The sequence below is a fragment of the Stenella coeruleoalba genome, assembly GCF_951394435.1.
Source record: "Stenella coeruleoalba genome assembly, chromosome: 14".
Taxonomy (NCBI): Eukaryota; Metazoa; Chordata; class Mammalia; order Artiodactyla; family Delphinidae; genus Stenella; species Stenella coeruleoalba.
In genome coordinates, this window is record NC_137160.1 from 4793175 (window position 1) to 4937353 (window position 144179).

At 42.7% G+C, this 144179-nt stretch overlaps 3 protein-coding genes across 8 annotated transcripts; 1 reads left to right on the forward strand and 2 right to left on the reverse strand.

Annotated features, from left to right (window-relative positions):
- Nucleotides 1-26985: 26985 nt before the first annotated feature.
- LOC307197488 (uncharacterized protein C18orf63-like) lies at nucleotides 26986-37722 on the reverse strand. Its single transcript, XM_079943409.1, has 4 exons — nucleotides 37510-37722; nucleotides 28827-29825; nucleotides 28547-28636; nucleotides 26986-27104 (listed from the first exon to the last, which is right to left on the reverse strand). The coding sequence occupies exons 1-3, from the start codon at nucleotides 37699-37701 to the stop codon at nucleotides 28580-28582; spliced, it is 1248 nt and encodes a 415-aa protein (XP_079799535.1). The 5' UTR covers nucleotides 37702-37722; the 3' UTR covers nucleotides 26986-27104; nucleotides 28547-28579.
- Nucleotides 37723-38797: 1075 nt separating this feature from the next.
- On the reverse strand, nucleotides 38798-62044 carry LOC307197489 (uncharacterized protein C18orf63-like; the record flags this gene model as incomplete). Its single annotated transcript, XM_079943410.1, has 11 exons — nucleotides 61989-62044; nucleotides 60964-61077; nucleotides 58240-58408; nucleotides 55710-55788; nucleotides 53714-53770; nucleotides 51832-51943; nucleotides 50886-50927; nucleotides 49351-49427; nucleotides 41797-41906; nucleotides 39077-39173; nucleotides 38798-38965 (listed from the first exon to the last, which is right to left on the reverse strand). Exons 3-11 carry the CDS (start codon nucleotides 58371-58373, stop codon nucleotides 38798-38800), a joined length of 876 nt encoding a protein of 291 aa, XP_079799536.1. The 5' UTR covers nucleotides 58374-58408; nucleotides 60964-61077; nucleotides 61989-62044.
- An 11250-nt stretch (nucleotides 62045-73294) lies between these two features.
- CYB5A (cytochrome b5 type A) lies at nucleotides 73295-118708 on the forward strand. 6 transcript variants are annotated; one of them, XR_013831416.1, is made up of 7 exons: nucleotides 73295-73563; nucleotides 91988-92116; nucleotides 93930-93959; nucleotides 97654-97688; nucleotides 114091-114340; nucleotides 116677-116806; nucleotides 118400-118708. XR_013831416.1 is itself a non-coding variant. In XM_079943411.1 (5 exons), exons 1-5 carry the CDS (start codon nucleotides 73435-73437, stop codon nucleotides 114233-114235), a joined length of 468 nt encoding a protein of 155 aa, XP_079799537.1. In that variant the 5' UTR covers nucleotides 73295-73434; the 3' UTR covers nucleotides 114236-114472. The 6 variants fall into 6 exon arrangements, 2 of the variants coding, with proteins under 2 accessions (XP_079799537.1, XP_079799538.1); XR_013831419.1 differs by lacking the exon at nucleotides 73295-73563 and adding an exon at nucleotides 83386-83731; XR_013831417.1 differs by lacking the exons at nucleotides 116677-116806; nucleotides 118400-118708 and adding an exon at nucleotides 109965-110147 and having other exon boundaries at nucleotides 114091-114193.
- Nucleotides 118709-144179: the final 25471 nt, after the last annotated feature.

Below are 144179 nucleotides of genomic sequence, written 5' to 3' on the forward strand. Positions count from 1 at the left end.
TTAGCTGAGTGAGATGAAGAGTTTCCATGCCGCGCCCATTACCAGCCTCTGGAACTGATGGTGAAATCCTGCCTCAGGAGGCAATCAAGTCTCTGGAGGGTGTGACTGAACACGCATTTCCTGAGTGCTAGAAGTGTGGGGTGTTCAGCGTGACTAAACGGTTTCTTAAGTATTATCTGATCTGGGGAAGCAGTAGATGCGCAGTTAGCTATAAAAATAGAGTGAGGCAATGCTCTCAGAAGAAGGAATATTGGTGCACGCACAGCAGTGTTTCCCCAAGCTGGCTGAGCGTGAAGACTCTCCAACACAGCAAAGGTACAGGCTCCATCCCACACCTTCTAAACCAGAGTCTCTGGGAGCGACTCTGGAATCCTCCCCCCCGACCTTTTACAAAAGCTTCCCCGTGTGATTCTGATGATCAGCTAGGTTGGTTTGCCAAACGTTGGTACAGAAAAACAATCAAGTGGGACGTCTTTAAAAACTGGCGCGCGCTGGCCTGTTCAAAGTGATCTTGGTGCAGTCCTTTGTGGAGGCCAGGGGGCCAGCCTTATGCTAGTGAGCTGAGGCAGGGTCTGCTGGCTGAAGGACGCGCCTCACCAATCTGCCCTTCTTCTGCCGAACACTCCACCACCTGTAGATGAATCCCCCATTGCAAGGACTCGCTTCTACAGAGCAAATACGGCATTTCCGGGAGTGTAAACTATCATATCATACACCTGCATTTGTTTCCTGCAGCTGCTGTAACAAATTTCCATGAATCTAGTGGCTTAAAACAACAAAAGTTTATTCCCTTAAGTTCTGGAGGCCAGAAGTCCAAAATCAGTCTCCCTGGGCTGGAGTCAAGGTGTCGGCAGGGCTGGCTCCTCCTGAGCCCCCAGGGAGAATCCCTTTCCTCACCTCCTCCAGCTTCTGGTGGCTGCCAATTCCCCTCGGCTTGTGGCCGCATACCTCCCCTTATCACCTCGCCTCCCTCTCTGCCATAGTCTGATCTCCTTCTGCCTCCCTCTTTTTTTTTTTTTTTTTTTTTGGCGGTACGCGGGCCTCTCACTGCTGTGGCCTCTCCCGTTGCGGAGCACAGGCTCCGGACGCGCAGGCTCAGCGGCCATGGCTCACGGGCCCAGCCGCTCCGCGGCATGTGGAATCTTCCCAGACTGGGTCACAGACCCGTGTCCCCTGCATCGGCAGGCGGGCTCTCAACCACTGCGCCACCAGGGAAGCCCCTGCCTCCCTCTTTTAAGGACATCTATGATTATTTAGGGCCACCAGGTAATCCAGGATAATCTCTCCATTGCAAGGTCCTTAATTTGATCACATCTGCCTTTTGTCACATCAGGAAGCGTTCGCAGGTTCCAGGAATTAGGATGTGGGCCTCTGGGGGGGTGGTCACTAGTCAGCACACCCCAACACTGGTCTGAGTGAAGGACCAAATGCAGGCATTTAGCAAATTCACTGACTTCCTAAATATAAGCCAAACCAGCTGCACGGAGTGATGAGCATTTTGTTTGATGAGGAGGAGAACTGTAGAGCTGAGAGGAGGCCTGGGCTGTGCAAACAAAGGCAGAGGATGCTGGGTTCCCCAGGAGTTTAGTGGACTCCGGACTGCCGGCCTAGAAAGCAAAGCTCAGGGCTGGGAGTGGGAGGGGAAGGGCAGGAAAGCCCCAGGGACAAAGGCCCCCCAGCTTCTGCAGGGATGTGCCTGAGGGTCCTGCTCTGCTTACCTCCGCGTGTGACAGTGAGGCTCGCGGGAAAGGACGGTCGTGAACGTCTTGGGCCACATGGTAGTTATTATCATCATTGCTTCAACCTGTTCCGAAGATCGTTTCTGGGCTGAGCTATCAAGTTCCCAAAGGAGCTACTCAATTTTCACTTGTTTTCTTTTGTCCTTTTAACCTAAAACCACACTGCTCTGAGAAACTTTATTCTTCTGTGAAGCAAGAGTTCACTAACGCAAACGATGGGGGGAGTTGCTAAGCGTCGCAGCTGCAAATACTGAAATGGAGACCAGCAGGTTACAAATCATCAAGAGCCTGTCCACAAGTCTTTCTGATGAGGTCGGACAGAAGGGAGTATTTTTAAAAAGTGCCTCAAGACTATGAATAGAAGGTCACGGAACTTAAATAACTGTATTTTAAAAAGAGACATTCTTTTCCTTAAAGCAATACTTGAATAATAATGTTTTTGTCTTTGACACCAAATAAAGTCATTTAAGATGAGAAGCTCCTTCGAGCTGAGCTGCTAATGCTTGGAACTGACTTAGACGTGAGCGCCCGTGCCCCCGACCCTGAGTGTGTGGGAATGTGTTCTTCTCTTGAGAGTGTCCCAAAGGGCACATGTGCTGTGAGACCAGCACAAAGCCAAGAGGAGAACCCGGGTAGGTTATCGCCAGCAGGGCCCCTGGGGAGCGGGGTGGAGTCTCTCAAAGAACCCTCTCAAGTCTGTGTCCTTAAGGAGGATGCCGGGATGATTCGTGGGGACTGGCCCTGGTTCCTGCGTACCCATCGCGGGAGCGGCCTGGGTTAGCACCGCGTGCTGGTCTGATGGCCGCGGGGAGCCGCCTAGGGCGCTGAAGACCCGCACCCAGATTGCTGTTGGCCCGGGGGTCAGGCCACTCAAGATGGCTGTTCCCTTGCTCTCTGTACATCCCCTGCCCAACCACTCCCTGCCTCACCGACACTACTCACAGGAACCACTTGTCCCCTGCCCCAGCTAGTGACTGTTCTAATCCCCAGGCCAGAACGACTCCAACCAGCTAGTTTATTAAAGGAAAACATCTGCCCTGATGGTCATTAACCTGCGGGGCTGTGTGGGACGTGCCCCAGCTGCTGGTTTCCCTGGTAACTGATGAGCCCACCTGACATCAATTCCCCTGTAAACTGTAGCCTCCTCCCAGAGTAGCGAAGATTGCTGCCATGTCCTGCCTGCCGTCTACTGTACACGGTGGGGCGTCGCTCCAGGACCCTTTGTTTTGGGTGTGTTAGGTCCCCTGTCCACTAAGCCATTGATGTCTCTGCTGTTGTCTCCCGGCTCTTTCTTCGGTCTCAAGGCTGGGCAACTAAAAGCCTTGCAGTTCTGCAGGGTGCGGTCCAACACCTTGAATGAACACTGCCTCTTTTTGAGCTGTTTTTCTTGATTGGTTTGTTTTTGTTTTATAAGGTAGAATCCAGTGCCCCCAAACTTCATAGGGGTCTGAAGTCAATAAGGTATCGTGCTGAAGTGTGCATGTCACCACTCGTGGATGTGCGCCTCAGTTTCCTGGTCTGGGATTGGAAGCTGTGACCTCTGAAGGGCACTGGGCACAGTGCCTGCCAAGCTGCCAGGGCCTGAGCGAGTGGCTGTCTGCTCCCCAGTGCTACACAGTGCCTGGCACAGGGGTGGTGCTGAAACGACTGTGACAGTGTTTTCCAAACCAGAGCACTCCATGGACGGCTGTTCCCGTCCCAGGACTCGGTTTTCCTACTTAGGAACGGCCCCTCTAACTTGTCTCTCGGCTGTATGGACGACTCTCTTCACACAACATGGTAACACAAGGACTGTTACCCAAACCGAGCAACGCAGTCATGGTGGGGGACACACCCCCATTGACACTGGCTCTGAAGCTGGGGAGCGGGGCTCCGGGGCCCCTTCTCTAGCTGCCACTCCCGCCTATTGTCCTGGTTCAGGTCTGGCCTGCAGAGTCGCTTGAAGGGGCTGTGGCTCCTGGGCTAAAGTAGCCAGGGGACTCGTGCCTCCATGTGCAGTGACTTGATCTGGGGCCTTCCATGTCCTGGCTTGGTGCTCTGGAGGTTTTAGCCAGAAAGTGGCCCTGTGGCTGGACACCAACAACATCGGAGAGAGGCCCAGGGGCCTGGCTCTTGTCCAAGTCAAACGACAGAAGTCAGGGAAAAGCCGAGGCCAGGCTGCAGGGTCAAGACGAACAATGCTACAGGGCCATTAGGAGCCGATTGAGAAACCGACTGGGGCCCACCTGCATCATTAAGGAGTTCGGTCAGTACCAGCCCTTTAGCTGCTGCCTGGAGAGCTTATCGGATTACAAATGAATCTCACCCACAAAAACACAGGGATTCACTCCTAAATGGTTGTGAGTGGGTCACAAGACCATGTCTACCTGAAAGGAATAAAAGTGTACTTTGCAAGGGACAAACCCAGCAGGCCCCCGGGGCGGGGAGCGCTGCAGGGGAATGGGAATCTCCATCCCTGGAACTGTGTGGGTCTACTTCTCTCTAGGGCTCTTCCTTCCTGGTCTGTCCCAGCACTTGGATCAGGATGACACGGAAAAGCCGATTTTCAGTGCAGAGATCTTAGGCTCCATGAGCAGAAGGAGATGTTCGCTATTTAAGTAGCTGTAGGCAGTCGTCTAGAGTAGAGCCCGGATCTGAAGATGAGCACTGATCAGGATAAAGTCGTCAGCACTTTATAGCCGTCTGCATCCGTTCAGGCTGCTGTAGAGAACAGGTTCCACTGACTGGGGTGGGGGCTCATAAAACAACAGACAGTCACTGCTCACAGCTCTGGAGGCAGGAAGTCCAAGAGCCAGGCAGATTCGGTGTCTGGTGAGGACCCACCTCCGGGTTCTTAGACAGCCGTCTTCTCACTGTGTCCTCACAAGGCGGAAGGGGCAAGGCAGCTCTCTGGAGTCTATAAGGATGCTAATCTCATCCATGCGGGCTCCACCCTCACGACCTATCACCTCCCAAAGCCCCCACCTCCTCATCACCTTAAAGGGTAGGTTTCAACCTGTGAATTTTGGGGGGACACAAACATTCAGACCATAGCAATATCCTCTTTAAAATGTTAATTCTGGAATGTCAGTCCATGTGCAGGTTTCAGGAAGGACAGCCTTCCTAAGACTTCCTAAGAGCCATGGCAACATTTATGGCCCTCCTCTTGAACTCCCAAGGTCAACGACCCTGGGGGGAGGGGAGGGATGGAGGCCAGGGCCCCCGGAGGCCTACGGTGAAGGTGCTACATGGAGCCACATTGAGGCTGAGCCAGCATAAGAGGACACGGTGGAGGAACCATAACTGCTCCCACTAAGGCCCTGTCCCGCGGGGCTCAGATACAGGGCACTGAGCTCTGTGTGTGGCTGAGAGAAAGTGCTGGGGCTGGATCTAGCAACCCTGCTCATAAACAAGTCTGCTGGACAGTTACGCTCGCTCGGGGCTTCACCCCCTCAACCTGGGTGATAGGCACGTCCTGCCTTGTGGACCCCAGAGCAGGGAGCTAATCTCTCTCGTTGGACTGGGGGCTAACTGGGCATCAATGCTGTCACCTGAGCCCCTGAGTCAGCACAAGCAAAGTGAGCTTCCTTCCGCAGGGGTGAAGGTGGAAGGTAATCAAAATCAGTTGCTGGGAAACACTTTCAAAAGGCTCTCCCTCCCTACCCCCTTCTCTCTTTTCTTCTTTTTCTCCTTCTCAGTTCTACTCCCCTCTGCTCCCTGGTGAGGTCGTGAACCGTCACGTGGGGACAGGCTGGGGCCCTACCAGCCAAAGATCTCCTTTAGCCTGACACTGGGGGGCTGCCAAGCCGTGCCCACGGTAGAGAGAAAACACTCCCAGTGTCTGCAGCTCCCTGAACTGGATACCCTGCACAATGGCTGGGCCACCTGCTGAGAGCTGCTTAAAGCTATTTGGGTCATCAATTACATCAAAGAGGCATTATAGTCCAGTGAATGGCCGGCTCTGAATAGATGTGAAAACAGCTTTCGCTAGAGTCCCAGAGTCCCACAATCCAGGGATTGCAGAGGACCTAAAACCTTCCAGTCTAATCACTCAGCTCAGCTGATGGCTGGAATTCCCTTTGGCAGTATCTCTGCAGGTTATCCAGTCAATATCTGAGCTCTTCTAATGACCGGGAGCTCATTACCATCCAAGGAGGCCCATTTGGACATGTTAACTGGTATAAAAATTTCTAATGTGAATCGAAGTAAGTTTCCATTTAGCTTCTTCTGCCCATTAACCTCATTTTATCACTGAGGCTGTGCAGAGTAGGTCCCCTTCCTCTTCTACACTCATTTGTTCAGCAAACATTTGGAAGATTCCAGAGAGCAGGAGAGGTCAAAAACATGGACTTGGGGCTCAGACAAGCCTCAGATAGAATTCCCAGCTTTGCTGTTTTCTGGCTGAATGACCTTGGGCAAGTGACTTAATCTCACTGGGTCATAGTCTCTGCATTTTTAAGTGGGGTTTATAAACACACGGACTTCAGAAAGTTAGGAGCAACAGAGGAGACATCCGTGAAGCATAAGCAGACAGCAGCTGCTGCTGTCTGAGTACGTAGGCTGGGCACAGAGTGTTGGACCCCGGAACTCAAGGGAGATGCACAGACTGCCCCTTCCTCACAGCCCAGGGGAGCAGAGCAGTTTTCAGGCTTAAAGAGTGAACTGCTGGCACTAGGACAGCATCCTTGGATTTTCGTATCAAGCTGGACTTGGTTATTTTATTAACTGAAAATTCCAACTCTGCCCCCTGATCTCAGACTTCTGGTCAACACACACATGGTGGATGGAGCTGACATGGGAGACCCCACCCCCCTCCATGATGGCCCCGCTCCAAAAACACACAAAAGTGCTTGATAAAACAACGACACATTTGGAAACTCAGATCCAGGCTGAAAATTCCGCAGTGCCAGAAAGAAGGGAACTCAAAGCCATAGCTGAGCACCAGGATGGAAACTTGGTGAGGCTCTCAGACCTCTGCTTCCACCTGCAAGAAGGAAGGAGAGGAGACACAGGTGCCCTTCTTCCACTCTCGGCACAGAGCTGGGATTTGACATTCACGGGGGAGCCAGGGAAGGACCCTACAGTAGGGAGCTAATCACCTTGAAGGTTGGGGGTGAGCAGGGGTAAGAAACTTCTGTTCATCTGACTGAGGACATGGCTCAGAGACACACCACTCACTCTGGGTCATGTGTGCAAAAAGAGTCAGCAGAGTTCTGGGCTGCTTGCAGGTGTAGAGTCTGAATCACACCACCTATGAGGTGCAGAAACCCTCAGCTGAGAAATTAACATGTGAATCTGGTCCAGAAACGATGAAATCCAGGGAGTCCCAAGGGATGTTCCCACATCCCAGGGTAGATGCAGGGCTGCATGTGGAGAGAGCTCATACTGAAGCTGATTTCACAGCCAAATAGTACACATGATGTGAAGAAACAAACTACCACTTGAGAGTAATCAGATGTAGCAACTGGGATAAAGAACCTCCCAGGAAGCACCAATGACAGAGCAATCTGGAAGAGACGTCATCATAAATATGCTTGAAATCTCAAAAGGGAGGGGAGGCAATGAAACAAGTGCAGGAAGATTTAGAAAGGAATGAGTAGAAACTCTAGGAATAAGAAATACAATTATCATAATGGAAACTCAATAGTGGGCAACATAACAAGGTAGATGTCACTGAAGAGATCATTAATGAATTGGAAAATAGATCTGAAGAAGTCACCTTACAGAACAGAGAGTTAAAGAGAATGAAGATATGAGAAGCAACATGGAAGACAGAATGAAAACTTTCAACGTATCTACAGAATATATCAACTGGCTCAGAAAGGAAGGATCCCACAAGGTTTCCTTCAGAAGAAAGAAATGCAGAGAACAGGGAAGATAAACTATTTGAAGAAATAAAGACTGAGGATTTTTAGAATTTAAGAGAGACCTAAGTCTTCAAGTTGAAGAAGCACACAATGTCCTGAACAGGAAAAATAAAAACAACTACACATTAGACTCATCATAAACAAACTATGGTATATTAAAGATAAACAACCTTCAGAGAAAAGTCACACATCCCTTATAAAGGAATGACAATTGGACTAAAAACAGACTTTTAATCAGTAATTATAAATGCCAGTAAATAATGTTCAGAGAAAATGATTGTCAGCCTAGAATTCCATATTCAGCTACCTTATCATTCAAGAATGAGGGTAAAATAACATTTTCAGTCTAAGACATTTGCCAGGCCAAACCCTCTCTGAGAGAATTACTAAGGGGTAGTGAGAAGAAAGTGGAACCCCTAAAATACAATGGGCAATGCAAGACCCAGTTTGTTAAAAATGATGAATTTTGAGAAACTTAAAAACAAGGTGGAACTAAAATAACTGACAAAAAATAATGTGGAAATGGAGAGGACTTGGGAATGAAAACATTCTGAGGGAGTGGTTTTGTTCCAGAAAATGACAGAAATTTTAACTAAATTTAAGTCTGAGTGGGAAGAATTAATTGCAGAAGATTTAATTGATGGAGAAACCTACTGTGCAAAGGGAGAGAAAGGAATTTAGCTTAGCTACTAAAATTTAAAGGAGTTAAATTAGGAAATTCAAGTCAGCCAGACCTTGAGGGGAGAAAAGTCAAGCTGTCGTCCTATTATTAAATTGGAATTCCAGTCTCCTGTTTTGATAATAAATATTGAAATGGATTCTGACCACCTGGATGCAACTCTAGGAAAATGTGAGTTGTGTTTGTTTAGTTTAGCTAAGGAGAATGGCAACCTTGATGATTACACTCCCCAGTATTTTAGCGAAAGATTGGGGGGTGTATCATGGACTTTTAGATAGAAGCCATTTGAAACTGGGAGTCTAGTGGCAACTCGTCAGAGGTCAATCTCTGCTAACCACTTTTCTGAAAATACTGTGACCCTTAAGTAGGAAACGGAGAGGCAATCGCCAGGTACTGCTGATCAATGATTTGAGTGGAATCAGCATTAGATAATAAATCAATATACAACACCTCCCCATCATCTTGTCTTCCCTAGCATTACTGATTGGAAAGAGCTCCAGAAACCAGAATCTCCTAGACTGGAAAAGGCTGAAGCTATTCCTGATGCCTTGTCCTTCAGAGCAGTTTGATTCAGAGTGAGCCAGGAAGACTATTCCAGGGTGTTGGGCCTGCCCAGAGGGGCATATAGATCAGGGGTTATCATTTAGAGTGTTTAAAAGAAATTGCTTTTTAAGAATGCACGTTAAAATAGATGAGAAATACAAACTGTAACTTCCCGATCGGGAGAAAAAAAGGAGGGGAACTAAAGAAAATTTGATAAATCCAATAGAAAATAGAAATGGTGAAGGAGACAAATAAAAAGGAAGGCAGACAGAAAACAAAATGACACGGCAGAAATAAATCCACTGTACTAAGTGCAGGAGTGAGCCAATGCAACATTACAAGGAAAGGAATAAAAGTTATAAAAATCAGAAGAAAGAAATAAAAATGTCAGTATTTTTAGATTGCATGATTGCATATGTAAAATACTGGAAAGAATTTATTATTTAGAAAACTCAAATGAATTAAGGAATAAAACATACCAATCAATTAAGAGTTAAATATAATTAATATGAAATTTAGTCTTTTTGCTAGAAGCAAACAATGGTTAGAAAATGTACTTGGTAGAGATGTTATTTATAATAGCAAAAGCAAGAACAAAAGTCTTTAGTGATAAATCTAATAAAAGATGTGTACACCCTTTATGAAGAAAAGACATAATTTTAAGAAGGGACATAAATGAGACTTAAATAAGTGCAAAGACCTACAAAGATCTACATATATTCAGGGACATACTATAAATATGTTTATTTTCCCTCCTGGTTGCTACTGCTGTGGTAGTATAAAAACCAAACTTTTTTTATGCTCACAGATTCTGTGGGTTAGAGTTTAGAAAGCCAAACTCGAAACAGCAGGAACAGGCAGGAAGGCCCACTTGCAAGACGGCGCCTTCCCTCACGAGTCAGGCCCTGGTATGAGTGTAGCCCTGAGCACCTGCATGTGGTCTTGTCAGGGGCCTGGGCTTTGCATGGATAGTGCTGGGCTCTGAGCAGGAGCTTGCAGATGACATCTGATCCCAAGTTAGAAAGGTCTTGGATTTTCCTGTTATATGCAGCCTAAATTTAATGTTAAGTGATACACTGGCATATCTTTGCACCCCAAAATTCCCTCACAAACTCCAGCAGCATGGATGAGTAATGTTGATTTTACTTATGCTGGAGGGGGATATTATATCGCAAATCACATGAATTCCTAAAATCCTCTTTAAAACGTTCTTTCTCGGGACTTCCCTGGTGGCACAGTGGTTAGGAATCCACCTGCCAATGCAGGGGACACGGGTTCGAGCCCTGGCCCGGGAAGATCCCACATGCTGCGGAGCAACTAAGCCCCGTGTGCCACAACTACTGAGCCTGCGCTCTAGAGGCCATGAGCACAACTACTGAGCCCACATGCCACAACTACTGAACCCCACGTGCCTAGAGCCTGTTCTCTGCAACAAGAGAAGCCACCACAATGAGAAGACCACTCACTGCAACGAAGAGTAGCCCCCGCTCGCCGCAACTAGAGAAAGCCCACGCGCAGCAACGAAGACCCAATGCAGCCAAAAATAAATAATGTAATTTAAAAAAAATTCTTTCTCCAAGATTCTTTTTCCCTACAGCAGCTGTTTCATTCCTAGTTTTTCTCTCCCATCCCTTATCTCCTCTTATCTCCCTCATATCTCCTCTTAAGCTTAGCCAACCATTCTTTTCTCCCACTCTCTCCCTCAAAGTTTTGTCAACCTGCACACTCTGGCCTGGCTGTCTGCGGAGTAAGACAAGACCACCAATTGCTCACCAGGTATGTCCCTCTGGGGCTGCATGTCATTCCTCCACATTTCAGATCATAATTCATGGCCTACACCTTCCCAGCCACTCCACTCCCACCCGCTATATCACATGGTAGGGTGTGGAATGCACAGAACTGCCACCTGCATCTGTGTGTCCCCATGGCCAGCACAGTGTTCAGCAGCTTGGGGAACGAATGATGGGTAGAGTTCAGTAACACCTGGTCCACTTTCCTGTCGCCACACTTCCTATTGCAGCCTCCAAAGCAAATAAGTCTGATCTCTTTGCCACATAAAGAAACTGGCTGAAGCAAGGTTATGCTCAGAGCCACTGGGAGTTCTTCACTCCTCCTGACCTGTACTTGGGGGCCATGTATTTCCTCCTTTTGGTCTCCTTCTAAATAGGGAGCAGGAAAGGGAGGACCAACTGCAATTGTTTGGTAAGCTACAAATTTTGAAGCAAATGTATGTCAGGGCTTCATGTATTTCTGTGGGCTTTGCTCTGTGCTTTTCTTGGCTTTTATCCCAAGCCTCTTGGGCAATTATTTTTGGCTCATTCAGTGAATGGCTTTAAATCAAGTTCTTCTATCCCGAATGCTTAATATAGGGCTTGTCCACATGTAGTATTCATAGTACTATTGGAGAGTGTCCCTTGTTAATAAATCTTTCTGTCCCTAAGACAGATCCTTCCTCAGGGGTGCTGTGCAGTCTGTTTTCCTGGGCTGATGGAGAATTCTAAGTGGGTTCTCCCCTGGAGGAGCTGTTTCTCAGACTCCATTTCTATGGGGTGGTAGGGAAAGGTCTGAAAAATACTGCACTGGAATTTCCACAATCTCTAATCTACCCAGATTAGCATAAGGCCTTTTAAGTCTCTAAAGATTTTTGGTCAACAGTGGAGGTGAAGGGGCCAGCTATATGTTTTGTGGGTGAAGAAAACCCTTGGGCAGGGTGCTTCCACTACAAATGGAAACCCAGGTCAGTGTCCAACCCCCCAGTCCCCAGGTGGGAACAAATTATCGTGCCCAGGCCCTGATCAGGGCTGGGGGTGCAGGACTCAGGCTAGTGCTCCAATCTGGGCTGGGAGTGTGGGCCTCAGGCTGCTTGATGTTTTCTAATTCCCTGTCCCTCTGTATCAGTTTCCTACTGCCACTGGAGCAAATTACCACCAACTTTACCTGTGAAACAACACATATTAATCACCTTAGGGTTCTGGAGAAGTCTGGAATGGGTCCTATGGGCTAAATCAAGGTGTCGGTGGGATCGTGTTCCTTTTAGAGGCTCTGGGGATCCTGGGTCTTTCCAGCCTCTGGAGGTCACCTCATTCCTGGGCTCACAGCTCCTTCCTCATCTTCAAAGCCAGAAACATGCCATCTTCAAATCTCTCTCTCTCTCACCTCTGCTCCATCCTCACATCTCCTTCTCTGACTCCCCTGCCTCCCTCTTTCCCTTAGAAGGGCCCTTGTGCTTACAATGGACCCACACGAATATTCCATGATAATCACATCTGCAAAGTACTTTATGCCGCATAAGGTGACATACTCAGAATTTCTGGGAATTAGGTCGGTGCGTGTTAGTGGGGCCATCATTCTGGCCCCTCCCCGTGTACTGTGAGACCCTGAAGGTAAGGCCTGTGTTGGTCCTTCTAGTTTCCATCCTTCTCACCCCCAAGTCCAACACAGGCAGCACTACCTCCAATGGCTGGATGGCTGGTAAGTGTAATATGACTGAGTCTGATAAATGGCTTCCCTTGAACATTTATTTCCCTGCACAGAATGATGGCCGCGCTGTCTTCGGAGGGCCCATGGCCCTCCCTCCGCCTCCTTTGTTTTTTATCTTCATTTCTCTATTATCAACTTCCACCTCATTTTCACATTTTTTGATTGCATGAGGAACTTCCAGAACTTAACCAGCGGAAAGGGAGGAGAAGGACCACTCACTGAGGGATGATGTTTCTTCTGACTCTGTTCCCCAAACGCAGCTGTGGGTAGAGTCAGGGGGTCACTGTGTGGCAAATGGGCCAGCCTGGAACTGGCTTTTTAAAGCACAGAAATGTGCCAGAACTTCAAATCACTTCTGTATCTGCTGTCATTTTCCTCTATTAGACGGGGCTCTTTAACATTTCTCTGCTCTTCCTTTAAAAAAAAAAAATCAGTAACAGCCCTTAAATAATTCAGTGGCTGGAAAGACAAGCTAAGCTCAGCAGTTGTCTAGGAAGTGTGAGTTTTAAGATTAGGCAGCAGAAAAAGAACACACTGCTTGGGGAGCTCGAGATTCTCAACAGGAATAGATGGACATGATTCCAGCTTAAAGGTGACAGTTCCAGAGCCCAGGAATTTTCTTTAAAGACAAAACCCAAAGCAGTTCATAGTCTCTCTTTTTCACCTTAAACGCTTTTTCCCCCCTTAAATTATTTGGCCTAAATCACTTTAAATACAGAAAATATGGGGGTGGGATGCCTTTTGGGTTCCCAGACCCAATTCCAGCACACGTGTGGAGGCTCCCTCACACCAACAGGCAATTCTTGGACTCCAGCTGACAAATTCAACTCAATTCTGATGCCGTCTACCAGGAGAGAGAATCAAATTCCACAGGCTAAGGTCTGAGTTCCATAAGGCCGCCCTCCACTTCAGACGCCAATCCCAAGTCCAGGTTGTTACCTGTGCTTCTGACCGACTGGCCATAAATCAGAGGTCCCCATGAGCCCCTCCTCAGGTTCAATTAACTTGCTAGAATGGCTCACAGAACTCGGGAAACCTGTTTTTTCACTAGATCGATTTATTACAAAAGGATATTAAAGGATAAGAATCAACCGCCAATGAAAAGATACATTGCGGAAGGTACTGGGAGGGGTTGTGGAGCTCCCATGCCCACTCCAGGCGCCACTCTCCCCAGATCGCCACGTGTTCTCCAACCCGGTGCTCTCCGAACCCTGTCCTCTTGGGTTAATTACACAGGCACGACTGGTTACATCATTGGCCACTGGTGATTGATTCGACCTCCAGCCCCCTCCCCTCCCAGGAAATCAGGGGGTGGGACTGAAAGTTCCATTCTCTAATCACACGGTTCACATGGCAACCAGCCCCCACGCTTGCGTGGGATCCAGAAGTCACCTTCCCTGAAGTGTTTTCAGGAACTGAGGACGAGAGACCGGATATCCTCTCACTGCCCTTATCGCTCACGGAATTCCAAGGGTTTTGGGGCCTATGAGCCAGGAACTGTGGATGAATGACCAAATATATATTTCTCATACTGTTTCTCATCCGAATGGCCACATATACATTTTTGCTGTAAATCCCTCTATTGCGGGTGGGCATTGCAGCACACACCATGGTTCAAATCCGATGCTTGTCAACACAGCGAGTAAAGAGAGAAGGCAGGTTTAGATGCTCTTACAAGCACATGAGATTACCTGAGAAAGGTGCTTGCAGCCCAGTGGTTCTCAGGGCAGCATCACCTGGGAACGCGTAAGAAATGCGGGTCCTAGCCCAGCCTGACACGTTTGAGCACCATCCTCCTCCGGTACAGTCAAGGAATCTAGCCTGTAGGAGCCGTTGTCATCTTCAGGGCCAGCTTGCACTGTCTGAGTTGAGATGTTCAAGGACAGGATCCCTCTTCCAGCCTCCCCAAGCCCTGTAGATACATGGAATTCCACAATTAGCAATGCATTCCTTTTATGTTAGACATTACGTCCCCCTTTTAAAATAAGGGACATTGAGAAACACACTTATGCTGTGCTCCTTCTGGGACCGCCAGGGTACCCTCAGACCCACAGCTGTTTTGATTGTACAGCCGAAGAGAGAGAGCACGGCTCCTGCAAGGACATTCGTGTCATTTGAAAGACTATGGCCCTCTAAACTATTTTAATGTTATAGAGTGACATGAAAAAGTATGAGGAAGTTAGGATTTACCATGTCAGAGAAAAATAATACAACTGATCTGCGCATTCTGCATATGAAAGTCTACCAGGGTGAGGGGTTTCCTTCTTCTATTGCTAATGGGGTGAGTTGCAGAGGGTGACCCCTTGATTCTGGGTTTATGCCCAGCTCTGTGCTGAGGAAGTGCCCCTCTAAATTTTACACAAGGTGAACCTGGACTGTAAATCTGGAGAGTTCTAAACTCCCTCTCCCGTACAATACTTTGTGGAAATTACCCAGTTTTACTTTTCTGGAGAAGAGCTACCTTCTCATGGGAGAGGTGCTGAGAAATGCATTTTTTAAACATTTATTTACTTATTTTTGGCTGCTTTGGGTCTTCGTTGCTGCGTGCAGGCTTTCTCTAATTGCGACGAGCAGGGACTACTCTTCGTTGCGGTGCGCGGGCTTCTGATTGCGGTGGCTTCTCTTGTTGCGGAGCACGGGGTCTAGGCACATGGGCTTCAGTAGCTGTGGTACACGGGCCCAGTAGTTGTGGTGCATGGGCTCAGCAGTTGTGGCTCGCGGGGTCTAGAGCGCAGGCTCAGTAGTTGTGGCGCACGGGCTTAGTTGCTCCGCGGCATGTGGGATCTTCTCAGACCAGGGCTCGAACCCGTGTACCCTGCACTGGCAGGTGGATTCTTAACCACTGTACCACCAGGGAAGTCCGCATATTTTAAAAAGCATTTAAAAATGCTTTTTGCGATTGCAGGGCCCTCTAAAACTTGAGTGGTTGCTAGTTACTCTTTTCTCCAGGCTCCTAATTTCTCCAGGTGCCAGAGATGTGTAAGATTAAATTAAACATTAGTAAATACCTTGAGTACTGCGTTTTTTTTTCTTTTTTTCTTTTTAGAGTACTGCATTTTTAATGTTGATACATTAACTGTGGTTTTTCAAGTTGGGAAACATGAGACCGTAAATACATAAACTGGAACCCTAAGTACTCAACCACGCTCTCCCTGCGAACTCTTTTAATAGATGTAAGTAGCAGTGTTCCTTGAGAATGTGCCCAGAGATCTGGGGCTGGGCAAACATTTGCAAGTCTAAGAGATAAGAAAACGTTGTGTGTTACAGGCCTGAAGCTCTTCTTTTTCCTCTGTTTCTGACGTGTTGGGATCCACCCCTCCTTCTCCCTGGCATATGCCTGATGCGCCGCAGCTGGCCTAGAAGCGAATGCACGGTGCTCCTGGCAGTTAACTGTGTGCCTGAGCAGGATGGTGGGGTGGGAGGACCTGGGCCCATGGCTTGGGGGTCTGCTTCCTAGTCCTAGCTTTCCTGGTACCCCTCTGAGCGGTCTTGGGCAAATCCAGCTTGCGATGTTGACCTCCAGGCTCCGGCTTCCCCCTCTGGACACTGTGGACTGATCTTTCTGGGCTCAGCTGTATCATCCATGACTCTACTCCCTGGTGACCCGCCAGGTACGAGGTGCCCACCTACCCTGGGGGTGATGCCACCTGTGCACAGATCAGGGGCTGCCAGGCCCTAGGCTCTGATGGGAGGACCCTCATGAGCCTCGTTTCACTGTGTCCCAGAGCTTGTCACACAACGAGATGCCCAAATCAATATCCTGGATGCATGACCCTGTGTGTGGCCAAGTGTGTGGGAATGCGCAGAGAGGGGCACGAAGCCCGAGGGGAGCGGGTGAGAGCACAGGCTGTGCATGCAGCGAGGGGCTGCTCAGAGTTCCCGCCGCCCCACTGCGCAGTCCTCCCGGCCAGTCCCAGCGCACGGAGAACCCGAGCACTGTCTGCTGTCTTCTGGGTCTCAATAATGCATGAGGAGTAATAGCCTGAAAGCACACGATGGTACAGTTTCAAGGTGAATTAAATCGAGTAAGAACTGTACCTTGTAAAAAAGTCCATAAAATGTGGGTGTTTCATCAATATGCCCAGTCCTGTTTTCTCCTCTTATTTTAGCTCGGCGCCTTTGGGATGGCCATGCCCAAGTTCAAGGGGAAAAACAAAACAAAACAAAAACGGCTGTTCTTTGCCGACACTTATGAAATGTTAATGATTGGGAGAGCCCTGATGCAGGGAACACGGGTTTGTGATCCGGTCCGGGAAGTTCCCACATGCCGCGGAGCGGCTGGGCCCGTGAGCCATGGCCGCTGAGCCTACGCGTCCAGAGCCTGTGCTCCGCAACGGGAGAGGCCACAACAGTGAGAGGCCCGCGTACCGCAAAAAAAAAAAAAAAAAAAAAAAGATTAATTGCTGGCTTTGGGGGATCAGAGTGGGAGGGTGAAAAATAAGGGGAGAGAATTTGTTGGTGGGTGTCAGATGATAAATGAAGGGAGGACGAACTAAGTTTCCTTACAAGAAGCTGAGCAAATACTTCTTGAAAACAGCCTATTTTACTACAGGAACAGACTTTGACACCAATTAAATCCTAAGAAATTGTGAAAATCATAGGTCTGTCATTTCTTCCCAGGTTTCAGACTCTGTCACAATAGAGGGCAGGAAGGCCCAGTAAGCACCGTTTGTCTGAATGGCAGGCCTGTGCTCTGCTTGGGAACAGAATTGGAAAGTCTAAGTCTTGCTGCCATTGGGGAAGGCAGCTTCCACGTGTACCCCCATTACATTAAACAGGTGCCCCTCGTTAGAGAGCTCAGCTGTATCATCTCGATTGTGTCGCTGGCTGAGAAATAGTTGTGCTCCCCAAACTCTGTGCTACAAGCTCCAACCCCAAACTGGCATCCTCAGACTGAACCTCAGAGTCAGTGATTCTATCTGTTGGGGATTCCCAAACTCCATTTGATAAAAGAAGACCAAAGGCACTGGTTTGGGGAACCACTGTTATGAAGACTGTACCAGTCCTTTAACAACCCTTATCCAGGCTGATACAAATAACCAGTAGCAATTGAAAGGCATTTTGAGGCCTCGTCTGTCTGGACCCACAGTAGGTCCATACAGATTGAGTTTTGTGCATTTATTTGAGGTGCTATCCAGCCTCTCTGCCACCTGAGATGGAGTTGTACAGTATAAACGCACCTCAATTCACACAACAGATGTGTTGTGCTCCGATAAGTTGTGTGTGAATCCAACCAATTCCCTAAACACGTTTGGATTTTCCAGTTTCAGAATCTTCTATTGCGTCTGCATTTGTTTATCAAAACCCACTGCATTCTCCAAGGCACGCCTGTAGCCCCACTGGCTCTGTGGCAGTTTCCAGGCCAGCTCAGCCCAGCCCGAGTGTTCAAAATGGTCCCAGGCAGGCCCAAAAGCTGGTGCATTTGATGGTTCTCTGAGCCCAGAATCTGAACGCATTCCCAACCTCTTTGAATTTGGTCGTTGATTAACATTTTACTGGCATTGCCTTGTGCGTGCCTACATCCTCATCTCTAACATCTTATTTGCAATTCCAATTAAAAGGAAAGATATTTCTACAGGACACAGACGGCACAAAGAGAGTAGCGTATGTAGGACGCGGGACTTCATAGCTTGTTGATCCTATCACACCTCTAAGCCCTTGTCACAAACTGCCAGTCGACAGTGTTTTCCTGGCAGCTACGGGCAGGAAAACACCAGACTTCAACTTGTTGTCTTCATCTTTGTCATCCCTGGTGGTGGCTTTTGGAGCTCACTCAAGTCACAGGTTTATCTGTACTCAAGATTACTGAGGGCCTTTGTTAAGGCCCTGGATTACATTTCAGGTTAATTCTCACCTAGGATTATGACTCCATAATGAACTAATATTCTGCTGATAACTATTTACACTGGTTTCTCAAATAGTTCTCAGAGCAGTAAACTGGGAAGACTTCTGGGTGCTGGCCCAAACCAATGAAGAGTGATTTTCAAGGGAAAGAGAGAAGGGGGAAGGAGCTCCCCTCCTACACACTTTAGATCTTGAAGGGCTTTTTCAAACTTATAAGTTCCATGCATCACCTCTAAACCCTCACCCTCCACCTTGAGATGCACTGAGTGAAATGAGAAATGTTCCTAAAGGGGGTGAGTTTACATGGGAGCAGTGAAGGAGAGAAAAGACTGAGAATGACTAGTTGAAGAAAGGTTTGTATCTCGGGCAAATGAGCGTGCAAGTGCTTGTAAGACTCAAGAGCAGTGTGTACCTTAAAGGACTATTGTGAAGGAAAATGAATTATTATTGTAAAGCATTTAGAATATTGCCTGATACACAAAGAGTGTTCAGTGTATGTTACGAGTCTTCTAACTGCAGTCTGTTACCATCCAAAAACAAACTCATCAAGCACCTCCAAAGGAAGAAAATGCTAAGTGAACTGCTGCATCCTAGCAGGTCTAATGAAAACTAGTTCCATGAAATCCTTTTTACAGGTGGCGGCATCACTTATACTGCATTCAATGACAATAAAACATATTTTTTATTCCAAAATAAAAAACTTTTCATTATAAAACACCTATTTAAAAATTCAAACAATTCAGACATGTATAAAATAGAAAGCAAAAATCACCCGTATTCTACCCTTTCTCCAAAGAAAACTATTTTTAATAGTTAAGCATGTATTTCTCCATTTTCTATGACTACACACACTTAACAAAATAAAAATCAGTTCATATCACATACAGTTTTGCAACTTGCATTTCCACTTATCATGGGCATAGTTTTTAATAGTGTGTAGGGATCCATTATAAGGACATAATACTGTTTTGATGGGTATCTGTAGTGTTTCCAAATTTTTTACCATCTAAAACAATGTTAGCAACCAACATAGTTGATTTCTTATCCAGTGATTCTGTCAGCATAAACCTCTAGAAATTGAATTGCTGGATGGAAAACCATGAAGAAACATCCTAACCCCACATTGTTCTAGGCAGGAAAAGGTGAGCCTCATAGGACTAAACAACCTTGTGACCCCACAATTCATGCTGCATTCCTGTTGCCCTTTGCCCTCACTGCGCATCTCCACAACCCCCCATAAAGCCCCTCATTCTGCTTTCAAGCCACTGTTACATTCTGAGAGCCCTGGGCGACCACCATCCTTCAGAGAACTGTCAGAATGCAATTGTTGTGAACTACAGCCCCATTTTACTACCTTACAGCCCCAAAGGTAAGACCCTTCAGGCTTCTACACTGTGTGAGGGTATTTTTTTGGTATTATTTTTCTCAAAATAAAACATACACACACACCACATGAAATATAACCCACACATTGAAAAGTGCATAAACATACAGGTACAGTTTAATGAATAATTATAAAGTCAATGCTTATATAAATAGCACCCAGGACAGGAAGTAAAATGAATACTACCACTGTTCCAGAAGGACCTCCCTACCATCCCTATCATCTACCTGCCCCAGTCATAATTCCTTTCCTCCCTCATGAGGCACTACTATACTGGATTTTTAAACAATTTCTTGCCTTTCTTTATAATTTTTACACTTATATATGCATCCTTAAACAGGATGGCTGAATTTGTCCTGTTTTTGGACTACGCATGAATGGAAGCTCATTCATGTCTTGCTTCTTTATGTTTGGAAGATTCATAATGGCCACTTAGAGTGTGTCTGAGCTATTATAAACAGTGATAGTATGAAATCGTATATGTATCGGCCCATTTCTGGACTCTGTTCCAGTGGTTTGTTAATCTGCATACCAATATCATATTGGCTATTTTTTCAAAAATTAATTATTTTTTGCTGTGTTGGGTCTTCGTTGCTGCATGTGGGCTTTCTCTAGTTGCAGTGAGCGGGGGCTGCTTTCGTTGCGGTGTGCGAGCTCCTCATTGCGGTGGCTTCTCTGGTTGTGGAACATGGGCTCTAGGGGCGCATGGGCTCAGCTGCTCCGCCGCATGTGGGATCTTCCTGGACCAGGGCTCGAACCCGTGTCCCCTGCATTCGCAGGCAGATTCTTAACCACTGTGCCACCAGGGAGGTCCCCCATTTTAATTATTACAACTTTGTATAAATCTTGCTATCTGGAGAGCAAGTTCTCCCTTCTTGTTTTTCTCTAAGAGCCTTTGTTTATTCTTGCCTTTGCATTCCCGTATCAATTTTACAATAAGTTTATCAAGTTTTAAACAAACATGTTGAAATTTGGAACAAAATCACATTCAATCTTTCCAGTATTGAGTTCCAATCTATGAACGTGACATAGTTCTCCATTTACTTGGATATTCTTTAATATAATTCAATAAAGTTTAGTTTTCTCCCTAAAGGTTTTGGTATTTCTGATAATTTTATATTTCTGATATTATTTTAAACTAAATTCTTGGTTTGAGGTTTCTTGGATCACCTTGGTGATATAAATTTGGGCAGAAATCCACTGGGGGCCCCTTTACAGGGATGTTTTTCTGCCTACTCCTCTCCCACTGAGGCGGTACACCCTGGTGGCCTGCTGGGGGTGAAGAGAATGGAGCTAGTTACTGGCGGCTCACCTTTGCCATGGGCACAGGCTTCGGGATCCCGGCAAAGTGTGTGTGCTGCAGGGTGTGGTGGGCACTCCAGTTAGGCTTTGCATCTTTGCAGGCTCTGGACTTTTACATTTCTGTGCCCCTCACTCCTCAACGGCATCAAAACAGCTTAGTTTCAGCTCTGGATTATCATATATCTTATAAGCAAAAGTGCTTTCGAATTCTGTTTACCTTCCTGTTTTTTTCTTAGTGTTTAGACTGTAATTCCTTATGTCATTTTGGTTCTTGGATGTTTTCATGAACTTTAAAAAATTCATCCAGCATTATTAGTTGCTTTCCATGAGAGGGTTAGTTTGAATAACCTAGCTTGCCATTATCAAAAACAGGAACTCCAGAAAGGAAGCTAGTTTTCAAATTCTGATTCTGACTAAAACAAGAATTTACCAAGTTGAGAACCAAAGGGAAATGAGGGTAGTGAGGCTGTCTTTGCTTCATAAAAGTCCCATATTTATTTCTTTTTTTCAGTATGGCAGTATTGGTAAGGGGCAGAGCTAGAAATGAATTTGAAAAAGACAATTTATATAAAATTTTTACTCTTAGCAATAAAACCTTATAATGGTTGAAACAGCATGTTTATAAGATTCCATTATGTCATTCATCTTAGCTAAATGATTATACTGACATATGTTCCCTCTACATGCAGACCCAGGATTTTATTTTAAAGCAGCTTAACTCCTGTTCTTCAGAGATTTAAATATTTTATTCCAAAATGATGAGATAAGTAGATATATAATAAACCACAGAGCCAATCATGTTTTGCCAGATTTCTCCTTGAATATGACTGCAGATTTCCGCTTTTTATACAGGAATGTAGGCTACCAAATGTAAATAATTCCTAACGATCCTCTGGATAAAAGCTAGGGGAACAAAATATTAAAATATTACTTGCATACTATATATAATTTCTTTCATCTTTGAATGTTAACAGTAAAATATTCCTTGAATATTTAAATTCAGAAATTTAATAATATAAAGTAGCAAGGATGATCTCTGTGGAATGCAATAAAACATTAATGCATTTTATTTTTTGTAGAAACTAGGAAAAGTTTCACTGGCAGAAAACATATGAAAGATACATGTAATATTAAAAAAAATCAATCATGAGCATTCTTAAAAACACAAGCTGATAAACTAAGATGATCAACTGTTTATGAGTGTTTCTGTTAAATTTAGTGGTAGCAGTTTTCAGAAATTTTACAAATCATAGACGAAAAGCTTAAAATTGAAAAATCCTATTAATTTGTTATATTCTCAGCGTTTCTTTTTTTTCTGGTTATTTTGAAGTGTTTGCACTTTTGTTTCAGATCACAAATGTTCCTTTGATCTTGCCATCTCTTCCAATGACCGTCCTCCCTTCACAGCCGAACTTCTCACAGAAAACTCCAGCACTTGCTTCCTGCACACCTGACCATCTTCTGTACTTCACCTTTGAACCACAGCAGCCACTTGGGACCTCTGAGACCGAAGCCTTCTGCCTCTCAGGCCTCCTTCTCCTGGGCTTTTACTGACACCAATGTTGCCACCACACACCCTCCTTTTCCTTGGCTCTGGAACTCCACACCTCTGCTTTCTGACCTTATCCTGACTGCTTTTCTCTGCACCTTCTCCCTCTCCCCCATTCCTTATGCATTGATATCCTGTCCTCAGAATTGTCATTTGTGTTCTTCTCTTTGCTGCTTACATGCTCACACATGCCTTCAACTAACATTTCTATGTGGACGACTCCCCAAACGATACCATGTCCTGAATTTTAATCTAGTTGTCTACTGATTCAGTCCAACCCAGTTTATGATGGACGGAATCAGTCATCTTCCTGTTACATCTTCCCTACCACTCCTTCATTTCTGTATTTTTAAAGGGGAATACTCTTCTCGCACTGGTCAAGTTTGAAAATCCAGCTTCATCTCTGAGCCTACCTCTCCAGCATGTGCCATCCACAGCCAGTTTCCCTGACCAGCTATTTCTAGGTCTGTTAGTACTGTCTTATTCTCTATTCTCTGCTCCTTGGATTAGGTTTCTGGAATAGTCTCCAGATGATTTCGACATGCCTAAAACTCTCCTTGATCACCGTGGCCCAGTCTGCACTCATTCTGGTCCCTGCATGAAGCACATGCTGACCACACCAGAATCAGTATTCACTGTTCCTTAAACACACGTAACCTCATCGGGCCTTTGTTCGTTTTAGTTCTTCTCTTTGGAATATCCTTCTTACTGTTCCTCCTGTGTCCCAAATGTGTCAGGCATAACCACTGTTTATCCTTCAAGGTCTTTGGGATATTTAATGCCAGTGAGTAAAGGAAACAGAAAAATTGTGTCCAGAGATGTAAGATTACAGACGTCATGGGAGAACAGTGTTTCAAGAAAGGGGTAATCACAGGATAATATTGTTAAGGAGTAAATGAAAATGAGTTAGAAAAGTCCACCGGTGACTGTTCTCAAGTGAGCAGTCTACATTCCTGATTTCCAATCCCCCCCTGTGCCCCCCTTCTCTCTTAAACTCACCCAGTCAGGCTTTCACCTCCATCATGACACAGAAATTGCTTGTCAGAGTCATCAATGACCTCCATGCTATGAAATGGTCAATCCTCAGTCCTCCTCTTACTCCAAAGCCTGCTCCTTTTCATCTCAGTTGATAACAGTTCCATCCTCCCAAGTGATCAAGCCAAAAGCCCTGGGGCCCTCCTCAGCACCTCTTTCTCTCACATCCCTAATCCTGTGGACCTCAACCTTCACAACATATCCAGAGTCAGCCACTTCTCACCTCCTCCTCTGCTACCAGCCACTTTCATCTTTGCCTGGATTCCTGCAACAGCCTCTCAGCGGGTCTCCCTATTTCTTCTCCTGAACTCTGCTCTACCCCAGTCTAGTCTAAACACAGCAGTCAGAATGATGCTGCTGAAATCTACGCCAGATGTGTCACCCCTCTGGTCCCAACTCCATTTCACTCAGGGTCAAAGTATGTGTTCTTGATCAGGTCATATCTCCTGGCTTCTCCTCTCCAGCCCATTTAACTCTAGCCACTCTGGGCTCCCTGATGTCTCCCTGAACATATAGCCTGTTCCTTAGACCTGGAGAGCTCATCCTTCAGATATCCATGTGGCTAACTCCCTCTCCTCCTGCATGTCTTTGCCCAAGGAAGCCTACCTAAACCATGTCTCTTACTTTGCTCTATTTTTCTTTGTTCCTACACTTGTCACTTTCTAATACATTATATAATTTATTTATTTGTTATGTTTATTGTCTGTCTTTCCCTGCCAGTGTTCACTGATATATCCCAAGCATCTACAATAGCTCTTGGCACATGCCAAATACTAAATAAATGTCTGTTGTATGAAAGAATGAAAGACTTCGAGAATAAAGGTTCTGTAAAGTGGTGAGAACCTAAAATAGTTTACGTGGGTCCAGCAGCAAATGCATGTTAAGAAATGGAACCACAGAGGTAAAAGAATGTGTAATTTATCTAAGCCTTTCCATTCCTATATAGTCACTCTGACACAGAAAAATACATCTATTTGAAATCGTTTTTTTAATTAAAAATAAAACACTATGACACTATGTAGGATACAGCATAAATATTTTAAGCATCAATAGATAATAACCATGACATCTTTAAGCATTTATTAATACTGACCATTCTTAAGTATCAATAAATGCCCAATATATTGTCAGTTCCAGCATAACAGCAGATGATGAGCAATTTGAAAAAGAAAGCAAGAACTGGTTAGTGAACTGGTTAGTCAGATAAAAGCGAATCATTGACTAACCCGTATTTTTTACTTATTTGTTATGTAAGCAACAACTAAAATATAAATAATATAATGTATAATATAGTAATATCTAATAAAATATCACTAAAATAGTAACATAGTAAGCAACAAATACTGTGAAATTTAAAATATGAAAGGTATAAAAAAAGCTTTTTTACATTTCTATGAAGGTGATTTTTAGCATTAATTTCAGCATACTCGGTTTTTAAATGCCATGGCTGACCTATACATAGGCAAACAAAATCATTTGTTTATGGTTTCAAAATTGTAATGGTTCTAAAACTGACATACAATTGGAATGTGAAGAATGATTTGGGGCAGGGTAAGGGGTATTCCACAATGCATATAAATTAAAACAAGGAACCAAAATCTTCTTTATAATGAACCAAAATCTTCACTGATTTCTCCAGTGAATTTGAGCACAACAGTTTGGTCTGGACTCTCGTCTCTGAACATGGAGTAGTAAATAATTAATCAATCAATCAATTTATCTTTACAGTAAATTAAATATATATATATACATATATACACACACACATATATGTATATGTCTTTATATGTTATATGTGTATACATATTTTCTGGTAAATTTTCATTAGGATAAATATTGTAAGATGAAAAATAAACCTACTTTATACCAGAAAATAGACTGATTCTAACATAAGCAGGCTTTGCCATATAAGTTAATATTTATCTAAAGAAGTACTTTCCTATAAATTCTAAATTTTAGACACTAACGGAGTGGACGAGGGGCTATCAAGATTATTTACATAAAGAATTGGAAGATACTACACACTACTTAAGCATTGGATTTGCTAAGTCTAATAGTAAAATAAGTTTGTATTACCTGAGACATGATAAATGGACAGTAGCAGGAAGGCAGCCTAAAGCTCCACGGAGCAGGAGGAAGACTGGTTTCAAGAATGAGTACAGGTTGTGGTCGACTGACCAAGTGACCAAATATATATCCTTATTAACAGCACCTTCACAAACAAATATTTTCACGACGTCCTCACAAAGTGACATACTGTTTTTTACTGCAGTCTACTAGTTATCTATCATACTAGTTTTAGAATGAGAAAGGCACACTCAAAATAGGCTTTAAACCAGATGTATTTCCCTATGAAAATGGTAAAATAATTATAAAATAGAGATAATTCTGGAAAACAGAAACTTTTTCAGTAAAGCTATACAGTAAATTAATAGGGCACAATTTCAAGAACAAGAATTATATTTACAATTTTGAAGTAAAGTTTGTATTCATTTTTGCCTTTAATTGCAGTGGTTTAGTAAAGTAGCAAAAGCAGTGAGTCACACTAAAAAAATCTAAGTTCAACTTATACTTGACTCTCTGCTGGCTCTTTTTTAATGAAGGATTATTTCAGTGGAATATTAATGAGGATTTTGGTTTCTTTAAATATCTTACCACAACAATTATATCACATTTTGTAAATTAAATTTCTAAAATGTTTGAAAGCCAGAATACTAGTTAGGAGAGAAGCTCCATTTCTGTTTCCCTCTTTTTATATATTAGATAATTTATTTGTAATATGGACCAAATATCATTGTTGACATTTGTTTCAATACATTTATACTCCTATGTCTTTGCCAGGCACCCAGAATGGGTTTGCTGGAAAAGAGACCACATGGCCGATTGCAGTCTTATTTCAGTAACCCAGTGTATAACCTACTACCTGGCACATAGCATAGGCTTAATAAATAAGGCTGAACAAATAAATCTCCCTCCAATATTTTGATTATATGATTGAAGGCTCTAGTTCTTCTGTGAAATAGATTTTATTTTTATTGAGGGCTTCCTGTTAGTTTGCATACTTACACTAAAATGAAAGTTAGTGAATCAATGAAGATATGGTAGAACCCCCCAAATTTAATATATATATACACATTCTTTTTTTTTCTTTAAAAATATGCTATACCTTATCTGTAAGAAATATACACTAAAGTATTTATGGGTAAAACTATATGACATATTGAATTTGCTTTAAAATAGTATAGGAAAAAAAGTGTATCTGTGAGAAATAGATGAAACAGAGTGGCAAAATATTAATAATTGTTGAAGCAGGGTGATAGGTACTGAGAGGTTTTTTATACTATGTATATTGTGTGGTTTGTAAATTTCAACAGTAAAAATAATGAATTCAAATACATTTCAATAATAAAAACACAAAATAAAGATATTTCCAACTAACAAAACTACTATATAACTGGCATTTTGCAAAGAACTGTACTAGACTAATTACATGACGTTGTTATAGTGAAAGGTTGCAAACAACTTAAATGTCAATCAGTAGGGATAGTTAAATATAGGATATCCACATTGCAATGGAACACTATCCAACCAACTATGAAGAAACCTGCTGAGTGATAAAAGAGTTTCCACGGCAGCGTATGGAGCCTCATTCCATGTTCACAGGAGTGCATGTGTGTCCATCCACTGTTCAGAGTGGTTATCTCTGCAAAGAGGAATTGCAGGTGGTTTTTTGTTTTTTTACTTTTTTCCTGAAACTGTTTTGTATTATTTAACAATTTTACAGGGGTATATATTAATTTTATATTTTGGGGAAATTCTTTTCTATTATGATATCCTATGATTTTTCTCATTATGTTATTCTTTCTAGCTGATGGACAGATGTTTTAATTGTTAAAAACTGTGTTAGGTCTTAAGTAATTCAAAGTGGGAAAGTGCTATACTTCTAAAACAATATGAGATCTAGAGTAGATTTCATTTATTTTTAAAAATGAAAATAAAAAATTTTAAGGCATTCTAGCTAGCACATACATTTTTTCCTCAACCACCTACTGACTGCATATAGTAAGCCATCAAAAACTACATGAAACTTAACATTATACAATATATGAAAATAGATTTAAGTATCTTTTGGTAATTCAAATCAGGCTGAAAACTCTTTTAATTATAGAAAGAAACAGCATTTGGAAAACAAAATAAGAAAATGCTTTGTAGTTTGTTCATAATAAATTTGAATTGAAAATATTCCAACAGTTCTATGCAAAAAAGTATTTGTGGGTATTTTAGTAATATGTTTGTTAGATTAAACAGATGGCAGAATGGAATAAAATGCAATTTCCAGATGCATGGTTTTGTGATTTCAGTGCTGTGGACTCAGCCTTATCAGCTAAATCTCAAGTTTAACTTTAGCGAGCACTGCAAAATTTTTTGGAGTTAACTTGAACTTAATGATTAATTTTTGAAACATTATTTAAGGTTAATCATCTTGGGTAAGAGTCCAAAAGGTAGGTGTTCTCTAATGGCTATGAAATCTTGTATCTTTAGTTAGTCTGCACCGCGCCTTGTTCTTAGTCTGCAAAGACCCCAGAACAGAGTGGGTGGGAGCCAGTGATGGGACCTCTCTCTACCTCATCCCTCTTTAGGGGCCTTTACAACACATTACAGTTGCTGTGTACAGTCCTTAGTCAAGGATTGTACTGTCCCCACCATTTACTATTTCCTTGCTGATTTTAAGGCTTCAAGGAATTAAAAGTAGCTCCTTTGGTACATAAACTTGGTAATTCCAATTTTGTTAATGTAATAAAAAATAAATCAGGGATTTCCCTGGTGGTACACTGTTTAAGAATACACCTGCCAATGCAGGGGACAAGGGTTTGATCCCTTGTCTGGGAAGATCCCACATGCGGCGGAGCAACTAAGCCCGCGAGCCACAACTACTGAGCCCGCACGCAACAACTACTTAAGCCTGCTCGCCTAGAGCCCGTGCTCTGCAATAAGAGAAGCCACCGCAATGAGAAGCCCGCGCACCACAACGAAGAGTAGCCCCCGCTCACCGCAACTAGAGAAAGCCTGCGCGCAGCAACGAAGACCCAACGCAGCCAAATAATAATCAATCATCAACCAATCAGAAGATATCACCTAAGTTACCTGGTAGATATTTCCTTCTTTCACATCCATGTCCTAAGCTTTACGAAAGATGAGAGATTTCTTATGTTTTGATTTGTCCAAGTTATGTATCTGTAACCAGATAGAAGAATCACATTTTGTTATAAATTAACTGTACATACTTGCAGTTGTGTTAGATACTCTGTTTCTTCCTGTGTTTCTAGATGATCTTGGGCAAATCATTTAAATCTTTATTTAGGGGTTTTAAAGGTCTATCACATGGTCAATATCCCCAGATTAAAATTGTTTTTAGGTTTTTTACCTGGTTGTTAGAAGAACTGGATTGTCTGTAATGGATAGTATTGGAGTGAGGCTTCTTTGAAGTTTCTGAAGAGTCCTGACATAATTTCCTTTTAGACTTCAGGGCTGTTCTGTCTACTATTAACCGGTGGTCACTTACATCAGCTTCTTTAGTTTGATCAACTGATTGTTGCTGCAGCAGCTGGGAATCTTCCGTTTCTGTGTCTGACTCAAAAATGTGTGGTGGTCTTTTCACTTTTAGTGACTCGTGGCCTTTCCCTAAAATTTGTGTTATGTATTTGCTTGTCAAATTTTCTTTTTCATTCACTTGGAAGTCAACAGCACTTTTTATTACACCTAACTTGTTATTTGACATCTGAAATACTGAACTATTAGGTAGTTGTTTAATTTCACTTAAACTCATGACCGATAATTTTCCACTAGAAGGGGGATTTTCTGTCATATTTTCAAAGGACTCAGTGTTTTTTTCTTGCAGAGATCTAGAAGTCTTCATCTGAATGCTGCGATTAGATCTTTTTTTAATAGCTGGATCTAAATTCAGTTTATCATCCTGGATCACACTAGTTTTAAGTGAAAGCAACTTAGATTCTGTAACAACATGTTTTCTTTTCAGGTTGTCAGGTTCTAAGATATTTTTGTTCATCTGTAATTGTCGATTTTTGAAAACTGGTATGAATTTAGGGGCAATATTATGTTGGGAGCTAAAATCTGCGTCTTGAACTTGAGTACTTCCTCTGTTGAGCTTTGGTACTTCCAGATGTACTTGTGCTGCCTTGTCAGGCAGGGATTTCTTTCTGCTCTGAACAGATTCTGGCTGGAGGTGCAGAGTTGAGGACACATAGGGCTTCGGCTGGCTGACCGAAAGCTCCACCTTGCGGTCTGTGGCTACTGAATGAAGTGGAATACTTTGAGCCTGGGCAGGTCTTGTGGAAGGGGCCTGAGCCAGAGAGGACCTGAACTTTTGTTTAGTGGTTAGATTAGGCGGCTTGACTTTCTTTTCCTGAAAGGATAAAGATTAGGAAATTTCAAAAATGTAATAATGTCCTTAATGGAAAAGAAATGATATAAGATATCATCAAAATAAGGATAAAAAGTAACACTACAATACATAGAACAGGTAAAGAAAAACAAACAAATGAGCCTTAGTGAGGACATGTGTATATTTCTTATAATTTGTATCCTTCTTTAGATACCATCCTTTCAAGGTAATATTTTAAGATGAAGTTATATTCTAAATTGTATATAAATCAACTATAAAAACTATACCCTTAGCTGCTACCATCGTCGTCCAAATGTGCTCGTTCTGCTCTCTCTCTCAGAATGTCTTTCCCTCTTCTCTCCATTTTTTCCCTCTCAACTTCCCAAGGATCTTCTATCAGTTACTATTTGTCACCAAAAAAATAGGACAAGGTAATGCTCTTATCTTTTAGTGTGCATGTTCAGTCTCCCTAAGTAGATACTAGATTCTTTGAGGGTAGGAACTATGAGTTACTTATTCTTACATCCTTTACATGCTTAAATCTTTCACACAGTTACTAACAAAACATTTACTCAGAAATTAAATTAATGGAGGAGGTGGTTGCATCTACACTACGCCTTTCAGAACAAGTAGGATTTTGAGTATAGGGCAGTGACTGTGTCTTAATCATTTTGCAATCTTATTGCCTACTAGAGTGCCTGGTATCTGGAAGCAATTCAGCAAGTACTTGTCAAACTGACTTGTCAGATACATCAAAGAGAAACAAGTGTTCATAGTCTTCTTAAAAAATTGTTGTAGAAAAATATAAAGCATGAAATATACCATTTTATCCATTGTTAAGCATACAATTCAGTGGCATTAAGTACATTCCCCACTGTACTTCTGTTGTGTAATCATCACTATTTCCAAAACTTTATCTTTATACCAAACAGGAACTTCATAGTCTTTAAGCAATAACTTGTTTCCTTCTCCTCACAGCTCTGGTTACCACCATTCTCCTTTCTGTCACTATGAATTTGCCCACTCTAAGTATTCCATGTAAGTGGAATCACAATATTTGTCTCTTTGTGTCTGGCTTATTTCATTCAGCTTTTCAAAGTTCATCCATGTTGTAGCACATGTCAGAATTTCATTCATTTTTATGGCTGAATAATATTCCATTGTATGTATATACCACATTTTGTTTATCTATTCATCTGTTGCTGGGAAGTGCTTGTAGTCTTTTAAAATACATACCTATTAAGTCTTAGTGTCTGTAAAAGAGAGACATGTGACAATAATCGGAAACACTGAACACAGAGTTCTTTTCTCACCCTCTGACATAAAAAACACATAGATTCACACCTTGAAATAAAATTAAAAAAAACAATCTGGAACAATATTCAAACCAGAACAATTGGTTTTTCTCTCCCTTACTGGAGATTCAGTTGTTGAATATAGTTGGGAGGACAGTAGGACAGAATTTTAGGAGATAAGAGTTGTGAACAGGCAGAGGAAAAGTGAGTGAGTGATCCACTTACTTATTAGGCAAATCATACCAAAACTTAGTGGCTTTAAACAAAAATAATTATGTTTTATCTTTAATGATTCTGGGATTTTTTTAAAAAAATTTATTTATTTTTTGATTCTGGGATTTGACATGGTTTAGCTAAGAGGCTCTCAGGCAGTTGTGGTTAGATGACTCTGGGGCTGGAATCACTTCCTCACATGTGTGATGATCGACACTGGTTGTCATTTGGAATACCTACAGGTAGCCTCTTCATGTAGACTGGGATCCCTCACATGTGGCATAGCAACTGTCCCAAGAGACAGGAAGAAACTGTTTTTCTTTTAATGACCTAGTCTTGGAAGTCATGTAGCATCACTTCTATCACAGGCCTGCCCAGATCCAAAAGGAGGGGACATAGACCCCATACTACAATAGAAGAGTTGTCACTGGTCAGAAGGGCATGTGGCTGGGTGACCTTGTAGCCACCTTGAAAAATGGAGTAGAATGTCAGAGAGCAGTTGGTCTCTTACCAACTTCAAGCCTCTGACATCATAGTACAGGTGATCTACAAAAGGGCTGGTGCACTTGGCAATGGAGATGCATACAAACTCGACGCAGGATTTAGAGAGCTGAAGGAGGAGATGTGGTCAGGGTAGATGGAGCTATGGCCCAACTTCTGCTCCACATCAACAAGCTGCCATAGCTTATCCCCATGAGGCTGAGTTGCAACACTGGCCTCACACAGACTTTCTCTGTGTGAACGTAGCTCTTGCTTCGCCTCCACCTTCCCAATCACGTGCCACCCTAAGCCAGAACAATGTAGGAAGGAATTCAAGGACACATACCTACAGCGTACTCAGGTTGACATAATACAAAGTCACCACAGAGAATAACGCTCCTTCTCCCACCACGGCTATTCGTGGGAGAAGTGGGAAGTCCCCAATAAAGTCCTGGGTAAGGTTTGGGTGATGCTCAAAGTAGGTGACTGGGTTCACTTTTGTCTGTAGATTTCTCAAGCTGGAGTCTTATTCATGTCAGTGAGGCAAGAAGACGCCCCTCTTTACTTCCTCATAATTTGCAGAGGGCACAGAAGAGGAACTAGCCAGCTTTCATGACCCTGAGTGAAGTGATGCAGAAGCTAACTGAGGAATGGTTTATAATGCCAGGAGATTGCTAGGCTGAGTGAAAAAGCACGCATCAAGAAGGGGTTTGTATTGTTTGATAGGGCTGCTATAACAAAGCCACCACAAACTGGGTGGCTTAAACAACAGACATGTATTGCCTCAAAGTTCTGGAGGTGAGAAGTCCAAAATAAAGGTGCTGGCAGAATTTGGGCCATGAGAAAAGGATGTGATCTAGGCCTCTTCCCTCAATTTGGAGATGGCCATTTCGTATTCACATGGCATTCTCCCTGCAAATGAGTCTGTGTCCAAATTTCCCTTTTATATAAGAACACCAGTCACACTGGATTAGGGGCCCACATATGCCAGTATCTCATCATTTCTGTAACAGCCCTATTTCAAACAAGGTCACGTCCTGAGGTACTGCTGGTTAGGACTTCCAACATGTCAATTTTTTTGTGGGGGGGAGGGGTGCACAATTCTACCCATAACAGGGTTTGACATGTAGCGCTAGAGAAATTCAAGAGGGGATACAGCTGTTCTTCTGAAGACCATCTGTACAAAGGAGCTAGAAGAACACCTTGTACACCATCTTTGTCAAGATACCATATGAGACCAGCAACATCAGACTAATGCAAGTCAAGAAGTTAATGCCTGCCCTCTCCCCTCCACTACTCAGCTGTGACTGTGTGATGGACGTGACGGATACGGTGGACTGGTGTTCAATACCCATTCCACCCTCCTTCTAGCATTCCTTCTAGAGCCTGGAAATCTAAAATGAACATTTTCTCCTTTGCAGCTAGGGTTCAGGATGTGATTTAGGATCAACCAGTCAGATGCACTCATATAATATTTGGAAGAAAGAAGTGAGGTAAAGCCATACTTCTGTAGTTTCTGCTGAAAAGTTTACTTATGAATGCCTTTGGTTTTTCAGTTGCAGAGTTAGCAGAAGCCCAAGTGTCCACTCACCAGCTTTGCAGGTGTCTGGAACAGAGCTTAGGGCATTCATTCTCCTGATGTGGACCATTTGAGGCAAACACACCAAATGCCCTCACCCTATGTAGGCTTTCCCCTGTACGTAGATGCTATCACGGGGAGAATGATTCTTAAATTTGAATGAAATTCTACCTCAAAAAGATGTTTTGTCATAAGCGGCTGAATCATCTTAAAATGGCTAGACTGAATTTTTTCCATTTGATGAAAAACAGGTCAAGAACTAAGTTGAAATCAATTGTAGAAAATCAAAGAACGTTTTTAGACCCTTGGTTTTCATAAACCGTAGTAACTGTTAAACAATATACCTACTACTTGAGATACCAAAAGAAAAACTCATTCTAGGCAGATTCATATAAGAATAGATTATCTGTATTTTGATATAAAACTTATCTAGAATATGTGTCTGAAACATTTATATTCACACCCAGTTTCATCCTCATCTGTCTCTCAGGAATATATATCTGGTGGAAATAATTTCCAGGAGCTTGTTTTGCTCCCTAGCCTGTCAATGTATTATTTACTCATTCTTTCAATTTCTAAAATATAGTAAACAGCCCAAAGGGGGAAACCTCTTCTAGGTTTACATTCAAAATTTTAAAAAGACTACAAAAAGGGCCAATGTAAACAGCAGATGAAATCATAAGTAATTCACAGAACTTAAAATACTTAAATTGTCAACAAACCAAAGCTTTGTGAGGTCATAACCTAACAAAAAAACATATGCTTTACCACATTATTACCATTATTCTGCCAGGTGTCAGTGTGGCTTAGTTGACTTTTAATTTCTAGAACTTTACGTATAATTTATATAACTTTGTACATTAACATAAAATTATAGGGAAACCAAAAGCTTTAACTTATATTTAGATATGAATGGACATCTAATGGAGGCCTAGAATTAAGGAAATTGTTAAATGAAGCTTGAGGACTGATCAAAATGATGGATCAAACGTGTTTTTTCTATTAAAATTTGGTTCTGTGTCTTGTACCACCTGAGTGTTTCTTGATTAAAGTCCAACCAGGATTCAGTTAAGCTTAGGATTTAAGTACAGGTTTGGAGGAAATATGGCGCTTGGAACAATGTGTTAAATTTAAAGACATGACACAACAAGGAAGCCATCATTCAAATGCACAATATGGGACATTTTCCAGGTAAATGATCCAGTTTTCCCAGCAAATAACTGGCATAAATAAAAAGGAGGGAAGTTTGGAATGTTATTCAATAAAAGAGATCTAAGAGATAGAACAACCAAATTATGTGGACCTTGCTTGGATTCTGACTTAAACGAAACCTCTAAAATAAATCTTTGAAATAAATAGGGAATTGCAGTATGAACTGGTATTAGGTAATATTAATCAATTATTATTACATAATATTTTTAAAAAGCTCTTATCAGAAAAAGACACATACTAAAGTCTTTACAGATTAAAATAACAGCATATCTTGGATTTGATTTAAAATACTACAGTTTACCCCCACCCCAAAAATCCATCAAGGAGGAGCCAGATGATAGGCATACAAGAGTTCGTTATACTATAGTAATTTCTTTTATGTATCTTGGAGAATTCTGGTAAGTTAAAAAAAAAAGCTAGTTTGGCTAAGCACTCCTACTAATTTACTTTTTTAAGTCAGTTGAGTTTTATCAAGTAGTTTGATCAATTTGTTTTTCATTTTTTTAATTTATTCTTTTTAGTACTTAGAGCTAACAAGGTTGTAACAATAATAGGAACTAACATGTACTGAGAGCTCAAGTACAAGGAACTGTTCCAAATAGGATTATCTAATCCAAAAACAAAACACAAAAAACCCTATGAAGTACTGGGAAGGAAATGGTGATGTGCTGCCCAGATCCCCTTTAAGAAAGGGCTGCTGCCCCGCTGCCAGGGTACTGTCAGCAAACCACCTTTGGCAGTCAGCCCCTGCAGAGACTGCCTCAGTTATGGAGACCCACCTCACCCTAGAACCTGCCTGTCTCCAGGTGGCCCAAATCCAACGACAGATGGAAGAGGTATAAAGGCCTGGCTATTTTGGCCAATGCAGAACCACTGTGATGGGCCGTTTTAGCCCCTGTGCTCCTCAGAAGGTTGGCCATGGCTATCTGGCACCTGCTTTGCTTTTGACTTCTCCCTTTACCCATTCTTCTTCCTTCCCTGCTGTCTGTAGGTGTTGATTCCAAGGGCACTTCTCGATAAGCATCACACGCACTGGACTCCATTTCAGAGTAGGCCTCCTAGAGAGCCCAATTTGTGACAGGTGCTATTACTACCACTGCTACTATGCCCCATTTTACAACTGGAGAAACTGAGGCACAGGGAGATTAAATAACTTGCCCAAGATTATACAAGTAGTAAGGAGTTCAAACCTAGGCAGCCTGTCTCTAGAGTCTGGCTCTTAACCACAAATCTAAACGTTTTCCAATTTTAGAACTAAGAATCCATTCTTTGGGTTTCAGTTTTAATTTTGCAATGTATTTAACTGTGTGGCTTTGGTTAAATTACTTGAATGCTGTGAGCTTCAAGTTTCTTCTTCTGCAAAACTGAGAAAACAATTTTTTACCCCAAGAGTCTATTTTGATGATTAAGTGAGAAGGCACAGAGAAGGCACTCCATAAAACTGAGGAGAAATTCTTATTGTCAATGTACCAATTGTCAGAAGCAATATAAAGACCAGAATTTCCAAGTAAGTGTTATTTTACATTTAAGAAGCAAATTTTCACAAATATATTGTCTGGACTCACCACTTTCAAAACAGATGTAGGCTGGAAATATAAGGTATTCAATAAATATATTCAATAAAAATGCATGATGTAATGACATATCTTCTAAATTCCTCAGATTTGGACTTGGCCAACAACTAAACTTTTTAAAATGTTATGTCAGGGCAAAATTTTAAGATTCATAAAGATCATAAAGATGTCAATTGGTATTTGTCCACGCACACTCCCTTCTAAGGAAATGGCCTTGCCTTATAGCACTTGATATCTTGGCTGTTATGTTTTTATAGCATTTATATGAGGTGTTAGCCCCTAACCCAAGGATACCAGATCCACAGGCTGGCTAGTGACAGATGGTGTGACCTGGCTAGAAAAGATAAAAGGGATCTATCAAATACTGGCTCTGGTGAATTTTACTCGAGGATTATAAAGAGAATGAAGCAAGCAGTATGGCAGCAAAAGCTGAAAAAAATGCCATGAGGCATAGTGTTTGAGCCGTAGCAAGTCAACACCACATGAAAGCCTAAATCACTGGAGCAGTGGAAGCTACAATAAAACAAGACGCTAGTATTATAAGTCAAGAAAGGAGACTCAGAAGACACAGAAATATTCAAATAATTCATATTACATTCCAAACTGTTCAAATTATTCAAACCTCCATCTTTCCTTTTGATGAAAACACACATATTTGTCATTTAAAAGAAAGATCATTGTTGAAAAATTTAAATTGAATTTCCACTTGTTCTTCAAAAACTTCCCCTTTAATTTTGTTTCCTTTTGACAAAGAAATCTTATTCTATTGAGTGTGAAGATAGGCCATCATATTTTCTTCATCAATATTGCTTAATTGCTACTTATTCTTTTTTTCATAAATAAGATTTCACTTAGCATATCATCTTACAATGAAAATGCTACCATAATTCAATTTTTATAAATGGAATTATTCAAAGGCTTTTTCAATCAATCAGACTCAAATGACCTTAGTGGCAGAATTTCAAAGAAAACTTGGATTTGTATGAGGCAAATGTTTCCAAACTATCCTATACGATCATTTATTCATTTATTCTTTGAAAAAACATTTAATGAACACCTATTAAGTACCAGGAACTTGGAATAAGATGAATACGCTCTTTGCCCTCTAGGAAGTCATGTTAAATTAGAAGAAATAGAACAGTAAACAACTACTACCATAATACCAAGTTAAATACAATAATAATATTAATAATGACAATAACAAATGGTTAAGTACAACAATGACAAATAGTATTAGGGAAACACTGAACTGAGAGAAAAGACTTATAGCACAGTGGATAGGTAGTCCATCACTGAAGGCAAAAGGTGCATAGCATGTCTTAGAGAACTTGGTAGGATATGAAATCTCTTACCTGCAGATACAGTTTAGTTAGTTCTTGTGTGTAGTACAACGGTTTAGTTGTCATCTTTATGGGAAATCCACATATATGGGGCAGCTTAGATTTTAAATCTGAAAGAAAACTTTTCAACACACTTTCCATATCTACCCTTGGAAAGAACTGTATGGGCTGACTTCTGATGCAACTGAGAGGGTATCTGAACATTGTTAAAGAACAGTGGGAAATTTTCTGTAGATAGAAGACAGCATTTTTTAATGGAAGTAAAACGGTCTTAAAAGGCACACAACTAAATCCTAAATATTTTATGTATTGCTTATTCCATATTATCCAAAGCTATAGAGAACGTTTACTCACAGGAATCTTAACTGCTTAAATTTTAACACTCACAATAAAGACAACTCACAGTACCCTTACTATATGGCTTTCTACACAGACTGGCAAACTAAGATTTATTAAAAAAAATGACTTATAAAAAAGATACTATGACCTTTATAGATTATAATAATAAGTGTTTATAGTAAACAATAAACAGGTTGCATCTCCAAGAGCAGTAAAAATTCAGTACAGAGAAACAACATGTATAGAGTGTACTCAAGCTCTACAAGCAGTTCTTTGAGAAAAGCAGTTACTTTTTCTGATGAAAAATATTCTGAAGACTTGGAATAATGTCTTAGCATCTAATGAAGGGGAAAAATTGATACCTGTCAACCTCAGTTTTATATTAAGATTTGGGTTAGGAAATGCAGAATACAGAAAGAGAACATTAGGCTCCTCCCTCTTCCATTTGGAAACTCCAGCTGGTCAGAGTATAAAGAGACAGAAATGGTGAAATAAGTACTAATTAAGATGGAAGAGTTTCACCTGAGCACTTGTGTGCTTTTTGTATGTTGATTTTTAAAAATAACATTAAGAAAAATATTTTCTTGAATCAATGGGGTGCATTAAGTGCAACTCAAATCCTCTAAACTTTGACCGTAAAATTAAATACTCTGAAAAAAAAATTTCATTAAATGACTAATTCTTTTAATTCTACCCTTTCAGTAATATCCAGCATGCCACAGGAGGGAGCCCTTGGCTAAGTAGCCTGCAATTATTTTCTTACTTTCTACTAGGAATCATGTAAACATTTTTCCTATCTAGTCTAAAGTTTCTTCTGCTGTCTAAATTGTTGCAGTAGTGTTTAAGGGGAAAAAATATTTTTATTAAGCTCATCCTCAAATAAAAATAGCAAAATTCTAAGGAAAACAAAAAACACTTATTCAGATAAAAAGAAGTAGAGGGAAAGTAGCTTCATTTGAACTTAGAGAAGGTTGAAAATGATGACATCAGGGCAGGAGTAAGCCTGGATCGTAAGGTGGGCAGAGAGCATCTGTAAAGGATATGTGAAGATCCTTCCTCCTATCATTTTGAAGTAGATGCTGCAGTATATTTTAGTAGTTCCATAATTTTCTGGAAGCTTATAGCTATACTAAAAATTAAGAACAAAGTTGAAATTCTCCTGAGAAAGCTAAACTTAAGGTTAAATTACAAGAAGTAAAATCAAATAGCTACTAATGTAATATATGTTTCTATTCCTTACCAGGTCATCCCAGTGCATCTGGAAATCTTCATATGAGTGAAAAGGACAGTCAGGGGGTATGGTGTGAAGAATACTTATTATTTGTCCCATTTTCATACTATAAAAGATAGAGGTGGTGAAGTATTATGAGCCAATGCTTAGATACAGTTTATGTGATTTGGAAAGCATTCAAAAATTTTAGCAACTATCAACACATAAGTAAATAAGCTACTCATTTGCTCCCAGTTCTAAATTAACATTGTACTAAATTCTTAACAACTAGAATTGTTAGAAAAAACTAAGTTGAACTGATGCAAACAATAAGCCAGTTATAAACACAAACTAATGAATACAGTGTTGCCACATAGAGGTATGCCTGATAATTGTTAGACTTTAGGGAAAAGTCTGTTAAGAGCTGAATGAATCAGAGTCAAATCTTGTTCCCTACCTACCTTTTCTTGGCTTCAATGACCAAGGCATTGTGTATATGCTGCTTGAAAGTTCTTTTGCCTAAGCAGGTTAAAATTTCATGCCAATAGTCATATTTATGTTAATAATAAGTCATTTTTTCCCCTGAAGACAGTACAAACTTAAAACAGCTCATATCAAATGATAATGAGTCATTAATTATATGTACAAGTTTATAATATTCTATTGATATTATTATAATAGTTGTAATTTTGTAATGAGATACCTAGAAATTTTACTGTTTTAAAACTAGGTCTAATAAAAACGTAAATGTATATCAGAGGACTTTAGAGTCATGCACTTTAAGATTCTCTCTCTAAAGTGTACTGTGTTTATGTGGTCTGTTTAGCAGAGTTTACCAAATAGAGTAGCATTTTTGGCTTATCAGTATAGTCCCAGGTACTATGTATACACAGTAAAATGATGCTCTCCCTTCATGGCAGTTTGAGGTTTTTCAAGCTGTTTGCTGACCCAGAATGGGGAGCTGTTTGAGTTCTTGTTTCTACTTGTTATTGTCAGATTCTATATATACATTCCCACTTTTAATATATACATTCCCACTTTTAATCATGTACTTGCCTATAGTATCTCCTCCAGGTAAAAAAAATTTGTTAAACTCTTACGTAAATTAAAAAAAAAAAGTAGATAGATATTTTTATTTTTTTGGCCACATCCAGTGGCATGTGGCATCTTAGTTCCCCAACCAGGGATCGAACCCGTGCCCCCTGCAGTGGAAGCACAGAGTCCTAACCACTGGACCACCAGGGAATTCCCAATAGATAGACCTTTTTAAGCAGTTTAATTGAGATGTAACTCACATACCATACAATTAATTAACCCATTTAAAGTATACAATTCAGTGGTTTTTAGTATATTTGCAGATATGTGCAACCATCACCACAGTCAATTTTATTTTTGTTTATTTAAAAATTTTTTGGCCATGCCACGTGGCTTACAGAATCTCAGTTCCCCGAACAGGGATTGAATCTGGGCTGAAGCAGTCAAAGACTGGAATCCTAACCACTAGGCCACAAGGGAACTCCCACCACAGTAAATTTAGAACATTTCATAATCTCAAAAAAACAAAAAATGAGTTGAAATAAGGTAGTTTTTTGGTTACAGTTTTATTGAGGTATGATTGACTCTCAATAAACTACATATATTTAAACTGTACGACTTGGTACATTCTGACCTATGTATGTACCATGAAACCATCACCACAATCAAAATAGCAGACATACTCATCGCCCTCCAAACTGTCCTTGTAATCCCTCCAATTCTTCCTTAGTTTGCATTTTCTAGATTTTTATATAAATGGAATAATACAATATGTACTATTTTTTGGTCGGGATTCTTTAGTCATGTTGTGGTATCAATATTTCATTCCTTTTTATTGCCAAATAATATTCCATTGTGTGGATATACCACAGTTTGTTTACCTATTCACTTTTTAATGGGCATTTGGTTGTTTCCAGTTTTTGGCTATTACAAATAAAGCTGCTATGAACATTTGTGTCTTTTTTTTTTGATAAATTTTAATTTATGTTTTTATACAGCAGGTTCTTATTAGTCATCAATTTTATACACATCAGAGTATACATGTCAATCTTTGTATGGACATATGCTTTCCTTTCTCTTGAGTAAACTCCTAGGAGTAGAATGGCTGAACTGCATGGTAAGTATATGTTTAACTTTTAAAGACACTGCCAAACTGTTTTCCAAAGTGGTTGTACCATTTTACATTCTTCCCAATCATGTATAAGTTTTCCAGTTCCTCCACATTCTCATCAATATTATATCAGGCTTTTTAGTTTTGGCTATACTAGTAGGTATGTAGCAGTATCTTATTGTGGTTTTGATTTGCATTTTCCTAATGACTGCTAATGATGTTGAGCATCTTTCAATGTGCTTACTTGCCACCCATATATCTTTTTGGTGAATTACTTGTTTAAATCTTTAATTATTTTTTAATTGAATTGTATATTGTTGAATTGTAAGAGTACTTTATATATTCAATATATTATGTATTCTCAGTAAAGCTGCTTTGTTGGATATATGTTCAGCAAAAAAAAAATGTAAATGTATAACAAAATTATTTTAGTAATTTGATGGCTTCTGTATGACAACATTGTTTCAATACCTTTTTAAAGTGATAATTCAGTTTCAAAAATTCACAAAAATGGTTTATACTTCTGCACATATCAATGTTGAAGCAAAATAAGAGACAACTACTATCTTGAACCCACCCTAGATATTACAAATTTAAATCTCACCTTGGCAAAACATAGCACCAGTTGCTCAAAATCGAATGTCCCGTAATAACAGCATTCTTGTTAGTTTCAAAATCCTTTATAATACTTTGAGAAATATCAAATTCTCTTAGCTTTGAATAGAAATAAGATTTTAATGCATAAGTTCTCAAAAGAATTTGGCAAACAAAAAGAAACATTAAACAACACAGATTTATTACACAGTCAGTTATGCATTATATAGTTTCAAAGGCTATTACACTGAATCATACATAACCACTTTACATAATGTAATCAGTGTGTCAGCTCATCCTGTTTCTCCTCTATACAGTATATCAAATATTTCATGCTTTCCCTCTTATCTTCCAAACCCAAACTCCTATTTTGTACTTATTTGAACTGGTTTTCAGTTTCTTTAATTATGTTAATTTATAAGAAGTTGAATCTCTGTCCAAAGGAAGGTACTTACATTTTGTCAGAATAGCATCTTAACTAAAGTAAAAAAAATTTTTTTAGGGGCTTCCCTGGTGGCGCAGTGGTTGAGAGTCCACCTGCCGATGCAGGGGACTCAGGTTCGTGCCCCGGTCCGGGAAGATCCCACATGCCGCGGAGCGGCTGGGCCCGTGAGCCATGGCCGCTGAGCCTGCGCATCCGGAGCCTGTGCTCCGCAACGGGAGAGGCCACAACAGTGAGAGGCCCATGTACCACAAAAAAAAAAAAAAAAAATTTTTTTTAAGTGGAGGATGTGTTAGGGAGTTATACCTCTATCTGGTCTTTTGGAGGCGAGAGGACAGAGCCAATACTCTCACTCTGCTTTTGTATCCCTTTTCCATGTCTTGGAATGCTTTTTTCTGCAGTCCTCAGGTGCCCTGTCTGTAGGGTATTTAAGCCTGTAGGCAGCCAACAACTTGCCACTTAAAGTTTTCTCACCCTGGGAAGTGTGGGGCATTTTCTTACAGTGAGCCAGAGATTAGAGAGACCTCAAGTGAGGTGGAAAATAAAGTATTAATGGGTGAGAGGACACTGTATTAAGATTAGAGAGAACGGTTCACAATCATTTGCCCTTATCATCCATCTTTTGGGAAACAACATTCTAACTTCATTGCCTACTGCTTTTCAATGAACTCCAGCTAACCTGGCCAATTTTTTATTGCCTGGACAAGTCATAAGCATTTTAACAATGCACTGGCTTAAAGCATTGCCCCCACTCTGATTTATCTGAGTTCTACCAATACAAACCTTACAGGCCTAAATCTAGACCCTTCTCCTCCACATTCACTCACTTATCCTTCTCTGAATTTCCACTGCATTTATTAGATTAACGGAAATGGGGAGCAGGGCAGAGCAAAAAACCATGGATGTAGGAAGAGGAAGATGATAAGCGCTGGTCATGTTGAAAGGACACCAAGAATGAAAAGATACCTATTGTGCTGTACACTGGAAATAAATCTTGTGCTGTGATACTCTGTGCTTGAGATTAGTTGCCTGAGCTGTGTGTTAAGAAAAAGATGGTCAGTGCAGGAATGGCTATGACTGTTAGAAAAGACTGGCTGCAGGTGGATGAATAAATTATTTAAGGGAAAAGAGAACCTGAAATCGAATTCAGAGAAGGTGGGTATCAGTTCCAAATGTTTGCAGTTTATGAGTTCTAACATACATCTACTTACACAGCTTGTGTTTATATCCTTCTGAGTATTTTCTACACTATTCAGGGACTCAAGGCAATTGCTGCAGGGATCTCCATGATACTAGCACTATGTTTATATTGGTCTTTCGCAACTTAAGAGTTTTCTGAAGACCAGCAAACCACTCACCTCTTCACTATACACTCCAACAGACTCTGATTTACCTATCATTTATTAACTCTTTGCATTTATTTACTTAACAAATATTTGCGTCCTTATGTGAGCAAACCCACATAAGAAGGTACTCAATAAATATCACTTCCTCCTTATAATGCCAACCTAAAGAATTTGGACTTTATCTTTCCTAGGCAACATTGAGATACTAGAGATATTTAGGTTGGGGACATCTGTTTTAGAAAGAGAACTCTGCTGACACTGTGAGGAAAAATTAGAGAACAAGAAGGAAAAATGCTGGAAACAGGAAGGCCAAAATGGAGACCATTTTAATAGTTCAAGGAAAGGCAAGGAGTCTAAATTAGAGCACTGGAAATGAAGACAGAGAGGAAGAGATTTCAAAGACAAAGGTAGACTATTGAAGAGCGATTGGATATAGCAAGCAAGAACCAAAGATGACCCTGAAGCCTCTGGCTGGGTAACTTACTGGCTGTTGATGCCAGTGACCAAAAGAGTAAATTCAAAGGAGGAGCAGAGTTGGGGCTGGGGAGGGTGACAAGTAAATAATTCAGTTTTAGACACAACTGGGTCTGAGTACCATTAGTACATTCATGTGAAAGTATCAGAGAAAGGACAGACAAGCTGAAATTATACAAGGATGTCTGGGAGGTATCATTGTATAGGTTCAACACTGGAATGGGTGAGCCTGTGAAGGAGAAGAAAAGAGGGCTGAAAATGGAACCCAAGGGTTCCATTTACAGTGTGATAAGCAACATTTACACTGTGATAAGAGAAAGATGAGCCATGAATGGATGGAGGAGATTCTGGGGAAAAAAAACCAAAACAGTTTCAGAGAAATCAAAAAAGGAGCTGATTCAAGAAGAGAGGAAAATTTTGTCAAAGTTCCAAAGGTTTCAAATATGAATTCCCTCAGACATCTCCTTTTTCTCTGAACTCCTAAAGAAACATAGTTCCTATAACAATTATTTTGATACTCTATTGCCAAAAAAATTGCTATTCAATTGTTGTGTTTTTTACTCAATACTTATTAGGTATGTACTTCTGTAAGGCTCTTTGGGACATAAAAATTTGAGCCAAGGAACCCAAGCCTAGGTGAAGGAAGTATGATGTAGTGTAGTAGAAAGAAGAGAGTGGAAGGACAAAATCTAAATCCTGAATCTATTCACCTTTATGACCTACAGCAAATTACTTAAACTCTGTGTCTCGATTTACTTATAAAGTAATAACAATAGCCATCCTTTATGAACCTCTACTATGTACACTTAATGTACTTTATCCCATTAACCTCCTAACACTGTATGAGGTAAATATCATTACCTTCAATTTACAAGAGATCCAGGGCAATTAAGTAACATGCCCAGAGAGGCACTGCTACTAAGTGCAGAACTGGGGACTTTAATGTAGTTCTAAGCCTACACGGAATTTTTTCGGTGTGTGAATTTAACCGGTGCTGAGGAAATGTTCCTTTCTCCTGGTAAGTTGTGTGCGCATGCCTTTTCTTCTGACCAAGATAAAAACTTCTGGAAGGAAAAGATGTCTTCCATCAGCACCATGCACATATACATAATGACAACCAATAAATAGTTGTCTATGGAGTAAATACAAATTTGTTTCCAGGTGCCCAATTCCCAAATTTTCCGTATAGTTAAATGATCAAGGCAAATAGCTTAAGATTACATAATGCTATTCTGGAATATGTTCCTCATGTAACTGTGGATTCAATTATAATCGTAAAGCATCAACCAGTAAAACGGCAGTTTATGCATATAAACTTCTTTTTAAACACTTAACTGTCAGGAATGCATTATTTTAAAGTTTAAAATAGTCTAAAATTTGATAAATGAGTAAATTATTGTTTCAAATACTTCTTGAATCCATTTAAACTCTAAAGATAAAGGCTAAAATCCCATTTCTCATAATGAATTATGATAAACTGTCTTAAAATTTGCCTAGATAGGATCAAAGATCAGAATTTAGAAAACTACTAATTTGTAGCCCACAGGAATTAAATAGGATATAGAAACAAATGTCACTTAGTTCAACATATAAATTAGTCTTCTACTCGACTCAACCTTCCACTCATTCCACAAATATTTACTGGAGTGACAGGTAGTATGGTAGGCTCTGATGATAGAAAAATCAATTAAGACACAGGCCCTTCCTTCTAAGACTTCTAAGTTTAATGAGATAGTTACGTGGACAAGAATATGTGATACACATGGCCAGGGGAGCACAGAGAGAGATGAGTCTTGGGAGTTGTGTAAGTCTTCACAGAGGGGTGATATCTGAAATAAGCCTTGAAAGACGAGTGGGAAGATAAGCCAGAGAATGGACATGACAAGCTTGGAGAACAGTATGAGCAAACACATGCAAGTATGAAAGACCATGTTATCTTTGAGAAACAATTAGTAGTTTGGCTACTCGGAGAGCAATGATGGGGGAGATGAATTTGGGTCAACTGGTATATTATACTAAAGAGTTGAGATTTTATCTTATTGATAATAGAAGCCATGGTAGATTTTTAATAAGGAGAATGAAAGTGTAGAAGATGAACTGGAAAGGAGAGAGATGGTAAATATCCTCCTCCTCACCTTTATTCCCCCCTCCGGACCTATAACCAATACTAGATTTTGATAAAATGAAAATTCAATCCAATTATCTTTTAGTATATTGGGAACAAAGGTAAATAAGGCAGGACCCAGACTCTCAAAGAAATTACAACTTAGTAGGAACATAGACATGTATGAAACTAATTTTTATAGCAGTCTGGAGGTGAAAAATGACATATCAAAAGTATAAGTAAAGTGAGATTTAGAGGAACTGATGAGGAATTATAATTTAGGGAATCAATTTAAATAAACTGAACAAGCATCTGTTGAGTGTAAATGTTGAACAGAAGAGAGGAGCGTATCGCCCCCATTTCTGGTGTTTGCTTCCATGTCGAGAACGATGTACTAACACATATTCATGAAGTCACTCTCCTCCTTCACTCACCCCTCCCAGGGCAGATGGGATGGCTTATCTGGTTGGTTAAACTGGGACAACTCCTACCTCGTCCTCTTGGGAGCTGGCCTGCTGGCAAAGAGTGTTCTGTATTCTCTCAGTCATACTGGGAATGGTGCCTGATCTCCCAAGTGAATCTGTGGGTTTCTGTTACTGCCATAAGTTCGTGGGTCAATCTACCTAATTCTAGGGTTCAGACAGGTCACATTCTCCAGTAGCTGTTTTTCTTTTTCAGTAATAAACAGTGTGACCGTATATCTGTTAAAATAATTAAAATGGAGACCAAACTTGAAAATTCCTTAGGCAGACAATACCAGTTAAGTTACAAAGGCAAAACCTAATTTAGCTTATTCTGCAACCCAAGCAAAATTTAACTTAGATTATTTCTTGTAAATGCCTCCAAAAATCATAAATGAACCACACTGTTTTCCAAAGTGGTATGCTACAATAACTTTTAACCAATCCCCTGTCATTTGGAAACCCCACTGCTATAACCAATCATTATAAAGATTAAACAGCTTCCACATTTTTGCTATATAAGCCGTCCTATAACAACACACCTCTGAGCTTCATTCCACTGTTGGTTTGAAGACTCCCAGTTCACAAACTATAGCTTTATGCACAATAAATTAATAAATACAATTTTGATTGATCTCATTTTAATTTTTAACATATCCCAGTTCATACACATTGGGCCAGTATCCCATTAGGTTAGCTAGTGCCCCTTTCACTCTCAAAAGTGTTCATTTTGGATGATAAATTATATTCTCATCCTAGTACTAAAGGTGGTGTTCTGATCTCTATGTGTCATACTCTTCTTTGTCATTCTCTAATTGGTTCAAATCTCAGATATATAAAACAGAAGTATCATCTGTAGGAAATTCAAAGGGCAGTAAAACACAATATTGGTCCCTAAGAAGCTAATTATAAGGCAAGTTGGAGATACAGAAATGAGTATAACTCTAAAAATACAAATAGGGGGACCTCCCTGGTGGTCCAGTGGCTAAGACTCTGTGCTCCCAATGCAGGGGGTCCGGGTTCGATCCCTGGTCAGGAAACAAGATCCTACATGCCGCAACTAAGAGTTTGCATGCCGCAACTAAACATTCCACATGCCCCAACAAAGATCCCACGTGGCACAACTAAGACCTGGCACAGCCAAATAAATAAATAATATTAAAGTAACTAACTAAATAAAAATACAAATAAGTATGTGAGCATGGTGAAGAGTAGTGTGAAGGTTTAAAAGAGGGTGAGAGACCACAGTGGGTTTGGAGCCTTGGGAAGGTTCCTCATCAGTACCAGATACTCATGTTATGCCGCCCAATCTGTAACAGAGAAGAACAAACTTGAAATATACACGATGGCCCATTCTCAAGGCTCTGCCTCCCAGGTTTGACCTTTAAAGGTATAACACTTTTCGTTCATATAGAGATAAAAAGTTGTGGAACAGAGAATAACACTTGTCTTGTTGGAGGTTTACAGGAACACAGTGACCTGACCTACGTGGACAGCTGCAAGAACAAAGAATTCGGCACGGAGAAGTTTGCAACAACTAGCCACACCCCTCCCTTTTTAGTATAAAAGAAGCCTGAACTCTAACTCAGGTAAAATGGGTCTCTGGGATACTAGTCCACCACAGTCTCGGTCTGCTGGCAAGTGACTACTCCTTGCCCCAACACCTCAACTTTCAATTTACTGGACTGTTGTGCAGCAGGCAGTACCAGCTTTGACTCAGTAAAGATTCCAATTATTTATATTCAGCTTTCCTACTGGCTTACATAACTCTTGAAGGCCAGAAAGTAGATCCTATTCGTTTTTGACTTGTCTATTGCCTCAACATAACAGGTAATCAAAAAATTATAGAGAAATGAATAAAGTAGCATTTGAGCTGGCTCTTAAAGAATAAGCATAATGTATAGCCACTCAGAGGGGCACTCTAAGCAAAGGAAGAGTCATCTGTGCTATGAGTGGGGTTTCTCAATCTGGACACTACTGACAGTTTGGGCTGGAAAACTCTTTGTGGGGATGGGAGTGGGGTTGCTGTCCTGTGTACTATAGAATATTTAGCAGGATCCTGGCCTCTATCCACTAAATGCCAGTAGCAACACACCCCTCCCACTTTGTGATAGCCAAGTTTTCTGCAGACATTACAAATGTCTCACGGGGAACAAAATCACTAATTTTGCCCTCCACCCTTCTCTGTTGAGAACCACTGTCATAGAAGAAGGAAAATAACATTTACTGAGTTACCATTAATGTGTAAGATTCTATGCTGGGTGCTATGAGAATCAGCAAAATAAAAGATACATCCTTCCACTAAGAAGGAAAAAACTGTTACGTGTAAAAAATAGATGAGAAAGAAAAAGCTCTAATAATGCCAATGGGGGGTTATTACAGTTAGTATGAGCTGAAATAGCATTTTTAATATTTGGAGATGAAAGAAGAGGCACGAAGTGGGTGCTGAGGCAGGGCAGGGTTGTGGAGTCTTGAATGCTACCTAAAAAGATTTTTGAGCAAGGGAGTAATATAATTAGATCTGTGTTAAACTGACAGAATCGTGTTTTCTTTGGTAAACAGATTTAGGACAATATCAATATAGCAAGCATTTAATAATATGGATTTTGATAATAAAAACTTTATCACTCTTCTTGTTAAAAATTAAAACCTCCTAGCATATCAGTAATAATAATAAATATATTAATTATACAGTAAGTATAGTAAGGTTAATCATAGAAATCAAAATATGTGGTACCTGAGGTGGTGGCAGTCTGATTGTGTAAGCTTCTATGCTTAGACAAACTTGAGTTTCTGTTACATTGATGTCTAATACTGAAAATAAAATTATTAACCATGAACTTTCCGGAATTATTACTCCATCCTATCAAATTAAGTATTTTAGTAACAAAAGAAATTAATTTAACTCAATTTATTCAAGTTGGAAACTCAGTTAAGAACGGATTTTTTTCACACATGGTAAAATTCAAATAATCACCATATAATATTTGATGGTCTATAGATGAGACACCTAAAAGAAGACAAAAGCATATGTGGGTATGCATGTGTAGGGTAGGGTTACAATAAGAAAAATGAGACATCCCACAACTGAGAGGAAAACTCAACAAATACTTTTTAGAAGTCTGACATCTATTATATGTGAAAGATGAAGGCTCTTCTTAAATTAGAAGAGGTACCAGGCCATGCTTTTGACTTCACTAGTCTTACTAACAAATGTCCTCAAATATACTGGCAGATATATTGCAGATATTTCAGAGCCCCAAGGCTTCTATCTTGCTTTCTTGTGATTAAAATTACTTATACAAGTCAGATAGTGGTACCTGGAATAAAGCACGAGGGGGTTTCTGGTGTACTGGTAGTGTTACACATCTACAATTTGTCAGTTTTGCCATAGAATATTACATTCAGTAAAACTAGAAGAAAAAATTCTAACACGTGAGCGAGGAATTTTGCTCTCCTAAGCTGTTATCTTTAACCTCTGACAGCTGTAGTCTCCTGACAGTGTTTGGGGATGGAACTAAACTTAGGTAATGAACCCGTTCATCCAGAGCTAATACACAGTGACTGCCACTGTCCAACTTAAACATAAAACCAGAGCAATGAGGGCAAATAGGCTTCAGCTTAGAAGTCAACTCAGAGCAAATACTCTGTGGATTACATGTGCTAGTCTGAGATTTAAGGCTATGGCCAAATGGTGGTAAAAGCTACCATGACTGACAATAATGTCTACTTGGCTCAGGATTTCCCCCATCTGCTATCTCTGGACTACTATTTAGGAACATGTCTACCTGCAATACAACCATGCACATCAATGAAAGAATTAGATTAAACCATATTGTAAACTGTGTGTTTTAGATCATGTGTGTCTCTTTAGACAATCATTTTTTTTTAAGAAGAAAAAGAATCATGTACTCAAAAGAAAGTTTTTACTTACAACAGTACTAAAGAATTCTTATGATATGGCTCTGGAAACTATACTTTATAAATGCCTGCAGAATTAAACTCCTTTTTGGTCACAGTTTTCTTTAAGTAGAGAAATTAAAAATATAGATTTTATTCCAATTAAGAGAAGTGAATTTTTTTTCTTATGTAAGTAGAACGTATATTTTGAACCAGAGGTGACTTCCTGAGTAAAACTGTGATTATAACAATATATGATTAAATTCTGATATAACCTAATCATCAAGATTTTAACAACCTAACCATCTGTACCATTCTTTAAACTGTTATTATATTAATGTTTTAACTATTAACTTATGTATTTTTACTTACCAACAGCACTTTGCTTTCCCATCTGAGAAAGAAATTCTCTTCCTTAAAAAATTCATAGGATATGCCATATTATTAAAACTTATAAATCATGCTTAATATAACCTTTTTATGTAAAATTATCAAAGCTATGAAAAATGCTTTAAAATACAATTTTAGGGACTTCCCTGGTGGTGCAGTGGTTAAGAATCCACCTGCCAATGCAGGGGACACAGGTTCGATCCCTGGTCTGGGAAGATCCCACATGCCGTGGAGCAGCTAAGTCCATGCGCCACAACTACGGAGCCTGCGCTCTAGAGCCCATGAGCCACAACTACTGAGCCTACGTGCCACAACTACTGAAGCCCGTGTGCCTGGAGCCCGGGCTCCGCAACGAAGAGTAGCCCCCACTCGCCGCAACTAGAGAAAGCCCATGGAGCAATGAAGACCCAACACAGCCAAAATAAATAAATGAATAAATAGATAAAATGAAGTTTTATATGAATATCTAATGACAATTCAGAGAAAAAATATAATCATTCAAAAAGTATCTCTTCAATTAAAAGGACAGAAATACCCAGTTCTTCCCTCAAATATTTATTCCTGGTATAAAATATTTAGAAAACAGATCTCAACAAAAAATTTGAACAGACTTTTGGTTCCAACAATGCTGGTAATTTGTGTTCATTTTATTATAATGCTACATAACTTATATTTATTCCTCTTTAAACGTCAAGTATTCTATAATAAAAACATTTTTTTTCAAAGAAACACTAGGAGCCCTCTAGATATAATCCCAAAGTAAGGAGATGACACTTATGTTGATGTGGGCTTGCTTGAGAATCCTTGTTTGGGGCTATGCTTTAAAAACCATTCCCTAAAAATAATATATCTTAAAATTAAAAACACATGTACATAATAGCAGTAAGCTAGTTCAGAAAGCCCCAATGACTGAAAGAGATAAAGTCACCTTGCACCAAGAGATGGCCAGCTTTATTCCAGGCTGGAGCAAGTCTAGCTGTGAGTGAATATGAAAGGCAGTTTTGAAGAATTACAGGAATTACTCGTTGTGGAGCCTCCACCTAAAATATTAAAGCACAAAATATGGGCAAGTTCACAGCAATTGTTATGTCCCTATAAACTCAGAGAAAAATGTCTGTGTGTTTAGATCACCACCTAACAAACTGGGATATCCTGGATATAAGTTATAGTCATCACTACAGCTAATCCTATCTGGTTCTAAAGTTAAAGAAGTGTTAAAATATATTCACTTTGAAACTATGACTATAATGGGCAAATTCTACCTGCTTATCCTGGCTCAATAAGCCTAAATTTTTGGAGCTCCGGTGCTAGGACCTTAAACTTTACTTTGTATTTTACTGTACACAAAGGAAACAAGTCCAGAACTACACTGTAATATTTCTCATTATGGTTCACTCTAGTTCAATATCACAAAACAATTAAATATTTACATGGGCACACATGCAACCAGCAGAGTATCTCTACTTGTACAGAATTAATGATCAGATGGGAAATTCATGAGTACTCCCAGCATATTGATTAAAGAGGGTTTCCAGGCTGCAGTGCAGGGAGGAGGAATCCTGGAAGAGGCAGTGGGCTCTGTGGGTTGAGCAGACAGAACTGAGAGTCCAGGGAGGCCAAAGAAGGTAGAGTTTGGGGGTTAAGTATTGAGAGAAGAGAGCTGCATAGAGAGAAACTCTGAGATCAGCGGAGTCCCTCCTTGAGTATTCAGTTACATATGGAATAGCACATGCATATGAGGAAACTTCTCAGGGCTGTTTGCTATACAAACGTCCTTACAAATGTAGCCCAGAAGAAAACACTGCCATTGCCTTCGCTAGCATGTAGAAAAGTGAGCGAGCCAAAGTAACTGTCACCCAATAAGTAAAAAGGAGGGAATTATTTCCTACTTTAAGATTCCTGAAGGCTGGAAGTTTATCTGGTTCACAGCTTTATCTCCAGAAACAAGTAAAGTGCTCAGTATATTATAGATACCTACTGTGATTATTATCATGTAGAAAATATCTATATAAAGAAAAACTGAGCATAATCATGAGGTCTCCACAAGGGTGGGAAAGAATACTGCCTTCCCACAGATTGTAAATGATGGCTAAAACCAGCTTTCAGGTTATTCAAACATTTCTCAGGGAACTGCAAACAATCTCCCGGTATTGTTGAGATCTTATCATCCTAGAACTTAAAGAAAGCATCTCATCTTGGAGATGACCGAAAACCTCATTAACCCTAACCCCACTAGGTCTAGGAACAGAGGCCAGCAGTGGTGCCTGGATGGGCTGCCAGAATAACCAAGAATACAGTGCCTCAGAGATCAATGCAGAGACATGAAGGGAGCTCCAGCAAAGTCTCCACGGCCTGAGCAACTGAGACACGACAGGTGCTCAACTCCACGTATTCATTTTTTTTTCTTGCTAAGATCCAGACACTCACCACCACGGGAAATACAATCTATACTGTTTTGTTCCCCTACTTATTAGCTATATGATTGTGGACAATATTTTCACCTCTCTGGGTTTCATTTTCTTCACCTGTAAAAATGGGGATATTTTATTCTTGGAAGATACAGATGATAAGTGAAATTATGCCACATAAAATGCCTGCAAGAAAGTACCCAACAAAATTAAGACTCTTCCCGTCTTTCTCTACTAAATGTGCACAAAATAGTTGTTCTGGGAAAAAAAATGTTGGGTTCTTTCACATGCATAGCAATAACTTATGAGAAAGATACTCCAATTTTTGTTTACTCACAAAAGAAGTTGAATACAAAATCAATATAAACAATGTCTGGAATTATTATCCTTTTTAAAACTTACCTTAGCTCCATATTTTTCAATATAGGCATTAAGTTTTCCAGCTTTATAAAATGGTATCTATTAAAAAAATCCACATTGATAAGAAGGAGTTAACATAAATATATTATTAAATAATGCACTACATAAAGAATTTAAACATTATACAGCAGAGCAAAGCAGAGGGCCATCATCTCAACAGTTTCTACGCCCAGGACAAAGAAGCAGGTAATAATCATTCTTCTCTTCCTGAAATAGAATCCGTGGGTACATTCCAAAGTGAGGAAAGCCTTTCTGGGAGTGACCCGAATCCAGAAACCATATAAGTGAAAAGGCCAATGAAGTTCATATAATAAACATTTAATACCTTTCCTAATAGACAATAATTTATTAAACATGAATAAGGAAAATGGACACAAGTGGAAGATCAAGAGAAAGTTCAAAAGGCCAAGGTGTTCCAACTAACCAATGAAACAGAAATTAAAAGAAGATATCATCGATATTTTTAACCTAACAAATTGGCAGATACGCAAAGACTGCTAATATTTAGTGCTTATGAGGATGTCGAAATATAGGTTCTCTCATACACTATTTATTAAATGTAATCTAGTACAAGCTTTTCAGAGCACAATTTAGCAGCATGTAGATTATAGTTTAAAATGTACTGAAATCCAACATCTGAGAATTTAACCCACAGAAACTACCAAATAAATAAAAATGATATAATTTCCACTTTCTGAAGCATTGTTTATAATAGCACAAGACTAGAAACTCAGATGAGCATTAGAAGGTAATAATTAAATTATTATACACCCATACAATGAAATCCTTAAAAATTAGTAAAATATATGTACTGACACAGAACAATACCCAGGCTGCTAATGGGGAAATAAAAGGTAAGTTTCAAAATAGTATGTATAATAATCCCATTTTCTATTTTAAATATTTTTGTAAAAATTTTTACAGCACGTAATATCTTTGTAAGAAAGTAAAACATATTTCTAGATGGCAATTTTCCTCTTACTATTCTTGCTAAGATTAGGATACTAGAATTTACTAGAACTCTAAAACAATGTCCTCCTTGTTTCATAATTTTTCAGGTAGAAAAGAACACAAATAAGAGACTTTACTGTCTACTGGTTCACCAACAGCTTGTCTTTCTTAAAAGCTATATTAAGGATGAAAAGATAAAAGATGGACATACAACCATAAAACCTAGAAGAAAAATAAAAGACCTGAAGAAGATTTTGAATGGTCTATCAGCATTGTTATTAAATATTGATTTCACTAGATTCTGGGGAATTAAAATCTCAGAATAAGAGGATTTTCAGAAAGATTTTTGACAAAAATCTCAGGATAATATAATTTTTATAAAGATTCTTGGTACTTCATTTATCATTCCCAGTTATATACAGCACTAGAAATATAGTTCTTGTTCTAATTTTACTAAGAAAAAATTTTAATGAAATTTCCAAATTAAAAAAAACTATTTAGCATGTGGTGGTATGATGAATTGGGAGATTGGGATTGACATATATACACTACTATGTATAAAATGGATAACTAATAAGAACCTGCTGTATAAAAAAATAAATAAAATAAAATTCAAAAGAAAAAAAAACCTATTGACTTAAGTTCTTTAAAAACAATTGGAGATCTGCTGGAACAAGAAATTTCTTCTTTTATATTAAATGTAATTCTAAAGAATAAAATATAAGAAAAGGATTAAGTCTGTGCTATCTTGAAATTATGCTGTAACGTATTTTATTCATCGATAATCTTTATCTTAACATTAATGACAGGGAAAACTAAATATGAATTTAGAGCCACAAAAATGGATCTTAAACATCAGGTATATCAAAGTTAAAGTCTGTTAATGGTTTGATCAACCTACAACACAACGTAATTTGTCTTCATAAACCATGTTCAATTTGAGCTATAATTAATACCTGAATTAATGTTTATCAATATTGCTCCCAGTAATTAGTAATAATACTTTATAAAATGTTAAAATACTAACCGCCATCACCACCCAAATTTGGGTAAATATTTCAGGTACAGGTGATGTCAGGATATCTTGGTGCAAAAACAGCAATTGCCTGTGGAGATGAAATGTATTAATTTTAAAGTGGACTGCCCACTCTCTGTTTTTACTTTACCAGAACATTTAAAAATTGCTTAGTTCGGGCTTCCCTGGTGGCGCAGTGGTTGAGAGTCCGCCTGCTGACGAAGGGGACACGGGTTCGTGCCCTGGTCCGGGAAAATCCCACATACCACGGAGCGGCTAGGCCCGTGAGCCACGGCTGCTGAGCCTGTGCATCCGGAGCCTATGCTCCGCAACGAGAGAGGCCACAACAGTGAGAGGCCCGCGTACCACAAAAAAAAAAAAAAAAAAATTGCCTAGTTCCAATCAAAAGTTTAAGTTTCTTCTAGCCAAGGATTGTATTATAGATTTCTGTATCTCTCCCCACACTTAGCATGTTACCTTGAACACTGTAAGCAATCAGGCAAGATTTGAATTACAAGAATTATAAAGTTTTAGATATATTAATATGAAAACTTGTCCATGCATCTGTTTCCTAACTCCTTTCATCTGTGAACCAAAATTTCTCTTTAATTTTATTTATTTATTTTGGCTGCGCCAGGTCGTAGTTGCAGCACGTGTGATCTTCGTTGCGGCATGCGGACTCTTAGTTGCAGCATGCAAACTCTTAGTTGTGGCATGCATGCAGGATCTAGTTCCCCCACCCGGGATCGAACCCAGGCCCCCTGCATTGGGAGTGCAGAGTCTTACCCACTGGACCACCAAGGAAGTCCCCAAAGTTTCTCTTTTAAAACTCCAGTTTTGGGCTTCCCTGGTGGCGCAGTGGTTGGGAGTCCGCCTGCCGATGCAGGGGACACGGGTTCGTGCCCCGGTCCGGGAAGATCCCACATGCCACGGAGCGGCTGGGCCCGTGAGCCATGGCCGCTGGGCCTGCGCGTCCAGAGCCTGTGCTCCGCAAGGGGAGAGGCCACGACGGTGAGAGGCCCGCGTACAGCAAAAAAAAAAAAACAAACTCCAATTTTATCTTAAGTATAGACCTGAAAAAGTCTAACCACTGTGAAGAATCCAGCTTTTTAAATTCCTGTTTCTTCCATTTTCCTTTTTTTTTTTTTTAAAAGTAGTGGTCAGAAGCACTTGAGGAAAGAGTCTAAGGATTCACCCATCAGTGAAGTTATCAACTACTTTAGTGTGAGAACTATTGACTAGATGCTTTTTCTTCAAAAAGGAATTTTTTTCCAAGCCAGAATGAAGTGGGGTAGCAGTTTTAGTTCAGTATTCAAAAGCCAAATGAACCTACAACAACAATCATTACAATTCAAATTACCATCAATAATTTTGTTGGAAAAAATGGGAAAAACATAAAAGGGAATAGAGGTAGAAATGTAAAAATTTTCAAAATTATTAATCATCAAGGAAACAAATTTTAAAAACCAGGAGTGTGCGTGTATGGGATTACATCAAAAGGTGAGATGGGTCAATCTGTTTCTGGTGGCCTCATCTTTGTTGGAACTGTGGTGCAGCAGGTATGTGCTTTTGCAAGGCCTGCCTTTGTCTGACACAACCACGTCTCTGCTGTCTCTGTTCCAGCCTCTTTGTCAGTGATTGGAATGATGAGTCAGAACACCCCTCTCTTTGGGCATGACCCATATGAGGGTGAACAGCAAAAAATCTCTCTTAAGGTTTTCTACTTATTTGTTTCCCAAAGGGGTCACAAGTGAATGCTCAATGAGTATCAAATTGTACTTTAGCAGGAAGGGTACAGACTCCTGGCTGCACCTGAGTGGGAAAATATACAGTGGGCAGGAGAAAAGTTTTATAAATAAGAGCAAAATGGAGGACACCCCAAGAGTGTCTTATTTCTGGCCCCTAGCAATCTTATACGTGTTTGTTCCTCTCCAAGAAATTCAGTTACAGATATAATATTGTTACGTATTCTAAGAGTTCTTTTTTGAATGTCTCAAACAATTTAAGGGACGAATACATGGTGGGACCTCAGTAATCACAGTGTTATACTTTAGGCTTCAACTAAGCTGTTTTTCGAAGACTATCTTGGGTCATATTTCAAGATAGTTCTTGGAGAAATACTCTACAGAAATACTCTTATATCAACCTGAAAATTTAAAAATTATATTAATCTAAAATGTTTACAGTATCTCCTAAAGTGCATCAAAAACAGTAGGTATTTCATATATATTTATTACTATCTCTATGTTTTGGGACCCTGATTTAATTCATCAATGTCTATAAAATATTTAAATTAAAATATCAGACAAGAAGCCACAAATATAAAAACTCAACAGTGAGATAGTCTATCTCAAGTATTTCAAGTCCTCCCCTAAATGTAATTCAATATACCTGATTAGAACAAAACTGAATTCCTTTATTTCAAAATTATATAAACAGATTGAGTAAATGAGTATTTTGCTTTAAAGGAGATACTACTAAAACAGCTCTTAAAGGTCTCAAAAAGTTTATAAAGTCTTATTTATAAGATGTGTTTTTTTACCTGCATATCTTCAGCTGTGTACTCCTCATCTCATTATCTGCCACTCCATTACTCAATATTATCCTGACAGCACAGAGTTTGTGTAAATCTGGAAGTGCGATGAAGAACAGTGACTGCTGCCTAGAGTCATTCATACTTTCTTGTTGACTGAATGTCTCAGTAATCAGGCCTTTAAAAATAAACAACAATAAAAGGGTAGCAAACTATTTTACCAATAGGGTTTCAATACCAATTCATTACAGAATATTTGATACTGTGTTAGTATAAGATGATAAAAACAAGTTAGCAAACATCAGCAGTTAAATATCATTCACATTTTACCTTTGAGGTGTTCTAACGATAATCTAGAATTTGGGGGGGGGGGACAAGTTTTATAAGGATGTAATTCATATAACATACAAGTCACCTATTTAAAGTGTACAATTAGGGCTTCCCTGGTGGCGCAGTGGTTGAGAGTCCGCCTGCCGATGCAGGGGACACGGGTTCGTGCCCCGGTCCGGGAAGATCCCACGTGCCGCGGAGCGGCTGGGCCCGTGAGCCATGGCCGTTGAGCCTGCGCGTCCGGAGCCTGTGCTCCGCAACGGGAGAGGCCACAACAGTGGGAGGCCCGCGTACCGCAAAATAAATAAATAAATAAATAAAGTGTACAATTAAATGGTTTTTATTATATGCACAGAGTTGCAACCATCACGATACATTTTAGAACACTTTTGTCACCCCAAAAATATAAGCTAGAATTTTAAACCTGCAGTTCTAAACAACAAATAGAATAATTTGAATACAAATAATGTAAAACCCCCCAGCAATGTGTATTAAATGCCTACTCTGTTCTGGGTACTAGATATGTTTCTACTATATTGTTTGTTTGTTTTTTTTTTTGGTGGTACGCGGGCCTCTCACTGTTGTGGCCTCTCCCGTTGCGGAGCACAGGCTCCGGACGCGCAGGCTCAGCGGCCATGGCTCACGGGCCCAGCCGCTCCGCAGCACGTGGGATCTCCCCGGACCGGGGCACGAACCCGTGTCCCCTGCATCGGCAGGGGGACTCTCAACCACTGTGCCACCAGGGAAGCCCTACTATATTGTTTTTATTTAACAAATTCCTTCTAAAGTTTCTGGCTATTCTTAAGTTTCATTTTGTTTTCAGGAAAATGAAATCTTTCCTATGACAAGAATAATTTTTTTGTTTTTTTTTTGCGGTACTCGGGCGTCTCACTGTTGTGGCCTCTCCCGTTGCGGAGCACAGGCTCCGGACGCACAGGCTCAGCGACCATGGCTCACGGGCCCAGCCGCTCCGCGGCACGTGGGATCTTCCCGGACCGGGGCACGAACCCATGTCCCCTGCATCAGCAGGCGGACTCTCAACCACTGCGCCACCAGGGAAGCCCGACAAGAATAATTTTTAAAAAATAAAAATGTATAGCAAAGTCTTCCGCTGTTTTAGGTTACCTCTATAAAGCACTTCAAAGTTGAAGAATATATTTTCATTATTTTACACGAAAGAAAATGTTTACTGAAATCTCTAAACTTTTATCTAGTTTCCTTTTCCACTAATTATCTGGCTTTCAAACTTCTATGTGGGACACATTCTACAGTTGATAATTCACAGAGCATATCTTTGGAGTCTATCTTATGTATAACAGAAAAGAAAACTGCAATATAAAAATAAAGCATATAATTTAAGCTCAATTTCTCTAGGGCACACAAATACATCCAGGGAAGGTAACTGGTATTCTAGTACTTCAAACCTTTAAACACCTACATATTTTCTCTCTTTAAGAAGAAAAGTAGTAACATATCAGTCTTGGAACCTGGAGTGTGACCAGCCTTAGGTCTGATCTCAGTAGCCAAATGTCTCTGTAGTGCCATTCGAGGAATAGTGGCAATGCCCTTCTGCTCCCCACACATCTTTCTCACTCAAGTACCACAGTGCTTGAAATTTTCATCATTAAAGATCACTTAGATTCTTTTAAAAGTGGAAGTACTCTTGGAAATGATTAACACAAACAAAGTCACATAAGGTGTTAAATACCTAATCAAGATGATTTCTGATATTAAAAATAGAAACAGTCCTTCCTTCTCTCTGCTTTTCTACTCTCCTATGTAAATGCTTACTGTTGTGAAATTTTTTTTAAAAAATGAAGTACAAGGCTTCCCTGGTGGCACAGTGGTTAAGAATCCGCCTGCCAATGCAGGGGACACGGGTTCGAGCCCTGGTCCGGGAAGATCCCACATGCCGTGGAGCAACTAAGCCCGTGCGTCACAACTACTGAGCCTGCGCTCTGGAGCCCACGAGCCACAACTACTGAACCCACATGCCTAGAGCCCATGCTCCGCAACAAGAGAAGCCACCGCAATGAGAAGCCCACGCACCACAACGAAGAGTAGCCCCTGCTCGCCGCAACTAGAGAAAGCCCGCGCGCAGTAACGAAGACCCAGTGCAGCCAAAAATATAAACAAATAAAATAAAAATGAAGTACAAAGTTCCAAGGCCAACACAATCTACTTCACAATTCTGCTAAAATTCACTTCCTCTGAAGCGTTTTGGTAAAGGGCATCAGTAATATATAAAGTAAAATATAAAACAAAGAACTGATTATGGCTTGGGCCCAGAGGTACAACTGTGCATATTTGAATGGAAATAGGTCAAAGACATGGGCGAAAGTTAGAGATTTGTTACTTCCATTTCTAAAACACATTTCCCACTAAAAGTACTTTCTGCCTCACTTTTCCTTTAAATATCTTCCAGCAAAGTCACCAAGAAATTCCTGCGAGTGGTCCTCCCCTTCTCTTGTCAATCTTCCAAGAGTGCTCGGAAAACTGTATGTAAACAACACTGACCTGTTCAGGAATAGGGGAGAATTTATTTAACTTTACTATTTAGAACTACATTAAAACAATTTTTTTTCAGTTCATAATTGGCAAAACTTACAAATTAAAAGTTTGGGTTTTTTTCCCTAGATTGTATACGAACTGTAATGTTAAGCCTCGAAACTCGGATATACTATACATAACATATATGGATAAACTGTTAATTAACATACTGATCGGAGACTAGCATCTTTCACGTCCAAGCTGACAAATGGAAAACTTGCTGACTCCAAAATAAAATTTTGACCACATTTCTGCCCTGGTGAAGTGTTACCAGTAAGGAACAGGTACCTACAAGATTCTCCATGTGATGACTCAAAAACCCCAGGAGAACCAGACTCGCTGTGCACGCCCGGGCGCTGAGGTCTAAGCAACTTTCGGCCCCTCTGGAGCTGCAGTTTCTCCCTCTGTTGGGGCCCTCGGGGGGAAAAAGCCTGCCTGCAGGTCGGATTCCTGCGGGCCCACGGATGGCTCCCAAGGTCAACAGGCCAGCTCCCCCAGCCCCGCCCCGCCGGGCCCCATCTTCTTAACACACAGCATGGAACTGGTGGAAACATCTCCAAGGTCTTTATTTAGCTTAAGCACCTTATTTAAAAGGCGGTTCTATAAGTTACCGATTAAATAAGGTGCCCTACTGTTGGAACCTGTGGGCCTTCGTGAAAGAACGACCCTTTGTTCCTTTCCTTTTCCCTTTTCACAAGCTAGAACTAGCTCTTCAGCACGCGCGTCCTGTCAAAGCAACGCCCTCAGAGCCGTCGCCCCCTGACGCGAACGCACGAGCTTCGCGGTGAAGCGGCCCGGCCTGCAGCGACCTCCCCCGCTCGCCCTCTCAGTCTCTGGCTCAGACAAGAAGTTGGTCTCCCGGGTAACGACCTCCTCACCTCAGTGTCCCGGGCCGCGGTCCTGCGATCCTCAGCGTCCTCCCAGCGTCACTGAGGTACCGCTCCCAGAATGCCCTGCGCCCCCCGCGACCCCAAGCGTAACCCCGAGCGTTCCCAGAATGCCCCGCGCGCCGTACTTTTTCCCGCCAAAGCTTTTGACTGCCTGCGCTGTTCTGCCGACGCTCGTGGTTCCCCGAGAGAAGAGCCGGCGTTGGCGCTGCTGTGGCCCGTCTCGAGGCCCTTGCTGTCTTGCAGAGAGAGGTAGGATGCATCTAAGCGGTATGGCCGCTGGGGAGCCACAGGTGCCGAGCCCCGCGCTCGCCGCACTGACGGGCTGTTCGGCCTCATGCGCAGGGCGGCCCTTGGATCCGCTGAATGTCCGGCGGTGGAACTTCCTGAGTGGGGGGCCCTGCAGCGTGGCGTGGCGTGGAGCGGAAGCCGGGCGCAAGGGCTAGTTCCTAGGTATTTATTAAGCGCCTGCTGTGTGCCCGGAGCTTTTGTAGGAGTCACTGATGGAGCATTGAACTAAGAGCGTTCCCTGCCTTCCTGGAGCTTACATTTTACTTGAGAGTTGGGGGATAGATTAATACGATAAATGCGTAAAATGTCGGTCTGGAAGATGCTGATAGCTGCGCTGGGACAGGGAGACGGAGTGCCGGGAGAGGCCCTTTCGGAGGTCGCGAGGCCTCATGGAGAAGGTGACATGTAGGACAGAAAGGAGATGGGAGTGGGCGGCCACACACAGGTCGGGGGAGGACGTTGTAAGGGAGGGAATCCCGAGTACAAGCAGAACGCCTGCCTCAGGCGGGAGGGTGACCAGCTGGCTGCAGTGGAGCTGGAAGGAGAGGTAGGGACGCGAGGCCGGAGGTTAAAGCGGGTCAGTTAGGCTTGATAGGCCGTGTGTATTGTGAAAATGTATGGCATTTTTTTGGATCTTGATTTAAATAAACTATAAAAACTATTTAGAAAAGTCAGAAATTTGCATACTCTGTATATTTAATTGTACTAAGGAATTATTTTCTAGATGGCAAAATAACATCTAAAGATAATACTTATAAGATCCTTATTTCACAGACGTGTAGAAGTATTTATGGATGAAATGACATATCTGGGATTTGCTTTAGAATGATCCCGTGGGAGATGAGGGTGGTGACAAAGAGGTAACAGAATTGGCCATGTTTTGATAATTGTTGAAAATGAGTGAAGGTTCCTATTATTATCTGTGCTTTTATGTATTTTACTATCTTCTCCACTTTTGTGGTGTGTTTGAACATTTCTATAATAAAAAGCTTTTAAAAACTTTTGTTTTTCAAAAGTAAAATAAAGTGAAGAGACAGGCCACAAGTTGGGAGAAGATATTTTCATAAAAGTAACCCACAAGTGATTAGTTTCCAGATTATATAAAGAACTCTCACAAATCAATTAGAGTAAGACAGTCAGTCATAGAAAAAAGCACTAAGGTCAAGAACAGGTATTTTGCAGAAGGAAGAAAAAGGATGGCTTATAAGCCTATGAAAAGATATTCAACCTCATTAATTATTAAATCTAAATAAGACCACAACAAAATACCATAGTATTGGCAAAATTTTAAGGGTTAGTAAGGATGCAGAATAAGATCTCCATACACTGTTGGAATGTAGGAATGTAAATTTGAAAACAATGTGATGTAATCTTCTGAAGTTGAATATTAACATACCCTTAGACTTAGAAATTACTTATATACACTTCCCCTTAAGAGACTCTTACATATGTGCACCAAGAAATATGTTTGTAGCAGCATTGTTTGTTGAATAAAATAAGTAAATGCAAAAACAAAATCCCAAATGTTCAGGGACAGGGGAATAGATAGATAAATTGAATTATATTTACAAAATTGGATATTATACAGCAAAGAAAAAAATGAACTACGTTTATATGCAATAATATGGATAAAACTTTCAAAATTAAAACGTGAACATATCATAAGTATAGCAGATCCTCTACATAGGAACAAGTTCTGTTCCACGAGCACGTTTGTAAGTCCAATTTGTTTGTAAGTCCAACAAAGTTAGCCTAGGTACCCGACTAACACAGTCGGCCATATAGTACTGTACTGTAATAGGTTTATAATACTCTTCACACAAATAATACATAAAACAAAAAATAAAGAAAACATTTAAAATCTTACAGTACAGTACCTTGAAATGTACAGTAGTATAGTACAGCAGCTGGCATACAGGGGCTGGCATCGAGTGAACAGACAAGAAGTTACTGACTGGAGGAGGGAGGGGAGGTGGGAGATGGTAGAGCTGAAGGATCGTCAGCAGTAGGAGACGGAGGGCGAGCTGCCATTTCACTCACGCCTGACGTTGATGGCACAGGTTCTGGTTCCTTGCTGGATTTAATTCTGTCTACGTTCTTGGAAAATGATCCAGTGATGTCTGCGTAGTAGCTCTTTTTTTCTCGTCATAGGTGACAGTAATACTGGATTGCATTCTGAATGGCTGTTGCAACCTCCGTTTACCATTCTACGTTTGGGTCCTGTGCCTCAAAAGCTAACATTGCCTCCTCAAATAAAGAAAATCCCCTTGCCTTTTCCTGCGTGGTGAATCTCTTCGGTTCTTCAGTTACTTCTTCCTCTTGTCTCTCTTCGTCCTTTCTCTGAGCTTCCAATTCCATCGGGTCGTCATTAGTAAGCTCCTTGTGTTGCACAGCAGCAGTACCGTACAGTAAAGTACACAAAAGCACAACCACTTGTAGAGGATGCACACACGTAACAATGTACGCCAGACACGTGAACTAACTTACGTGACTGGACACGTGAATGCACGTTCGCATCTTTGAAAGTTCGCAACTTGAAGGTTTGTATGTAGGGGACTTACTGTAGACACTTAGACAGTTTTTCGAATTTTTTTCGAAAATGACCACCTTTATATACCTACCACCCAGATCTAAAGATAGAACATTACCTGTATCCAGGAAGTACTCCTCATGTCCTCTCCCAGCCACTTACCCACTTCCTCTAGGGTAACTACTGTCCCAACTGCTAATACCATACATTAATTTTGCTTGCTTTGAAAAGTTAATGGAATCATACAACACAAACTCTTATATTCATAAGATTCATCCATATTGTTGAGGGCAGCAGTATTTTATTCATTTTCATTGCTGGATAGAGTTCCATTGTGTGTATATATTTATCCTTCCTGAGGTTGAAGGACAATTTGAGTGCTTCCAGTTTAGAATTATTATGAAGAATGCTGCTAAGACCATTCTTGTTCTTTTGTTTTGTATTTCCTTCTATTCAATATGGATGAATTTTTGAAACATAATTTTGAATGGAGAAGAAAGTTCCAGAAGACTACATACAGTATAATCCTATTTTTATAAAGCTCAATAGTTCTCCAGGAAAGCTGAATAAATTGTTTGTTGATATATCCATATGTGCAAAACTAATTTTTTTAATAGGCAAGGACATCATGAACACAATTCAGGATAATAATGATTTTGGGGAGGCAGAAGAATGGGATATGGGAGGAGCCCACTGTTCCCAAGTCAAGTGAAGGGTTCATTGGTGTTCATTTATGGTACTATGCTTCAAAATATATATGCACATCCATTTATATGTATAAAACATTACATCATAATTTTTAATTAACAAAAAACCACAGAATGTTATAGGGCCAGCAAGAATTTTCATCCAGGGAAAAATTTTCCTCACAGGATACATTTTGATGACAAGCTTGTGGGCAAGCTTATTCAATTTTCCAAGTATATGAGTTACTTAAGTTTCCCTTTATCTCACTCACAGGCATTCAAAATGGGAAGGAATGCTCTTAAGGATTCCACCCACTAGTTACCTGTATGTATCTTTTATAAAGATTAAGATTCTTGCATTGTGTTAAATCATGTTTAAACCGTTAGGACATGCAAAGATTAGACCATACTTTGTGGGTAGCCAAGTACCACATGAAAATGAAGGTCATTTCTCAGAAGAACCACCTGGGGAAGAGTCAGATCTTTAGACTGGAAACTGGAACTAAGATGACAAGACCTAGATTGGGCGTTACGGCTGGGTTCAGCATGCACCTTGGACTGGAATTCGAAGAACTGGGATGTCTGAGATTGTATTTATGGGTAGAGTATAATCATCTGCCCTCAAACATACAGAGGGAGACTGGGACTTAGAAGGAAGGGCCCCTACAAAGGGTCCTCACTGGGTGTGCGCCTCACAGTCACCTGAGATTTGACAATCAGACAGACTTTTTGAATTGGCATCACTGCTTCATTTATTAAAGGTGAATGAACTATGTCAGGCTCTCATAGTGGAAAATTCTTTTAGGTTATCCTTTAGCAAAGTTCATTTGAATATTCTGGCTCTGCTGTAAGAAGGCAAAGAAAGGGCTCTTTATCCACACTTGTGCTAGAGTGTCAAGGAGAGTAGCGTAGTGGTAGGCGGTGGAGAGTGGTATCAGTAATCAGTGAGGGAATCAGGGAAGGAAGGGTATGGAGGGATGCAGTTGCATACCTAGAAAGAAGAAACTTTTACTTCCTTCTAGCGTCAGCCTTAGAGGTCCTAGATGGTATTTTTCTTTAGGTAGGGAGCTGTGTTTCTGATATGGGACTCCCAGCTTTCGAGAACTCCACTGCCCTCTCCATCATTCATGTTACTTGTACACTTACGTGGCTGCATTGAGCACCTTGGACTGGTGTTAGGTCCACACGCTCATTCATTTTAAACTATTTTCATGCTGCTGTTGCTGCATTTAGCTTCTTTTCCCCACTTTCCTAAACTGGGGAAGAAATAAAACAGTTTTACTTTTTGTAGTGTTACCAAGCCAGGTTTGTTTGACATGCAAGCCAAACGCTGAGACCCTGAGGTTTGCAGCAGACAAAGGGTTTATTCTCAAGGCCACCAAGTGAGGAGATGGGAGAACTAATCTCAAATCCACTTCCCCAAAGGCAAGGGACTTGGGATATTTATGGAATAAAGCTGGGGTGTCAGGAGCACGGGGAGTGTGAGGAAAGGTAATTAGAGACAAGAAAAAGGTGAGGTAATCATCGTTGTGCAGCTAAGCTACAGGCTTCTTGGGACACGTGCTCAGAAAATGGTGGCATTAGCATGTTCTGAGGGTGGAGTTTTTGGCCTGACGTGAGACATTTTCGCCATCTTAACCAGTCTTAACTGTCTGGAGCTTGAACTGGACACAGCTGACTCCAAGTTCCCAATAAACAACTTGGGCAAACATCTCTTATTATTTGGGCTGTGTGACACTTGGAGTACATGCAAGTTTTTGTAAAGACAGTTAAAGCAAGCTTGGTCAGCAAGGGCAAGTTACAGGTATAATGGATCTAACTGATGATTACCCACCCCACCCCCATTTCAGTAGGTGTCCTGGGAAAAGTTAAAAACTTGGCTAATACTCTTGCTAGTGTCAGATAAATGAATCCACATTTCTCAGTATGATTATAGTGTAATTATGATTTTTCCAAGTACTCACATGCCATCTCCTATATCACATTTATACCCTTATTCATTCAAAAACATTTATGGAGCACGTGCTGAGTGCCGGGCACTGTGCTAGGTTCTGAAGATACAGATGTGACTAACCATTCCTGTCTTTTAGGAACTCTTGGTCCAGTGAGAAAGACAGACATGTTGACCGATGATGTAGTGAGTGCATGATAGCCATGATTGGGGAATAAAGGAGCAGAGAGGGTGCTACTTGGAGGGGAAGGGTGTGGTCAGCTCATGCTTCCTCCACAGTTGACTCCTAAGCTGAGTCAAAAAGGATCCTGAGTCCTTGGCCAGGATAAAGTAAGTAGGAGAAAGGAGGTAAGGAGAGTAAGAGGTAAACTTAAGGTAAGAGGCAAAGGACAGGGCTTGAGCAAGGGTATGGAAGTGAGGAAAGAATGCAGTGTGTTGGAGATCTAAAAATAGCTCACTGTTCCTAGGCTATAACGCTTGAGGGGGAAATGACAAAGGATGAAGCTAGAGACAGAGACAGATTTTGAATGACCTTGGATGTTCTGGTAAGGAATTTGAACTTTAGTTATTGGGAAACATTGGAATGTCTTAGGCAAATAATGATATGATCAGATTTTAATTATGGATCCATTACTCATGGAAGATGGGTCTGAGGAGTTCAAGACTAGAGGCAAAAAGCCTGTTAGGAAGTTATTGTAAGCAGATAGGCAGGTAATCATGAAAGGCAAATCTGGGGCAGTGGTAGTAGGGATAAAGAGGAGAGACTGACCTGCATGATTCCCAAGCTTCTGACTTGGGTGACCTGATGATGATAACACTATCAGCTGTATTTCATAGAACTGTCTAGAACCCTGAAGGCTTTACAGAGTTAAATAGGATATCTGGAACTTTCCTTATCTATACCATTTTACTCTTGTTCTGTTTACTTGTGCTGGAAACAAAAAGATTTTTAAAAAGAAGTTTAATATTGCAACCATGTACAATCAAACATCTAATCTTTTTATTTACCTGCTCCTACTTAAAGATGGACATACAAGGAAAATGTGCCTAAGACCGTATTTACAATAAGATGTCCTACATATAATTAACTTGTCTTTGTCTGAAGTTACTAAGTTGCCTTACCTCAGCAATGAACTTAAGACCTTTGTATTGACTTTGTGATCAGGTATCTATTATTTTCTGCTCATTTCTGCCTTTGCTATTCAACTGATTAGAGATTATCAACTGACATTCTGGTGTGTTATAAATATGCATGGATTAAAAAAACTTCAAGACATAAATGCTTTATTTAAGATGAATGAAAATTTTAAAAATTTAGAAAATTTTGGATCTTATTGCTAATAGATGGGGAATTGTTTGGAAATCAACTAAATAGGGTATACATACTAGAGATACAGATATTTTTAGAAGGGAAAAGTTAACCTATGCTAACATATTTAAAAGACATGGATTTAATACAAATTATCCATGTAGATAATTTGGAGTCCATCTTTTAAGAGTGCCCATTTGTTAAGAGGGAACCTGCTCTCTATGGTTATGACAAATATAATGATTTGTCAATGGGAAGGAAAGAGCTGATGAAGTGTTTCTTGTGTATTAGTGGCAGAAAGAATTAGAAAAGGAATAAAAAATGTAATAACGTTTGCTTATTTGTGCTTTATGGTAAAAGACTGAGTGCTTTCTACAGTATATTTTACCTGAGGAACTTTAGGAGTAGAGTTGGTTTTCTAAATGTTTATTAAAATTTCTTTGCTGGAGGGGAGGTCAGGAAGAGTTAAATTCTTATGTTCCTTTAATTTCTCAGGTTTGTTTGTTTCTAACTTTGCCTAAATTTACTTCACCTTGGAGCACCTTCCACGTAGGATGTTTCCTTATACCTGTGTTTTAGAATAAGGAAGTCTTGATCGATAATAGCACTTGCTAAAATCTGTTGATTGCTTTCTATGTGCCAGACCCTGTGCTAAGCATTTTATAAGCAGTGGTTTAGATGAGTTAACTGATTAGGTCATAGTCATGCATTTGATAAGTTACTAATCCAGGGATAAGACCAGGTCACTGGCACCAAAGTTTTGTTTTAATCACTTATGGAGTTATTTGGAACTGGGACTGAAATCTGAATCAGTCTTGACATTGGATTATAGAGGTAGCCATGCACTCAAGAGACTCATTGCTCTGCCAGAGTCACGGGGAGGTTCAGCAGACCTGGGAACTGTTAGGAAAATAGTATACATAATCTGGTTTACTTTTTTTTTTTAATATTTATTTATTTGGCTACGTTGGCCCTTAGTTGCGGCACGCGGGATTTTCATTGAGGCATGCAGGATCTTTTGTTGTGGCACTAGGGCTTCTCTCTAGTTGTGGCATGTGGGTTTTTCTCTCTCTAGTTGTGGCGCAAGGGCTTAGTTGCCCCGTGGCATGTGGGATCTTAGTTCCCCGACCACGGATTGAACCTGCATCCCCTGCATTGGAAGGTGGAGTCTTTACCACTGGACCACCAGGGAAGTCCCTGGTTTACTATTTTTAAAGCATTTAAGAAAGTTATAACACTAAATGCATGCATTTGGAAAGAGGAAAAGTCTCAATTCAATAATCTAAACTCTCACCCCAAGAGACTAGGACAAAAAAAAAAAAAGAAAGAAACCCAAAGCAAGCAGAAAGAAGGACTCAATAAAGAGCAGAAATCAGTGATATTTTAAAAAAAAAAGGAAAAACAGTAGAGAAAATCAGAGACAGAAAGCTAGCTCTTTGAAAAAATCAATAAAACTGACAAACTTCTAGCAAGGCTGACAACAATAACAACAAGAAGAGTGGTCAAATTACTACTACCAGGAATTAAACAGAGGGTATCACTGCAGACATTGCAGACATCAAAAGATAATAAGGGACAACTATGAACAACTCTATACATAGATTTGACAATTAAGATGAAGTGGACCAATTCCTCGAAAAGTACAGACTACCACAATTCACCCAGTATGAAACAGATCTGAATAGTCTTATAACTGTTATGGAAATTAAACTCATAGTTTAAAACTTCCTGAAAAATACATCTGCCAGCCCATATGATTTCACTGGAGAATTCTATCAAGTTTTTAAAGAAGAGTAACACCAATTCTACACGTTCTCTTCCAGAAAAATAGAAGAAAAGGGAATACTTCACAACTCATTCTGTGAAGCCAGTATTACTCTGATAGCCAAGCCAGACAAATACAATGCATAAAATGAAAACTACACACCAATATCTCTCATAAATATGGATAGGAAATCTCTTAACAAAATATAATTCAGCAATACATAAAAATTACGTATCTTTTCAGCAGGTGGTGTTGGGAAAGCTGGACAGCCGCATGTAAAGCAATGCAGTTAGAATACTCCCTCACACCATACACAAAAGTGAACTCAAAATGGCTTAAAGACTTGAATATAAACCATGACATTATAAACCTCCTAGAAGGGAGCATAGGCAAAACATTCTCTGACATAAATTGTAGCAATGTTTTCTTAGGTTAGTCTCCCAAGGCAACAGAAATAAAAGCAAAAATAAACAAATGGGACCTAATCAAACTTATAAACTTTTGCATAGCAAAGGAAACCATAAATAAAATGAAAAGACAACCCACAGAATGGGAGAAAATATTTGCAAACAATGTGACCAGCAAGGGATTAATTTCCAAAGTATACAAACAGCTCATACAACTCAATAACAAAAAAGCAAACAACCCAATCAAAAAATGGGCAGAAGACCTAAATAGATATTTCTGCAACATAGAGATGGATAATAAGCACATGAAAAGATGCTTAACATTTCTAATTATTAGAGAAATGCAAATCAAAACTACAATGAGCTATCACCTCACACAGGTCAGAAACAATACAAATAAGTCTACAAATAATAAATGCTGGAGACGGTGTGGAGAAAATGGAACCCTCCTACACCATGGGAATGTAAATTGATGCAGCCATTATGGAGAACAGTATGGAGGTTCCTTAAAAAAACTAGAGTTACCATATGATCTTGTAGTCCTGCTGGGCATATATCCAGAGAAAACTCTAATTCAAAAAGAGACATACACCCCAATCAATATTCATAGCAGCACTATTTACAATAGCCAAGACATGGAATCAACCTAAATGTCCATTGACAGATGAATGAATAAAGAAGATGTGGTATATGTGTATATATGTACACTCACACATATGTACAGTGGAATACTACTCAGCTGTAAAATAGAATGAAATTATGACACAGCAATATGGATGGACCTAGAGATTAACATACTAAATGAAGTCAGAGAAAGACAAATATCATCTATATATGGACTCTAAAATATGATACAAATGAACATATTTACAAAACAGAAGCAGACTCACAGACATAGAAAACAAATTTATGGTTACCAAAGGGGAAAGGGGGTGGGATAAATTAGGAGTTTGGGATTAGCAGATACAAACTATATATATATAAAATAGATAAACAACAGAGTCCTACTGTATAACACAGGGAACTATATTCAATATCTTGTAATACACTATAACAGAAAAGAATATGAAAAACATATATATGTATGTATAACTGAATCACTTTGCTGTACATCAGAAACTAACACAACATTGTATATTAACTATACTTCAGTTTTTTAAAAAAGCAAATAAAAAAATTATACATCGTAAGCAAGTGGGGTTTATTTCAGAGATGCAAAGCTAGTGCAGTATTTGAAAATCAATGTATTCCATCATATGAAAAGGCTAAAGACTATTTGGAATGTTTGGAAAAATGTCTTCCATGGCCTTGCATTCCTATGGAAGAGGTAAGCAGGGGGACAGGAAGCTAACATTCATCAGCAACTAGTGTGGAAGAACTGTGCTTAGTTTATGGGAGGATGACCTACATGTGTAACCTATTGTGTAGTTCTTTTTGGAATTAAATACCATTGCCGAAAAAGACCTTAATAAATATCAGACGACTTTTTAATATGCTGGAATTCTCTCCCCCGCCTTTTTAAAATAGAACATTTGTAAATCTTCCTATCGGTGCCCAGCTGGGGAGGTACTGTTCCAGACTCTATTCCAAGAGCAATCAATTATTTAGGATTTACCTTAAACAATATACTGTTGAGAATAGACAGGAGACACTAATACAAGTACTCGCCTAGTCAGGGTCAACAGCGAATAACTTCAGAGCGACATATGTCCTACGCACATTAGGACGTTTTTGCTTTTATAGAACAATTTCCCTGGGTTTGTTTATCCTGTGAGAATGGGGCAGTTCTGGGGCAGTTCTGGGGATGGGTCGGGAAATTACAGAGCACTGTTCTGGGCAACACACTTGTTTTGTCGACGCTACATGAGGTAGCTGCGTCTTTTACCGTCCACGAGGCTCGTTTACATCTCCTCTCACACTAACAGTCCACCTCGACACTCGCAGCGGAACGACTTTGTTACAAATTAACGCCCAGCTCTGCCTGATCTGACCTGATTGGGAAATCGCGGCGATTTTGATGTGGGGTCGCTGCCCTACACAAGATGGACTCTGCGCCCGCCCCGTCGGACCCTCCCTCGTCGGCCACCTCGCCTTGTCCGCCACGAACACCCACACCCGAGGGCTCAAGCCTTGGCGCCCGATCTCCGCTCCACCGCCTTCTGCGCAGACACGAAGGGAGCCCCGCCCTCCGCGTGCTCGTACAGCTGTGACTGTGAAGGGCACCTTCTGCAGCCAATCAACACTCGCGAACTGGGCGCGGCCCGTTGGAGTTGGTGGAGTGTCGGCCGAGGGCGGGATCCTTGAGTGACACGAATTTTGGCCAATCATCGGAGGCCTTGCTTCGGCCTCCCCCCCACCCCCACCCCAGTGCCTGCCTCCCTGCCCAGGCGCTGAGTAGCGCCGTGGGGAATGTCCCGGGGTAAGTTAGCGGAGACGCCGGTTGAACTCCGCCCGGCTGCGCTGCTAGTTTTAGGGCCTGAGGCTCGCCGCGTTCCGAAATGGCAGAGGAGTCCGACAAAGCCGTGAAGTACTATACCCTGGAAGAGATCCAGAAGCACAACCACAGCAAGAGCACCTGGTTGATCCTGCATTACAAGGTGTACGATTTGACCAAATTTTTGGAGGAGGTGAGTTGGTGGAGGCAGGATGCCGACTGGAGTTTGGGGGTTCCCTGTCGAGACTTGTCGTTCGCAGCGTGGTGGGATTGACCTGCCCGCCTCTATGTGCGCACCTGAGTGTGTGAACCAGTGCGTGCGCACCCGGCTTTGCACACCTGGGAGCTGCTCCCCGCGTCTGCATACTTGTGTGTGCACCCCCTGAGTCTGTACACCTGGGAGCGGACCCCGAGTTTGTACACCTGAGGCTGCGCGCCCGCGTGTTCACACCTGGAGGTGCATAAGCCACTGCCGCGACCAGGTGAACCAATTTAGCAGCCCTTGTAGGGCAGAAACTGTCTCCTGAGACCCTTCGCGGGCATGTAGGAGAGCACCACTTCGCACTTCGTGGGAAACAAAATCTCATCTGGAGCTGTCTTCCTAAGAGAGAGCGCAACTACGGAAGGATTTTTGAAGATCCTTTTTATCCTTGAGTGTGCATAGACCAGGTCTTCATCTAGGACAGGGGTCGTCCCACTTATTATTCCTGGAGTGGATTCCTAATTGGAGCCGGTTGGAGACCACCCACCTTGAGAGCTGTGGGATCCCACAAGAGGGGACCTTGAGTTCGGAGGTCCAGGTGTGGTCTGCGCCGGCTCTCCCCCTGGCATCCACAAGCCCACCCCACCATCCACGCCCACCCACCCGCTGTTCACCTAGAGGGCGCCCAGTGATATTTAAGGTATCCAGTGACGACTTCGGTGAGGTACAGTAGTCGACTCCTGCGAGTGAGCGTGGGGGTATGTGTGTGGCTTTGATGAGGAGCAAGGGGGAGGGACAGAGAAGTGAAAAATGCCAGTGCGACTTCATCCTTAAGCAGCTTTGGGAATTGTAAAGTAACTTTGCTTAACTTTGAGGAAAACATTTCTTTGATGAGATTCTTTGCGTTGATTATAATTTTTGCAATAAATTCTAAGGAGTTTTTCTTTGCTGCCTCTGGCTGTGTTATATCACTGTGGTGGAGTTTCAGTCATAAATCTTCATGTAACACTTACTCTCCTTCATTTCCCCAGACAATAGACAGGAATGCTTAGTGATGGGAATTTTCTACATAGTTTGTGAGGAAAATGAAGATAGAGGCCTGGTCTGAGCTGGATCACAATTTATATCAAAGGACATTGGTTTTGTAGAGAATGTTTTAAAAAAAAAATTTTTTAAAGATTGAAGTTGATGGTTATTAGTAAGATATATTACTGTTAAATTGTCCTCAGGTGATGTGCCAGAAGATAAAATAGTGTCCTGATCTGGTTAAGAGTGGTTTATAGTAGGGGGTCAGATCTGATCTGTCCTGTTCCTTCTGCTGAGCTACAGAGCTTATTTGCTATTAGAGATTCTTGAACTAGTAATCCTGCATCATAAGGTCAGGTCTAATTGATACCAGATGTCTGCTTAAAACTGTTCCTTCCCCCTTCCCATGGTATATGTAATTGTAGAATTTTAAGATCCATTGTGTGCTTTCTTTATTTGTGTCTATAAAAAAGAATAGCATTTATAAAATAATAGAATATTTTATGTTATGAAGCTTTGCCATTTTTTTCTTTCTTTTTTGTGGGGGTCTGTCCTATTCATTGTGTTGTACAGGGGGCCTCCATGGTCTCCCCCCACCAGATGCCAGTATCACACCCTCCCCCCGTTGTGACAACCAAAAATGTCTCCAACTATTACCAAATGTCCCCTTGGGGACAACAAAGTCACTGCTAGTCAAGAATCACTGCCCTAAGATATATTTTGCATAACTTTTATGGATACATTTCTCAGGAGATAAGGAAGAGAAGATGATTAAGCTTTACTAAAAACCATTTACATTTCATTCTTATGAGGCAGAAAAGGAATTGCACAAGGTTTTCTAAGCGAAAGGGGAAGAGATGCAAACCAGCTGTTCAATGGGTGAATTAGCTGACAGCAAATTCCTTTATTTTTCACTCAGTTTTCAATACTCTTTCTTTAAAAGTAGCTTGGGGAGAACATCTCTCAAGAAAAATGGGATGAGTCGAGTTTATCACTAATATTTGATAACTAATACTTATAGCAAGATAACTCAAAACTACTGTTTATAGTGAGATACATAAAAACAAGTTTACAGCGGTTCCTATAAACTAAACTTTTCTTAATTGCTTCTTGGTAGAAACTCCCCAGAATAGCCTATCTGTGACACCACTGCTCTCTGGTACTCACTCACGCCCTTCCTTTTGATCAGTGATCCTGTATCTGCTGAGTTCTTATAGTGGAGACTGTGGAACTCGAGAGGAAGAGATATCAGTTCTATTCTCCGAAGTTTCCGTTTGAGGAAGCAGGAATAACACAGAAAACAATGCATGGGCAGGGATTACACACAAAGCTGTGCTGTATCAGCCAGAGTCTAGTTCAGCGGTGGGGAGTGGACCCGGCGTGGCCGTGTGAGGCGTCAGGCATCAACTCTGGTGAGTAGGGCCTAACATCGGCGGTGACAGACCGGCTCCCAGAGCTGGTCTGGATTAAGGTAGAACAGGACAGTGGCTGACATTGTGAAATGGGACCGATCAGAAGGATGAAGGTATGCAGCGAGGAGGAGGCTCCTGCAGCCTGTTCTAGCTGGTCATCGGCGGTGCCAGCCTTCCCAGAGCATCTGATTCTACTTTTAGGGGACATATGTTCTATTTACTGTTTTCACTGTCTGTTTTCACTTTTTGTGACCATCTCTGATTAATGCAGTGTCCTAGGCTTTGGCTTCCTGCCCCAGCTTAGCCATCCTAGGATTCCCTGCCAGTGGCTTACTGCATCTTCAACATCTCCTTCACAGACCTGCAGGGCGCTCTGCCAGAATTTTCACTTCCTCCTAGATTCCTCCTGTTCCGTTGTTAGGGCAGTGCTATTTATCTCATCCCTTCTCTTGAAACAGAGAAAGGAGCCCAGAAGATATGTTTCTCCCCCCTTGCCCTGCCCCCTTTCTTCCATCATTTAAAAGCTCCAGAAATTCATGAAGGCTTTGCGTGGTAACTAAAGAAGATTCTACTTTCCCTAACTTACCCAAATATGAAAGAAGTTTTTTGTTTGTTTTTTGCCTTCCTACCTCTAAATAGTGAACTTTCATTATGGGCTAGGTCTCCGTATATATCATAGATCTATATGCATGTCTGTATTCATGTTGAGACAGTATATACTGTGATGGATGGAAGGGGGTCCTAGTCTGTGCCTACGCTCTCTATGCCTCATATGCCTTATTTAACGTAAAATGGGAGGATGACAATAGTGCCAACTTTGAGGGGTTATGATAAGAAACAAAATAATGCTGGTTAAACATATAACACAATGGCAGGTGTATGGTCTTCACAGTAAATGCAAACTCCTATACCTGTACAGGTCAGCATGGGGTGTGGCTTTCTTTCTGTAGCACCATATGCAGCTGAGTGCTAACATGAGATTTTAGGTGAAGGTGAAAATCTGGCAGGTGATGTTGAAACAGGAGAGCATTATAAAAATTATACCTTCTGGGCAAGAACACAAGTGAAGTTTCTAAGTTGTGCAGTGAGCTCCATCTCCTGAAATAATAGCCTTATAAAGCTGTTTTGTTTTCCAGAGAAGGGTAGACACCTGAGAGGGAAGATTGGCTCCTTATTACTGGCAATCTCAATAGCAGCAGGTGTTCAGTTACTATCTGATACTGATCTATGAGATTATGAGCCTTGTTGCCTACATATTTTTTGAAAATTTATTTATTTTATTTATTTATTTTTGGCTGCGTTGGGTCTTTGTTGCTGTGCGCGGGCTTTCTCTAGTTGTGGCAAGCGGGGGCTACTCTTCATTGCGCTGTGCGGGCTTCTCATTGCGGTGGCTTCTCTTGTTGTGGAGCACGGGCTCTAGGCGCGTGGGCTTCAGTAGTTGTGGCATGTGGGCTCAGTAGTTGTGGCTCGTGGGCTCTAGAGTGCAGGCTCACTAATTGTGGCGCACGGGCTTAGTTGCCCTCTGGCATGTGGGATCTTCCCGGACCAGGGATCGAACCTGTTTCCCCTGCATTGGAAGGCGGATTCTTAACCACTGTGCCACCAGGGAAGTCCCTGCCTACGTATTTTGAAGTAGGTGGGTTTTGTTTTTCAATTCTGAGTTATAGTTTTTGAACTTATATTTGTGAATTTGAGTCTTGTCATTTCTGATTATATCATTAGCAGGGTTAACGACTGTAGAACTTTGAATGAAAATGCAGGCATTTGGGGCCAGGGAGAAAAATGGTTTGCTTTTCCCTTTCTGTGAGTTGGGCAGTAGCATTTATTCAGGTCTTATGAGTGCTGTGGAACATGAGAAGAAAATATCACATAATTGATGGCAGTAATATTAACTTGCTTTCAGTTCAAGTCTTTACATGTTTAATTTGTGAAATAGACACCTTCCTGAAAAATACTATAAAGCATAATATTTTGTGTCAAGTTGTCCTCCTTTACATGATCAAAATGGAAACTTGTTTCTGTAGAACTTTTTCTGGTGATCTTGGGATTCTGATGCTCTGTGTCTGCATCTTAGATGTTCTTTAACAGCATTCTGCCTTACAAAGCTGTTGGCTTCTGACTCACTTTTGCCTTTTGAGTCTTAGGCAGTATTCTCTGTAGCAGGTTTTGTTTTAAGGACTTACTTTTTGTTGTTTTCCTTGAACATGGCTGCCTGCTTTGCAGAGACGAGTGGTTCCAAGCCTGGGGGACCTCAGTGCCCTGGGGAGCCAGGAGGAGAGTGTGGGTGCTTGAAACTCAGTGTCCTTAATTTTGAAAAACACAGAGGACCCTACATCTTTACTGTTGGTAGGACTGTCATATTTAGTGCTAAAATCCCAAGTGCCTTTGTTTTTTTCAAGGAAGTTTGATAATATCCTGAATCTTATACTACTATAAAGCTGCAGTTGCAAATATGTCTTTGATGAGTGTGAAATGGAAAAGTTATTATTATTTAACATACATAGTTTGGTAAATAAACCTCAGAAAATATGAAATCCATAGGAGGAAAATGTAAAGGGATCCTTGGTGGTAAAGGTGGTTCAGGCATCTTGGGTAAATAGCCATCAGAGCCTCATCTCACAATGGTGAATGTGAGAATTTATATGTTGAAAAAATCCAGGAGCTGTGAGCACATTTAAAGTTGTGACACTGGATGAGATGGCCGAGGGAAAGTGGAAAACACTAACTCTGTGACTAGGGCAGGGGACCTAAGATAACTAGTACAGCTTTAAAAGAAAACAGACATCCAGTTGGTACACAGCTGCTGTTATTTGCTTTGAGATTTCCCCCCAACCCCCATATCCAGGATTCTCCATAGGAACCAGGGAGAAAGTAAAGGGAAGTTGTGAAAGAATAAAAAGAAAACCTTTGGAAGGTCAAAGGGCTAAAATGTGCTTTTCTTTCCATCTGCTGTCGTTTTACTGTGTTGCCTTCTAGAAGGTGGAGAAAACAGCCATTCCAGTTGCCCATGGGGAGTTTTTAAGTAGAGAAAGTTCTGAAGGAGTCTTCAAGGATGCCATTTGTTCCTAACACAGATGACATCTGCATGATTTTAAGAATCTGTATTATTTCATTCAAGAAAGAGATTGTTGGGCATGCGTGCAGAGGTTAAATGTTGTTTTCTAAAGGCCTCTTAAATAACTGGCCTGGAAGGGCTTGTTCTGAATGGAAATCTGATGAGGTTACTGCTCTGATGAAATCCTTCTGTGGATTTAGCTAATCCCCTGCCCTCTCCTTCCCACCCCCTCGCTGATTTCGGTCCTGCCCTCTGAGCTGTGGGTGGTACTGTGTTTGCTTGTCTGCCAAAGTCCCCGTCTCACTTACACGTGGTTCCTGGGGGCCTCAGGAAGGGTCTCTCCCTCCTTCCTTCACACCGTCGTCCGTCTTCACCTTCCTTTCTTGTGGCCCTAGTTGTTAAACTGTCTTCCTCTTCAGAGCCCCTTTCCTAACATAGTCTTCAGGATTTCAGTGGTTCCATCACATTGGTTGTTGATTTATGAGTTTTCAGTTCAGGTAATGTATATTGTTATTGTGTTAAAGAATGTGATTTCTAGAAGAACATAAAAAACTTCATTTTGTAGAAACAGACTGTCATTTCTCTGCTTAGTCCCTTTCCATGGCTTCCCAATGCATTTAGAATAAAATGCCACCTCTCTCCCGGTGTAACAAACTCTGCGTGATCTGGCCCCTTCCTTCCTCTCCCACCTCAGCTGGTAACACTGTTGCCTTGCCCTCCACACCTTTCTGTGTCCCTAACAAGTCAGGCTTGTTTCTGCCTTAAGACCTTTGTGCAGTTTTCCTTCTGCTTGGTGTGCCCTCCTTTCACCACCCTCTTCAGGTCGCCGCCCAATGTCTTCTACCAGAAAGGGGGATGTTCTGTCTCATCCTGCAGTGTCGGAGGCCCCGGGGCCCAGTGTTTTCCACTTTCCCTCAGCCGTCTCATCCAGTGTCACAACTTTAAATGTGCTGACAGCTCCTGGATTTCTATCGCCAGGTCACAAAGGTGTCTCTCCTACACTCAGGATTCTCGTATCCGCAACTCACTTCGCATCTCCACTCAGATCTCTAACATGCCTCTCAGACACAACGTGTTGAAGACTGAACTGACCTTCCCTCACACATCTTGCTGCCACCTTCCGTATCTCAGTGATGACACTTCCATCCATTTGCTCAGGTCGAAAACCCTGGGGTCATGTCTGATCCTTCTGTCTCTCTCACACCCACACTGAATTCCCCAGAACATTCTGTGGGCTCAACTTTTATAAAGGAGTCAGAATCCAACTAATCTTTCCCCCTCTATGCCGGCTCCCTGCTCCAAGCACCATCACCTCCAGCCTGGTGACCCTCACCCCTGACTGTGTATTTTTGGTAGTAGAGTGCTATTTTAAGATGTCAGATCCTATCACTTTCCTATTCAAACCCTTCAGTGGCTAATGACACCACCCAATTTAAGACTTTGGGTATAGCTGCAGTAATCAAGAAAGCGTGGTCCTGGCAAAGAGACGTATACGTAGATCAATGGAACAGAGTAGAGAAACCAGAAGTAGACCCATGCAGATACTTCTGACTTTTGACAGAGATGCAAAAGCAATTTGATGGAGGAAGGACAGCCTTTTCAACAAATGGTTCTGGAACAATTGGACAACAGTAGTCAAAAATATAAATCTTGACCCAAACCTCACACTTTATATAAAAATTAACCCCAAGTAGATCATAGATCTAAATATAAAATTTTAAGATTTTGAAGAGACTTAGGATTAGGCAAAGTTCTTAGACACAACAGCAGAAGCATGATCCATATAAGAAAAAGTGGATAAATTGGACTTCATAAAAATTAAAAACTCTGTTCTTTAAAAGATCCTGTTAATAGAATGAAATGACGGGGCCATTGACTAGGAGAAAACTTTTTCTAATCTCCTATCTGACAAAGGACTTATATCCAGAATAATAAAGAATTTTCTAATCTCAACAATAAGGAAACAAATAATCCAAATAGAAAATGGGAAAAAGACTTGAATAGACATTTCCTCCAAGAAGATATATGAATGGCAAATGAATACATGAAAAGATGTCCAACATCATTAGCTGCTAAGGAAGTGCAAATTAAAACCACAGTGAGATACTATAACATACTTGTTAGAATAAAAATTACTGATAACCCAAATTCTGGTGAGGATGTAGAAATGCTGAATTGGTCATGCATTGCTGGTGAGAATGCAGAATGGTACAGACACTCTGGAAATCAATCGACCTGTTCTAAAAAGCTAAACATAGACTTACCGTATGACCCAGCAGTAGCACTCCTTGACATTTGTCCTAGAGAAATGAAAGTTTATGTCCACATAAAAGCCTGTACGCAAATCCCAGCAACTAGAACAATGCTGGCACAGAGAGAGGACTCAATATTGATTGATTGAATGAATAAAAGTTTGTAAGTGTAAACAATATCAGACAATTGATACAGAGTGGCTGTTGGGCTGGCAGCTTTATTTGTAAAGCCCCGAACTGGAAACAACTCAACATGTTCCTCAGTGGGTCCCTGGTGAGACTGGTACATGCATAGAGGGAAGACAACTCAGTAGTAAAAAGGGAATAAAGCAACCTGACTGGGTGTCAAGGGTATTACGCTAAGTGAAAAAAGACAGTCTCAAAAGATTGCACACAGTGTGCTTCCATTTCTGTGACATTCTCAGAATGACGAGGTCACAGAAGTGAAGAACAGATGATAGGTGGTGGGGGAGGGGGACTGCAAAGGGGCAGGAGGGGGAGCGCCTTTGTGGTGACAGAATGGTCCTGTGTTCTGTGAACCTGCATGTGGGAAAGTGCCACAGACCAGGACACAGAGATACACCAGACAGACACACAAGTGCACACAACAACTCTAAGTCAGTCTAGTGACCCCTATTTAAGATATTTGCTGGTTTTGACGATGCATTACAGTTATGGAAAATGTTGCCCATTGAAGGAATCTGAGTGATGGGCACATGGCACCTCTCTGCAGCTATTTTCAATATAAAGAGTTAAAACAAAAAACACATTCATCAGCTCCCTCTCTTTTGTGGTTAAAGCCAAGCCTGTAAGGCAGCTACAAGGTCCCACCGCCTTCTGGCACGTACTGCGTCATGCATGCTGATACCCTTGCTCTTCTATGAACGTGCCAGGAAGCCTTCCACCATATAACCCTTTGCGCTGGAAGGTTATCCCCCAGATAGCAGCATGCTCACTCCTTCGCTGTCTCAACGAGGCCTCTCCTGAACCTCGTTTACAACTGGTCACCCCCCAGCCCCTGCATTCTGGGCCCACCACCCTGCTCTGGTGTTTCTTTTTCCTGTAGCATATGTCACCTTCTGACATGCCATGTAACCTATTTCTCACGTTTACTGCTTATCTGTCTCCCTCCACTGGAATGTAGACTCTGTGAATGCAGGAAGTATCCCAGCAACTGGAACAATGCTGGCACATAGAAAAGACTCAATAAATAGTTATTTATTGAATGAATAAGTGAAAGTTTACGAGTGTAAAATATTAGAAAATCGATGCAGAATGGCTGTTGGGCCAGCGTGGATAATTTCCTGACAGCTTGTTTTATTTCTCTCCTGCCTCCAGTTGCCTGTTTTAGCCAATTTTTTTTATTCTTAACACTAGATATAAAAGGAAAAATAGGCCTAATGATTTGGTATTGAGGAGGACTGGTTCCACCCTCAATCCTCCTTTTCAGTCTCAATTGTAGCCTGTCCTGTCCTCTCATCTTTTGGCCATTCCAACTCAAGATGGATCCTAGCGTAGATAGAGGAATAGCCCCTCTTAGATCATAACCCATCTTCCACTGGGCCCTCAATTTTGGTGGCTTTGCTTGTTCTTATGAGGAGCGTTGGGTTGAGCTGGGTCACAAGGCAAGCGGTGCGTGCTCTAACTCTCCTGTCCTCGGTGTCCCCTGCTCTTGTCCCTCGGAGGCAGACCTGTCCCTGCCCCTTCCTCTACCCCAGGGTCATTACTTCTCAGTCTGGGACTTACTCTTCCCTTCAGAGATCCCAGGAGTTGTTACGTCTCCAGTGAACTCACTTATTTAACCTAATGATATAAGTTTAGTGATGGTAGAATTAAAAATATTGGTCAGGGCACACTGACTAAATGCAAAATTATCTTTGATTCATGGTAAATTTGGGGCCAAACATTTACTGTCTCAACTCTAAAAGTAACCATGGGGCTTCCCTGGTGGTGCAGTGGTTGAGAATCTGCCTGCCAATTCAGGGGACACGGGTTTGAGCCCTGGTCTGGGAAGATCCCACATGCCGCGGAGCAACTGGGCCCGTGAGCAACAGCTACTGAGCCTGCGCGTCTGGAGCCTGTGCTCCGCAACAAGAGAGGCCGCGACAGTGAGAGGCCCGCGCACCGCGATGAAGAGTGGCCCCCGCTCGCCACAACTAGAGGAAGCCCGCACACAGAAATGAAGACCCAACAGTCAAAAAAATAAATTTATTTAAAAAAAAAAAAAATATATATATATATAAAATAAAATAAAAGTAGCCATGAATGATTTTTCTTCTCTTTTTTTTCAAGGAGAGAACACTGTAACAGCACTCTGCAGGATAGTTACCAGCTCACAGCTGCATTGCTTATCTGTTCTCATCCTAATGACCTTTAAGAATGATTTCATGTAGCGAATGTTCTTTGTCCTTATGGTGTGTTGTTTCTATTAACTCTTGTCATTGGGTCTGTGGCTTAGTAGGATCAAGCCAGTTGATTAAATCCACAGAAATCTCTTCAAGACGAAGGGCAGGGTGGAAAGAAGGGGTCCCTTGGGGTTTGGGGTTTGGTGCTGGACTTGGCCTCAGCAGTTTACAGGGACCAGGCGCTGTGTGAGGTTCTGTGCGAGGTTCTGTGCAAGGTTCTTTCTGGCAGTATTGAATGTGCAGTATTGAATAAGAAAGGGAACGAAATTGATATTGATGGAACACCTATTACATGCCAGGCATTATACTAGTTATATCACTAATCTCTGTAGTTTAAGTGGGAGAGGTATCTAATGATGGAGAAATGGAAGCTCAGGAAGAGCTGCTACCTTCCTGGGTTGCTCTGCTAAGATGTGGCAGAGCTGGATCTTGAATTCAGCTTCCTTTGCTTCCAAACCTGGGCTTCTTCCGTAACACAGTACTACCTGGATGTGGAGGCCAAGACAGCTGGAGACCAAACCGCAACAAAGGTGCAGGGGCTATGGCCAAATACGTGACTGCTGAGGGGTCTGCTTTAACATTTTGTCGAGTGATATGGGGAAGGGTTATTGATAGCAATTGGGAGGTGACATGTGCGTGATTCTGTTTTCTCATTGCCTCCCCCAAACAAAAACAAATAAAAAAGTGATCAACAGTGCATTTTTATCCATGTGAAATCCGGTTATTTACAGTGCCTGCAGTTCCTCCAGGGTGCCATTGTGTCTCTGCCTCCGGGCCTTTGTGTTCTCCATTTTCTTTGCATAGAACACGCCCTTCCCCACCCCTTTTCACCTGGTGAACCACCAGTGTACCTTTTACACCGGACTAAGCACCCCCTCCTTAGCAACCCATCCCTGGCCGCTTCTCACCTCCAGCTCTGGGAGAGCTCATCCCTCCCTCTGTTGTGCCGTGGCTCTGCACCTGGGGCTTACTATGTTTAGCTCTTACTTGTCTGCATGTCACTGGAGTGTAATTCCCTGAGGGCAGGGCCATGACTTACCCACCTTGGAAACAACAGAGCTTGGCGTGGCACTTGGCAGATGTTTGAGTGAGCGGGTGGGTCTCATAAGCCAGCAGCGGGAATGCAAAGATGGGCCTTGTTTCATGTTTCATTGCATCATTTTCAGAGTGAAATGAGGAGAAGTAATTCAGATGATGCCTGTGAGCCTCTGGTCCCTAAGCTTTGAGGGTTCAGTGAGAAGGTGTGCAGAAAGCCCCGAGGCGGTGCAGACGCAGGTTCCAGCCCCTTCACCCAGTCCACAGGGGGGCAGAGCAGAACAGAGGTCTGGGGAACCCAACCAGCTTCAAGGCCATCACCCTTTGCCTTATCAGAAACAGTGTCTAGAAATGATAGGAAACATTTGGCCGTCTTGTTATTTTTTTCTAAATTTTATATAAATTGATTGCACTCCAAATAGTTGTTTTCATTTTTGGCTTAACTATTGAAGATCATCTCTTTAGATAAATTGGTTTTGCCTAGTCATTGTTTATGCAGTCTTGTTTGTGCCACCGTTTTTTGGCAGTGTTAAGTGTTTGGACTGAAAGATCCTATTTAAAACTCCAGAACTGGTGGACTTTGGGTCCATATAACATTACATTTATGTGGAAAGGGTTTTTCTATTATTATCATTCGTTTTTGCCTAGTTAAGCAAACCCTCGAAGTGAATGGCTTTGACCTGATGAGTATTGCGATACTGCAGTGTGGTTCTGCATTCCCTTCTGGGTTTTTTATTGGGACAGCCTCGTAGCCAGACAGAGCCCTGAGACAGAAGCATGTCTATCCTTTGAATTGTCCTTAGTTATTAAGGCCCAGGAAGGCAGGGCAAATGACATTTCTTGGGGTCTAGAAGTGAGATTCCCCAACAAAGTCCCCAAAGAGATATGTACAAAGAAACTTTATTTTTAAGGCATCTAAAGTCACTGTGTTCAGAAACATGAAAACGGCCATTTAATTTGCCCATTCAAAAAAGAGAGGGGAGGTTGGACTGTAAGTCAGACCCCAGTGTTCTGGTCCTGCTACTCCATGAACTGTCAGTGCGATGTTGGGCTTAATTTCTCTGGACCCCTGGTTATCCATCCGTGAATTTAAGGATGTTGGGTCTCTGAAGGTTCTTTTAGACTCTGAACTTCTGGGGTTTTAACATGTAGCCTAGCCTTTTGAGTTAAGATCTCCAGTTGAGTTTTATGCTTTGGATGCTTTGCTCACAGGTGAGGTGGAGGGCAGCCGACTTTCAGGAAGCCGAGAGGGGCTTCTTATTAAGGCTGGCGCCTGTGGGCCGGTAGAGGGAAAGAGAGGGGTTTGTGCTGCTATGCTGGTCAGATTGCTGCATGTCTGCAGTGGTGCTCTCCCTGTCTGGATCTTGAGCCTCTCTGTTCTAACCATGACAGGTCCATCCGGCATTTTGTCATGGTCGCCCTGCTCTTCAGGAACCCACAGTGATCCTCAGTGTCTTCCACTTCACACTGGCTCTCAAGGCCCTAATGGTTTGGTCCTTCTAACCATCCAGCCTGTGTTAGGATTCTCCAGAGAAATAGAACCAATAGGAGATACTCATACATATTTCATATATATATTTATGTATGAAGAGATTTATTATAAGGAATTGGCTTCCATGATTATGGAGGGTGAGAAGTCCCCCAGTCTGCCATCTGCAAGCTGGAGACCCAGGAGAGCTGGTAGAGTGACTGTCTGAGTGTGAAGGCCTGAGAACCAGAGGAGTCAATGGGAGGCTGAGGGCGGGGGAAGGAGAGATGAGATATCCCAACTCAAATAATGATACAGGAAAACAGGTGAATTCTTCCTTGCTCCACCTTTTGTTCTATTCAAGCTCTGAATGGATTGGATAGTGCCCACCCACATTGAGCAGGGCCATCTCCTCCACTGAGTCCACTGATCCAAATGCTAATCTCATCTAGAAACACCTCCCAGAAATCAAGTTTCACCTCCAGTTGACATGTGAAGTAAGCCATCACACAGCCTCACATGTTTTACTTTATTCACACTCGTCTCTTCAGTTGCCCCAAGTATGCCATGCATATTTCAGCTCTACCCACCACCAGTCCCTCCCATCAGGAAACTTGCACAAGCCTCTTAGATAGCCTCATCCACCAGAGGGCAGACACAATCACAGAGAGATAGACAAAATGAAAAGGCAGAGGATTATGTCCCAGATGAAGGAACAAGGTAAAACCCCAGAAAAACAACTAAATGAAGTGGAGATAGGCAACCTTCCAGAAAAAGAATGCAGAATAATGATAGTGAAGATGATCCAGGACCTTGGAAAAAGAATGGAGGCAAAGATCGAGAAGATGCAAGAAATGTTTAACAAACACCTGGAAGAATTAACAAACCAACAGAGATGAACAATGCAATAAGTGAAATGAAAAATACACTAGAAGGAATCAGTAGCAGAATAACTGAGGCAGAAGAATGGATAAGTGACCTGGAAGAGAGAATGGTGGCAATCACTGCCGTGGGTCACACATGAATAGTCAAAACTATGAGGCTATATCTGTGTTTTTCTTCTTTAACCTCAAATTAATTGTATGCTTTTTCAGGATCAAATTATGTCTATTTTTCATGTACTTTTGTGTGTCCCAGGCGATGCTTTGCACATAGTATTCATAAATATTTAATAATAATTAAATGAATTAAACAAAATTGAATATGAAATTATATGGTTTCTGAATGGTAAGAACTATTATAGTTCAGGAGAAGGAAAGGGGTGTGAACTAGAATAGTTGGAATGGGAAAGTTGTTGTCAGTCACTTAACCAGTTGTATATACTAGTTCTAAGACCAATGTGTAATCAGCCGTGCACATCTCCTTTATTTATCCAAACTTGCTTACAAATATTTCTTTGTATCTGCCATGTGCCAGGCATTGAACTAGGTATTGGGCAGCAGGGATGAGAAAGACAGACAAAGGCCTCTGTCCTCATGAATCTTACAAATGATTGACAAAATAGAGCTTCAGGAGTTCTAGGTGCTGTGAAGGAAAGAGCAGGGAGGTGATAGAGACCGTGGTGTGAGGACGGGGTAGGCCCTTCTGGATGGGCAACTCAGCAAAGGGCTCTGAAAAGCTGACATGTGAGCAGGGATAAATGAGGGGACAGACGAAATCTCATCAAGGTTTGGGAGAAGAGCATTCCACACAGAGGCAAATGTAGGGGTTCTGAAAATCCTCAGATGTTAGCTTAGTCCAGGGTAGCTGGTCATAGTGGAAGCGAGAGAGGTAACAGGTAAACAGGTAACAGGCATGATGGAGTAAGCACAGTGGATTGTGGGAAGGATGGAGAAGAAGCAGGAGACCCGTTAGGGGTCAGTTGTGGTTGTCCATTCAGGAGATGCTGGTTTGGTCTTAAGGTGGTAGCATTGGAAGTGGGGAGAGGTGGTTAGCTTCTGAATATGTTGTGAAGATAACCAGCTGGATTTGCTGATGGATGGCAGTGAGAAGGAAAGAGGAATGAAGTTTGATTTCTAGTTTTTGACTGCAGCAACTGTATGCATGGTGGCAACATTCACTGAGAATAGAAAAACTGGGAAGGAGTGTATCTGGGGGCAAAGTAAAACGTTCAGTTTTGGTTATGTTATGTTCAGGATGCTCATTAGACATTGAGTGAACAGGTAAGTAGGCTGTTGCATGTGGGAGAAGTCTGGAGCTCAAAGGAAGCCTAATGAACTGCACTTGCTAGAGAACAGGTGATATTCTGGGTCGGAGACCAGGTAAGATCACCAGGAGAGCTAGTACAGGTGGAATGGGAGAGCGCCAAGGACTGAGCGCTGGGGTTGAGACTTGGAGAAGATCAGGAGGGGAAATAAAGTTGAAGGGAAACTAGGAGAGCCTGTTGTACTGGAAGCCACGTGAAGAAAACATTTCAAGGAGAAGAGATCCACTGTGCCAGCATCGCTGAAAGCATTTATGCTGTGAGCAGTAGAAAGGCAGTTGTAATTCCAGGACCTGGTAGCCACCATTCTCTTTATACCACAAGAATTTACCACGTGTTTCTGAAAGTGTTCTTAGGAATGGGTAGAGATTGTGACAGTTGATGTCTTCTGAATTATGGATTATGCCAATCTTTCATCTTTTAAAATCTATTTCCTGTTTATTTGCTTGCAAATAACCCTTATATACAAAAAGATGTAAAAAATGAAAGCTATTTCCAGTTATTTTATTGGTATTCCCTAGTTTGTATCTGGAGATTCTCATATGTTATCAGCGCAAGGTGGTACTTGGGGACCTTATAATAAGTAGAGATTTCACAGAAGCAGACAGGGAATTATGCACATGGAAAATGGAATCTTCCTCTGGAAAAATGGGAGATTTTTTGTTAGAAGGACAATTCCAGTGGGAATGGCTTGTTTTGCCATGGCTGCCGCCGATTCTGTCCTTCCTAGGTCCTCCTACCGTCACCGCTGACGTTCCCTCCAGTCTTTCTCTCTCTCTGGGCTGTACAGCGGCTGACTGCCAGCACACGGTGGGATGAGTGGAGGTCCTAGCGAGTGACCCTTTACCAGGACAGATTTCTGATACAGACTTCACCAAAATTTGTCTCAGACTCTTTTTTTTTTTTTTTTTTTTTTGCGGTACGCGGGCCTCTCACTGTTGTGGCCTCTCCAGCTGCGGAGCACAGGCTCCGGACGCGCAGGCTCAGCGGCCATGGCTCACGGGCCCAGCCGCTCCGCGGCATGTGGGATCTTCCCTTACCGGGGCACGAACCCATATCCCCTGCATTGGCAGGCAGACTCTCAACCACTGTGCCACCAGCGAAGCCCCGTCAGACTCTTTTTTGTTACCTCTAATCTTGCCTGCCTGTAACTAGGCATTTTGGTCTTTTCCTTAATCTTTTAGAAAATCCTCAGATAATTTTGCTTTGCATGCCTGTTCTTATATCACTTTCCTTTTTCAAAGCCTTGCCTTTCCTTTGGGCTACCCCAAATTCTATAACCTGCCCCAAAGATAGTAGGATGTTCTCTGAGAGTTTCTGGAAAGAAATGGGAGACATAGACCATCTCTGGGAATAACCAAGACGGCGCCAACAGCAGCGTTCCCAGTTTTCTTTCTTTGTCACTTTCGGGCGCCAGCAGGTAAGGAAGAGCATTTCTTTTAGTCTTCAAATGTGATGGTTGCTTATTAAAACGGCAGCATGAACTTAGTTACAAGAGTGAGGACAGTGACAAGACGAATTGCGGAGTTCCACACCATCATGATTTAGACTTGATTTCCTTGGCAGTGTGTCTCTGTTTGCCTCTCCCTGCACATAACAAGCCAGTCCCATATTTATTGTCTTACCAAGACTTGAATTATTTTTTTCCAAAAATCAATTTTTAGGCTTTGTTTCCTTACTAATTGTTTAAAAAAATCCAAAAAAATCTTAAAAAGTAGAGCAAATGTATTTTAGCATCAATTCATTTATTCTATATTTTTTCCTAAACAGTGGTCCTTCAAACCAATATAACCCAAGATGTTTCTCTCATTCTCTATTTTTTCCTTAGAAAACTGCCTTATAAAAAAAAAAGAAAACTGCCTTATAAATGGTTTAGGCAGGGTCTGAATCATAAATGGTTACATATGTGCATGCATACACATATGCATAATGCATACACACTTGCACATGCAATGCATGTGTGCATACATACATGTAGACACATACTTCTTTGTTTCCTGTGCTTGATGAGAAATTAAGTTGAGAAATTGTCCTTTTGTTTTAGGTGAAGACTATTGTGTTACGGTCTATGAAGTAGAATGTTTACTTTCTTCAGTTTAACACTTTAAAGATAAAATTATATATATATATATATAAAAAATAAATTTATTTTATTTATTTATTTTTGGCTGTGTTGGGTCTTCATTGCTGCGTGCGGGCTTTCTCTAGTTGCGGCGAGCGGGGGCTACTCTTCATTGCGGTGTGCTGGGCTTCTCATTGCAGTGGCTTCTCTTGTTGCAGAGCACGGGCTCTAGGCGCGCAGGCTTCAGTAGTTGTGGCGTGTGGGCTCAGTAGTTGTGGCGTTCGGGCTCTAGAGCGCAGGCTCAGTAGTTGTGGCGCACAGTCTTAGATGCTCCGTGGCATGTGGGATCTTCCTGGAACAGGGCTCGAACCCATGTCCGCTGCATTGGAAGGCGGATTCTTAACCACTGCTCCACCAAGGAAGTCCCAAAATTCTATATTTTTAAAACTTGTATAATTTTCTGATTGTTTACAAAAGGCCAATCTATGTTTTGGTTTTTTGTTTTTGTGGTACGCGGGCCTCTCACTGCTGTGGCCTCTCCCGTTGCAGAGCACAGGCTCCAGACTCGCAGGCTCAGTGGCCATGGCTCATGGGCCCAGCCGCTCCGCGGCATGTGGGATCTTCCTGGACCACGGCATGAACCCATGTCCCCTGCATCGGCAGGTGGATTCTCAACCACTGCGCCACCAGGGAAGCCCCAATCTATGTTTTTAACCTCATTTGAAATTTTCCTTTGAAGATAGGCTGTAACTGGAAAATAATGATTTAATTTGGGAGACTTGTCTATGGTCACATATCTTTAACAGGACCCAAAAGTTAAGGAACTCATGAATGAAGCCACCCACACAGAAGAAACAACAATCTGTGAATTTGCATAATTTGTGGGTGCTGCATAAGTTAGTCATTTTGTGTCTCCCACGTTGTTGCTTCTGTGCCTGTCAGGCTGTGCCTAAGAATAAACAGAATGTTCGAGAATTAACAAACCACATTTGTCATTGCCACGGCCTTGGAGATGCATCAGGAAGCTTCAAGCTGGCTTTCAGAGTGAGCCAGTCAACAGCCTGTACCTCCAGGGCGGCTTCCCATGTTTAAGTGGACTCATATTCTGTGCCCCAGTGGAAGGCTTTTAAATAAGTGTGGAAATACGTTCAAGATGTAGATTGGGTAAAGACTGAGAAAAGCTTTTTGAGATTTTGAGAGCTTTATGGAAAAGCAAAGAGGACATTCCCAAAGGATGAAAAATGTGTGCCTAATGGTTTTATTGTCATGTGAGTAACTGGGAAATAAACGTCTTACTATTGGAGAAAGTTTGTCTACACTTTCAAGTAGGAAATTGAATACAAAGGAATCGTTTTCACCCAGGTTATGAATGGTTTATATTGCCACATTGTCATCTGTGGCTTCTGCAGTAGCCTATTTGGTTAAGTAAACTGGCCACTTCCTTTTAACTCATTTGCCTGGAAAACATACTCATTTTTCTGTCTGTCCTTCAAACAGCACCCTGGTGGGGAAGAAGTCTTACGGGAACAAGCTGGAGGTGATGCTACTGAAAACTTTGAGGATGTCGGACACTCTACAGATGCTCGAGAATTGTCCAAAACGTTTATCATTGGAGAGCTGCATCCAGTAAGCACCTTTTGGGGGCCTTGTTTCTCTTTAAGGCTGTGGGTTGACCTTACTCGAATCTGTAGACTTGCATATTACAAAATTTAAAAAGGAGAAAAGCAAAAAACAGTTCCTCCTGACTTTAGAAATAAATTGACCAGAAATTTCTTTGTATTTCCCTGGTTGCACTTTTCACCAGCACTTAGAATCCTCTCACTCCAGGGTCACGTCCTGGGGATGGTGCGTCTCAGACTCTGAAGTTTCCCTGAGCAGCAGATTTTAGAAGGTGGGGGTAGTGACGCAGCGTAGGGTTATTTTGTCTTTCTTTCTTCTTTGACCAGAATATTTTTCTTAAGAAACTCCTTTCTACTTTCATTAGTTTGAGGATATTTAAATTCTAAAAAATGATTTAGAAATTAAAAAAAAATCAGCTATGTTAAATGAATAAACTCTGCCTTCTGTAAAACCCACACATGGTCCTCAACCTTGTCACTCTACCTGAGACCTTTGAGAACATCATCTTTGGTGGCAATCCATGGACTGATTTTGCAGAAACGTAGGCTTGTTTTGGCTTTTATGTAAACCCAGGGCTGTAATAGGAATTTAGGCCCTTCTGCAGCATTTTAAAATGTACATTTATAACTTCACTCATCTGTCAACCAAAGTTATCAGGAATATAGCTGCAAACTTGGAGATGTGCAAACTTGGAATCTGGAGCAGACAGGTAGATCCCTCTCACCTCTACAGAGACCCTGGACCTCTCCTCAGAGCCAGTGCCTTCCTTTCTCCTTCCCCAGCTCTGGGCACGTTACCAGTGGCCAACCTGAAGGGGTGGAGGTGCTCCTAGAAGCAGGCTCCAACAAGAAAAAAACATAGCAAATAGCCTCAACCCCAGTGAGCACACCTAGAAACCATATGAAAAACAGCCATACAAAAAGTTCTGTTGCATCTAATTGATGCTTCTTGTAGTGACTGTGAATAAAGGAAAGGTTGAAGTAGGCTCTTTGGGGAAGCCTGAAGGTAGGAAATCTGTTTTAGAGCAGTTTCCGTCGAGTGAGACGTGGTTTTTTTGGTGGTGGGAGATGGTACTTTGAGAAAGGAAGCTTCATTTATCAGGAAGGTTTATTCATCCACATATTTTCATCTTTATCTTCATATGTCACCAAAGCGAAATAGTTGTATGGTAATTGGAAAGGCCTTCCCTTAAAATGTTCCATCCTGTCCTTATTCTTTCCATTCCAAAGCTTGTGAGGGTAGAGCAGGTGGGATTTCAGGCTGTGACTGCAGCATTTCTGCCTCACCTGTGATCACCCTTTAGGGAGTAGATTATAACCCTATAATTGGGAGACTGCAGGAATTCACTGAGGATACCACACAAATTATACACACACACACACACACACACACACACACACACACACACACACACACACACACACACACACACACACACACACCCTAACACCCTACCCCCCCCCCCACCTCAAAGTGAATTTCAGAGGATAGAAGGGAAGAATCTAAGTAGGTCTCAGCTGCTCCCTGAATTACAGATCATAAATATATATACAGATCAGCATATAAATATGACTATCATGCTATTTTAAACTTTGGAACGCTAGATCGAAATAAATATAGGCACTTAATCTGCTATTAATTTTTGCAGTCAGATGGATCAAACTGTGTATTTGATAACCTAGATGGAACCTAAAATGCTAATTACTGAATAATAATTTTTTTTTTTAAATCTCAGTAAAAGCGAGTACTTTGGAAATGGTAGTTTTACAGATGTTTTTCCTTTCATAATGGACCTTACTTTTTTTTTTCTTAATTGCAGGATGACAGGTCAAAGATAACCAAGCCTTCGGTAAGTGTGACCATCTCCAGTATCTCAGCTATAGTTATCTGCGCTGTATTTCATACCTGTCAAACTGGAGGGCATTTATTTACCTGAGGCCAGCTTAGGTCTTTCTAGGTTAGATGAATATGTACCCTGTTGTCTCAGCAAAATTTTTTGTTTGTTTAGGCCGCTCAGTATATTTCATTAGGATAGCTTGTATATTCTTGTCACAAGACTCTCAATACTTAAAATAACTTTTTCACCATAATTATCAACAGATACCTTTTGAAGAGCTACTTTTTATAAGTAGCATTGTGCTTCTGATCTGAAAGATTTGACATAAGCCTTCTTTTCAGAGAACTTAAAATCTGAGCAGAGGTCTTAATACTTAAACCTTTAAGGACACTACCTATGTCTTCTTCATCTTCATGTCTCTGGGACATAGTAGGTATTCAGTAAATATTTGTTGGTTGAATTTAATGCTAATTAAAGAACTTTTTGATGTATTTTTCCTTAAGGAAGAAAAATAATTCTAGTAGTGCTACTCTTATGCCCTGGTTCACTAGCCCTTCTCTCTGAACTGATCACCTCACTTAGATGACTTAGTACCTTTTTTGAGGCTCCTTTTTGGACTGTTGAAATTCTGTGATACATGAAGTTTTTTGCTTTTTCTCTAAAGTCTGTCAGGGAAAAAGTGTAATTTTTCCCATGAGGTGTTCAGTATGTTAGTAAGCTTGGTGCATATCATTCAGCTGTAGTAAAACAAGGATTTGCTAAGGCTTGTTACCTGAACTTGGAACTAATGTAGGTCCAGCCATGTCCTGAACCACGATTCCTACCAGCAGAAAGCAAGCACCAATTAGAGCTAAGATCTCCTACATAACTGTTTTACTTCTGAGAGGCAGACTCTTCCTTTAGAACATAAGTGACTTTGCTGACTTAGAGCAGAACTGGAGGAATATGGGACAGGAACTTGCTATTTTTCTTAGAGGCCATAAGCAGACACAGTGAAAGAAAATACATGACCACTTTCCTAGATTTATCTTTTCTGTGCTTCTAGTTTATCAGAAGAGAGTGTTCCTTGTTGGGTGTATCTTATAACCATTCCATCTATCTCCAGTCTGATAAATGTACACTGTGGTCTGAATTTTTGTCTGCTGAAGATATTCAAATTGTGAAGGAATCTGCACCAAAGATTATTAGCTTGAACCTGCCCAAAGGGAAACGGTGAAGCTGCCAAGTTAAGATATTTGTAGACACAGAGACACATTTTTAAGTTAGCAAATCCAGGTCTATCAATTTGACATGGACGATATCATTAGTGGCAATACCTACTGATAGGATTTTGTGGTTGCAGTTTTCAAAACATTGCTATGTTAGTGAATTGATTTGGTTCTCATGATATCACGGGGGAATTCCTGGACCTTCTAGGGAAGGTGAAGGCAATGAAACTCAGCCTTGTTCCAGGCTTTGACCTTGTTCAAGGTCACACACTGCAGACCCACTGCTAGCACCCACCTAAGGCTTGGCAGTTGCAAGTCTCTCATGCCTCCGTAGGCTCTAGCCTTCGCATCAAAGGCATCACTCCATTAGCAGTATTTTTAGGAAAGCCTTCCAGTGAAGAAATAGGCTAAGTGAGATGCAGTTATAAATGAGGTGACTTTGATTTGCAAAAGCTCAGTGGGCTTTGCATGCTTTTATTGAGAGCTTATCATGTACTGATTTCATTGTTAACCTTTTCCTGCTTGAAATTGAACCCCTCAAGGTCACGGAGTGAACAGGAGGCACAGCCTGTAATAAAGACCAGAGTCTTTTTTCCCTGTTCTGACAAATTTGTTAGTTACATACCAAAACCCAACTGTGGCCCAAGTGCTAATTCAAACTTGCCTTAACTCTTAAGCATCCCTGGGTTAAGAGCCTAACAGATAATAAGCAATCAAAAATGCATATTGTCTTTTACAGTTCAGCTCTTTAGAGGATCATTGTTGTTGCTGGCGGTGATGATGCACTAGTAGTGGAAGGCAAGCCAGCCAAGTTTCCATGCCGAGTTGTCAGCATGTTTGGTGAAATGCATGTGCTCGGTATAACAAAATAACAGATCCGTGTTTGCCTTCTGTTTACTATTTCAGGCTTAGCTGTCTAGTGTGACAATAACATTTTACCTTAAATGAACTGTTGTATTTGTTTCAGAACTGATTATGTCTTTCTTTATATGTCTCTAATAGCTAAATAATATTTTCTCATTGTCCAGTTACTTCTAGTAATCCTTATTAATTTTATTCATCTATGCAAAATTTGAAACCTAATCTTGCAGTAGTTATGGATACATTTTGTAGTCTCTAAGATTTAATATTGCTTAAAAAGATAATAACTGTGAAGTTTTCTTTTAAATGACTATTTTTTTCCCTCCTCCTGTGTCAGGAATCTTAAAGGCCATGTTACCAGGTTGGTGGGTCTCACAACTGCTTTGCTTGCTCTTCCTGGAAGGTTTCTGCCTTTCCATGGGAATGTCTTTAACTCGCCTTGCTGTGTGTAGCTTTGCCTCACTGCAAATCGCTGATTGTTTTGCTAATGGTTTTTTACCTTGTGTTTTGGGAAACTACAGAGATAGAACTCTGTGAAGCTGCCTTATTTCTGGCTACCTTTCTTTGAGGCACTAATACTTTTGCTGGTGTGGCGCTTCAAAAGAATGCTTCTTAACAAGTTTTTAAGCCCGAAAAAGCTTACATTTCATTAGGCCTTAGTTACCCCACTGTTTGGGGAAGTATGCATCTTCCTAGAGCCATCCATAGTTCATTTTCATGGTACTGACAGGAAGGACCCCACTCAGAAAGTGCTGGAAAGTGATACAGGCTGTAACTGAAAGACCACGGCATTTGAAGGTTTCTTGGTGGGTGACAGTGTGAAGTCAGCCTGTGACGCCTCCAGTGTCTTTTTAGAGCCTTCTTGACAGAGTTAAAGAAGGCCAGGAAAGGTGGTCCAGACTGTTATAATTTAAGTGATACTTCTTATTTTTTCTTTTTGGTTGACATGTCTTTTTATATAATCTGGGTACACTTTTACTTCATATGAGATTTGATGAAATAACTGATGTTTTTATTGAACATTTCATTCATGCATTTGAAAAATGAAACAAAGATAATGAAACTTTAAAGATAATGATAGGTTCTGTATATGTATAAATGATACCTGTGTTCGGTTTCTATGTTAAAGTATTTAGATGTGCAGAATATTTTAGGTAGCCTATTAATTTTTAACATTTTCTTTCAAATTATCTAATTATTTTTTCTTCTGAAAAAATGGTGAAATTAGGTATTCAGATGAGAAGTTTATGATATAATTTTCCCTTTCAACTGTTTTTGAAGAATGCACTGAATAAGAAGAATGAATTGAATAAACTATTGTGATCTTGTTTTTTTTTTGTTTTTTTGTTTTTTTTGCGGTACGCGGGCCTCTCACTGCTGTAGCCTCTCCCGTTGCGGAGCACAGGCTCCGGACGCGCAGGGTCAGCGGCCATGGCTCACAGGCCCAGCCGCTCCGTGGCACGTGGGATCTTCCCGGACCAGGGCACAAACCCGCATCCCCTGCATCGGCAGGCGGACTCTCAACCACTGCGCCGCCAGGGAAGCCCTGTGATCTTGTTTTAAAACAGGTTTTAGTCAATTGAATAAATGTTTAGATGTTCCCCTTAACTTACTTTACTTTTTCTCTTGTGTTTCAGGAAACTCTTATTACTACTATTGATTCTAATTCCAGGTATGTGGTAGTTTTCTTTAAGAGCATTATTGTGATCAGAAGGCTCCTAAAATCAGAGTTGGACTGGGGGCCTCTCCCCTCATCCGAGGCGCCTCTGTTGCTCCGGCTCCCGCCGTGTGCCTCTCAGTGGACAGGCCAGGGGTCATCTCCACTTAGCACCCAGACTACCCAGGGCCTTCCCTCCTCAACTGTCTGACAGCTCCGACCATGGACACTTTAGAGCGACCCCAGATCTCACCCTCCAGCTGCATCTACCTTAAGGAACAGAACAAATGTAGTCTCCTGTTCCCCCGTGGCAGTCCTGTGACCTGGGCAATCTTTTAATCTCCAGGCAGACATTCCTCATTTCCTTCCTTATTTGATATGTGGTCAGTTTCTTAAATTGTCATGATTATACCTCCCTAAGCATGGCTCAGTTTTCCCTTGTCCCTTTTTTAGGTTGGTCTTAAAATCGAATGCAGTAATCCAGTGTAGCATGAATCACTTGTTCTAAGGACTAGATTGCTTTATTGTAGTTTAAGATCATAATGACATTTTTGGCAGCTCTACCATCCTGACTTGTTTAATTGCCATTATATACATTTTTGGGGACTCAAGCTCAAAGCTACACAGTCCTGCTTATTAATTTCACCCTGTCAAATTTTGCTGCCCCCAGGCTGTCAGTGTTCTGGTACATTCCCTGCAGTATTTCCTTATTTCCTCTTGCTTTCCCCTGAAATGTCAGTCTCCTTCTAAATGGAAACTGAAAACCTACCAAATTACACTTATAATCCTTTTGCAATTTAAATCTTTATTTTGAACTTGATCTTTGAATGGGTTGATATGTGAAGAATATTAAAGGGTAGAAAGTTTATGACAGAAAATGTATGTATACGTAGCTGTTACCGGCTCTTTATTCAGATTCTGAAACCTATACATTAATTTCTGTTTTCTAAGAAATTATAGGTTCAAATCTGTATTGAAGATCTTCCTAACCCTGCCCCTGATATCATCTGTCATTTATAGTAGATCAAAAATTCTATGCATCAGGACCGAACAATGTGTAAATTAGGGATTTTTGTGAATTTACACCACAAGTTAAGGAATTTGGGCCTGTTGTTTATTAACACGTTAAACCTACTACACACATGTAAAGAGTAGATTTTCAAAACAAAATCACAGAATGTTGAGCTGTGGTGCTAGTAGCAACCGTAGTAATCCCATGCTTCAAACTCCTTAACTTTATGCTCAGGGGACGTGATTTGCCCTTGGCTATAGAGCTTGCTGACGGCTCTCTTGAAATGAGAACCTTGGTCTTCTGGTTCTCAGTTCAGTGCCATTTTCAATTCTTCACTTACGGATGTAACTAGAATAAAACCTGCTAGGAATATTCACTTTCGTGAACTTGTGATATGTAACCCAGAGTTGGTGTCTTTTTGATAAGTCACTAGTTCTAGGTGGCATCTGTCGGGGGAGTGATTCATAGCTCTTTGTGTAAGTACATAGAAACAGATCTAAATGGAACCGGGAGGACTTTAGTTTTCTTATAAGGCTGGAAGGACAGACCAGTTGCCAGTATACCAGGACATGTGTTGTACTCACTGCACTTTCAGCAATTCAGTTACCTTTTCATCCAAAAAAGTTGGAGAGGTAATAAAAACATGCCATGGTGACTTTCATGGTAGAGAGAAGGAGCACAGTTTTGAGTGCCCTCCTTTGAACACCATGCAAGCATCACTGCTGTTTCTTTCCAGCTGGTGGACCAATTGGGTGATCCCAGCCATCTCAGCACTGGTTGTAGCCCTGATGTATCACTTCTACACATCGGAACACTAAACACGTTCTCAGAAGCCAATGGAAGAAAAGACTGCTTTGGTCTGGGGAGAAAGAAGCCACCGTTAACTGCTTCAACTGACAGAACCCTGCACCTGAAAATGATTTGAATACACCTGTTTTCCTTTCCTCCTGCATTAGACACAAAACAAACGAAAAGAACTGTCCTTTCTGCTCCTGAGCGTTTAGAGCGTGCCTTTTTATCCATCAGCTTTGTTTTGATGTTCCACCACTATGTCATTTGCTTATTGTGGGCACAATCCTTTAAAACATACCACCATGTTTGGCTGTCTGTTTGATATGTAATTGTCTTTAATGTTTGGAATCTGATTATTTGGCGGTCATTTAATTTGCTAATCTTTCAGATCCAAGTTGTCTGTCTGATGTGAGCAGGGATGTCCTTGGTTCTCTTCTTGTGCTGCTTCATCTAATTGAATAATCAGGTATTGAATGTTTCCAATGTAGTTTTTTTTTAAAGGAAATTAAGGAAGGCCCAGAAATAACAGCTTAAAGATTTCTAATAATTGTTCCACTTGAACAATCATATAGATGATAAAAAGAGAAAGTGGCCTGCAAGACCTAGAAAAGATACTCCATCTTTTCTTTGATTAAAAACACCAGCAACATCAACAAAAGACTGTGAACCATGAGAGAACATTACCACCGTCCATTCTCTCAGCTTAAACATGTCATTCCGAAGAGATTCTCAGCTATACAGGTTCTCAGGTTTTACAGACTCCTCCTGCAGAGGTGAAAACTGTTTACGTGCTCCTGTAAAGAAATGTTGATTCCCTAATTTGTAAAAACACACATGTGAAAGAGATTGTGGGACATTTGGAATCTGATTTTTGAAGAAATTTAGCTCTGGTGATGGGCCATGAAGAACTCTGGTGTGGACTGATTGAGTGGACTGATTCAGTCATCCCGTCTTTGTTTATTATTCTCTGCCCAGTGCTTTTTTCTTTAAATGTCGAAACTTGAGAGCTGAATTTACAGACTCGAGGTACTTTGTAGTTAGCAATGATTGTCCATTGGCCTGCTCGCCGACTGACGAGCCATGGAGTTCTTCAGAAATAACTAAACACATTGGAAAGGAATTTGTTTAAATTACAGAGCATAGATTTTTATAATCAATGACATGTATTACCCTCTGCCTTTTTTGTCACTGGAAGTTAGAGCGAATGTAGGAGGGCAGTGGGGCAGCTGTCTCTATCACATGGGAAAATACCTTGCAGAGGAATCCTTTGTTTAGATTTTAATAAACATAAGCCTGGAACAAAATCATGCCTCTTGTAATGGACTTGAAGTGCCCGACACATCCCTCTGCGTTTTGATACATCGACAGACGAGTCAGCAGGCTCTGCTGTAACATGCTGTCGTGACTGTGTAATCATGGATAGGTCAGTAGCTAAATAAAAATGACTGTGGAACCTTCACTCTGCTTTTTGGTGCTACCGTATCAAGGATATCCATGTCGAGTTTCCACGGTTCTACCTCTAAGATAGGAGAGCAGTCGGTTCACTGCTCCAGGCGTGGTTTTCAGCATCATTATGAAGGGTGTGTCTGGAAATAAACAGTATAACCAAAGGGATTAAGGCAAGAAATTAGTGCCCTGGTGAGCATTTCTGCATCTGCCCTCTCCCACTCCCCCACCCCACCGCGCCATAGATAGGGGCTCTGCAGGTTCCTGTGAAGCTTGGAATGAAATGACCACCAAGCTTGCACTCCTCTGCCTGGCCCACACGTGCAGTGAATGTTTGCATGTCCCCCATCTGGATCTCTTAGAGAAGAGCTTGCTTTAAATTTGGATGAGATACTTGGTGTGTGAAATTTGAACAAAGCAAATCATACAATAATTGCGATATTTACAGTTAAAAGCCATGTCCTGTCTGTGTGCAGAAATCTCTGTGAGTCTGGGTCGGCCCAGCCTCCAGACTCCTTTCTGCTCTTCTCTGGCTGCATGTGTGTTCACTGTCACCTTATCTGGAGGCCCAGTTTGGTTTGGCTCCAGATCAGGGTGGGGAGCTCTGGTACTTGGGATAGTCCAGCATTGCTCTCAGGGACCAGGGTCCACTCCTGTGCCATCGGCATTAGCAAAGACAAGCTTTCATATTGTCCCTGCTCTCAGCGGGCCTTACGAAGTTCCTGGGAGGAGCAGGCATGGAAGAGAAGGCATAATGGTGGGGATCGTGCTGGACTTCTATGTCTGCTGTGTCCAGCTGCTCAAAGGCTGGGCAGGCTGGGGGAGGGCCAACAGGAGAGGAAGATGTTTATGCAGGAAGCTTGGCGTCAGCCTCAGAAACAGTAGAAAAAGATAACAAGGGATTCCCGTAGTGAGTGGGGGAGGGGGTTCATCTGGAGGCACATTTTGTAAAAGATCAACAGATGTTTGAGAATTTCATTGATCACGAAATCATTATGTAAGTTCTAAAACTAAATCACAGTCTTACATGTTTTTTGACTGTCAAATGTGAACATTTCCATCAAGATAGAAAATGAAGCCCAAGTTGTAGGTGGGAATGATGCACCTGTCAGGGAAAGTCCTAAAAAATGGAGAAATAGGTAACCCTTGTATTCCTGCTTCTCTCTACTGTTCCCTCATGCCCGGGTATCTCTACCTAGTCACTCCTTTTTCCTACTAAGGCAGATGACGCAAAGAATCCCATAAGTCATGAAATTCTCTATGAACCAAACAAAGCCCATGTGAAGTTTGGAAGTAGAATTTCTTAAATAAAGGCTCGTTGTTTTAAGGAGGGTGGGTGGGCAGCTGGTCTTTCTGATCTCACGGGTGGTCTCTCCACATCTGGTAGTATTTGGCATCTTCTCGAGGACCAAGCTGAAGTTGACTCAAGGTTTCAGGTTGGCCTTGAAACAGTTATACTTCCAGGGGTGCGGCTGTGGGTTGACTCCACCTTCATCATTCCCTTTAAAGAAGAAAGAAGCAAGTGAAACAAATATGCTTGTGTCTGCAGCGTAGGTCCTCCACAAAAACGATGCAAAAGGTGCAATTGCAAAAATTTTACCTTCAATCCAAATTAATTTAAGAAACCATTAAAATGACATGTTGTCATTTTTAGATAAGAAAATTCTGTTTGTTTTAACATTCTTGGAGCCATGGGGGAATTCTAGAAATAACTGAACAATTAGAAGTTCTGGTAGAAAGAATTTACCCGATACTTTTAAGTAACATTTATCTTGTGGTGAACATTCAACAACTTTGAAAACTCTTGTTTCATTGTCCTAATATTTTATTGATAAACTGAATTTATTTCACCTTTATGATTATGCTTGTCATGTCAATAGCTCTTCAGGAAGAAGTCATTTGAGAATTATCAGATGGAAATATTTAATACATAAGTAATTGCATTACTTTCACATTCGTTTTCTCAGTTAACCAGTTCAGGAACAACAAAAGATTCATAATTATCTTGGAAGAAAACATAGGCATAGTTCTTTATGATTTTGGAGTAGGCAATGGTTTCTTAGATAATGATACCAGAAGCACGAACTACAAAAGAAGAAATAGATAAACTGAACTTCTTCCAAATTAACAACTTCTGTGTTTTAAAGGACCCCATCAAGCAAGTGAAAAGACAACACACACAATGGGAGAAAATATTTGCATATCATATTTAATGAGGAACTTTTAAAGAACTCTTACAACTCAATAAAAAATAACCCATTTGAAAAATTGGCAAAAGATCTGATTGTACACTTCTCCAAAGAAGATGTTCAAAGCCAATGAGCACATAAATGATGTCCAACAGCATTAGTCATTAGGAAATGAAAGTCAAAACCACAATGAGATAGCACTTCACACCCAGTAAGAAGGCCATAATACAAAAATCTGGTGATAGCAAGCATTGACAAAGATGTGGAGAGATTGGAACCCTTGTGTATTGCTGGTGGGAATGTAAAATGGTACAGCCACTGTGGAAAACATCATGGCAGTTCCTTAAAAAACATTCCTATGATAAACCATAATGGAAAAGAGTATTTTTAAAATGTATATGTATAACTGAATCACTTTGCTGTACAGCAGAAATTAACACACCATTGTTAATCAACTATACTTCAATGAAAAAAAAAGTTAAACATAGAGTTACCTATGACCCCAAAATTCGATATGCTCAAGAAAATTGAAAACAGGTACTGATAAAAAAACCTGTGCATGAATGTTCACAGCAGCAGCATTCATAATAGCCAAAAGGTGGAAACAGCCCAAGTTTGTTCATCAACAGATGAATGGATAAAAGATGTGTTATATTCACGCAGTGTTGAATTATTTGAGAACAAAAAGTACTATGTGTGATACAACGTGGATGAACCTTGGAAACGTATGCAAAGTGAAAGTGTTACCGAACCCAGGTCCAGTTGCTCAAGGCTCAGAAGCCAATTCTTGAGAGACAAGTATTGGTAGGAAAGGAAAGTTTGCTTTATTTCGGAGGCCGGCATCCCGGGGAGAGGGTGGACTCCTGTTGGAGAACCAACTCCGGATGGCTGCTCAGGGCACAGGGGCTTTTAAAGGGGAGTTTCAGGGGGAGGGAGGGAGCAGAACAGCACAGTCTGTTCCGACAGTCATCTTGAAACCAGTAATGTGGTGGTCTGGTCAGCATCACCTTGGTTGTTTTAAGTGCAGTTAATTTTTAGTTCCAGGGTTTGTTCCTATTTCTTTGAGGCCAGTTCTCGTAACTGTGGCAGCTTATGTCATGGCTTCAGTTTGGTCATCATGTAGTCATCCTCCCCCTGGTGGGGGGCTTCAATATCTGCAAAACAGCTCACAGGAGATGGCTCAGAATATTATCCGCAGCCCTTAAGGAGGAACTAAAGGTCCTTGACTGTGCTTAATGATTAGACTATTATTGTCTGGTCTCCTTTCACTGTTTTCCTTTGTTTCTGCATTTTCTCACTTCTCTGATTAACCTTATTCTTTGGCTAAAGTTTTTCCACAGACAAAAGGCAGGCTGAGGACATGGTCGGGGGACAAGGACCATAGGGTCCTGCTCTGTTTCGAAAGCAGTCCCAAAAGGCCACATATCGTATGATTCCATTTATATGAAATGCTCAGAGTAGGCAGTGGTTGCCTGGGGTTGGGGAGAAATGGGGAGTGACTGCTAATGTGTATGGGGTTTCTTTTGGTGGTGATGAAAATGTTCTAAAATTGATATGGTGGTGGTTGCCCATATCCGTGAATGTACTAAAAAACATTGAATTGTATAATTTAAAATGGGCGACCTTGTATGGTGTGGGATTATAATATAGTTCAATAAAGCAGTTATTTAAAAAATTCAGCACAAAGTAAACATCCCCTACCCCCAAGAAATTGGTCTTCTCCTGTGTTCGTTGTCTTAGAAGCATCTGCCCAGTTCATGCCAGCAGCTGGAGTTCCTCACATCCCACCCACCCACAGCATCACTTCCTGAAGTCAGCACTCTGTTAAAAGTGGCCTCCTGTAAGATGTGGGATGTGAAGCTAGAGAAGGGACTCTTGCTTTTTTACTTTATATTTTGTCCTCATATATTATTTGAATGAAAATGTTTGACTTTTGCAATTAAAAATAAGAAATAGCTCTAATGGTCTGTCTACTCTCTACCCAAATCCATCTCCCTTCTCCACCTGCAGTGTCACTGCCTTAGTTCAAGCCTTCAGCTCTTCTAAATTTTTGCTACAAATCCTCCCTGGCTTTTCCCATCTGGATCTGTTATTTCTATTCCATGATGTATCTTTTAAAGCTTGTCCAATTCCTGGGACATAGGAGGTGTCTATTTGTTAACTGAATAACTAAAAAATGACTGATGTCCCTTAGCTGGTCTCCCACCTCACATCTCTATTTCTAATCTCTTATTCCCATTATCGGATTATTTTTACTGAGACACCACTTTGATATCACTCTTGCCCAAAAGCCTTGGCGATAGCACCAAGTCCAAGGCGGTGCTGAAGGCACTTGGCAAACTGCTCCTCAGCCTGGAAGGATATTGAGCTTTAAGAACTCCAGTTTTGTATATTGGAATACAGGTGCGTTTAGACTCTAGTAGTTTCTCAGAAGTGGCAAGAGGCGGAGAAAGACGTTATCTGACAAGCCCCTGATATTAGCATGTCAGATCCTGTTAGCTGGTGAGGCTAGGTTAGTACCTAGACCTTGGAGCCTGTCCAAAAATGGAGGGCGAGGGAGGGTGGAAGGTTATCAGTTGCAAACAGGAAGGAGGGCAAGGCTGGTTACACACCCAGAGGTCAGGAAAGTTCTAGGCTCTTGGAGCTGAGTCTGATTAACTTCTGCTAGTTACTCTTTATCTCTGCCGAGCTGCAGTATCTCATGACTTCAGCAAACCTGCCCCAGACCTGAGCCTGTAGACTCTTCCAAGCTGGTGAAGTTTACTTGGCAGTGAGCCCAGTCCCTAAAAGCCTTCGTTTTAACTAAAACCTATAGGCTTTAGGGGCCCCAAGGGGCACTCTCCTCCTGGGAACATAGTGATTATTTCAGCGTTCAAGACTTACCACTGAGGCCAACAGTAACTAGAGAAAGCATATTTCTCTTTCCTCTTGGTGTGAGCTTGGTCACTGATTTGCCCCGAGACACTGAAGCACTAACTAACTCATAGGAGAATCCCCAGCAGATACAGCTAGGAGCATCTCTCAATGTTTTTGGCTAAAGTTTTCATATATTAGAACAAAATCCTTTCAGGGAAATCATGGGGTTGATCATTGCCTTTATCTCCAGTGCTCTTCACTGCTTGTTATTTTTCAGAATCATCTCTCCTGGGCATTATGCCCCTCCTTGGTTGGTTCTCTACTTTTCAAGTTCAAACTGGATTCCATAACCCTTTCATTTCTCTTCTCATGAACCTGTTCCCTCCAGAGCCAATGTGTGGCCCTTTTCACCTGTGCCCCTATTCTGTTTAAAGCTCTCGCCCGCTGAGGGATTACAGAGGACCTATTCTTCCTCAGTTTGCTGAGTCACGCCAGGGGAAAAACACAACAGCTCTGATGCATTACATCTTTATAAAAATTAATTCCATAATGCTCATAGGATTTCCTTTCTTCCCTTTATGATTTTGGGTTGCCTGTCTCCTCTTCCTATTTTTAGAATGTAGTCGAAGCCCCTTTAACTGTATGGTTAGATGGTTGATTACTCAAAGTCGGGTAAAGTGGAACATCATCATTTTTTTTTAAGTTCATTCAAATGTTCATTCTCTTGTCCAGTGCTTTTGTTTGAGAACAGGTCCATTACATTCAATTAAATATTGTCATTGCAATTATAGATACAGCTACGATAAGCAGACCGGGAACTAACGCAACTGATAAACCTACATTTAACTAGTTAGAGTTGAGATGTGCAGGCACTCAGGAAGGCAGACTCAGTTGAGCGTATCAGTGTGTCATGGGCATTGGTTAAGTATTTCAAAGGATGAGGAAAGAGACAATCTGGTGACTAGATTCCGTAGAGATAGGCTGATAGAGCTCCTACTGTAATTTATACTGCTAAATCTAGCCTATTGATGCTCACCCATCTCAAGCTCAAATTGTAAATTTTCATTTATAACGTGTGTTGGTGTCATGTGCATTCTCATAATCAACTGCCGTCCTGTGACAGCAGTAGTTATCTGTCAGTGGGAGAAACCCAAAGGAAAGAGCTTTCTAGTAACTTCTGGCCCAGCTGAATAGCAATTAGGCTTAAATGAGTGGCACTTGAAGTTTGGGGCAGCTGATTTCAACTTTAAAAAGCAGCTCCAGCGGTTGTTAAACTCCCAGAAATTACATGAAATGTCCTGTTCGTGTGCATGTTTTTCTGAGAAGGGTATTAGTAAGTTTTCTTAAATTCTTAAGGGGTCTGTTATTCCCCAAGGATCAAGGGCCACTCGTTACATAAGTGTAAGAATGAAGGAGAAAGTGTTCGTCTTCACTTCAAAACTGTTGCCTAAAATCCTCCCCCAACTATGCATTGAGCTCTTGTTATGAGCCAGAACCCTCTGGGCCTGGGGACCCAGCCCTGACCAGGACGCCACAGTCCCCGCCGTCTGGAAGCTTCATTCTGGTGGGAGGCGTGCAAATAACGGGTAAATAAAGACACATGCGTGGAACATCAGTGAAAAGTATTATGAAAAGAGTAAAGCAGGCCCGCTAAACGGAAGAGGAGTGTGATTTTAATTAGGTGATTAGGAAATCCTCTGTGAATTGGAGACATCTGGGTGGAGACCTGAAAGAAGTGAGGGAATGAGCCATGCAAATTTCTCACAAAAAGCATCCCCAAAATCAGGGATAGCAAGTGCAAAGGCCCTGAGGCAGCAGGGTGCCTGACATTTGAAGAAGAACGAGGAGGCCAGCCTGGCTTCAACACACATGATCTGATTTACGTTTAGAAGGATCCATCTGGAGATTATATGGGTGGCCAAGAGCAGGTGCCTAAGCCTAGGAGTAAATATATGTATTTATGAATACATTTTTATGTATTTAAATTTTTCAAAATGGGAATTTTAAAATTATAGTATTTTATATATAGTAATAGAAAAATGAAACGACATATAAATCAGAAATCTATAAAAAGAAAATTTTAATTGATGGCCACCTGAACATACCTGTGATTAGCATTTCAATATACATATTCTTCCAGAATTATTTCTCACATTCCTTTAGATAAGTGGAATCACAGTGGAAAGATTTTTTTCACTCAATAGTAAATTGCAGAACTCTGTCCGTATCAAAAAGCAAAAGGCTTCCTCATTATTTTTTTTCCTTTTGTCTTCTGTCTTCCTTCTAGCCACTTTTTTGTCTTCCTTATTATTGAATGTGATCCATTTTGTACTATTATTATTTTTATTGTGGTAAAATATACATGTATTAATTTTTAAGGGAAATTAGCAAGGCCTGCACCCTGGCTTCTCAAGGCGTGTTCTGTGGACCAGCAACAGCGCAGCATCAATGAGTTTGTTAAATGCAGAATCTCGAGCCCCACCTGAAAGATGGAGAGGCACTGGCCTCAGTGGGGTTGACCAGGAGGCCTGCAGAGGAATAGCCCTCCCCCGCCACCTGAATGGAGTCCTCCCTAAGGCCCTATCTTGTGCCGTCTGCTCTTCTCTATTCATGCTGCTCAGAGGAAGTCAACTGTTGTTATGACTTAAGAATAATCTTATGACGCTATACTTTCATACTGAATCTCTTACCAGAGACCATCATCCATCTCTAGCATATTGAGAAGTTTCCATATGTCAGTTTTTGTAGGAAACCCCAAGGGTACAAAATGATCAAGACATTTGAATAAGTGGGAGGAGTTCCAAGGGGCTGGCTTGGGCATCTGGGTGGTGGCCATGCTCTCCAGTCAGGTTGGAGACACGGGCTGAGCCATCACTACAGATGGTCGCTGAAGCCACTCATTGCTTGGGATCATCTGGGAAGAACATGTGGGGTGAGAAGATGGGACCCGTGTGAGGACAGGGGAGGCCTGGGAGTAGGCCGAGCGGGAGGGAGGCCAGGAGAGGGCAGGACACAGGCGTGCAGAGTGTTCAGCGTCACCAGTGTCCCCCGGCGGTCACGGATAATAGCGGGTGCTGCCCTAACACCTGTGTAGGGTTTGCCACAGGCCAGACACCCTTTGAAGGGTGCTACATTTATGACCTCACCTAAATCCTGTAACACACACAGGAGGTAGAAACCTGCTATATCTCTGGGTTAAAGATGAAGCAACAGAGGCAGAGAGAGAACTCTCCCAAGGTCACCAACATGTGACAAAGCCGGGACCCAACTCCTGCAAGGCTGGCCCTGAGGTCCGTGCTCTGAACCAGTGTGCCAAGACTGAGACTGAAGACTTCCCCTAGAACAGCAACAGAACAGTCGTGGCAGGCCTTGTGGAGAGCAGCTCCCTGGAGAAGAAGGGGTGGGAGCGGGTCACAGATGGAAGGGAGAGACTGCTTGTCCAGAAACTTGGCTGTGAGAGGACAGGGAGGGGTATTAGCTGGAGGGGCTGGGCAGGGGGTGGGGGGCTTTTTGCTTTATTTTAACTTAGAAGTGGGAGATATGAACACATGTTTAAATGCCGGGAGCTGTGTATAGGCAGAGGTTGAGAAAAGGGCTGACTGGTGACCACAGGTCCCTGGGCGAGCTCAGCCCTGGAGGAGGGCTTTCCACTGTGAAAGGGCCAAGGAGGCCAGGATGGGAGATAGGGAAATTGGAATTTCATGCCTCTTGTCTTCTGTTTTCCTGAAGTCATCTGAGAGACAGAGGGAGGTGGTGGAGGAGAAAAAGGAATAATAATAATGAGGAATATAAGAAATATTTATTTGAGCCAAGCTGAGGACTATAGCCCTGGGGAACACAGTTCAAGTGCTTCTGGTAACACGACCCAGATCTAACTCTTAGGAGACCAGCCTCATCATTCTCAGCGATAGTGCTATGGGTAGGATTGACCCCACTCCTAAATCCAGGGTGAACCCAGATTTGCTTGAGCTAAAAAATTCTATCTCTTGGCCATAGTGGGAAGATATGTTGCTCTGTCAGAACCAAGGAGGCAGAAGAGCTGTTTGCTAGTGTTCACGGGAAAGTGAAACACCTTCCCTCCTCCATGTGTGCTGTCAGAAGAGACCATCTCTCCTTTCCTGGATGATAGGGTGTAAAGATGTATGTCATGGACTGCCGCAACCACTTTGGCATCATGAGGTATTTTGGGTCCTACTGGGGTGGGGACTCATGAGGTCTGGGGATGAGCCTGTCCTCGTGAAAGGCAGATTGGAAGGACTGGGGAAATCTGAGTTCTTGGAGACACTGACCAAGCTGCTGGATCATGCCTCTCTTCCGGATCATGGGGCATGTTTTCGCATCAGAAGCCTCTAGTACTGCTGATAAATTTACAAATGTTGACTTATAAGAATGGCAGTTTCTTTTGGTTCAACATGCGAGTCAACATTCATAAACCCCCTTGACCGTCTAAGTCAGTTTGAGGTGAGTTGTTGCTAAGACAAGCTGGAACTCAGAACCATGGCCAGAGAAGGAGAAGCTCACCCCTAAACCCCGGTGCTGACTGCTCCAGGACGTCCCTGTGGTGCCGTTGCTGCCACCGGCTCCTGTTGCCGCTCACACCTGGCCAGTACAAGAGATGCGTCAGTTTGCTGCTGTAGCAGCGATGGCCACGGCTGCTCTGATGATGCCCGAGGGACACAGATGTGGGGCGGGCTTGGCTTAACCGACCCCAGGTTTCCATGAGCCCCAGCCCGGGAGGATTATGGTTTGGAGCAAATCCCAGCTCAGCGCAGCCAGTCAGAGTGAGTTCACGCACAGGAGTCCCCCTGCGTCTGGGGAATGTCCGCAGGCTCAGAGGGTGAGGAGGACAGACACCTCTCTTTGAGAGTCACAGGCTCTGCTGTGAATGTTCCCTCCTCTTAAACATCAGTGTGGCTGAAACAAGTTCCTTCCGTAAATGTGTTGAGGATGGACGGTGGGACCTCCAGGCGCCCGCAGATGTCTGAATTTTTAACTCAGAGTGAATATTTGGGACTAGCCAGAAGGGATTTTGGTGTGGCGAGGTAGGTCGGACCGATGCCAGTTTTGCGGGCCGGAGGAATTTTTTCTAGGTTAGAATATGCACGCTTTCGGCAGTGGATTTTTCCTGCCCGCGGTGCTCAATAAGCTTCTGGCTTCACTTGAAACCATAGTTCATTAGTATCAACCCAACATGTTTTATCAGGTAGCAGTCATTTGCTTATGTGAGGGAAGAGGAATCCTAAGTCAGTGTTTGCATACACGCTCTTCCTCCATAAGATGTCTGTTTGACTCACTTCTCCTGACGGAGACAGCAGGAGCCTGGGCAGGTAGGGCCACCCTGCTGGGAGCTGTGCCCTGGGCCTCTTCACCTCCTGCCCCCCTGCCCCTTGCTGGGATAGGAGCTGGTCTCCAGGAGGGACAGCGCTTGCTTCATAAGCCAAAGAAGGCAAATCATTGGCTTTTCTTAGTCCAGCAAAGGTTAGTGGAGGCCTCTAGCACTTCTTGCTTTCCCACTCATCAAAGAGTAACTTGAGCACAACGATGTGGTGAAACACGTTGCTGACAAAGCCTCAGAGCCCAAACCTTTCAAATCAAAGGTTCTTTGATTTCGTGGTTTCATGGTTCTTTTCTCAAGTCAGGGAGGTTTAATTAGCTCTGTTTATTAGTCGAAGATGGTTGCCTTGCTGTCGATGACATCAGTTTGTCTGTTTCCAAACTCTTTCTCAAAAAAAAAAAGTGCACATGCCCCTTACTGAGCCAAAACCCACAGGGGACAGCTTAACTTGTTGGTACACATACTGTTAGGCAATCTCTTGCATTGCCAAGGCTGACGATCGGGGGACTATTAAAACCCATCCACCTTGGGACTTCCCTGGTGGTCCAGTGGTAGAGAATCCGCCCTCCACTGCAGGGGACGCGAGTTCAGTCCCTTGTCAGGGAACTACAATCCCATGTGCCACAGAGCAACTAAGCCCACACGCCACAACTACTGAGTCCGTGTGCCTCAACTAGAGAGAGAAAACCCATGCACCACAACTAGAGAGAAGCCCACATGCCACAACCTAGAGAGAAGCCCACGTGCCACAACAAAAACATCCTGCATGCCACAACGAAGACCGGATGCAGCCAAAAATTTTTTAAAAAATAAAAAAGTAAAATAAATATATTTTAAAAATCCATCCGGGCTTCCCTGGTGGCGCAGTGGTTGAGAGTCCACCTGCCGATGCAGGGGACGCGGGTTCGTGCCGCTGTCTGGGAAGATCCCACATGCCGCGGAGCGGCTGGGCCCGTGAGCCATGGCCGCTGAGCCTGCACGTCCGGAGCCTGTGTTCCACAATGGGAGAGGCCACAGCAGTGAGAGGCCCGCGTACCGCAAAAAAAAAAAGGAAAAAAAAAAAAATCCATCCACCTTATGCCTAAGGAGTGGAAACAAAGAATTGCACTATTAAAGTGAGTCAGATTCTGAGTATCTCTTAGCAGTCACCTTCCTGACGTGGAGACTGAGTCCTCAGAATCGCAGCACTGTTTGATATTCAGATGAGATGAGCGTTCTCAATTTAATCTCTTCCCCTTAGAGGCTAAAGGCGGAACCAACTCCTTCCTTTGCAGTGCTTTAAGCTGCCTTTGATTGTCCTGTGGGCAGGAGAGAAGAAAAATGATGTATTTAATGCCCAGTGTGCCTGACTTTAAGGGTTGGTCTTAGGTATAGCCAAAGGAGAAAATAATAAACAAGATTTATGTTACATATATAAATGTTATATGTCTTTCTCCCGGCTTCCGGTGGCTTGCTGGCACTCTGGTGTCCTTGGTTTGTGGCATCGTTACCCCGCTCTCTGCCTTCATGTTCACATGGTGTTTTCCTTCCGTGTGTCTGTGTCTTCACAGGCCATCTGATGAGGACACCAGTCATGTTGGATTAGGGCCCACCCTATTCCAGTATGACCTCATCTTGACTAATCACATCTGCAATCACCCTATTTCCAAATAAGCTCACATTGGGAGTTACGACTTCAACATATGAATTTGGGGAGAAACAATTCAACCCCTAACCATGAGTAAACCTAATATTGGGCCAGATTTTCAGGGAAAATGTGACCCAGGGCCCATTTTTTAAAAATTAATTTTTAAAACAGAAAAGTACTGTGCCAGAAATTGGTTACACCTCTCATAAGGGGAAAGAAAAGCAATGGAAATGAAATAGCTACTAGATCCAGGCTGGCATGCCTGTCCTGGGAAAGCGGCGTTGTGACAGCACTCTAGTGCCCCCTCGTGCAGGGGGTGCTGCCCGAAGCCGTCTGGTTGGGACGTCTTCTGTGGAGGAGCGTGTATAGCGCTGTTGAAGGGCAGGTGGTTCTGCAGGTCACCCAGCTCTTTGGGCTCCATCTGGTCCTAGGAGACCTCACAAAACCCAGGTGAGCCGAGAGTAAGGCAGGTAGAAGGTGCAGCATGTGAAACAGACCTCGGCTGCGACGGAGACCACGGCTCCAAAGCGAGCAGGTGTGCCGCCGCGTGTTTTGCAAATTGCAAAGCACCAGGACTTGGCAGTGATAACAAAGGGAAATTATAATAAAGCCGTCACAGCTCAGGCATGCAAACATGGAGTCGGATGGCCACCGAGGATGTGGTCGCAGACACATCGTACACCACTGAGAACCTGAACTGCCTGTGAACTGTACCAAGGACACCACCAGCAGCACCTGCCAGCTGACAGCTTATGGCCTCAAGGCCTCCCCTTGTAACTGTACAACCATTTCAGTCCCCAGCCAACCCTGACTTAAGCACCCCCATTTCTTGCCAGCTCCAATGATACTTCTTGATAAACAACTCAAGTAACCAACTGTAATCTTGTGGTTTTTACCTTTATAAACGCCCCCTTTTGTTAGTCTGACGGAACACAATTCAAGTGCTTCTTGAATCTGTGTATCCAGGGCTGCAGTCCTAACAAACTCCAAATAAACACCTTTTAATTTCACCCCATATTCACCCTTTTAAAACTAAGATTTTGTAATGCCACCTTAATCTGACATAAGATCCCTAGATGATATCACTTATACATACTTCTTTGAAAAGAATCATCATAACATCCTAATCAGGTCTCTGTTTCTAAAATTTTGGTTAACAGAATGGAGCTCAGAATAAAATCCCACACGTCTCTGCTGTTCCGTCTTTTCATCATGGATGGTTTGGGCCACAGGTGGTCTCCCCAGGCTCCGCTGTCCCTTCTCAGCTGGCAACCTCTTCCCTGCTTGGCAGTTCCCTGCAGATGACTCAGCACCCATTGGGAGAAGAGCTTGGCTGAAAGGTGCTGCAAGGCTCACGGGCAGACCCAGGCAAGCCTGTGGACACACCTGCTCTGAGCAGGTGTAGTACAGGTGCGTGTCAAGCAACTCCAATCTCAAGGTCACTAGTAGTCAAATGAATCAGATTTTCAGTCTTTACCTGGGAGGAAGGGGTGTTTGCAATGGATATGATGTTATGTATTTTTGCCTCAAGCTCTGTATTGAGTTCGTGACTGACAAAGTATCAGAAATTACAACTCCTCACCACTGGTGCTCACCTCGCCATTAAATCACTTCTCAAGCCAGCACAGGAGTAGATTAAAACAAACAAGCAAACAAACCTCGTCAAAACTTCCTTTTCACTCCAAAATTTTGACCATGTTGATTTTAGGGCACAGAAGTTGAGTCAAGCCATCTGAAAGAGAAGGTAGGAGAGTGAGTGTATGGGATGGAGCCGGAGCTGGGAGCCAGCAGGGTCAGAGCCGTCTCCAGGGTCAAGTGGCTTCCTCTTTATTTCTGGTGCATTCTGTCTTTTTTTTTTTTGCGGTACGTGGGCCTCTCCCTGTTGTGGCCTCTCCCGTTGCGCAGCACAGGCTCCGGACGCGCAGGCTCAGCGGCCATGGCCGAGCCCTTCTCTTTACTTCTGGTGGCCGATTTGCAGTCTCTAGTACAGATGCTGGGAGGACATTTTTGGCTCTGCTAACTATTGGCTAGAGTCTTCTGCACCCCATGGATGAGCCCTCCTGGGTCGGGGGATCTCCATGGTCCAATGGGTGGCCCTGGTCATAGCGTGCAGCCCTAGTGCTTCCCGGTGACAGTGGTACTTCCTCCTGGGGGATGTTTTGGAAACATGTGGGGCCCTTTTTGTCTTCTAGCAAAACTGCCCTCTAACGTTTATGTATTAAAATATATATTATTATTCGATTACGAACAGCTTTCATTTTATTTTCCCTTTATATTAGATTTAGGTTGTTATGATGATTCTTTTCAAAAGTGTGTATAAGTGATATCGTCTAGGGATCTTATTTCAGATTAAGATGGCATTAGAAAATCTTAGTTTTAAAAGGGTGAATATGGGGTCTGATAGCATTGAGAACCTATAACTCACATGGCTCCTACATATGAATATAAATTATTTGATTCCAAAGAATGATACATCTTTTCTCATGTTTCACATGTTGACCCCTAACTTGGAACAACCTATAGCGTTTTGGGGAGACACTTCCCCCAGAATGTACACTGAAGTAATGAATCTGTTGATACATGCACCACAATGAATACAGGATGGAAGTCACAGGTGTGGAGTCGGGGGTGTGCCCCTTTAAGAGTTCAGCTGAGGAAGCGTCAGCGTGCATTGGGTGCGTTAAAGTTAAGCAGGGTGGTCGAACGCCTTTGGTAGGCACTGCACGCCTGTTTGATTTTTGCTCTGTCTTATCAGTATGGTGTTTATTTGCTCTTGGTTCCTGCTGCGTCATCTAGACCTTTGATACAGTCCTTAGTCACACACGATCATTACCTCCGGTTTGGAGTGGGTGCAATTTGTTGGACTGGGGAATAGCCCAGGAAGCCTCTGGTGCAGAACTCAGTCCCTTTACTACACAGCGTTCTCACACTTGCAGTCCCCAGAGTCTTCTTGCTCATTTCTGCCTGTGCCTGGGGCAATGATTCAACGGAACAATGTACGTCAGTGCCCGGATTGAGAACCATGTCCCCTTATAACGACCTCCGTCCGTGTGCACCAGTGGACAGCCACACACCTAGTCGTCATCCACACGCGGAGGGTTGTTACTCTCCTCCACCTCTTTACCCCAGCTGACGAGGCACTGCGCCTGCAGGAACATCCCTGGCGGTCATCTCACCTTCTCACGAATGCCCCAGACATACCCTTTGGTCATCTTTGTTTTTTCCACATCCCTCCACGGAGCAGAGTTTAAATGTCAAAGTTTAGTCCATGAACACCTGGTCAAGGTGCTGCTTGGGTGAACCGCAAGCTTCCTTTCTGTTGGTCTGAGGTTCAAACCACCCACGATGGCTCTCTAAGCCCCAGGCTACCATGACAGGGCTGCCCTGCCTTGTGTCCCCTGGGCCCCCTGCAGGGATGACGTCCCCACTGAGCCTGCCTCTGAAGTGGGAGGAGGTGGGAGCACAGACATTCCCCCAGGGAATGCAAGTCCTTGGATCGGGTTCCAGCGTTTCTTCTGTGCTGTCTGTGCCTGACGGAAGCAGGCGGCCGTACCTTCCGTTTCCCGACCACTGCGTGCTAAGCATTGGGCACCCATCATTTCACTCCACCCTCACAACAACCCTGCAAGCGCAGCTAGTTTACAGAGAAGGAAACAAAGTCAGCAAAGCTCGGTGACTTGCAGAAGGTTGCTCGGCTCCGAGCGCCCACGCCCTGAGTCTCACCTCTTCGTTCTGGCTTCGCACAGGTGCAGGCTTCTGGTCCCGGCTCTGCTTTCTGCATCCTTTTCGCCTCTGGTGCCTAGCATCCCTATGCTCCTCCCTGGCAAGCTTTCCTCCAGCCTGGCTTCTAGGAGCTCCTACATTTATTCTTTACAGGTAAAGGAATGTTGATGCCCTGGTTTTTAGGATAGCAGCATTGTATAAGACCTCCAGGTATCGGTGGCCTGTAGAACTTCACGTGTCAGTCTGGATAAGGCAGACATATGATTTTAAGTTGTGGGGAGGTTGATAATCTGTACTTTATTTGGAGCTACACCTGTGTGCTTATTTATCTTGGAATCGTATGTGAGAGAGGAACGTTATAGGTTGAATTACGTCTCCCGAAAAAACACATGTTGAAGTCCAAAGCCCTACTACCTGAGGATGTGACTTCATTCAGAAATAGGATGGTTGCAGGTATGATAAGGTGAGGTCTACTGGAGCTGGGTGGACCCTAATCCAATGACTGGTGTCCTTATAAGAAGACAGCCACATGGAGACAGGTGCAGCGGGAGAACGCCTTGTGCTGATGAAGGGAGAGAAAAAGAGGGATGCAGCCAAAGCTCAGGAATGACAAAGGCTGCCGGCAGCCACCGGAAGCTGGGAGAGGCAGGAAGGCTTCTCCCTTCCCTGCCAACACCTTGGTTTTGGACTTCTGGCCTCCAGAGCTGCGGGAGAATCAATTTCTGTTGTTTTAAGCCACCTGGTTTGTGGCCTCTTGTTATGACAGCCCCAGGAGACTAAATCAGGGGAGAAACCGGGATGTGCCCTATTTGAGACGGCTGGTTAGGAGGATCTGAACAGCCCTCATGTTCCCCCATGATAACCGGTCATGCGTCTCTCTGCACCCGTGGGTCTTGGCCTCATAACAAATCCAGATATTTAAACAGACAAAAAAGATTAAAGAAAAGGTGTCAATTAGATAAGAATGAGCATTAAAAGGCAGCTTTAAGGAGTGTTTTGTTTTGTTTGAAAGGCTGTAGAACTAGTATGTTTTTGTTTGTTCGTGCTAAGAATGATGGTAATGCGATGCTGTCTGTAATACGAACCACCAATGGAGAGAGCAGTTTATCAGAAATGCACTCTGGCAGCCACATGGTGGAAGCCTGTGGAAGACTCTCCTTCCACAGCTTTGGAAAAGAGGACTTGGGTTTTCCTGAGATCAATGTGCACCAGTTTGTTGGTGCCCAGCTATCAACTACCTGCGGGGGCCGTCTTCTTTCAGCTGAACCCGTGTCAAATTCCTAGAGGCGTTTTCCTTAGTTAGAAATGCCTCTTTCTTTCTGTCCCTTCCTTTGGACTTTTGTCACCTGCTCAGTGGATCCCAGAAACATACCCTTTCCCTCATACTTCTTATCACCACATCAGCCACTGGGTTTACCACTCACTGGGTCACTGGATAATTTCTCCTGAGCTAAACATTCCTCATATATTAAGAGTTAATTTGACAGCCACGTCCAGGAGGTGGGAAATTCTGTAAGAACCCTGTTTCTTCAACAAGTAAATGGGATTAAGAAAGAGGGAGCACTATTATGGGTTAAAATACTCTTTAAGAGATCCATCACGTTGAATGTATGGGCCTTGTTTGTTTATAATTTAATTTAAACCAAGTATAATAAGACATTGTTGAGATAATTGGAGAAAATTAATCATGGACTGGGTACTATTAGATATTAGATAATGAGATTATTGCTTTTCATTTTGTTGCAGATGATAATGATGTTGTCCTTAACTGTTGGAGATGCATATTGAAGTATGTTTACAATTTGCTTTAAAATCATTTTGCCAAAATGTATGGGGGAGGAAGGGGTGTGGATGAACTAAGAATGGTGGGTGAGGCCACACAGGTTCTTTCACGATTGTGTGTGTTTGAAATTGTTTATAATACCATGGTTTAAAAAGAGGACATGGGGTAGGGCTTCCCTGGTGGCGCAGTGGTTGAGAGTCCGCCTGCCGATGCAGGGGACGCGGGTTCGTGCCCCGGTCCGGGACGATCCCACATGCCGCGGAGCAGCTGGGCCCGTGAGCCATGGCCGTTGAGCCTGCTGTCCGGAGCCTGTGCTCCGCAACAGGAGAGGCCACAGCAGTGAGAGGCCCGCGTACCGAAAAAAAAAAAAAGAGGACATGGGCCACGTGCTCTTTGGTGCTGGCGCTGCCCCAGAGTCTGGGCATCCTGGAATTCATTTCATTGACATGATGGCAGGTGAGGGGTTCAAGGAACTCCCTGTGATTTCCACGAGTATCCCAGAAAGTTCACTGCTCCGTTTTCTAGTTAAAATAACCTGGTGGCTTGCTGTCCAAAGTCACGGGAAAGGTTCAAATCCAGGGACCAGTGCCGGGGATCAGATTTTGAAAGCCCCATCCCCAGTGGGGCTCTCGGTCCCAGTAGTTCCGGCCCAGAGTGGTGCCCTTTTGCACTGGGAGCCCAGTCCTTTATCACAGTGTCCTTATTGATTTTTTCCTCTTAGCCTGAACTCTAGGCCTCTTTGTTCCTGGGAGAGAACGTAGAAAGAACCGTGTTATATAATGCTGGTTCCAATAAGAGCTGACCTTGGAAAGGACACCCCCATGATAGAAATGCACTCATTTGTTCAGTCACTCAAGACATTGTTGAGTGCTGTGTCCACTGAAAGGCCTAGAAGCAAGTACACCTCGGTAGCAATGAACACCTTGTACCCAGACCTTGGTGTCAAATACTGTTTCTCACCCAAAGGAGCCAGGGCTGCTCTAAGAAATGGCCTATTTCAGGGCTAAGACAGTGTAGGTCCATGAGCGTGGGGTACCTTATGCCACAAAATAAGGAGTGATTAAAAAAGAAAAAAAGATGGGGCATGTCGGAAGGACACAGGAGCCAAGTTGATGGGACTCTCATTGGCTAAATCTGGCCCAGTTTCAGCAGCCAAACAAGTACAGTAGTGACTTATTAACTGTTCGAAAAAAACAGAATTCTCGAGTTCATAGTGATAATTAAAGGATAAATAAATGAGAGGGCTTCCCTGGTGGCGCAGTGGTTAAGAACCCGCCTACCAGTGCAGGAGACACGGGTTCGAGCCCTGGTCCGGGAAGATCCCACATGCTGCGGAGCAACTAAGCCCGTGCACCACAACTACTGAGCCTGTGCTCTAGAGCCCGCGAGCCACAGCTACTGAAGCCCGTGCACCTAGAGCCTGTGCTCCGCAACAGGCGAAGCCACTGCAGTGAGAAGCCTGCGCACTGCAACGAAGAGTAGCCCCCGCTCGCCGCAACTAGAGAAAGCCCGCGCAGCAACGAAGGCACAGTGCAGCCAAAAATAAGATAAAAATACAATAAATTAAAAAAATAAGTCAATAAATGGGAGAGAAAGGAGGGTTACAGGAATGCCGAGTGTTGGCTGGTGATGTGTGAGGAGTGCCAGCAATGGGAAATCTTGTGCAGCCGTCACAGTAAAGACGGATTCAGGCAAGAATTACTGATGGATGCTGAGTCTAAGGGGAATATTTTATGAGGACCGGCCTCCGTGTGTCTCCCCATAGCCTGCTTACTCACTGCAGGGGAAGCAATAGAACCATGCAGTAGGGAAACTGGGTGATGCCTGTGATGGGTGCTGCTAGAGAGGGGTCAATGGACCCCGCATGTCTGCAGTGGACACAGCATCGCTTATGTGGTTTACTGGCCAGGAATGCATCAAACCCTAAATGAGGGCAATTCCATTAAAAAAAGGGGAGGAAATTGTTCTTCAGAAATGCAGTGTCATAAAAGGTTTTTTAAAAAGCTGATGGACTGTTCCAGAGTAAAGGTGACTAAGGAGACGTGGCGAATGGATGCAGTACCAGATCCTGGGTGCTGTGCTGTGCTGAAGGAAAAAAATGGTAAAAGGCTCTGTGGGTCCGCTGGCAAAATCAAAATACAGATGGTGCCCTGGTGGTAGGAAGGGATTGGAGTGTTTCTCACAATGGCTGCAGGGTGTCCTGTGAGCCCTGGCAGGGCCCTGGGGCGGGACTGGGTTCTCCGTGTCCGCTGCACACGTGTTTCCAGGAGCTGCCCGTCAGGAGCCGGGACACCCCTGCCCTGCTTGGTCCACCTTCCACGCTCCTTGCCCTTGACCCCTCCTTGCACCTCTGTCCTTTCAGTGGAGCCCAGGCCAGGCCTTCTCTTCTCCTCTAGTTTTCCCTGAAAAGTGCCAAAAGGTACAAACTGTTCGTTCTTACTTAGTAGATGGGCTGCCAGTTGGTGAGCTAAAAGACAACTTTTTTCTAGCACATTTGACATTGCAGAGGAGTTAATGACTAGCTTCCCTGGTTTTGTTTTTTATGAGTGAATCTCTTCCTTTCGTGTCCTGGGTTCTCAAATATTTGTTTCTGAAATGGCATTTCTGATACAGAAGTGTATATAATTGGAGTGCATGGTTTTCATTAATAAAAGTGTAGTATTTCAACAATATTGTCATCACTGGACCACGCTATAGCACTCCTCACTTGGGGTGGTCAGAACCGTCCAGGAAGCTTGGGCGGGCCCTGTAAGTTCTAGAGAATGACTGGGCACTACAGTGGATATTCACCTGTGAAGAGACCTTGATGATGCCTAAGTCTATGTAGATGCCCCGGGGTTTTCAAGCCTAGTGAGGGCAGAGGGCAGGGCATCTGACCTGTGTCTTTTCAGCCCACCTGAGGAGTTATCTAAGGCCTGTTCTTGGGGCTGTCGGCTTCCTGCGTCTCTCTGCCTGAGGGTGTTCTCTGGCTCTTCCTGGGACCATGGCTGGCCGGCTGGTGGGCAGGCTCAAAGTGCCAGGGAGCCTTTGGGCAGGATGGTGCTGAGGCGTGCTCAATGCCCTTGCTGAGTCCCTGTTACCTGTGCCTATGTCCCTGCCTCACTGTCACAACCTTCGTTGCCTGTCCTCCCTTCCCTGGCTCACCTCGCATGTTCACTCCTTGCACTTGTGGGCTTGTCCCAGGGTCGACCTCCGGGGATGCCCAGTTTGAGACCATGGGCTTCTCCAGCAACAGCCCAAGCTCACGAACTCTGGCTGCATCCAGTCTGTGTCTGCTAATGTTCACTGAGTTTATCTTTTCATTTTCCTTTTTAGAAATAATTTTCCAAATAAATCACTCAATGAAGTCTTAATTTAAAAAAACCAAGGTATCAAAGGGCATATTAACATACTTAAGAAAAATTTCTGAATTAAAAGCAAGAATGTTCATATTAGCCCTTTATATACTGCTAAGGTATAATGCTATATAATATTATTATATGACAAGAACAAACGACCTGTAAATATTCTTCCAACAAATATTTTAGGAATTATACTTGTCAGCTCTAGGTTTATTAGAAATCAGTATCAAGGACTGTTAACTTGTTTCTACTTCACACATATTGCCTGATTGATTGAAGATACCAGCAAAATAGGTACATGTGACACATCATCTTCAGAGCGATAGGAATTGTCAGTCTCCAGAAAGTGAGATGACTGGCCATCACCTTCTACTCATTTGTGCATTCATTTATTGAGCAAGTATTTTTCAAGTGCTACTATGCATTGGAACCACTTGTTTCTAGAGACACAGAAGTGTGAGCACCTAGTGCAGGTAGAGGGCAGGTGCAGGAAGGAAGGGCAGTGGTCTGCTGTGACAGACGTTTTGCCCCATATTCCACGAGAGCCCAGAATGAGAAGCAGACAAGATAACTAAATGTACGTGATACGTAGAATTCGAAATACTGTACCCTGCACTTTCTTCCCAAATGAGAGCCAGGGTTGTCCCAAGTCTGGCCTTCTCTCAAATTTTTCATTTGAAGTACTGTCTGTTACAATCGTGATTGATATTTCAAGCCCTCTTGCGACACAGATTGGAGTGGTGCAATTGTTTGCAGGGCTGACTGGCCTCAGGGGCCACTGGGGCAGGCGGCATGGCTGTTGCCTCATTTTAATCTCCCGGGCCATAAGTGAGAGCACTTCTCTTGTTCTTGGCAACCACCGCTGGCTGAAACAGAAAGCAGGATTAGGATTAGGAGTTGGGAGGGTAGGTTTTAAATTTGGGCTTTGCCTTTGACTCTGTAACCTCAGGCAGCAAGCCACGCTCCTCTTTGGGCACAGATTTCTTCAGCTGTAGAGCAGTGGATGGTGAAGAACACATCTTGTTGCACAAGAGTCAGTTTAAGGAAAACATGGTTAACAGGTCTCCTTTGAAAAAGGAAAGAAACGGTAACTTTTAAAATCAGGCATCGCAACACTGTGTCTGCCTTTGAACGTAACTTCTGAGATTTCTTTCTCCTGAAAATAGTGTGTTGCTTGCAGGTGACTCCTCATTAGACGAGGTCACCCTAAGACCTCTTGCAGCTTTATAAGTTTGACCCCCACTATTCTAGCCTCTGGTAGCATTGATGGTCTGACATGTTTTGACATATCTGACATAGTTGATATGTCTTGAAATGATATGTACAGGGTTGGAAAAGAGGTGTTTGAAATCTGTGGCCTGTGTTTGCCTGTGCATAGTTCCAAATATACCATAAACTTGGTGAGTGGGCTAGGCGGCCAGCCCCGTTCCAGCTTTACCCAGAGCAAGTCCATGCTCGCCTCCGTTGTGTGTTGAAGGGATCTGCTGAGCCCAGAACATCGCAGTGGGAATGATGAACTCCTTATCTGACATATATATTTGCTTGTTCGGTTTTTTTCTACACCGTGTTTTCTTTCCTCTTGACATTTATTCACATACAGTAGTTCTATTTACAAGTCACAAGAGTTCATTCAGAAGCATCGCTCCGAGTCTCTGGGGTCATTGCACCCCAGAGCGCTTCTTTTGAAGCCTGCTTTACGTACTTGGGTTCTACTCATCCCAAGCCTGCCTTACAGGGCGCTGGTTCTTGGCAGTTTTTGCTATCAGATCTATTCCTCACCTGTCCCCTGTTTGGCTCTATGTCACTTGGGGGTGACCCCGGCAGGCTTCATTTCCTAGACTCTGAGAAGAGCTGATTCAGCCAGTGGGGGCCAGGGTCGGAGATTGGCCAAGCAGGGGGAAGGGACAAGCCGCAGGGGTTTCCCTCCCTGTGTTTCCTGGGGTGTCTCAGGCAGTGGCTGCACTTTCTCTTTGGTACTAACGTCTGTCGGATGGGCCTGCCGTGGTGCCCACCTCCCTGGGCTCTAGGAGCCCCGCCTCTTCCCTTTGTCCCTCCAGCCCATCATGGGGGTGTCTTCTTGTGTGACTGATCTCTTTGGGTCGTTGATTTGGCTTCTCTGCCTTTCCATCACCTGTACAACCAATTCCTTTCATCAGATTCCCTCTGTTTTTAATCTTTAAATGATCTTTGTTTTTCAAGTTGGCCCCTGGCCGATGGAGTTCTTGTTACCAGAATTAGTGCCAGAATCAGATCTTTGGGATGGGATTAGGGGACTGGGCTGCTTCCCTGCTTGAGCACACGGTGGTGCCCTTCCTGCAGATGGAGGAGGGGAATCCTCACTGAGGACATGGATTTGTGTCATGACTGCCTAAACCATCACCTGTTGTTTGACTTGGGATGTTGGTTGGGTTCAAGGCATTGGGATACTAACTGGAGGCTGCATTCCACTGATGTGCAGTAATAATGATCACGAGGATGGTGCTGGACAGTTTCCAGAATGACAGTCCTGAATTGGAAGAGCTGGAAGGCTTGGGTTAGGCACAGATGCATCCAGAGGTCAGCCTTAAAACAAGCATTCATTTCTTGTAGCCACAAGGCAGGCATGGCTGACCGGGCCCAGTAACTAATTGTGGGGGCAGCAGAAATGACAACCATACTAAATCCCTTATGTTAACTTTGCGGCATTAGTTGGGGAGAGGTGGGACCCGGGAATTAGGGAAGGAGACATTTGAGTGGCCTCAGCTAAGAACCTTGACAACCCCTACCCCCAGTTCCTCCAGCCTGTCTTGCTAGACTCCTCCCTGTCTGAGGAAAGGCTTTCTTGCGTAAGGACTGTGTGTTCAGGTGTGTTCTCACCAGCTGTCTTTGCCTCCAGGCCTATAACTACAGTGGGTCCCAGCATCTTTGTTCCCTGTAGGTGCTAGAGAGAAGGATCTCTGCTGCAGAGAAGACTCAGTAATCAGTGGACAAGATGGTCCATTCTGTGGAGAACAGCATCTTCCTCCAGCTACCTGGAGGCTCAGTGGGCCATGGCATCAGGGATGGAGGTTTTCTACGGCTCAGCACGGACATCCTCTTTCTCAAGTCAGCCTGGGTACCAGCGCCGCTGAGGGCCCAGTCTGCCAATACTGAGTCCCTGAAAGGATGCTGTTGCCTGGTGGTCGTGGGGGGCAGGGTGGGAGGTGCTGCTGGAAACCTAGTGGTGAGTTGACGATGTTATGCTCATCTTATCATGATGGATTCGTCCTGAATGGAAAGGCATCCTTTCCGGGTATGGATTTGCCCTCCCCGACTGACACCCCTTGCCCATGGTCATGGAACCCTGCGTGGGGGAGCATTGTCCATTCAGGTGAAGAAGTGCAGCTTTAGGCCTCTCGCTTCTCACCACATACGCCATCATCACGTGGCCTGAAAGAACAGAGGAGCAGCCGGTGCTGGCTGGGAGGCAGCCCCTCGGGAAGTTGGGTACCATCCTACAGGACGTGGTGTATGTCTTAAGCCAGTGATGGGTTGATGACGTTCTTTGTCCCACAGTCTGGGAACAACAGGGTGGGACCTAATAACCCATTGAAGAGTTTTTGCTCTCTGTTCCCACAGCCTTGAGGTCTGCTGGTCTAGATGCCTTAGTTCTCATTTCGAGAGAGGAAAGCTCCAAACAACAAGGTCCTGCTGCAGAGCACAGGGAACTATAATCCATATCCTGTGATAAACCAGAATGGAAAAGAATATGAAAAAGAACATATATATTCTTTTTCATACATATACATATACATAGATATAACTGAGTCACTTTGCTGCACAGCAGAAATTAACACAACATTGTAAATCAATTATACTTCAGTTTAAAAAAAAAAAAAAAGGAAAGTTTCCATTAAGGGGCATACTACCATGGTTCCATGAATGTGGAAGTTACCTCGATCGCCACCTGACTGTCTTGAATTCCTTGTGCCACACACAGCCACGGGCTGCTTCTCCCCTGCCTCTTGCCTTACAGGAGAGATTCTAGTTAAACTTGGTTTAGCTACCTTTTTATCAACTGGGAAGGTTTGAAGGTGGAGTAATACCATGTTTTGATCACCTGGAGGGAAGGGTTGACATTAGGTAAACTCTTAATAAATCTTAGCGTGAAAATACTTGAATGCAGAAGAGAAAGCAGTAATTAGATTCGTAATTTGATTCGTAATTAGCAGCAGCAGGAGTTTAGAGCAGAAGTGGGGAGAAGGCGGGCACCTTTACTGATTCACGTTTTCATGTTATGACTTGGAGGGAGGCTTAGGGCTAATTAGGGACATCTCCAGCTGCTAAACATTGGTGTATCTTTCCGGAACAGCCGAGTAACCTCTCTAGAAAGTTTTCAGCCCATCAGAGACATGCAGCAGGGCCATGTGGGTTGCTCCATTCTTCAGGGTGGAATAGCGATGAGATGGAGAAGAATGCACAGAGCAACTTCCAGAATTCCCTCTTTAGGGTCCAGGAAAGGGAGGGAGCAGGCCCTGCTTCCTTCCTCCAGGCTCGTGGTCCTGGGGGAGCATTTGACGTGGACAGTGCAGCTGGCAGCCCTCGGCCTCAGCCAGCCCGTGGTGGAGCCAACCTCGCACCTGGTCACTTGACAGTCATGCAGCCCTGCCTTTGCTCCATGTTGCCTTGGGAGTCCCTGGTGCACATTCATTCCTAGAGGGGACTCTGACCCAAATCAACTCTGGAAGGAAGTCCATGGAGTTCCTAGGGCTATAGGATGTCAGTGACGGTAGTGCCGAGAGGTGTCCTAGCTGTCCTCTGGGCCAACCCCAGCGTTGTACAGCTACTTTATTCCAGGGGCCCTTATTCTGACTTCCAGTTCAGTGTCTTTCCCTGGCATCTTTTGTGGAGCTTTGAAAGGGCACACAGTGGTGCGGGGATATGGCCAGAGGGCCACCGGGAGGCCTCGACTCCAGGTGGGCTCTGACTGGATGACAGAGCAGGCACTTGACCTCAGTTCTCTGGGCTCTACTCGCCTAGACCCGATTTAAGCGTCTGCACTTGGAGCCACGCTGCCTGTGCTCGGAGGCTGGCTCTGTCCCTCGCCAGCGGGGTGACTGTGGGCAATTTGTACAAACTCTGTGTCTGAGTTTCCTCTTTCATAGAACAGAGACAGTAATGGCGCCTACTTCTTAAAGTAATTGTGAGAATCCAGTGAGTTAGTTCATGTAAAGGGTTTGGAGCATCTCGTGGTATTTAGTAGGTGTTCAATAAATGTTAGCTCTTACCTGGGTTTTGGTAGTAAGGTGATATTTATCTAGGCACAAGTTCTGTGCCAGAGTTTTAACATGTTTAGATTGATGAAGTCTAAATAATGAACCATAGTTTAAAAAATATTCCTTGAAGGTATACATGCTTTATCTGCGATTTTTGTTGGTATGTTTGTGTTTTAAATACAGTACATGCCCTGTTTTGTTTTTTGACAGCTTTATTGAGATATAGTTCACATGCCAATACATGCTTTATTTTGAGAGTGGAAAATATTCTAAATCTAGAATACTGGCCAAGATTGCAATAATAAGACCATTATTGGACATGCACATCTAAAAACAAGATTTCTTTTATACATCACGTCCCACAGTTAGAACTATGTCTGGTTATTTTAATATATAATTGCATTTTCAAAGGTAACAAGAATTACACAGCAGACACTAGTTCAAATTATTATTTCACTTTATTTCTCTCCTATGAAGATCTTTAATTCTGAGCACTTACAGCATAATGCAAGTATATCACCTTACTGATGAATGTTTACAATAAATAAAATTATTGTTAAACACTCAGCATTTTTGTTATCAAACGTGGGTATTCATTTTCTTAAGCTGCTTTTGCTTCCAGCCCTGAGTGGAATTGAGCAGACGCGAATAGGAGCGATTTCACTGTTTACACTGTTTACTGAACCAAAGTGTTGGACCTTGTCTTCTCTGGGCTTTTTTTTTTTTTTAATTTATTTATGTGTTTGACCGTGTTGGGTCTTAGCTGCGGCATCTGGGATCTTTCATTGTGGTGCGCGGACTCTAGGACACGTGTGGGCTTAGTTGCTCTGTGGCATGTGGGATCTTAGTTCCCCGACCAGGGACTGAATCTGAGTCCCCTGCATTGGAAGGTGGATTCTTAACCACTGGACCACCAGGGAAGCCCCTGGGCTTTTTAATTTCTACCATTTGAATGACATGCTGCTCTCTTTTGATTACATGTCATGGACTTAGAAATAATATTCCCGTATCGCACACATGGTATAGTTTTTCTGATAGATGCCATTTCTCTTTCTTCCACACTGATTTATTTTTGGTTGACGATACTCAAGATCTTAAGGCATTTGCTCTTTGGAGAAGAAAAACTAAATGTCTCACAATTTGACTCATGCTGATAATACCCTGGTGTCAGTGTCTGCATGAACCTGCTACTCTCCTCTGCCACGTCCTCCCATCGCTTGTCCCTGCTGCCCTTTATGTGGCAGAATTTTCTAGAAGGGACTCCTGGATTCTCAGTCATAGTCAGTGAAAGACAAAATTTTTACTAATCTCATGGCTCTGAGAAAAAGTGAGTTGCTCACTCCCAGACCACTTAAGCATAGCAGCTTTTAATCTCTAGGAAGTTCAAAAGTGCTCTTAAAACCTAAAGCCCATGACCAAAACTTCTCATTAAATTTTGTCTAAAAAATATATCGGCAAGGTCAAAGGCTACCTCATTGCACTTCATGTAGTGTTTCTTACACTTGAGTGACATTATTCACATTAAAAAACTTGACGATATTTTAAATATTATTTTAACCTCTCCTATTTTAACTTCACTTACAAAGACTTAATTTTTCTTGTCTGGCTATTATGATTGCCAGCCTCTAATTATTCAGAATAACTGAGACATGATATCTTGGATGAACTATTAACTACTTTAATTAGATAACTGGAACTGTCCCAAACTGTCAATTATGTTTCAAATGTAATTTGAATTTATTACAATAATCATCATTATAAATGTAATATTGTGGGAAATGGAAGGTAAACAATATTTACCATGACTGGATTTCCAAAATGAAAATAAATTAGAGTAATACATATTTAACATCACCAGTTAATAGAACATAACTGATCGTGGATGTTTTAGAGTGGAGGGCAATACGCCGTATGTCTCCTTGTTACAACAGGGAAGGTGGTGTTAATGGTCTCAGTTATTCTGATGAAGAAACTGAGGTTCTGCGAGGTTAAGTCACCCAATGACCATGTAAGAGGCTCCCACTAAGTGAGCCTGGTCGATGTTTTCTCAGCACTGGTCATGAGCCCTGAAGTATGATAGGCATACCCTGAATGGCTGTTGAAGGAAACATGGTTTTGAATAGCTGGTCTCTACATAGAGCGCTCTTGATTAAAAAAGGGATAAAAAAATTAGTTATGTATGATCTGACCCCAGGAAGTTGTCTCGAAAAAATAAACACCCCAGGGGCTTCCCTGGTGGCGCAGTGGTTGAGAGTCCGCCTGCCGATGCAGGGAACGCAGGTTCATGTCCCGGTCCGGGAGGATCCCACATGCCGCGGAGCAGCTGGGCTCGTGTGCCATGGCCGCTGAGCCTGCGCGTCCGGAGCCTGTGCTCCGCAACGGGAGAGGCCGCAACAGTGAGAGGCCCGCGCACCGCAAAATAAAATAAAATAAAATAAACACCCCAAATCAGTTTACATACTTGTCATTTGGATACACCTGTCTGTGCATTGCCAGGTGAGAGCCATCCTCCCTCCTCCTCACCCCCACCCAACAGCTTGCCACTTATTTGGGGAGTGGCTCCCCCTCCCCCTGCCATTCCAGTTCTAACCACGTGGCTCTGGAGGAATTGCTGGGCTCCTGCTAAGCCCACACGTGGTGGTCAGGGGTGGCTCTCTCCTAGGACTTTCTGCTGAGAAGGAGCCGGTCCCCTGAGCTCAGAGGCGGTGGGCAGGGAGGTGACCTCCCTAACATTTGGCTGGCTATTCACGCCCAGATTCCAGGGGCTGTTCAATTTCTTTTATGCCCAAACTTGCTGATCTGGTTTCGGACATTTGAAGCTAAAAGCCTGATTTGCAGGAGATTAATTTGTTACGCATGGTGTCAGTTTAATCGTGAACAGCACCCATGCGTGCATCCAGATATGTATGGGTGTTGCGTCTGACCCGAGAAGCTGAGTTAACACTTGGAAGTGAGAAGATTTCTGAGAAGGGGGATCTGGGCTGTGCTTGTCCCATGGCGGCAGGTCTTCCAATAAGCCTGGTTCTCAGGCCTGCAACACATGAGCTGACGGCTTCTCACCTTCCAGTGTTCTTTTCTCTAGAATCTGTGCAGCTCACCACCCTCACCACCACACATTTCTTAGTGTAACATCATCCTTCTTAATTTAGACGTATTTTTAAAGCATATATTTTTTTAAAATTTCAGCTATATAGTGGTCTAGTTGACATAATAAAATTGTAAGATATTTGAAGTGTACATAGTGGTGATTTGATATACATATATGCTGGGGAAGGAGTGTATGTGTATCTAGTTAATTAACCACCGCACATATTTATCTGTTGTGTGTGTGAGATCATTTAAGTCCTACTCTTTTGGCAAATTTCAGTTATACAACAGTGTTGTCTACTTTAGTCAGCGCGTTGTACGTTCACTTCTCAGACCTTATTCATCTTATAGCTGAAAATCTGTACCCTTTTACCAACCTCTCCCTATTTCCCCCACCCCCGCAGCCCCTGGCAACCACTTTTCTGCTCTCTGTTTCTATGAGTTTGACTTTTTTTTTTTGATTCCACATATACGTGATATCATGCGGTATTAGTCTTTCTCTGACTTACTTCACTTTGCATAATGCCCTCAAAATCCATCCATGTTGTCACCAACAGGTACATGAAAAGGTGCTCGGCAGCACTAACCATCAGGGAAATGCAGATCAAACCACATGAGCTATCACCTCACACCTGTACGGATGGCTACCATCAAAGAGAAAAGAGATAAGTGACAGTGAGGATGTAGGGAAAAGGGAATCCTGGTGCACCACTGATGGGAATGTAAATTGGTGCAGCCGCTATGTTTGGGGGTTCCTCAAAAACTTAAGAACAGAACTATCATATGATCCTGCCATTCCAGTTCTGGGTATATATATCCAAAGGAAATGAAAACAGGATATGGAAGCGTTATCTGCACCCCCATGTTCATTACTGTGTGATTCACAATAGCCAAGGTATGGAAACAACCTAAGTGTTTTTCAGTGGATGAGTGGCCAAAGAAAATGTGGCAAATATATACATATAATATTCCATTATTATATTATATATGTATATATAATGGAATATTATTCGGGCATGAGAAAGAAGGAAATCCTACCATTTGTGAAAACATATATTTTTATATTTAACTATCAAATTACATTTTAAGTGAGACGATTGCTTTCTAAAGATGTATAAGGAGATGTTAAACTTACCTTTCTTGGATAGTTTCCTTTTAGAAACATTCTCAGAAGGTTCTTGATCTTTTTCCTGGTATGTAGCTACGTGCTAACTTTCTTCTCAGACTGCTATTTGGTTAAACCATTTCCAAGCTTAAAGGAATCTAAAACTCCAGCTTATTTGGATGTATTCTTTATTTCTTAATAAAAGCTCGATATAAGGACTCTTTCCCCTCAGTGCATGAGATCTACACAGCTAAGTTGCCACAGTTGGAGATATGCCTGTTGCTGAATTTCAGTAACTTCACAGTCATGACTTTTGTCTCATGACTTTGGTGCATTAGAGAACTTCTCTTTTGGGGAGACTTTCATGATTATAAGTTATTTAACTGCTCAATTATAACAAACTACCATTATTCCCTGATGCATTACTGTGCTTTCCCCAGTACCTTTTATATTAGGATATGCTTGCATTTTAAAATAAGTCGGATACTTCTGTCTCAGAACCTGGGGAACAATGCAGACAACTCTTGAACATTTTTGAAATGTTCTTGTTGGACGAGCACAACTTGTAAGGTGCCACCAGCCTGGGGGCCAGTCTTTTGGAGTTCCTGGACCCCCAAATCTTGGACTCCTGATGCATGGAAGTGAGAGCTTGAGGAGGACTTGGAGATCATCTGGCTGGCGTCCCTCACCTTACAGACCTGTCACTGGAGGCGGGGAGGGACTGACCCCAGGCCCCTCTGCCATCACAGAGGACAGGCAGCTCAATAGCTTCTTTCTGCTCACCTCCAAACTTCCCGGGCCAAGATAGGCAGGACTTGGGCCAGGGGAAGCATCCAGTCACCACTCGGACCTAGAATCTCTCCTGTAAGGCAAGATGCAGGGGAGAAGCTGCCCGCAGCTGTGTGTAATTTGTGCATTTTCAAGAGGATTAATCAGAGCCCAGTGGCTTTCACTTTTGAGTTCTCAGGTGACAGCACGGCTATCAAAGCCCTTCCTGAAAGTATTTATATTCCCAGTCCGCGGGGAAGAGGAAAGAAAAGGGATGATACCTAACACTCAGTAAGCATTTACTTACGTAATCGCATTTAATCCTCACAACCAGCCTGTGAACTAGGTTACCGTATGAGTTTCTCAGGGCTGCCATAACAAAGTATCCCAGGAAGACTTACTCTTTCACAGTTCTGGAGGCCAAAAGCCCCAAATCAGGGTGTCGGCGGGGCCAGGCTCCCTCTGAAGGCTCTAGGGGAGGACGCTTCCTGCTTCTTCCACCTTCTGGTGGCAAATCCTTGGTGACCCTTGGCTTGTGGACGCATCACTCCAGTCTGCCTCCCTCTTCCCTGTGTCTCTCTGTCCTCTCTTGTCAGGACACCAGTCATTAGATTTAGGGCCCTCCCTAATCCAGTCTGACCTATCTTAATTTACATACTAATTACATCTGCAAAGACTCTATTTCCATATAAGGCCACATTCACATATCCTTTTCGGGGACAAAACTAACCCCAAGAGTTACCATTATTTTCCAGGTGAGTGAGCCAACTTGTAGCGCAGTTAAGTCATTTTTCAGGTTTTTGTTTGTAGGAGGCGGGATTCAAAGCCAACTCTGTGCAAGTAGAATCAGTGCCCCTCCTGCTGGGTGGAGCAGCCCTCCCTCACCCACAGCGCAGTCTGCTTCCAGGCCTGTAGCACCTGCACGAAAGCTTCTCCACAACAAACTCAGCTACGATTCCACAGCATTTGTTTATAAGGGAAGGTGGCTACACAACCTGCGTGCGGGAGCGACACCCAAGCGCGAGGACGGCTGGGCGGTGACATCAGTCTTGCCGGTGATGCCCGGACTGCACGCAGCAGGCCAGGGCAAGGACCCTTGCAGAGCTGGCTCTGCTCTCGGGGAGAGGCCCTTCCAAAGGCAGAGAACCCACAGGACCTTGTCGCCTAGGCTTTCCTGTCAACACTCAGGCGACTGGAAGGTCTTGGAGCAGTAAGAGAAACTATGCACGGCCTAAGAGAAGGCAAGGAGAATGTTAAGTCCAAGAGCCTTTTGCTCTGTCATTGTGATGTTTAGCAAATCGGGGGGAACGTGAAGAAGGGCAAGCCACTTTACTTATTTAACAAATATCTTAGTGAAGATACACAGATGCTCTGACCTCACGCCTCTCCCAGGAAAGGAGGCCTGCGGAAGAGGTTTTGTTCCAAGCAACAAGAAGGGAGATTTGGGGATCATCTTCCCTTCCCTTTTCTGTTCCGCCTGGCAGGAATCTGAGTAATTTACATCGTTTTCTTTTTTTTTTTTTAACTGAAGTATAGTTAATTTAGAATGTTGTGTTAGTTTCAACTGTACAGCAAAGTGATTAGTTACACATGTATACATATCTATTATTTTTCAGATTCTTTTCCATTATAGGTTATTATAAGATATTGAGTATAGTTCCCTGTGCTATACAGTAGGTCCTTGTTGTTTATCTATTTTATGTATAGTAGTGTGTATATATAAATCCCAAACTCCTAATTTATATCTCCCCTCCCCTCCCCAACCCCTTTGGTAACTGTAGGTTTGTTTTCTATGTCTATGAGTCTATTTCTGTTTTGTAAATAAGTTCATTTGTATCATTTTTAAAGATTCCACATATAAGTCATATCATATGATATTTGTCTTTCTAATTTACTTCACTTAGTATGATAATCTCTAGGTCCATCCATGTTGCTGCAAATGGCATCATTTCATTCTTTTTTATGGCTGAGTAATAGTCCATTGTATATATGTACCACATCTCCCTTATCCATTCATCTGTCGATGGACACTTAGGTTGCTTCCATGTCTTGTCTATCGTGAATAGTGCTGCTGTGAACATTGGGGTAGTAATCTGAGTAATTTACAGACACCGTATTTCAACTTTTCCTTCCCCACAGATTTTAAAAAACTGTTTTTATTTTTTCTCATGGATTTTGGCTAAATTGAGCACTCCTTACATTAGACATTTGAGAAAATCAGGAGACCTATGCATTTGAGTTTTGTGACCAAAGATAGAAGTGGCACCTTCTGCCCCACCCCAGAGCCCAGAGCCCAGAGAAGACCTGCCAGCATCGTGCTTCCTGCTGGACCGAGAGCAGAGGGTGGTGGCTGGCAGAGCTCCGCCCCACTAGCCCAACCTCAACCGTTTTTATGGAGCGCCCCCTGCTCCTGGCCTGCAGGGTAGGATCTGCTTCTCTCCCATCTCTTCTTGCCAGTCACAGGGGCTTATCTCCTTCAAGACCGGTCTGAAGAGCCTGAGCCTTATTGGCACAGAGCGTGACTGTTGTGAAATAAGGTTGTTATACCAAGACACGTTTTTCTTGTCTTGTTATATGCTGATTGGCACACAGCCCACGTGACTGGTATGACCTCTTTCCAGGAAGAAGGTAATTATAACAATGATTGTTAGCACTTGCTGAGCCAGGCTCTGTCTGGGTGCTCGATGTCTGCGCCCTCATTGCCCTCCTTCCGGTAAGATTTGAAGGGACTGCAAATATCCTGGTTTGCAGGTGAGGAAACAGAGCTACCAAGAGACTGAGGAGCTTATTCCACGTCTCTCAGTTAACAAGACCTCCAGGCTCCATGCTTTGAACCACCATGAGTCTCCTTGTGCAGGAAACTTCCCAGTGTCCAAGGTGACATCTGCTTTCTTCTCACCCAAGGTAAAATAATTACAGGGGAATGGTTAGAGTTTCTCTGCGTTGTCCGATGGTTTCCAGAATGGCATATGCCAGTCTAGCCTGCCATCATCCTGCACTCTTTCCTGCCTTCCCGTCCCCTCCCCAGACAATAAAAACCTTCACTCAGGCAGCTGGAGGGAGCAACCTAGAGAAAGAGGCCACACCAGCCCAGTGATGACACTTCCCGCGTCCCTAGGGCATTCGAATTTGAGAGAGGACAGTCGTCAGTCGGTCCACAGTTCTCCGGTCAGTGGTGTGTGTGTCAGCTTTGTGTCTGGTGTGGGGAGGGGGCAAGATAGACACTTGAAAGTGAGAGCTCTGGTCCTCTTACCAGTTCTGTAACCTCTTCACTTCAATGACAGGCTGGAAATGCTTCTTAAGGGTGCCCCACGTTGGCATAAGGCTTTTCCAGTTCTACTCTGTACTTCCTAATTGAAATATTCGGAGGTTACGAGCCTCTTCTTGGAACTTGATTGCACCAAAGTGGAGTAGAAATAGATGAAATCCAAAATTAAAAATAGTCCCAGGAACAAAGAGCCCATCTTTAGAGGAATAAGAGGCTATTTTGGAAGGCAGCATCTAAAACACCCCCGTTTTATCTCTTGGCCCTCTAGCTCCATCAACAAGGTTTCATCCTCCAGTAGCCCTGGGCATTTCCTTTATTAAGATACCTGTCAAATATTAGACAGTCACCCTCAGCCTTCATGAACTTGTTTATGGGGCGAGCTAAGTTGAGCTTTTTCCAGGAAAGTGTCTCTGCATTGGCAGAACAGGCTAGTGGTGTAAATACAATTTCAAAGGTGTTTCTAAACACTGAAGCGATGGATGGAATGTTTGTAAGTGCCCTCAAGTGTGTCAGAAGCATAATTTATAATCAGGGTGCCACTTGCCGGTCGTTCTTGTGTATTCATCAGCTCGAGTCCCCTAAGACTCGACTCGACTCTAAAATCAACTAACCCTGATTTTAGTTATTATATATAATTGATAGTAATCACCCTGGATGTATACCTGACATACATTATCCTCCAGCTTTTTACTGCTTCACACTGCCTTTTCCCCAGCCCCTTGCCTTCAATGTTTCCCAAAACTCCTCTTTGACAACCTGTCCTTGTTGTCCAAGTTCAAAAACTTGTTGACGTCTTCGAATCAACCCTCAACCCTCCCAGTCATTCAGAAACCAAACCCTGTTCATTTTACTGGCCGAACTTCTCCTCTCTTGGTGGTACATCTGCGCTGTGGCCCCAGCACAGCCCCTGCCAGCTCCCTGGACCTTTGCTGCCGCGCCCACCGTCTCCTTCTGACCCCGCCTGCCCGGGAGCAGCCTTGCTTACCCGCCTTGCACAACAGCGTGAAGTGTCAAAGTGACACAAAAAGGAGAACACGTGGATCCCGCTTTAAGGAGCTTACGGTTTCAGCTCATCCTCTGTGTTGTGTGCAGAGACCGCTGCAACACGTCACCTGGGCCTCCCTGGCCCCCCCGCCATCCCCCACCCCCACTAGTGTAGGACCTCCAGCCCCCATCAGAGCGCCTATAATTATGTCTGCGGGTCCCAGAGGGCGTGTCTGGCCTCCTGGACAGCCATGGGGGCCCATCGCTGACTTCCTTCCCAGGCCCCCTGCTGCGGGGTCTGCTGGCCTCCAGCATCTGCCCAGGAGCCACTTCCTGCCAGACTGGGTCGCCCCTCCATGCGGGGTCGGGTCTCCCACCTTGGCCGTCGTGCCCTGCAGCTGCGCTGGGTTCAGAGTAGTGGGCGGAGGGGGACGGCTCTTTGAGTCTGCGTCACCGCTGTTACCTGAGCACTGAAGCTGCGTGCTTATCTAAGTGATGGTGTCCGGGCCCTGCTCCCTGGGACCCTGGGGTTTAGGCCTAAATACAAGTGTGTAGGGCCCAGAGGTCACTCACGGAGCTGGACTGTGTCCCCCCAGCCGGCCTTCCTGGGGGGGTGCCCTCAGGCACAGTGTCCTCTCTCACCCCATCATCCTCTCCTGCTTCATGCCCACGAATACCTTCCATTCTGATCACGCACCTTCCTGCCTGAAAGCTTAGCGTTTGCTGCCCCGGTGAAGTCTGTTCAGGAGCCTGAACTGCAGGGCTCTGGAGGCACCTGTTCTCCTACAGCCCCGACTTGAGCTGTGTGTCCCCCGCGCGGGGCTTAGCCAGCACTTCTGATGCCCTTCTCTCGCTCTGCCTGCGAATCCCCCCACTGGCCCAGGGTCCGGAGTTGGGGGACCCATTGGGTGCCACCCCAGCATGTGGCTGGATGGTTGAGGGCCAGAACCCGGTATCAGACATGGTTCTCCAGGTGGGTCTCTCTACCCAGGTACCTCTGCCCCTAGTTTCCAATCCTGGGAGCTCCTGGGGACAAAGGGCTGAACCAAGGCCTTTCAGGGCTTAGAACTCCCTTGACTGTTCTCTGATCTGAGCTGGCTCGGAGCCTGGGGCAGAGGTAAGTGGGACAAACAGCAAGAGTCCTTACCTTTGGACTGGCAGGCATTTCATTTCTTCAGGTTCTCCGTCACCTCCTCCTCATGCCAAAGAGAAGGCACGTTCCCTTTCACCAAGCAGGACACAGCGTGACACCCACTGGATTCGGATTTCTCTGGCTTCTCAAAGCAGGAGGGGAGGGAGTTTCCCTGTCAGGCTACATGGCATGGCTTTTGGAGAAAATACATTTTGCTTTTACCCTTTCTAAAATTAAAAATATCTTTTAAAGGGTTTCAAAAACTTCCATTTCTTATGGTGCTGAGTAGGCCTCTTTAGATTTCTAATGCAGTCGGGTGTTGGGGATGACCCGGGTTTTTTGTTTGTATGTTTGTTTTCTCTGATCAATCCAATGGGGCTTGGACGATAAATCCATGTATTGTGACCTCTTGGTACATTTTGAAATTATACATAGGTGGTTTACAAAATGAAGTGTATGTCTGATGCTGTTCCTCCCCACTGCTTGTGTGCACATGCGTGTGTGCTTGTGCGTGTGTGTTTGTGTTTCCATCTCGTTCATTGAGAACTCTGGCCAGCACTACTGATGGCCACTCGTATCCCCTCGCTCTCACCAGTTTAGCGTTGTTTCCCAGTATTAACTGCTAGCACCTGTAGATGGTGGCAAAGCACAGGTGACGGGCTCTCAGCGCCACCCCAGCTTGAACAGACTCCCTAACTCTCAAGTAATAAACACTTGCGGAGTATATAGATTGCCCCACTTTGCACAGGAAACGCATGTTGCTTTACGTCGGAGTCAGAGGTCATATTCCCTCTGTGCTCCTGGTCTTTAGCTCACACACACACACACACACACACACACACACACACACGCAGCTGATCCCACTCTCACCAGCACTGCCTTTTCCTGTGTCTACGCTGACGCTTGTCGTCCGATGCTGTGATGAATTCTTTATGCTTCTAATCCGTCTGTTCTTGAAGATAAGGGTTGAGTCTTTCTCCGTTTTGTGGCCTCACTCTTACAGAATGCATGACGCAGCATTTAAATGTTTGTTGGATACTCGGAGGCTATGTGAATAGCTTTTCATTTTAAATTGGACTTCTTAGGGGATCTTGAGATTGAAATGAATACTATATATAAAATGAATACTGAAGAAACAAATTCTTTAAAAGACCGTCTAAAAGAAACGATTGTCTTAAAAGAATGCCTTTGTAGAGTAATTGCCAGTTTATTGAATTTCATGCCTCTGAAATTCATTTTGGTGGGTGTCAGTGGCCCTCTAGTGGGCGCAGAGAGTTAAAGTCTCGGGAAACTTCCGTCAAGATGGCAGCTCACAGGGGACGCGAGACAGAAGGATCAGAAGGTCGGAGGAAGACAGATGTTCCCAGCAGGAATGGTGTGATCAACTCAAACGGTGACTTGGCCTTTTATACAGATTCCTTAATACTCTTCCTGTGTTTACAAAACAAGGAAACAAAGACCCCAAAGCCTTAGGTGCTGGGGAAACAAAAAGCAAGAGCTCCCTCTTCTGAGCAAATGAAATTCTGACCACGTTTGGGGCCCTTCCAGAAAAGTGAAACACACCCCAGTAAAGAGGAGAATGAGTCCTGTCTTCTTTACCTGCATTACTCATCTCTCCTCTGGATCAACGGGTAAGATAAAGATAAGATTTATTACTCGGTATGTTTCAGAATATTATGAACTGTCTTGGTTCCACTTCCCATTTTCCATCACATGGAATCATTGTTTTTAAGCAGCTGAGAATTCTGGGTCTGGGAAAGCCGCGTGCCTACGTAGATTCACACTCAGGGCAGTCAGCAGTGTGTTCTTTCCCCTCAGGGCCCAGGGAGGAGGGTGAGGAGAAGGGAGACCCTCACCTCAGGCACATGCTTTGGGTTGGGGCTGGGAGGTGCCAGATACTCAGTAATCAAGATAAATAACATTTACATGAAAGATTTTAAATATCAAAACGAATGCAAAATATCCATGATAAACAAAATATTAACGTTTTAGGTAAAGACAGGATCAGTAGAGCTGGTTTTTCTTTCCACCTCGGTCTCCAGCGTGGCTCAGCCTGGCACCGCTTTCCCTTTGCTGTTTTTTGTTAGGAAATCAGCATCTTCGAGTGGTTAAGGGCCCAGGGTCTGTGGTTGAGATGCCTGGGTTTCAACCAGGTGCTGCTACTTACTAGGTGCCTGACATAGGCCAACGTTCTTCACGTGAGTCCTTAGAAGTGAAGCGTCATTGCTGGCTGGGTTGGAGAGAGGAGAGGGAGGAAGGAGGAGAGATTCATTTGGGGCGCGAGAGGGATGCCGCCCATCTTGCTGGCTTTGAAGATGGAGGATGGGGTCCAGGAGTTGCGGGATGGGAGTGGCCCCTAGAAGCTTGGAATGGCCCCCAAATGACAACCAGCCAGAAAGCAGTGACTTTTGTCCTGAAACCTCAAGGAATTGAGTTTGCCTACAAGTAAATGAGCAAGGGAACTGACCCTCCCTGTCAACTACAAATTGGCACTTGACCCTGGCCCTTGCCATCTACCTCTACAAGGATTAAATCATGTGCTGCTGCAGCTGCTGACTTTCAACACCCCCTGAAAGCGGTTCAGGATGGAGAGCAGCAATGAGGCCCCCTGTGCTCGGGCAAAAACTGGAAAAACAGGTCTTCAGACAGTTATTTTCAGGAGCTGATTTTGTGATCAGACATACACTTCATTTTGTAAACCACCTATGTATAATTTCAAAATGTACCAAGAGGTCACAATACATGGATTTATCGTCCAAGCCCCAGGATGTGTTATGAGGGCTGTGTCAGATGCAGGTGGAACATGGGTTGTCTTATGGACACAGTCTTACATTTTTGCTTCATTGGACCATATTTCAATTAGTTATTCTTTTTTTTTTTTTTTTTTTTTTGGCGGTACGCGGGCCTCTCACTGTTGTGGCCTCTCCCGTTGCGGAGCACAGGCTCCGGACGCGCAGGCTCAGCGGCCACGGCTTACGGGCCCAGCCGCTCCGCGACATGTGGAATCCTCCCGGACGGGGGCACGAACCCGTGTCTCTTGCATCGGCAGGTGGACTCTCAACCACTGTGCCACCAGGGAAGCCCTCAATTAGTCATTCTTAAAGGACGTGTAGTGATGCTAAATAATTTTATATTGATTTCCTCCTTTCTGTTTTGAGGTGGGGAGTTAGAACTACTATAAGAATTAAATGAAACTGATGAAATAAGAGCAAAAAGTTATTACAACTGTGAGACAAGTGGTATCAGGCTATCTACTTGGAAAGAAACCTTCTACTTACCCTCAGGCAGCTCAAGCATGTATTTCCTGAATCCAGAAAGAAATTCCTGCGAATTATTTATAGCACCTCATCCCCCTTTTCTTTTTGATCTTTTTTCTCTTTTCATTCTTCCATTTCCCTTAGTAATCTCAGCTGCTCCCATGGCGTTAATATTTATATGCATTTCCAGATCTTTTTGGAAGAAAGGATTTTCCAAATCTTCATCCAATCTATATATTCTTTGTTGAGTATTGCCACCTAGATATCCCATGGTTATTTCATAACTTAACATACCCAAAATAGAGCTGATTATCTGCCACCAACAAATCCTGTTAGGCTTAGCTGTCTGTCTGTCTGCCTGTCTTCCTCTCCCTATTTCTGTTTCTCTCCTTTCTATCATTTGAATCCGTTTATAAAAATGCATACACTACCAAAGGTCAGAAGGTCCCTTCTAGACCCTTCCTCACTGAATTTCTCACTGTTCTCAGAGCCTCTGGGGACTGACAGTCTACATAGGACGGGTGTGTCCTTGGAACAGAGCTTTCATTCTAGTCACTCAGGACTTTGACTCTCCCTGTTCTGTTCCCAAACTGCTCCTGTGCGGATCCCTGCCCTGTTGGACTGTGAAGTGTTTCTCTGAAAAGCGATCTTCTTGAGAATAGTCTCCCTCTTTTTCTCTCCATCCTTGTGTGTGTCTCTCTTTCTCGCTTGTGGCCCCCTTTTGTCTGAGCTGTGGGAGGATGTCATGGGCTGTGTCCCATCTTGCACCCAGGAAATACCATCCTGGTCACACAGCACCTGACAGTCTCCTGCCACCGGGCAGGTGCTGCACACTGTCTGCTGCCCCTTCAGATGCAGAGATGGACGAGCCACAGGAAGGTGGCTTAAGGACTTGTTCCTTTATATTGATATTTGGAAGAACATTATTATTTCCTCTTACCGTTTTTTTTTTTTTTTTTTTTTATCCTCTAAAACTAATTCTGATTGTAGATTGGCAGTTTTCAACAGCGGGAGGAGACAGGGAGTGAGGATGTTCTAAAAAGGTCCTCAGAGAGTCTCAGTCCTAAGATGGCAGGAGAGAGGGTGGCTGTGCCCCCTTCTCTCTTGAGAATTCATCGTGTGGCCCCGAGGGCTGGGCTGGGGCGGTCGGCAGAGCTGGAGGACCAGGACTTGGAGGAAGTGTCTGTTGGTGGGTGGCGTCGAGAAGAGAGGCTCGGAATCCTGAGCAGTCTCATTCTATGTAAATTATATGAATCAAATTGTTGAACCCAATTGGAGGGTTAAAAATTAATCAAAATAACTAGGAACTCAGAGTCCCCAGGAGATAATAATTAGCTTAATGTAGTTTGGTCTGTTTTCCCTTTTCCGTATTTGGTGAAATTTGTCAATTACAGTGGACAAGGAAGCAGATGATGGTAGTGAATTCAGCCTCATCCTTTGTTGTGTTAACGATGTGACCTATGCTTTCCCTGCCATTTCATTTATTATCTCCAAATATTTATTCAATAATGTTTTTCATTTTCTTCTCTAGTAGCTTTCAGTTTTCTATTTTCTGATCCAAATTTTACTTTCTGACACCGGGAAAAAGTATTTTATCTTAGAAATGGAGACATTGTAACAATCTGCAACATGCTTCTAAATTTTAATAGCATTTAATTATCATCTTGATGAAAACTCCGTAGCAACAAGTAAACAATTGCTACATTTAGTGCGTTATTATAATATACCTAACTTATGTGTAATCCTTGCCTTGTGGGTTATCATGGCAAATGGATGTTATTGCATAGAAACTGTCACAGTGAAAGTGATGGAAGACTTAAAGTGGCTTCACCATCCAGGTAAACACTCTGAGAAGTGCAGTGTGAGGCAGTATACCTCCCCATCCGTCTCACGCCAATGACGGTTCTTCTCGAGTTTTAAGATGCCTACTGGGGCTTTCCTCGTGGTGCAGTGGTTAGGAATCCACCTGCCAATGCAGGGCACGTGGGTTCGATCCCTGGTCCAGGAAGATCCTACATGCGGCAGAGCAACTAAGCCTGTGCGCCACAACTACTGAGCCTGGGCTCTACAGCCTGTGAGCCACAGCTACTGAGCCCGCATTCTGCAGCTACTGAAGCCTGCACGCCTAGAGCCCACGCTTCACAAGAGAAGCCACCGCAATGAGAAGCCCGCGCACCGAAACAAAGAGTAGCCCCTGCTCTCCACAACTAGAGAATGCCCGCGCGCAGCAGTGAAGACCCAACACAGCCATAAATAAATAAACAAATTTATTTTAAAAAATGCTGACTAATCAGAGTATTAGCTAGAGTTGCAACTCTTGTTTATTGATGATCACATGTAGTCCTCCTTAGTAAATTGGAGCAGAATTTATATTATATATATCATGTCCTCTTACATATATAATATATATCATAATATAATCTATTACATATAATTTATAATAATATATGCTTTTATAATTTAGAATAATAGTTAATTTTCATCATCAGAATGTTGTCATAATGCACTAGTTTTTGTTAGAAGGAGAGATTTTACTACTATCTGTCAGAAAATGGTTATAAACATTAAAAAATGTCCATTTTGGGGGCTAGCAAAATTATTTTAAGAATAGAAAACATTTCAGCATAGTGGAGATGTCTGCGACAGGAATGGTGGCCCCTGGGTGTGGCATGCCTGTACTGCTCACAGCGGGACAGGCCCCTGAGCCCTGCACCCGGCTGCTTGCACCAAGCTCCCCTCCCCTGGCGCCTTTGCACAGCCTGCCCCTGCGTCTAAAATGCCCTCTCCGCCCTGCCCCACACTTCCCCTCCTCATTCCTTTGTCCTCCGCTTAGATACCGCACCCTTAGCTGATATCTCCCGGCCCCTCTGGGGGGCATTTTTCACGCTCTGATGATGGCTGTTTTCTCAACTTCTCCACTCGAACATGTGATTTCCTCCAGGACAGAAGTGGATTCCTTCTCACCTTTCTGTTCCCGGGACTTAGCCCAAAACCTGGTGCAAGGTAGGAACTCAAAGTTTGTGGAATGAAGGAAGAGGACTTTGGTCTCCATCTTCACTAGAAACATCTTCATTTCCTTACTGATAATGGCTCATAGTTATTTCCAACGTTTCTTTTGGATATTGGTGTTTGGCCTCTTCTCTGATTTTGAGGTGTTTTCCATCGCCTTGATTGTTAGAATAGAAGCCATCATTTTTTTTTTTTTTTTTTTTGCGGTACGCGGGCCTCTCACTGTTGTGGCCTCTCCCGTTGCGGAGCACAGGCTGCGGACGCGCAGGCTCAGCGGCCATGGCTTACGGGCCCAGCCGCTCCGCGGCATGTGGGATCTTCCCGGACCAGGGCACGAACCCGTGTCCCCTGCATCGGCAGGTGGACTCTTAACCCCTGCGCCACCAGGGAAGCCCACCATCACTTTTTAAAAGCCACTTGAGCAAGATAAATCTAACAATGAAATATTTTTGATAGATTCTCTGTGGATGTATTGCTACTTCTTTTTTTTTTTTAACTTAAAGTCCTATATAGTGTATGAAGACGAGCATGGGGTTGGGGGAAATCAGCGAAGTTACT

Bases quoted from the DNA above. Each gene is read 5' to 3' on its own strand.
- CYB5A (XM_079943411.1), top strand. From the start codon at position 73,435: ATGGCAGAGGAGTCCGACAAAGCCGTGAAGTACTATACCCTGGAAGAG. The intron at 73,564-91,987 runs GTGAGTTGGTGG...TCCTTCAAACAG, and splicing joins TGACCAAATTTTTGGAGGAG to CACCCTGGTGGGGAAGAAGT. The intron at 92,117-93,929 runs GTAAGCACCTTT...TCTTAATTGCAG, and splicing joins TCATTGGAGAGCTGCATCCA to GATGACAGGTCAAAGATAAC.
- LOC307197488 (XM_079943409.1), bottom strand. From the start codon at position 37,701: ATGTTCAGATACCCTCTCAGTTGCATCAGAAGTCAGCCCATACAGTTC. The intron at 29,826-37,509 runs GTAAGAGATTTC...TTATCCTTTCAG, and splicing joins TAACTAAACTGTATCTGCAG to GAAAAGAAAGTCAAGCCGCC. The intron at 28,637-28,826 runs GTAAAAAACCTA...ATCTGGTTACAG, and splicing joins CCAGTTCTTCTAACAACCAG to ATACATAACTTGGACAAATC.